The sequence below is a fragment of the Numenius arquata genome, chromosome 24, assembly GCF_964106895.1.
Source record: "Numenius arquata chromosome 24, bNumArq3.hap1.1, whole genome shotgun sequence".
In the NCBI taxonomy this organism is placed as follows: Eukaryota; Metazoa; Chordata; class Aves; order Charadriiformes; family Scolopacidae; genus Numenius; species Numenius arquata.
This window is the reverse complement of record NC_133599.1, coordinates 93,319-200,179: the sequence shown is the minus strand read 5'-3', so window position 1 is coordinate 200,179 and position 106,861 is coordinate 93,319. Positions and strand designations below refer to the sequence as shown.

The 106,861-nt window shown below is 39.7% G+C and overlaps 4 protein-coding genes and 1 long non-coding RNA gene across 6 annotated transcripts; 4 read left to right on the top strand and 1 right to left on the bottom strand.

Moving 5' to 3' along the window:
• Positions 1-10,485: 10,485 nt before the first annotated feature.
• LOC141475254 (bile acid receptor-like) lies at positions 10,486-16,809 on the top strand. The gene is made up of 10 exons (XM_074163520.1): positions 10,486-10,576; positions 11,753-12,118; positions 12,702-12,842; positions 13,468-13,607; positions 13,718-13,819; positions 13,917-14,016; positions 15,092-15,220; positions 15,743-15,856; positions 16,285-16,398; positions 16,559-16,809. Exons 1-10 carry the CDS (start codon positions 10,486-10,488, stop codon positions 16,807-16,809), a joined length of 1,548 nt encoding a protein of 515 aa, XP_074019621.1.
• Positions 16,810-17,010: 201 nt separating this feature from the next.
• Positions 17,011-40,555, top strand: SYCP1 (synaptonemal complex protein 1). Its single transcript, XM_074163466.1, has 31 exons — positions 17,011-17,118; positions 18,134-18,215; positions 18,381-18,427; positions 19,775-19,939; positions 20,761-20,828; positions 21,022-21,095; positions 21,483-21,541; positions 22,587-22,656; positions 23,287-23,360; positions 24,334-24,442; positions 25,641-25,735; positions 25,869-26,053; positions 26,973-27,040; positions 28,230-28,291; positions 29,427-29,531; positions 30,519-30,622; positions 31,121-31,238; positions 31,483-31,553; positions 32,222-32,303; positions 32,888-32,950; positions 33,296-33,358; positions 34,017-34,079; positions 34,863-34,979; positions 35,599-35,709; positions 36,646-36,738; positions 37,672-37,746; positions 38,275-38,334; positions 38,476-38,655; positions 39,601-39,744; positions 40,244-40,330; positions 40,412-40,555. Exons 1-31 carry the CDS (start codon positions 17,011-17,013, stop codon positions 40,553-40,555), a joined length of 2,946 nt encoding a protein of 981 aa, XP_074019567.1.
• An 8,088-nt stretch (positions 40,556-48,643) lies between these two features.
• Positions 48,644-49,793, top strand: TSHB (thyroid stimulating hormone subunit beta). Its single transcript, XM_074163394.1, has 2 exons — positions 48,644-48,805; positions 49,551-49,793. The coding sequence occupies exons 1-2, from the start codon at positions 48,644-48,646 to the stop codon at positions 49,791-49,793; spliced, it is 405 nt and encodes a 134-aa protein (XP_074019495.1).
• Positions 49,794-53,458: 3,665 nt separating this feature from the next.
• LOC141475167 (uncharacterized) lies at positions 53,459-79,002 on the top strand. The gene is made up of 4 exons (XR_012463641.1): positions 53,459-53,774; positions 72,945-73,126; positions 73,251-73,355; positions 73,470-79,002. It is a non-coding gene; the product is annotated as an uncharacterized lncRNA (long non-coding RNA).
• On the bottom strand, positions 58,450-79,517 carry TSPAN2 (tetraspanin 2). 2 transcript variants are annotated; one of them, XM_074163396.1, is made up of 8 exons: positions 79,390-79,517; positions 76,685-76,787; positions 64,119-64,216; positions 63,601-63,675; positions 63,016-63,117; positions 61,449-61,517; positions 60,619-60,702; positions 58,450-58,687 (listed from the first exon to the last, which is right to left on the bottom strand). In XM_074163396.1, exons 1-8 carry the CDS (start codon positions 79,456-79,458, stop codon positions 58,622-58,624), a joined length of 666 nt encoding a protein of 221 aa, XP_074019497.1. In that variant the 5' UTR covers positions 79,459-79,517; the 3' UTR covers positions 58,450-58,621. The 2 variants fall into 2 exon arrangements, with proteins under 2 accessions (XP_074019497.1, XP_074019496.1); XM_074163395.1 differs by having other exon boundaries at positions 58,622-58,687; positions 61,443-61,517; positions 79,390-79,458.
• Between the last annotated feature and the right edge of the window lie 27,344 nt (positions 79,518-106,861).

Below are 106,861 nucleotides of genomic sequence, written 5' to 3'. Positions count from 1 at the left end.
AAATATTTCAGCAGCTATAGCTTGTTTAAAAAGCTAAACAGACTTCTCTCTCACACTACACACCCCAGCACTTTTTGTCTGCTTGCTTTTAAAATCAAGTGCTGGTGTTAACACAATCATCAGCTACTGTCACAATTCGACTGGTGCTGCCCTCGAAAAAGCCTGTGACACAGACTCACAAACCAGGAGGCCAAGGGAATCCTCCTCTTGCACTTCCTGGCCTGTGCTTCCAGGTGGATTACTGGTGCATAAAACAGAGTCATCCCATGGCAAAGTTATTACTGAGAAACTCAGTCTTATTGTTCATCTTAATTATCCTGCTTTGATAAATCTTGAAGAGTCACCCGTTGCACCTCAGCATTTACGAGTCTAATATTCCTTTTACCATTAAAACAAATGTCCTTGAGATGGAATCCAGGCTGGAAGAAAGGGAAAACATTATCATTGATAAATGGATATATCCAGCTATTTCAGTCTCTCAGCAGCAACACTCCACTGCTGATAAAATGCTGACCAAGGGATTCCACAATAATTCCACAATTTCTAATGCTTAATATAGAGTGTCAAGATACTCTGCTATACGGAAATGGGGTCCAGGATTTGGCTTCTTGTTGCTGTACCTACAAAGGAGTACATTTAAGAACCTCAGTGCTTAAAGTTACGTTTACAAGTATTCTCTATGAACTACCAGTTCTGAGATCACTGCAGGAGATCGTAATCGAGCTTTAGTTGATATCTTTACTCCACATTTTGCCTTGCTGAATACTGATGCACTGGAGCATTTTATTGACAAATCTTGCTCTTCCTGCCAAACGAGAATACACGGATTTGGCACAGGGTATTGAAAGGTGGAGATGTAAGGATACCCACACATTTTGTTGGTGTCGCACAGATGGGACTATTAGTCCCTAAACTACCTTAAGGTAGAGGGACTGCCTTGCATGCCAAGCTTCAGAGAATGCACAGAAATAACAGGAATATTTTATAGGCTGTCTTGAGATTTTCAAGTAAGTTTAAAGCAGTTTGGCTCTTTCATTAAAATTCAACAGAAGTCAAGTGTTTAGCTCTTCAACATTTGTGAAAAGCCTGTAAGTAAATGCATAGTGAAACTAACCAACAACTTAATTATTAGGAAAAAAAAAATCAGTCTTAAAAAGGTCAAAATTGTTTTTCCTCTCCGGTCTGATACGGTCACCCATTATTTCATCCCATGAAAGCATTTAAGAACTTAATGAGAACTTTAATCTTCTCCTGAGTTATTTCTCTTCTAATTTGACTATGATGATTTGTCTGATACATTTGATGCAAAGCAGAAGAGTATTTATATTACCTAACACTAAACCCACTGAATGAACACAGGGTCTACAGTGCTAAATGGGAGCTGTTTGCTGTATAGATCCCCCTGTCAGCCCTTTTGGGCGAATAGGTGAATTATTTCATATTGGAACACTATATAAACTCAGGTTGAAAGATGCTGCCTGATGAAATTTCCCTGGCTAGTCTCACTGTCATTCCTCTGCTGAAACATATAATTTTGCACTGTAAAGACTATTTTTCTTTAATTTTTGCAAATAACTGTACTGCTTTAAAAAGCTACATGTAGGGAAGATAAAAGTGCTCAAAGGAAATGACACAGAAACCTTGTCACTTGAAGCTACAAAAATTAGTACATGTTTAAAACCTACAGAAGGGGGAAAGTACTGGGTGAACCTGTAATACCAACAGCATCTTTTTTTTATGTTTTGTTCCCTCATTAGGAGTATCGCACTGGATCTCAGGCACTTCAGTCTGGCTGGGGCCCCATCCAACAGAGTCCATACGTGTGTATGCAGAAAAAGATAGTCCCTGACCTACTACACTCACATTCTTAAGTTTCAAGTGAACTGAACAAGGTTCTCTCTCTGCTGCAGGCAAAACAGGCAAATAATGACAACAAAACAAGCACATTCTCAAAATTCTAGATTAATTACATTTTATGCAAATAACTACATAAACCAAACCAAGTGATCTTTGGCAGACAATCCCATGCCTTTTCTGTTCTTCGCAACCCTCCCCCTAACTGATGTGTATCTACAATTTGGTACTGCTCCACAGAGGCTTCCTCTGCCTGCTCTCAAGTTTTCAGCACAATTTCCTACTACTGTAGCTTCTGGACCTGATACGATCTTGGAATACGTGATCCAATAAATCAAAGCCACCACGTACAACTGACGCGCATCCTATTCAAATTAAATCTTTCTGTTGAGAGTCGGGAGTGCAAGAAACACCGACCTGCAAAAATGTTATTGACGAGGCTTTGTGCCGTTTCACACGTGGGGCTGAGGTTCACCTGTATCATGCAGAAAATCCTAACAGTGCCAGAGCCACTGCATTTTTGAAAATTAATACATAATCCAGAAGAGAGGATGAACAGGAACTTTGCAGTTTTTTTAATTAGTTCCTTCACAAATTGTAAATGCAAGTAGCACTCAGAACATAAAATTTTTGGCAGGTATTTGTCTGACGGTGTATTTTATGCCTCTAAAACAAAAATAGGTAAAGATTAAGTTCGATCATTTTAATACATAAACTGTATTGTTAATACTCAACTTTCTTTAATATTGTTCAGAACAGTTTACTAACAGGAGAGACTTAATCCTGTAATGAAATAATCTATATTTCAATATAACCTTTAACTCATATATAACAACGATTACTGTAATTAGCAATTAGTTTTCCAAAGGCTCCCAATTGTTTAGTATTTGACTCTTGCTTTCATCATTTAATGATTTACAGTAATGAGCTGGAACATCAGTATTTTGTACTGAAATGGCCAAAATAGTTGTCCAGGCATCATTGCCCTCATATGACAGATCTCAGATGTTTTTGTGAAAAGTTAGCCAAAAGCAATAGACAATGCCATCACTTCTGTTTCATTTTTACTGAAAAACAACAACAAAGTGACCGTAATGACTTGCAGTCAGAGTCTCAGTAGCTTTTGAAGGACCGTTACTTTGCTGAGATTCTGCCCTTTGTTTAAGTTTTGTTTGACAAATGCTTTATAAATGAGCAGAAGAGGTGGTTTATGTTTCATTAATGAGGCTGATAGTGGTTAATTACTGAAGTTACGTAAACAATCCAATACCAGATCAACCCGAACGGGTCAGTTATGTAGAGAAGATCCAGCTGGAGTAGATACGATTTCCTTTAACTATTCGAAAACCACACAAGTTACAGAGATCTAGAATCTCTAGTTCAGATAAACAAAAAAGTCTACTTAGCTTGAAAACTAATTCTCTCAATAGGTATCGATCGAGGGAAGCTCTTTCTTGATCTGCAGTTCAAGCACTCATCAAATTCTGAGACCTATCCACATAAAGGCAGACGTTCTGTGTCGATCAGGCTGCACGGAAGCTCACAGCTTTCACTGACGATGGAAATGAGGCTGCAAAAGCGGTGCCACCCCAGGTGTTCTGGTCAGACCAATGTCACCAGATCTGATTATTTCCTATGGAAAACATGCGTGTCCCTTATTCTCCACTTCAGTGGCACTTCTAGATGACATGAACAAGCTCATGACATGAACTTGTTGACCTAACGTTTTCAGGCTGTATCTATGAGTAATATTTGTTTACTCATCTCTACTAAAGCATACTTGAAGTATATGGTTATTTCCTTTGCCCATTAAAATGGCACTAGGCATGTTGCTGATCGGAGACTTTATCAGTGTTTTACACAATTTCACTGAATTTCACTGAATTTCACTGAATTTTTTTAGAGTTGGAAGGGACCATATAGATCATCTAGTCCAACTCCCCTGCTGAAGCAGGATTGCTTAGAGAATTGATGTATATAAGGAAAAATAACAGAAAACAGAGGTGGAAGAGATCTCAAAAGTCCTTCCTCCTCCTTTACAAATCAAAATAACTCAGAACAATTCATAAGTTCTATCAGGTAGCTCAAACTGATCTTCAAAACATCCAGTGATGAATTTAGAGGCAACTTATTCCAACGCTATTTTTACCACCATACTTGCTTTCTCTAGTATCTAATTTAAATCTTCCTTACTCCTAAATCAGCTTTTTATTTCTTGATTCTTTACAGGCATGGAAAACCGTTTATTTTCCTCTTCTTTGCAGCAGTTCTTTATGTGACTCAAGTGGCCTTTCGGGTCTCCCGTTTTTATTGTCACGCTAAGCTTTGAACAGAAGTGATCTGTTAATATAAATTTACGTATTTAACATGGACCAGCCACCTGATCTGAATCACTGCATGACTATGCAAAACAGTTTCAATACCGCAGCTATGAAGTTAACACATGGGCTGGAGCTAACAACCATGGACTAATACTTAATGTGGCATTGGGGTTAATTTCTGCTACAACTAAGGTTTAGGTTCTTAGACACTTATTTTAGAAATTGAATTTACTCTGAATCCACTAGGTTTTATAACACTGAAGAGAATGAGGATTAGATACCTGCTAAAAACCTGGGCTTCAGACTTAAGTTTCACAAAGTCAATAGGCTTTAAATACCCACGTCCCATAGGTACACTCAAAGAGCTTACCAGTAAGGTATCTTCTATCAGAAAAAGTACTAAAAAGAAGCCAATAGTGTTTAAAAGCTAAAGGCAATATTTCACAAACCTCTGCCTGTTTTTCAAACTTTCATGAAAGGCTGAAAAGCTGGATGAAAAAGACAATGGTATATGTGAAAGAGATGCTACTATGGAAAAAATCTTAGTTCTAACAATTGTAAATCCTCCACTTTTTACCACTGAAGTTTTTTTGACATCTTAGTAAGTTGCTGTATAAGGCTGCTTTTACTAGAAAGACAAATGCTAATCATAACTAAATTTGCAAGATCATTCTCTCTGTCTCTACTGCATTAACTCTGCATTCCACCCCTCTGTCACCACACATTATCAATGCACAGCATTTGAAAGCTCAAAAAATGCCACAAGATGCTCAATTAACATCTGCAGGTTAATCTTTTTTGTTCTTGAAAGCCAGACTCAACTATTCCACGTGCAAAGACTAACAGATTCTGCAATGGTGCCATTAGATGGAAGTAAGTTGCATGCTCTGCTCTGGAGCCTATGGAATACAAACATGACTGTCCTTTGGAGGCTAACGTCCGCTTGCTGTGCATTGTGCCACAGATCCGGGAAAATCTATTGTCCCTATAGACTATTTTAAGTGACCTTGCAATAAGATAACCAACAGGAAATTAGTTTTTCCCTTTGCCGTCTAATTCCATGAAGTATACAACAGAACCATTTTTTCCTGAGGTAAATTGAGAACTTCTCTTACACAAAAGAAAAGTGACCTCCTTCTGGAGTTAGTGTGTTTGCAACCTGCCGTGCATTATGTTAAGCATCAAGTGTAATGACACAATACCTAACAAGAAAATGTGCTATCCAAAGGATCACATCTTGTACCTAGAAAATGATGAAAACATCAAATTGTAATGATTAATTTATTAGAAATTGTTAATAATGGAAATACTTGGGGTTTTAAGAATGAAATTTTGCAAAATCAATTGCAGAACAGAAGTTGCTAACAATCATTTTCTGTTATGGGGCACACATGAGCCCTGTCTGTGCTGCATCAACACAGCTATGTCAAAACTGGAATAGGGAGAACAAGGTAAGTGTTCTGTGTTTGGAGACACTGGCCTTATCAAGTGTTTCCAAATTCAATTATTCCAAATTATTATATCACATACATATACTATTGCAATATTTTCTCTGCCCAGCAAAGGAACATTATCCATTAACACTCAGACATTTCAATGGTAAGCAATCAAAATGGGAGAATTTTAAATTCTACCAAGAAAGCAGAATATTTAGTAACTAGACAGGGAGAACTCTGGGAAACGGTGACGCGAGGGTCCCCATGGCCTCTGTCCCTGATGACCCAGTTATTATTTGATTTATGTGGACTTGCAGCTGCCCTCGCTTCGACCCCAGAAAAGGCTGTGTGGGAAGTTTGTGTCTCAGAGCTGTAGCGCTGCTCTGCGGAGTGTCTGGAGCGCAGTGTGTGCTCAGAAACTGATAAATAGGGAAAAGGCCCAGTTTGCTCCAGCTGGACTCAGTGCTGGGATCAGTGCTGCAGCCCAGCGGATCCACTCTGGAAGCAAGAAACTCTCTGGAACCACCGTAAGTACTTCATTTACTTCTCTGAATGATGTGGGACTAAAAATTGTTGCTCTAGTCATAAATCAATTTGCCATGTGAAAATATTTCAGGTATTGGTCTTTTTTCTTCTTTTTCCTTTCTTTTATTTAAATGTCTGACTAAATGAAAACAGAAAACATGCACTTTTAAATTTGGTACGTTACTGCCAAGAATTTCTTCTAACAGTACCTCATTTGACATAAAGACTAAGGTAAAATGACTTTTAAATTTAATTAGTTGTTTCCCTCACCCAAAGTACTGGGAAAACTCTAAGTTTCAAACAACCTAACCTCTTATTTTACAATGTATAAAAATTACACCTTTGAAATAATTATTCATGGGGTAACAATTCCAAAGGAAGATTTCAAGATAATTGCAACACAATCCATTAGTGAAATAAGCCAATTCCTATTATGATTATTATATGACAAGGAAGAAACACTTTTAATGAGAAGTGGGATTTCTTCAAACAGCAGCTCTGGGGAGCTTCTTGGCACATTAAAACTGGGAGAAACAGATAAAACTTTAATAATGCATATAAGCTGCATATAGGATCAATCAAGTGATCCTACAACTTCCCCTGCAAAATCATTCTTTAAGTACAGTAATCAGTGATTACTGAATTGCAAGAGTGAAACTGAATATATCATCTGACATTGCACATAGTTGCCACTGATTGTGCTCAGTTAAAACTTTTTTCAGTTTTTGGTAGAAATGTCACAAATTAAAAAATTAAGCTGTGCTTTCCAGAAGTATAGCGATTAACACGGAGATTGAGATGTGCTATCTAGTTGCACTACATGATCATCAACATGCCACAAGGTGTGTTAAATAAATGTTGAAGACCTTCAGCTTGAGTTCCTAAAATACCCTGTAAACAAGAAATTTCCGTATGACTCAACTGTCAAAATATTTACAATAGCAGTTAAAGTACTGTCGATACAAACCCCTTAAAGAGCTCCCTGGAGCCTCTTCTACAAGAAGTATGTTTTGCATCTTAATACATTTAATAATGTAAGTTGATAATATGTTACTTTGTGGTATGGTATTTTATAGCAATAAAAATGATAAAAAAACCATCTTTCACCGTAAGTAACAATAAATAGATGTACAGTATGTAATCTAGTCTGACCATGTACACTGTGTTAAGTGATTGGTTTGTGATTCTACTTTTACCAATTAACGGCTTTTTTTTTTCTTTAATAGCTTCCATCTTTGATAAATTCAAAGTCTTTCAGTTAGGACTAATAACTGAATATTGCTGAATTTCTGTATTAGATGGATAACCAATTCCTTGAATTAACATACATTCCATTTATATTGAACATTATTAGTTCAGAAGACTGATTATTGTAAAACTAAGCCTGTAAAAGTGCAACATTTTCAAACATGCTTAAGCAACCTAGAGTCTAAGTCACATCTTCTTCTGAAAAAAATACATAAATTCAACTTTCCTGCTTGTAGGGGCTTTCAAAATTAAAACCAAACAACCAACCCACCCCCCACCAAATGATCAGGATTTCACATGTGAAAATACCCAGCAGAAATAGCACCTCAGAAGAAGGAAAAGCAGGGAACAGCATGTCCCATTACGCAGGCACAGAGACCTGAAAGAAAATGAAAAATGGGCACAAAATATTTTGGTTTGCAAATGGCAGTTATAACTGCCCCAAACACCCACAGCTTTTACTCCACTCTTATTTCAACTTTGACCAAGTTATTATGTTTTGAAAATTACAGTTGGGCATGTCTGCTACATTCTGTCAAGAATTCCACAGCTTCAGAGCGCGTGGCTTAGCTTTGTGTGCAGAATTTACTTGCCTGCAGGGCAAAGGGTTAATGAATGTATGTGTGTGCTGAAGTGTCCTGTAGCTCATGGGTCACTCCCAGCGAGGTATGAGATTAGGGATGGCTACTAACTTTTGAGAGACCAGAATATAATGCATCACGAAATTTCAGCGATTCCTAAAGTTTGGAGGAGGCTTCCCTGCTGACTGACTAATATATGAAGGGTGAGGCAAAGGTTGTGACACGTGACTATGAGAGACAATCTTACAAATAATCAAAACTTTCCTGTCCTAGAAAATTTAAGTTCTTCCTTACATCTTATTCTGTTCTTCATATTTTTTATTTTAAAAAGCCCAATGCTATTTTATATCAGAAGAACAAGCTTGTTAACGCTAAAATCTCAAGTGAGAGAAAATGAAAGAGTTAACATTCATGTACAGGCATGACCATTAAGTCTCATTTCAAGACAGTATAGCATTCCTCAAATAACCATTGGATTTACTATTAATACTGTTATAACATTCTCTTAATTTAAGAGTTTCAATTTACAAGGTCTCATTCTAAGCTGGGAATTCTGTGGTTGCAACTGGTAACCTTTATTAGCCATAAAAATCAGTAAGAAGGGCTAAATCCTCAAATCCATTCTCATACAATGCCTGAATAGAAGAAACTTTGCCTAATGAAAGTCTTCTTCCAACATTTAGAATGTTTAATCAACCAATCACCTTGCATTTGGTAATATGTACTTCATGCTCCCAATTTAATATTTTTATCAGAGTGGGTCAGTGAAATTTTATTTTAGCTTCTATCCTTTTATTATTTTTATTTAGAGAAACTACTGGAATCCACAAACACACTTCTTCAGCAAATACACATTTTTGGGGAAAAATGTAGACTTTGCCCAGGCCAAACGGATCTAACTGATAAGGACCTCATGATTCAGTGAGTCATTTCTCTTTCAAACAAATATTTACTAGCAGAGATAACAAAAAAATCAGCATTCCAGCCTCACTGCGTCTTGTCACCTTCTGCTGACAACATGAAGAGAAAGTTTCAGTTCCAAAGACGTGTTGTTTTGGGGGAAGGGATGTGTGTCTTTTAAGACACGACTTCAATTCAGATTCCCTGAAATGGTATTTTCATTTTCTCAGCTATAGCTAACTATAGGTATTGCACAAAACCCAACATGTGAGTCCCCCAAGGAAGATCTTTAAACCCAATTTGCTGTAAATTCTGCAAGAGCATATGCAGAGAATCCTGTGCACATGTAGCAGTTCGATTTTCTATACTTTCCAAATACTAGCCTTTTTCACCTTTTCTGTCTTTCCCGTCTGCTCAGAGACAGCCTGTAAGTAGTTCACTGGTGAATTGTCTTGTAGAGTCCTTACTCAATGGACATCAGATACAACATACTTTTAACCAGTAATGCTCTCATACATTCCACACATGCAGAAGGACAAGGGGTAAAGGAAAATATTTCCTACTTACTTCTCTAACGGCTACTCTATTACCACTCAACTGCTAAGCAACACCAGAGACTGCCCATACACGTATGTAAACACAAACCCAGCTGATGCTAGTACCATACAGACATTTTTTTCTAAAACTGTTTTAAGACTGTTTAGAACACGCTTTTCCAGAACTTCTCTATAAAGTGAAATTAATGACAAATCAGGTAAGTTTTAAACTCAAAGCACAACAGCTATTCTGCACCAACTGTGTCACTGTGAGCTCTCAGTCACTTTGTTATGGTGAAAGTCAAAGCATCCAATGCCGAAGGAGCCCAGGCCCCTTCAATAATCACGGGACAGAGACAAGCTCTCCAGAGAGCAATACCTCCTACGTGACATCGATTTTTTTTGGTCTTCACAGGATGCTTTGTACTCTTACAAGAGTACAGGCTCTTAAATTTGGAACCTAATGTACATCAGGCAGTGCTCAGGTGAGGCAAAGCTGACTTTTACAGCATAAAGAAGTATTTACGTGGGGAAGAAGAGAGATATTCTATGCCACCCTTTCCAGACTACTTTCCTATATTTACTTTCTTCAAATTTCCATAAAAAGTGAATGAAGCAAATTCACTAAAAGCCCATCTTTGTGCAGAAACAGAACATCCATGACATCCACATTAGTGGAAATGCCTTAACTCGCTCTGAAAGCAAGTTTTTTCTATCCAGTGGAGCTCCTTTTAATCTTTTCCTGAACCAGAGAATTTACCAATGATTACTCTGATTCCCCCACATGGTTTCATGTAAAATTAGAAGCAGAACAGTTCTAAATGCAACTTGGAAATTTAGGAATGGACTCTACCTCAAATCTGTACTGTTGCACAATCAAACGTTTTGCAACCTCATTTAAAGTATTATGAATTCACACATACCTCTCATTTCCTTATGATCTGCAAACTGTTTCATATTCTGGAGTTTTCTGTGTTTAGCTCTGTAGCTAAACCTACCCAGCAGTTCTTTCTCACATGATGTTTCTCTTACTTTTCCATTTCTCTAGGTTCCCTTCTTAAAACTCTATCACATAGCAAAGTGAATGAAACAGTGCAGTTGGGAACAGAATATGGCAAATACATTTGTCACTGTACCTGATGGGTATTGTCTTCCTGAGCCCATACAGTATTACGGTGAGTAAAGCAAAATTTTTATATTATGAAAAACCAGTATAGTAAAATGAGCATCTGTGGAAATTCACATTATTTTCTTCATTTTAGTTTACAAGCTCTTAGAAGCTACACAGTTGACTATCAAGCCCATACTGAAAGTGTATTGAAATAGACAAGCATTGCCCATACAGATTTTGGTATCTGGATTACGCTGACTCATCATTTCATATAAACATTACTGGTGCTCTCTCCCTTTGACTTGTATGAAGATGATATAGGTTTTATTACAGTATTCCAGATATATTATAAATAGATAGTGGTTATTCTATATCTTATAGAACTATAATTTCAATAACTAATTTGATTCTGGATGAGTAAAAGCAGGACAAAAAAAAACCCATTAAAAATAAAAAGACCTCCAAACTGCTTAAAAAAACACTTTCCAATTTGTTTTTACAGAGATTTGAACAATCCCAAAGGAAGAATGAAACATGATGCATGTTGCACAAGCTTTTTTCAGTACAGCTGTGTACACTTAAGGGGGGCTGAATAAAATTAAAACTCTACAGACAGAAAGGCAGGAAGAAGTTCTCCTCATAATTCTGTACATACATTTTGCTAAAATGAAATTTCTTAACTATAAAGGATCATATGTGCAAAAATACTAAATAAAACAAGCTTCTGGTTTTTACTCTACTGAATTTCAACTGTAAGACAACTGTCACAGTAATTTTTACCACTCTATTATTTTTGGACCACCTTTTTCAGACTCTTCATGTGCAACATTTTCAGAATTATGCCTGAAATATGCATCACTAACACTTCACTCATTAACAAATTCACTAAAGGGAAAATATTATTCTGTAATGTGGACAACTTACACTTAAGTGTAAAATCAAAGGTAGCTGTATCATCAGTTGGCAAATGATAGTCAATTACGTACTAACAAGACTCCAGTGGCACCCACGTGACACTGCCCAAACTGGTACCAAGCCACTTTCACTACATCCAAGTGTTTACTTAAAAACATTAAAAACATTACCAGTAGCATATTTAAAAAGAACATGCCAGACTGCCCTTCTGAAAATGCATTCCTCTAATACTTATTATTAAATGTTTAATCTAGAAAACATTAAGTAGTTGATGTCAAGTTAATCCTCAGGGTTTTATTTCATTTTCAATTTCTTCTGTATCCAGATGTTTTACCGGAGCACATAAACTATCAGCTGCAAGACACAGATTTTCAGACTGCACCTTACTGTCAGTACTCAACAGTTCAGATTCCTCCTCCTGTATTACAGTCCCAGCCTTCCCAGTCCCAGTACAGCACATACAGCCTGGACTCTCCGTATGGTGACGGGCAGTGTGTCATCAGCAGCTGTGAATTAAGCAAACCCCTCTTCGTGGCTCCCCACACTGATGACTCCGGATACCAAGGCCTAAAACGGCCAAGATTAAACCACTCTTCTTTGCGAGTGAAAGGGCAGGAGGAGCTGTGTGTTGTGTGTGGGGACAAAGCTTCGGGCTACCACTACAATGCACTGACCTGCGAGGGCTGCAAAGGTGAGAGAACAGGCTGACCTCAGCCCCACAGTACTTGACATAATGATCCACATCTGTGATTTAAGCAAACAGATTTCATTATTTTTAAAGTTGATGATTCTAAAGAGGATTCTGATTTATCTAACACGCTTATCCAGATTCACATTTTTATTACATTTTTTGAAGAAATGCTTTCACAGCATGTATTTAATATGAGCATTCAACACAATTTTTGCATTGATTCTTCTCTAGAACAATGTTTAAGCAGGTGCTGACTTTCTCATGACCATTTATTACACATTTACTTCAGTGCTATTAATTTTAGTTATTATTAAATAAGTACAAGTAATAATTACTTACTACTGGTATTTTTACTTGCTATATGGGAGCTGCCTTGGTCAGGTAAGGAAAAAAAGCGATTAATATTAGTCAAAAAGAACAAGACATAACTATGTTGTTAAAAAGCAAATTTAAAATCAAAGTAATGTTTCCACTGTAAAAAAAACCAACAAACAAAATACCTATAAGACACCTTAATTCTTTACAACATTATGAGATAAAGCTCCTTAGATTCCTTCGGTCATAACCTGATCCTTGTCCGTAGGCTTCTTTCGACGTAGCATAACCAAAAACGCAGTATATCGATGCAAGAATGGTGGTCATTGTGAAATGGACATGTACATGCGAAGGAAGTGTCAGGAATGTCGCCTGAAGAAGTGTAAAGCTGTGGGAATGCTAGCAGAATGTAAGTGCTCCTTCCATGCTGACTACTTTACCAATCAACTTGGAGAAAACCTTCTCCAAAGTCAATCCCTTTTCCTCATTAGAGCTAAATGGTTTTCGTCTAAACTTCATTTAGTTGTAGGAAAATGTACCTTTGGAGTCTGTAGCACGTGTAGCATCTGCAGACACCACCAATGCTTGGGATGTACCTCCTGAAGGGAAGAGGACTGCTGTTCAAAGACATTACAAGAGAAAATAAAATGTACTAACAAGAGACAGCTAAATAGCCTGAACCTTGGCAGGACAGCAGTAAATGTATCAGATGTGCTTTTGTATTTGAAAAAAAAAAAAAAAAAGAGAAAAAAAATTGCACAACAGTTTTTCATGAAAAATTCTCATACTTGTATGTCACAGAGCCACAAGCAAGATGGCATAAGATGACTACAAACACTCAGGCCTTTGGTGGACACTGAACACTAATTCGCCTAATGAGTAACACATTGCCATGTTCTCTCAGAAGCCTAGTTCCTTATAGGTGACAACTCCTGTGATGCAAAACTCATGTTATCTATAATAATAAAAGTGATTATTTCAAATTGTCATTATTTGAAAATTTACGTGTTGATGCACACTTCCACGTCTCACAGGTTTGCTGACTGAAGTACAGTGCAAGTCAAAGCGACTCAGGAAGAATTTCAAACAGAAGAACAGTTTTCTTTGCAACATAAAACTGGAAGATGAGGGACTGAACAGTAAGCATGTATCATCTACAACAAGATCTGGAAAAGTGTGATATTTTTCTATTTAAAATATCTCTTTTTATCATTTCTTTCTGCTTCAATTCATTGTCATCTGATGGATTTTTTTTGTTTGTTTTGGTTTTTTTTTTATTACCAGATCCCAGAGAAAATGGAACTTACTCCAGGGGAACATCAGCTTCTTGACCACATTGTAGCAGCACACCAAAAATACACAATTCCTCTCGAGGAAGCAAAGTTTGTACGTATACAGAACAATCAGCCTGCATTGCTAAGTTGTTATTATCCTAAGCACTGTATCTTGGTTATCTCAGATGTCTAAATGCTCTTTTATGCAGCTACAGGAAACTGCAAGTCCTGAGGAAAGTTTTCTCCATCTCTCTGAAACAGCAGTCGTCCATGTACAAGTGTTAGTGGACTTCACAAAAAGACTTCCAGGTCAGTTTCTTCCTTTGTGAAATGTTACCAAATAGTGTGACTTTTTTTTTTTTTTTTAAGAGGCAGAAACTACACCGATGCCGTGAATCTGAGAAAAATCCAGGCTTTGAGAAAACTCTCATTCAACTGACTATTTTTTCTTACAACTCTAATGATCAGGGTTACCATTTACTTGCCATGAGGACAAGTTAGAAGCGTTCACTTCAAAAGTGTGTTACGATTACTTTTCCATTTCTGACATGGAGACATTTTTCTGAAAGTATATTCAAAATACCATCTTGAGTGAATTACTATTTCAGCACATTCTCTGAAATCCAGTTCAGTTTGCAATTTATCATACTCAACAAAATAAAAAACAGATGTTCCTTCAAAGGAGAAGGCAGCAGAAAAGGGACTAACCAGGTGCTCCTATTCATATTTTCCTTTCATAAAAAAAAATAAATAGGGAACATACAATTAAATACATATGTAAAATTTAATGACAAAAGTCAATCAACGCATCTAGAGCAGATATTTGATGTAATTTAGCACTAATGTGGAACAGATCTGAAAGAATGGATGAGCTGTTTGTTTTCTTATGTTACATATCCTGCTCTGATCAGGATTAAGAAAAGAATCAATAAAGTTACTTTGGTCTTGAATTGTAAGTGACAAAAAGAGTTTGTCAAAAGATTAACACAATTTAAAAAAAAGATCAGATATCAATGAATAAGGAGAATACCCACACTTATTAACCAATGCAGCAAATTTATAAGGTATTAAGCCATGTGACATAAATCAGATATTCGGAAGAAATTTTCAATAAAGTCTTGATCAGTCCCAAAATTTTTACTTGTATCTTCCTTTCTAACACTGGGCACTGACAACTGCACTTTTTTTTTTTTGTCCTTTTTACTTGTCCAACTTAAAAACCATCAAGACAGATCCCAATAGTCTTTCGTACATGCATCTTTTAACTATGGCTCTTCCTTTCCAGTAAAGGCATTTATTAAAAAAATAATTTTATCAACTCATGTTAGGAACTTAAAGACAGCCACAGCCTTCCTTGATTCTTAACATGTATCTTTCTCTGCAGGGTTTGAAAGTTTAGCTAGTGAAGATCAAATTGCGCTGCTGAAAGGGTCAACAGTTGAGGCAATGTTTTTGCGTTCAGCCCAAATATATAACCAAAGAATTAGTGAATGCCAACCATCAACAAGTGAAAGTAAGTTTGACTAACAAGCTTCCTATTAAAACCAGTAGGAGGTTCTGACATTTTGAAACAACTTCCATTCACTTTAATTCACTTAATCTCAAATAATTTCCTATTCTAGCACAGTGGTACCTAGAATAGTACCAGTAATGCCCACATACCTTCTATAGGATTTTTTTTTTTCCAAAGAGCATACAAAAAAAAAATAAAAAATAAAAGGATCTCTGTTTTCCTCCTATTAGTTCCAAACAAAGAGCAACATTTTTGAGTGTTTGCACAAATTGTGGGGCGAATAGATAATATGTCATATTAATGACATACTATATATTGTGTCAAGTTTAACGCAAAAGGCTTTGACCAACAATAATGCAACCAATGCACTTGGTGCTGCATGCCAAAAAGAACCATTTTTTCTACCTGCATGAATCTGGGAAAAATTCACACATTTCCAGGAATATATCTGCAAAGCAGATGCAGACAAATATTTAAAGTCACATTAAGCTTCGCTGGGAACTGTCATCTCTCTTGTTCCAGGTCACGTAAGACTTTCTGACCATGGGACATGTCACATTCAAAACCTCAATAAAAACATTTATTCCATGGAAATGTCTCATGATGAAGAAAGTCCAACTTCCACTACTACCACAGGTAATGAAAGTCTCAGAATCAAAACACCTGTGATTCCTTTTCTTTGCTGGCCCTGTTCTTACCCACAGTGAGCAACACCGTCAGTGTGGCCACTGCTCATTCTTCTTCTCCTCTTCCTCTCCACTCCCTCGAGCTGCTTTGTTACATGCGCAGGCGTTACATCTTCTTGGAAGGAAGAGGCGATGGTCGTGTTTGCTTGTATCTTAGGATAAAGCCTTGAGTTATTTATATCAAGAGTTACACAGCACAACTGCAATACAACTTTTCTTACTCCTTCAGAAATTAACACTGTTTTCACCAAGTTTGCTAACTACTTCATGCAATGGAACAGCCCAGAGCCTTAAAAGAGTAGGGCAAAGTTGACTCACAACTGCAGCGCCTGTTTCTGCATTGACATAACATCCTCATTGTTTTATTTCATTTTTAAGGTATCACCGAGGAGTTTATTACTGCATTGTTTTACTTCTACAGAAGCATGGGTGAACTGAAAGTGACTGAGGCCGAATATGCCCTGCTTGTGGCAACGACCGTGTTTTTTTCAGGTAAACCGGGGGGGGGAACGGACGGGCGGACTGTTAGCGTGTCACCTCCACTCACCTCAGGCGCTGTCCGCCTCCACCCATCGAGCCCTCAGGGGCAGCGGCGGCCCGGTCGCACCGCGTCCCCGCCCGCTAACCGCGCTCTCCCACCTCGCCCCCGCAGACCGGCCGCTGCTGAGGAACAGGCGGCGGGTGGAGGAGCTGCAGGAGCCGCTGCTGGGGCTGCTCTACAAGCACGCCAAGATCCACCACCCCCGCGACCCCCAGCGCTTCGCCCGCCTGGTAGCGCGCCTGACGGAGCTGCGTAGCCTCAACCACGCCCACGCGGCCGTGCTGGTCACGTGGCGGACGCAGGACCCGCGCCTGACGGCGCTCCTCCGCCAGGTCTGGGACCTTCACCAGGCGGCGCCTTAACACACACGCGCTCGCGCTGCTGAGGGGCCTGCTACGCCCCGCCCCGCCCCGCCCCGCCTCGCCTCGCCCCGCCCCGCCCCTCCCCTCTCCTGCCTCCGGCGCGCGCAGTCAGGTGCTTCCCGCCCTTTTGTCCCCACCTCAGCAGCAGCGCGTGAGCGTGCGAGCCGTGAGGCGCTGAGGGCGGCCCTCTTCTCCGACGCCATGGAAAAAGAAAAACCCTTTAAATTGTTCGTGCCGCCGCGCCTGAGCAGTGGCCAGGTGTCTGCAGTCAAACCCCAGGCGAGCACTCGGGCAACGGGGCAGTGTCAGGTAAAGGGTGCTGCCGCCTGTCTCGCCTTGTGCTTCTCTGGAAGCTACGGCAGGCGGGCGGGGGACGAGCGGTGGGAGGGCCCGTCGGGGGCTCGGGGGGACCATCCTTCCCGGTGGTCCTCAAGGGAAGCCCCGAACCGCCAGTTCTGGGAAGCACGGGAAGGGATGTGCGCTGAACTTACTTTCCTGGAAACTGTTAAGATTGGTGCTGCGGGGGAACACTTCAGAGACCTTTTCTATCAAAACCGAAGAGAATCGTCTTCTCAAGCATCTGCTGTGTATTTTAACTGTACATCACCAATGATAAATACGTGTTTGATGTGGGTAATTCAGAACAGTAAGTGGGAAGTACACCACTGGGATACCCTTTCTGGCTTTGACTTGGCAGTCCCACCAGATCCAGTGTGCAGTGAACGTGTTCTGCCACTGTGATCTGAGTTAGGTGAATTCAACAAGATGTTTTTTCATGTTGAAGGTCCTTATGAAATGTGTTTAGGTTGAAATGCAATAGTCTGACAGGACATGAGTTACACTATTTCTGTGACACAGAATAAACATTGTAAAAACACATTTTATAAAACACATTGTAAAATGAAATTTTCATACTAAACCATAATCAGATGTGGTTTACAAGTACTCTTGGGAATAAAGCAAAAAATAAGTATCAAATATTGGACTTGGAAAAAAAACTGGTTTTGGTTAATGAGCCCTTTACCATGGAACTGTGTACAGGTATGCAGTAGCTAGTAAGTTCCTGTAATCAAAAGCTTCTGCTTTGGCCACAGTGTAGTCTATAAAGCAAACTACAAAAGACCAACAGTTTGAAAAGCCACTGGGAAGTAAGAAGCAAAGTTCCAAAGCCATTACCAATACCTTGGGCTTTGAAGATTGTAGGTAGTTGATTTATTAATGGAAAATTCTATTTTCACATTAGCTGTACTTTTTTTTTTTTCTGGGTTTTATAATCCTCCTTTACAAATCTACCCATAAGAAATTAATTTTTAAATTTGTGCAGGGTTTTAACAAATGCCCAGGTGATGATTTTAATTTGCCATTTGTAATGAGTACAGCGAACCGTGGTGAAATCACTGATTCAGGTAAGGGTAAAATAAGCATTTACCTTGCATGCTCGTTTAAATTTTTTTAATAAAGTCAACATTTTTCATGAGTAGTTTAACAATTTCATAGCTATAACACTGTTATATACAGTTCCACTGTTATTTTTTTAGAAATACATTGATCAAAATCTCTTCATATTTCAGATGCGATTTCACAGCAAGTAAAACTTTGCTCTGAGGTAGATGAAGAGGTCAGCTAAGTATAAATTCTGCATATCTAATTTCTTAGGGCCTCTTAATTTGTTCCCAAAACAGTGTCTAAAGCACTATTCTAATAGGTACTTCAGGGCTAAAGGAAGTAGTCAAAGGGAATAATAATTTTCTCTCTCCTGTTTAAAGCTGAATCGCTCAGAGGAGGTATTTGTGATTCAGTGAACATGTCTGGAGATAAACCTTTAAATATTAAGGTTCTTTCCAAGTTGTGTGGAGGTTTTTTTATTTTTATTTTTTTTATTTAAAGTGCCTGGGGAGTATGGGAGTTTTAATCAAAGTAGGATTTAAGCATTTAAATATCTTTGTGAAACTGGTTCCAAATAGCCTGTTGAAAAGTAGATGGACTGAAGTCAGGGTATTCTTTTGAAAATCCAAGCAGGTTATCCTGATTACCTTGTCTGGCTTTATTTCATCTATAGAACAATGATTTTAGTGAAGTGGTTTCCTTAATCATTTGATTCTTCTCACAGCATCTTTACCAATGTTCTTCTGCTTTGGTATAGCTCAGTAAAGCTTTTTTTTTTTTCTTTTTTTTTCCTGGTAGTTTCCTGTGCTTCCCAGATACGAAACGCTGTTTGCTGCAACAATGGAACATATTTCTTGCAGTCCTCCTAATCATTTTTATATCCCTGAGGACTAAACTTCTTTTAGCCTTAGCAGCTATTAAAGTACAGTTAGGACTGTAATAGTATTATGATGCAGCCAAAACAAGGATAGTGTTAGGTGACATCATACCTGAAACAAACTGCAGAACTGCCCTGTGGCCTATTGTACTATTACTTGCCTACACCACTGAGCAAGTGCTGTTTGTACAGCACTTTAAAGATGTTCTGAGAGCACGAGGTTGGTTGGTTTTCCTTCCTGCTTTGTATATGAGTTAACTGCAAAAACGTATCATGAGTAGTCTCGGACAAGATCTCAGAGGCTGCTTTTACTTAACTCAGCAGTATCTGTCCGAATAAGAGGAGGGAAATGGTGTGAAGAATCTAACAAGGAATCTTGGCTCTACTGGTAATTCTAGCAAAACTTTTATTGACTTGGTGGAGTGCAGTTATCCTTATCTTTAATGCTACCTATTTAGCAATGTCGCTATATCTGAGGGCAGTGGGGTATTTTTCACTTGTGTTTGTGTCTCTTGTTCTGTAATGTCTGTTGATACATACACAGTGGATACACAAAGATTTAAACTGTGGTTCCTGATACTATATAAGCTTGTGTCACCATCTGTGGAAAAAAATTGTGATATTTCTAAAAGATAAATATGTATCCAAAACATTATTAATTAAATAGCATTTGATATTAAATTGTGGAACCTCTTTTAATAGCATGTAGAAACATTGAATGAATTGTATTCAAAACTCTACAAAGAGGCTGAGAAGATCAAGCGGTGGAAACTAACTGTAGAATCAGAGCTAAAGCAGAAAGAAAGAAAACTGCAAGAAAATAGAAAGATTATTGAAGCACAGCGTAAAGCCATTCAGGAATTGCAGGCCAGTATTGTACAATATAAATTTAAAAAGAGTAAAGAGAAAGCTCTTCCTGATTTAATATGAAAATATTATTCACACAATTAAAGAATGTTGCAGAGGTTGAAGAAATTTTGAACTGTTAATGTGATGACTTCGAAGTCATCTAGATTTGGCTAGATACCAATGACCTATGGCTCTACTGTTAGTAAAGGAAAAAGTAACATTTTGCTTTTTAAAAATGGTTTTCCTCTTTTCAACAATGTGCATTCCATCAATTATTTACATGCACATCATACTGTATATGCAGAAACGTATTCAAGACTGAATAAACTGCCATTCTCCTGGTATGTGTAAAGTATGCTCATGCGTATTTCTGTATTCAGCACACGCAGGGAATAGAGCACTCTGCTTTATCCCAGTTTCTTATGTCACTGGAAGTGATGGACAGAAGTACATATACCTACAATTGGGACTGAATTACACATTTTAAACAAGTTATTGGTCCTTTTCTGTTGTTTGTGTTTGCATTGGCTTTGGTAACCTGTGTCATCTTTCTTTCTTTGACTTTTGCCTTGAGAAAATGGTTCTGAGAAGGGGTGTGCACATGTAGCATTTGAGTGTATGTGTGAATAACATACCTGTGTTTCAGTTGATGGTAAATTATGGTTTATTGTTAATGTCTTTCAAGGAAACTGTAAAACAGTTAAGCAGATTAACTGTTAAAGCAGATTTCTGTCTTCTGATGCAGAAAATTACTTTTTCATGAGAGATTTGAGAATTGTATATTTCTGTTATATTTTTCAATAACAATGTGTTTTTATATTTTTTCCCTATGAAATTAGTTTGAAAATGAAAAACTAAGTTTAAAACTGGAAGATGAGATATGTGAAAATAAAGATCTTTTAAAAGAGTAAGTAATACAGTCAAGTATATTTTTTGTGAAAATAATTAGTGTTTATGCTGAGAATTGTATTAATATGGGAAGTTACATATAGCTGTTAAATTCTAAGGGTCATCAGGGCATTTACATTGTTACTACTTAGGTATTCAAAGTGCCATGCATTCCTGTGACAACATATTACGGTATTTTTTTCCTCTTTTAGAAGCAGTGCTTCAAGACATCTATGTAATCTGCTCAAGGAAACCTGTACTCACTTCACAGAGAAGTCCACCAAATGTAAATGCTATTTAAATTTTGATTCATGAAACTAAATGTACTTCTAGCTTTCTCTAAATTCACGAAGGAGAAAAGCTGTCATTCTGTTCCAAATACATTCTCAGTTGAGGTAAATTGTAGGTGGCTCTGCCAGAATTACAGTATTCACAGAAAAAGTGAGATTGGGAAGGAAATTTGAAAAGCTGAGCTTTCTTGGTGTTTCAATGGAATATACGTTTTCTCCAAATTATATAACTTTTGTCACCCTGTTTTATAATGATTTTTTTTTAAATAAGAAAAGACCCTGTAATTCCTTTTTTAATCATTATGCTGTTTGAGCATAGCAGCTTGGACAGCTGGAGTTCTTTTTCGAAAGGAAAACTCTATGGTACATTCTTACTTTGATAGATGAACATGAAAGAGAAGAAACAAGACAACTATACGTGGAACTTAATAACAATGTTGAAGTAAGTGACGTAGCTTGTTAAAAGGCTCAAATGGGATCCAAATAACATGGATACTTTGAGATATCTGAGTTACATGCATATGTTGAGATACTATTCGTACAAAGAATGTTCTCTGATGAAGTAATTAGAATTGTCATGTGTGATGCAGGAAGTCAGGTTTTCAAAACCTTTTCAAGAATTATTTTTGTATAGGGCATATTCATTGGATAAAATGCAACAGTGTTTGGGCTATAGATCCATGTGATCTGTGTGATATGTTTGATCTGCTTAATGTGAGGTGGCTGCTATAACTTCTGTCTTTCTGTACTCTGTTTCACTTAACTGGTGTTTTCATGGAATGGCCGAGGTTGGAAGTATCCTCTGGAGAATATCTGGAGAACTTCCACTGCTAAAAGCAAGATCCAGTAGCGCGGGTTGCATAGGGCTGTGTTCAGTCAGGTTTTGGGGTCAGGTTTATTAAGGTTATTTTATTAGATAATTTTATTTAATGTACAGAGCCATGTAAAATAAAGATAAACAAAGAAAGTTAATTTCAGTTTTGAGTGTGACACAACAAAATTTGGTGAACTTGTGATTTTGTGTGGAATCAGAAGTATATTCCGTTACGTAAAGAGGGTTTTTACCTTTTTAATTTGCAAAAGAAATGCAGTCTTACCAAATAAATTAGTTCATCATATTTTTTTAATTATTCCACCGTGGAAGATAAGACCCTAGTATATTTATAATAGAGAAATGCAAGGCATCGTTTTGGGAGTGATGAACTTGATATTAAGCAGAGTCAGAGAGTACATGATATAATGGTTAAATATTAATTGCAGGTTGTGGTAGCAACTAAGAGAAGCACAACTGCTCCTCCATTGTGTTAGGCATCTGCAACCATGGACCAGTAAAACTATTTCTTCCTTGAAATTGTTTAGATTTTGAGTATAGAAATTCTTAAACTTCCAACTTTGAATAATCATAACATTCTGTTAACAACAAACCATAAATGTAATTCTTCATTACTTAGTTTTATTTGAATGTATATACTGAATTTTATTTTTAGAGAATGATAACGGCATTTGAAGAGCTTCGTGTGCAAGCAGAGAACACCAGATTGGCAATGTGTTTCAAACGTGAGAATTCTGTTTATCGTGTTTATGCTGCAGGCTTAACAATTTTGTACTTCGTAGATTTTATTGCATGCAGTTTTCAGGCCAGAAAGATAAGTGCTAGAACAGTGAACTGTAACACTGTGGCAGACACTCTTTTATTCATGCTGCCTGCTATTCAATACCTGGGTTCTTTTACTGTTTTTCCACTGGCTCAGATTTTGAACTTTGTTTTTCAAATAGTCACTCAAAGCCTAAGTTTTGTCTGTGAAGTACAGTCTAGAGATCACTGATTTTATGTATTTGGTTTATTTAAATGATAGTGCCCTAGTCTACAGCTACAGAAATTTTAATTTCATTTGCTTTATTTATGCTACTGTGTGCCTGTTTAATTTTTACATGTGTTTTTTTGTTAGTTTCTTATAACAAACTAGTAAGTAATACATGGAATAATGGACTAATTCTGTGGAAAGCTGGTGCAAAAATTACTTTGTTTGCTTAGAAAATAATTTCAAACATGACCTTAACAGTTACTCTTTAGGAAATAAATTGTACAGCTGTACAATTATAAGCAATCTTAAACTGGAAATTGTATTTAACTTGGAGTATATTTTAGCTGGTGTATTAACTATGGATATTACTGTATCTCAAAAGTAAATGAAGAAGCAGAAAAAGTGGACAAGTTTGAAAAAGAATGCAAACTGGAAGTCAGTATGAAGGAAAAGCAGGTTTGCTCAGTTTTACAATCTAATATGCACAGCTTTGTTTTTGAAACAAATCTTGCAGTTTCTTGAACTGTTTTGCTTTTGTGACTTACTGATATATCAAATGAAAACAATTACTTTAAAAGTGCTTGGTTGTTTGTAAAATATTTGTATTTTGGAAGGATGGAAATTAATATTGCAAATGACCTTTCAGTGGTATGTTTCTTCAGTGTTACTTATTTAGAATAAAATGTGAATTAGGCTGCTGTATCACGACAAGGGACATCTTAGTGACAGGATTTAATGTACCATGTAAACACTGAATACTCTTTCTGTTCTCCATACTATGTTATTCACACGCTTGCCTTCATAAAAGTTGTTTGTGCAGAAGCATAAAATTAGCAAAGCAGTCATCACTCCTCAACGTTAAGAAAGGTATAGTTCATATCTGGTAAGAAGGAACTTTGAAGAAGGATTATTATGCATATCAGACGACAGGCTGGTAAGAGAGTTCAGGAATCTGAGATTGGAGTAGGTTTTTTGTAGCGGTGTGATGAGATAGCCATGATGGAAGACTGATTAAGTTGAAGAAATTAATTGTGGTAAGAGTGTTTAGTTTGGAAGCAGGAGTCTGAGAAGCAGAGCATCTGTCTGTGTCTGAGAAGGTCAAGAGTTGGTTTTTCTGAGGATGGATGTGACATTACAAAGGGGCAAGGAGTGTTTCTGGGCATCAGTAAAAAGGACAAAAATAACAGCTGGAGCAGCATTTAAGTCAGATTCTGCTAACTTTAGTGATGTTCCAGTATCTTTAGTCTGTTGGAATTCATGCTTTTTCATTCAGAGTAATATGACGTGATCAGTAATTGACTAAGATTGACCGCCTTGTTTAACTTGAATGACAGCACTAGGTATGCTAATTATACACAGTGCACAAATGAAAATGAGAATCTGTCGTGTTTTTCTACACTTCATTATGATATTATTTTAATTTTGTTAGATTTCAGTTCTTACCATACAGAGTGATGAAAAAGATGATATAATAAGAGACATCAAGATTCAGCTGCAGGAATCACAAGATAAGATTGCTGACTTAATAGAAGCAAAAAGTAAGAGTTTTCTGTGCTATCTTAAAGTTTAATTGGTTATAGAAGTGTAGGAAACAGGGTCATGATAATTTTACCCTGTTACTAGTCAGCAGCAGAATTTTGGACCTTGCAGGCCATATTCTCGTGTGGAGCAGAAGCTGCTGATGGGGGATCGGGACTGGTAGTGTAGTCTGCATATGTATAAAATCTAGGCCCTTATTTCCTAACAAAAGTTTTCCCTTTAGGCTTAGGGTAAACCATGTTTTTGTGTTGACGTAACAGCTTCATTGAGAGGGATTTTTCATTTCAATAAACTCTAGGGTGAATGTGTTATGCTACTGGAAAGGTGCCATATGCCCTGTCATTCCTTTTCTGTAACAGAAGTAAGTTTTACCAGAACACTGTATAGCCCTGTCCCTGTTCCAGAGATTTTTCCCATTTCAGTTGGAGTCATATACTAAATAGGGCACCATAATAGATAAGTGTTTTTCCTGGTTACTGGATCGATCTGTTTCAAATCAAATTAGTGAAAGATCTTCAAAGTGTAATATTTGTTCAGTAGTCCCTAAATAGTAGCCTTGTTCTGTGTTCCACAAGACACATTTTCACATCTTTGCCAAATAATCCTCCAAAATGTTACCGCTTTCAAATGGAATTTCATTTGCAGGTAGGCAGAGGATTGACTGGGGTTGGACGTATAACTGGGTTTGAAGGGGTTCTTTTTTAAGGGCGAGTCAAGCACTGAGAACTTTTGAAGATTGCAAGCAGAAAATACATTGCTTGAGTTTTGCAAACTTACAGTCAGGTGCCACTGAGGAAGCTTACTTTTCAGAACTTGATTTTCAGTAATTGTAAGCCATCTATGTAACAAAATATTTCTAGTATATGATGCAAGTGCCTTTGTTCTTTAGAACTGAGGCAATTTTCAGCCTCCCCTTCCCTGGGGAGTAGGGAGGAAGGTTTTAGTATCCTTTTTATACCAGATATATATAAGTGGCTGTATTTTGTTAAATTTTATAAATATATGTAACTTTACATTTTGCTTTCTGTTAGTAAGTTGAATAATCATCTTGGAGGCTTTTTACTTAACAATAACATGAATACATCATGTAATTTGATTGAAGTGTAGGAATGTATTTATCTTTAAAATAGAAATGCAAGCATTGTTTTAGTAAATACCCTATTTTGCTTAAGTGTAAGCATATATCTTTTTGCTTAGGACATGAAGGAGACATGTTGAAAGAATCCCAGATCAAACAAGAACATTTGAGGGCAGAACTGGAGGAGGCCAAAGTTTCATTGCAAAAAACAGAGGTGCAGCTTGCTTATAACTTTCCAGTGTAAATAGATTAGAAAAGTAATTGCATAAATAATTACTGATACTTTAGATATGAAACAGTTGTTTGTTGCAAAACATGTTTAGAAATTATATATATATTTTTTGTAGATTACTCAAAAGAGCTTAGAAACAGAGTTGCAGACTGCAGTGAAAGCACTGGCTCAGGTCACTGGAGAAAAGGAAGCAGAGGTGGAAGAATGTAAAAAAATTAAGGCTTTGCATGAATCCCTGAGAGAGGAGTTTGAGACTTCTATTTCCAATTTGAAAAGCTTGCTGCAAAAAGAGCAAAATCGGTAAATTAAACAGTTTAAATTCAAAGAATGATCTTGCAAGTAAAATACTAGATTAATGAGCTGCTGGGAATAAAATCTAAACTTCCTATGTGATTTGGTGTAATTACTTTTCTTGTAATCACTAATAACTTTTTTTTTTTTTTAATTCCTTCACCTATCTGGTTATTTGAATTATTAGCACTTGAAGACAGTTATGCTGTTTGATTTTGTATGGATGTAGCTCTTAACTAAAAGAGCAGTAATCTCATTTAGTACTTGACAGTTTTTTATTAATGGAACATTTAGTGAGGAACATATTCTTCTATATATGATAATAGTACTGTTTAATGCTATTATTAATGTATTTCAGGTTTTCTGTAGTTTTAAAAATTATGTATTTGTCAAAGAACCTGATAGCAATGAAAACCAACCTTTCTAAAAATGAGAACAGAGCAGTCAAGATGTATTTTAGTACATTATCACAACTGAGGTTTTCAAGAAACAATGATTTTTTTGGATACATGGCATTAAGGTGCCTTCTAAGTAGTTGCAGTTTACAACAAATCCAAGAACGGATATGAAGCTGAAATTTGTTTTTTTGACACACTGATCTAAATGCAGAGAATTCTATGTAAATTTTTTCAGTTGTGCTCGTTGATATTGGTCTATAAGAAAGCAGATTTTTGCCTCCCTTCCCTCAACTTTCATAATTCTATTTTTAAGAAATACGGGTTTATGTATCTATATATTTGTTTACTTTATGCCTGCTGTTCTCAAGTTGTAAAAGAGAAATTTGATACAGGTTGCAGGCAGGTATATCACCTGCCTGTTGAATGGCAAATTTTCTTAAAATGTTTGTGGTAAGACTTTGTCTTATTGTCCTTTAAGTTTCAAGTGCAGTGCTTTGTACTATACAATTTTATTTTTTTTATTTTCTTAGATTGGAGAAATGTGAAGATGAGTCAAAGCTACTTACCTTGGAGCTCAGAAATAAGTCTGCTGAACTGGGTAAGATTTGTAGAAAGAAAGAAAATGAGCTAGGTAGAAATAAAAACGTTTTCTTCTGTTTCCTAAAAATAGACTGAGGTCCTTATTGCTTGGAAAAGTGCTTTATAGTACCCTGTAGCTGCCAGGAATGCTGAAATTTATTTTTACTCATCTGAGTCCCGTTTTGTTGGTAGTCATTGTAGCAGGCAACAGTCAAACAGCAGTGCTATGCAGACCTCCAATAGTAAGACCATACATGTATGGATTCTCCTGAAAGTCATTTTGGTTTCTCTGCACTCTTCCACTTAATGCTGATAGCACTGCAGACCTGTTCGAGAGGTAGCGTTAGACTGCTGAGCAGTAGATTCCAGGAATGACTTCTGGAGCTTGTAGTGGAGACAAAATACATACATTAAGCTTTCCTACAGACCACTCTCCTCATGTTGGATGTAGAATTACACTGACAGTGGTTAGCTTTAAATACTGCTTTGATACCCTGTGATTTCTAGATTGCGCTTCTTAGCCCCCAGAATAAGAGATTATCTTTAGCACTGTTTTTCCAGTGTGCAGCATATGTCTCTAATCCTGATGTGATAGCTGAGAAATACAGTTTGATGTCCTTGCATGTATTGGAGGCATCTAAAGATAAGTGTTCAAAAGTTAACTGCTAATGCTTGTCTAAAAAAAGGTGAGCTGCGACCTGTCAGAATTCCAGAGAAAAAATGAGTTTGGTATCCAGTACTTGCAAAAAACCCCAGTAATGTGAATGTGCACACAGAGAACATTTTGAAGTTACTATTAAGTCTAGTAAGTGGTTTCCTTTTTCAGCATATCCATGTGAATATATTCAGTGTCTGTGTTTTTTTCTGGAAAAATGCAAATGCATCAATACTTGGAGACTGTAAACGTTCTTACAGTCCACGGTTTATTTGAAGCCATGATTGTGGAAAGCATAATATGGTCTGGATTGTATTTAAGACAAGTAATTAGTTTCTCTTCAGATATATATTTGCTAATGTCTTTCTGAAGCATTTTTTCAACTCTGTTTAGATTAAGCCATAATTTAGGTTACAATTTAGCTTTACAATTCCTGAACTTAGTCCAACAAGTTTTGAAAATTGAGTACTGCAAAGGGATAAATGTTTTATAGTGCCTGCTAAATATGTAAAATAATTTCTGTTCAATTAATTTTACATTACATGTGTTGTAGAACAGATGACTAAACTAAAATGTGACAAAGAAATGCAACTTGAAGAGCTGTCAGAAACACTGGTAAATGTTCATTTTATTAGTCTCATGGCATTTCTCATATGAAGTCTCTCTTGCTCTTTAAGTATCTTAAATGCCACATATAAATGCTGTCTAGTCTGCCTTAATGTTGCTACTAAACTTTCTTACCTGTCTTTCAGATGATTTCATTGTTTTTTCTGAAGGGCTTGATTCTTTCCACTGATTTTGTTTTGTTCTGCTTTGTTTTGGTTTTCCTTGTCAACACTTCCAGTCATTTCCTTCTTCATTCACAGCTGTTCAAATGCCACTCCCTCTGGACGTAAAGATTTCACATTTTTAGTTATGCCTAGTCCTGACTCTTCCCTCATTCTTAACCTTTCTGAAAAATACTTTTTTATTGTTGTTGTTATGAACATTAGCTCAAACCTTGTGAGTACCATGCATATGACATGTAAGGCTGAGGGATCAACTAATTTTCAACAGTAAAGATAATTCCTCGAGTGGCTAGCTTTCTTCATAATAATCTTCTAAAAATTAAGCATTGTAAAGGCTTACCTCATTTTGGTGTTTAAAGAATAACCAAGCTTCTGACGCCACCCAGAAAAGGCAGCAGAATTTGTGAAAAGGTTATGTGTGACAAAATGAGGGAACTAAGAAGCAATTTCATAGGTTTCATAGGTTTGTCACTTCACAAATCCATTGTGATTATTTTGCTGTTTGTGGGGTGTTAGTTATGAAGGTGTCCTCCATACTGCAGCATTTAGCATCTAGAAAGCACAGTGCACTGTGTTGATGCATGTCTCTTTTCAGAGAAAACATTTAAGAACCTGCAGAAAGGTCTTTTGGGTTATAACACCCTGTTCCTTATATTCCTGTTATACCGGATATTATGTTCTTACTTGTAGGGAAGTTTCCTGAGGTAATTAGCTGTGGTCTCTGTGAACCCTGCTGAACTGTGACATAGGTCCGTGTTCTGTTACAGAAGGCTAAGCTATATGAAGTACACTTTTAATAAAGAATTATTTTAGTTATGATATTATATTTGCAAGTCTAACAAGAGACTGCATCAGCTAAAATAAGAGTGTGAAACTAGGTCTGCATTTTACCATGTAAGTTTGTTCCTTATATACTGTGCATTGACTTTTCTAAACTGAGTTTCATTAATCTTCTTAAACAGGGAAAAGTCGAAGGACTGCTAGTGAAGAAGAAAGATCTTGAGTCTACTGTAGAAAATCTGCAGGAGAGGGATAAAGAAATGAAAAATATTCTCCAAATCAGAGAGGTCTGAATAAAGGGTGATAGTAGCATGTTTTTATAAATAGTTAAGTTACACATTATCACTTATAAGATATCTTATATATAAGATCACTTATATATAGGAACGTAAGAAATACCACAGTCAGACGAGTGCTCCACCCAATGTACTGTGACAGTGACAGCAGAAGGTACTCTGTAGGAGAGGACCTGACTGGTCCATACCCCTTATATTCCTACAGTAGCTTTATCAAGGATGCTCGAGGACACATCCATGTCTTTTGCCTTTCCTATCAGTTTATGGACTTGTTTGTGTTCATATCTCATCTGTTTTTGAACCTCCTCATACTATTTGCCTCCATAACCTTCTGTGGTGAGAAATTCCAGAAGTTTATTATGTGCTGTGCTTAAAAACTAACCTCTCTCTCCCTCCCTCTCTCCCTCCTCCCCACAACTCCCTCAACTGCCTGCCAGTGCCTGTGGTATCAGTGTATCACCAGTTACTTGGAGGAAACAGTATTCAAAGCATTTGTATATTTTAAAATGTATTACATTACAAGGCTTATCTTGTAATGGCAGCAAATTATGAGGGAGGAGTTTTGCTTTATGGTTTGGGATGCATCCAAACGTGCTATTCTATCACATACTACTGGGATTCTGTGATTATTTTTTTTTATTATTTTAATTTGTTTTATTTAGATGAATGCAAAAGGTTATGATGTCTGAAGCAAATGTCTTTATTTAAAATTAGGTCCAAGGAAAGACAATTTTGTCAGTAATTTAGCAGACTGGTTAGTTAGACTTACAGTAAGGGATACGTTTAGCATTCGTATCAGGGTTCGCTATCTCACACTACTTTCACATCACACCAGAGAGATGTAAAGATACAGTCTGGTTAATTTATGGCATGTATGTGGTTTTGTTTTATCTTAAAACTTTGTTTGTCTGTTTATTTCTGATAGCTTTCATGACTTGCAGTTTACATACGTATACTCTTTTTCTTTTTCTTCTGCAGAAAGAAATCCATGATTTGAAAGTACAGCTGACTAGTACAGCTGAAAAGGAACAAAATTATTTAGAACAGCTTATGACACTGAAAACAGATCTTGAACGAGAGGCGTATGATCATTTTTGAAAATACAGTATTAATTTAAATTTTTTGTGTGTTACATAGAAGTTATGTTAATATACAGTGAAATAATCTATGAGTGTTTTCTAATGGAAGTTTTGAACCTATGCACACAGTATGACATCCATTACATACTTATATTTATAAATTGTGTTCTCTGTATTTATTTGTGTGTAATTATTCCACGTCTCTGTGACTTAGTTGGGTTAACATGAAGAAAAAGTTTCTGAATTCATTGTTAAACTTGCTTTGAGCTGGATATTTAATTACATCATCTTCAACAATCGTTATATTTATACAAAAGTTGACTTTCCTTTTCCTCTGTCGCCTTTTTGCCTCCGTATAACTTTACTGCAAAGCTTAAATTTGTAGATATAGGCCTTGACTTTTTTCATCGTGATGTAACATTTTGTAACAGATAAATTTAACTTAAAAGAAAAGTTCAAAATACACATTCTTATTTCTCTTGACCATTTGTTTTAAATTAGGCTAAAGAATGAACAACTAGCAGTGTCTATCAATAAGCTTTTATTAGAAAAAGAACAACTAGCACAAGAGAAAAGTGGTATGGTTACAGAACTCAAGAAACTGCAAGAAAGTCATGAGGTAAGTTGTAAACTTCCAGCTATTTTTAAAGGACAACATTCAATTTAAAATATAAATCATATGGTAAACTGCAACTTGATATGGTTCTGTAGAGTATCTGAACTATTTTTTGTGTTTAAAATACAAAGGAAGTGCAGTTACCCTTGTGAATAAGGCTGGTCAAGGTACTGCTTAAGATTGATTTGAATTTTTTAAGATGTCACTTTGAATTTTATTCATTTTACTTTGATGGGTCTTTATTTAGGATAGTAGAAAAGAAGAAGAAAATACGAAGCAGTTAGTTGAAAACCTGGAAGAAGCAAATGGCCAGCTAAGGCAAGTAAAACCAAACATTAATGTACAATATTATTAAACAAAGTACACTTGATTCCTTCAGAGTTAGTCTAAATGTTGTGTTCATGCACTGCTTTCTCTGATTTTTAGGTCAGTGCTTTTTTAGGTTATATAGCTAAATAGAAACTATTTAGTATTGATGTTGGCCATGTAGAAGTTTCTACAAATTAGCAGTACCTATTGCTACAGGAACAATTTTGCCATAGCTTTGTATTACATAAAGAGAGCTATCCTGTTCTGCATTACCATCTTAGGTGTGAAGGAAATGAAAATAGAAGTTAAAGGTTAGGGATTCAATGTGAAATGGTGAAACTGTTTAAATGTTACTCTCTGAAGTAGTCTCTGTATCATCAACCCAATAGACAGGCAGCCTTTCACGTTTCATATATGCATTACGATACTACAATTAGAATATGTTTTACTTGGGTAAGGGGAATATCTTTCTGTACTTTCAAAAAGTATGTAAAGATCAGACATTAACTTAGCAGTCACTTTGCATCATTTTAAGAACATTTTCATTGAACAGCTTATGAAGTTCTCATCAATATTAGCAGCTCTATGTAGAAAATAAAGTGGGTTTATTTAGCAGTAGAGAAAGGAGTTAAAGTTATTAAGTAAATATTTACTATGCTTGTTAATTTGGCATTTAGAAATGAACTGGAGTCTTTGAAGGAGAAGATGGCAAAGAAAGGTGAAGAGATTAAAAGTAAACTGGATGAAAGAGAAGAAAATGTATGCTATATCATGTGCTTTATCATGAAAATATGTAGTCTCTTACGGAAGTTTTCTTTCAGTGCTGCTGCCAATTGAGTCAACATATGTACACATGCTGAGCCCTTTTATTTTAAAAGACAAGGACCTTCAGTAGGATGTTTACTCTTTACATCAAGGCTTAAAAGTCCAGATTTGTTAGATTTCAGGCAAACAGAGAACCCTCTTTTTCTATTTCCATATACCCATTTAGTGATGGATGGGGTATGGATTAGCTTTCAATATGTAATACGAGTTTTAGTAGTATGTTCAAATATTTTTGCTTTAATACTGTAGTTTCAAAGTACACCTTTTTTTTAAATCATAATGGATTTCAAAATTTCATTGTAAAAGTCAAAGAAGATACTCAGGACTTGGCATGATAACTTAGTTATTTTTTTCACAAATACAAAATAGGGAATATGCTTAATTCTAATTTTTGAGGGAACTGCTTTGTAAATGTCATGTAGTGATTAATAGCAATTCTGCCATAAAACCTTTTTCTTCTTTAGGAGAGTACAAAAATTCTGTTAATATTTTGACTAGACTTACAATTATAATTCCAGGCTAAGAGTATTGAAAATGAAATTTCAAGAAAGGAAAAGCAGTTGAAGATTCTAGAAAATAAGGTATGAAAACTCATTTTTTTCATGGGCTATAGAGAACTTCATGCAAGATTATTTTCTAAATTACAAAGTTACTTTTTTTTTTTTCTTCTTTCTAAACTCTACAGCCACTGAGGAACTGATTCACTGCTATGATGATATTCACTACTGTTGGTGACATTGGGCGAGCAAAATTCTTGTAGTACTTTATGGTTAAAACTCCAGTCATTGTAACACCTTAGTGTATTTCAGTCCCATTGAAATTGATCAGACTTGTGCAAATGCATGTTTAAGAACCTTGACAGTAATCTAACACAGAGAGTAATTTTTTAGGAGTTTATTAATTAATGTTTGAACTATCTCTTTTAGTTGAATAATTTAAAGAAACAGGTGGAAAATAAAACCAAATGCATCGAAGAGCTGCAACAGGAGGTATGTACATTTTTAAAAGTCACAAATACATAAAACGTGGTAGTTTGTGGTAACTGTTACTTTTCAACAGTTTTTGTCTGGTGTGGTATCTTTATATATACCTACGTAATTTATAACATTTCCTTTCTTATCCTAATTCTGAGCAAATTAAGGAGTCACCTTTGGAATTACTTGATTTGTAAAATTATTCTTACTTTTGAAAAATGCAATTACAGAAATAATGTCTTTATTAAACCGTTACTATTTTCATTTAGTACATGATGTCATTGATATAGGTGAAATAATGACCTATATCAGTTACCAATAAGACAAATTGTGAATAACTGTACTCTAAAAATCTATAACTTGTCTTTTTTGTCATGACATCTGCATGTTTTCTGTCAGCAGCATCTTAGTTTTTCTTCCCGTTCTGCACCCTCTTGTTATTCTCTTGTCACCAATGAGGAGCCTTTCATAAGGTCATGAAGTAACAGTATTATTAGAGTAGTTGAGCATTCTTTTTTGGAGAATTGATCTGGAGCCTGAACTGCACAAAAAAAGTTAGTTGCTTGCTGAAAGACAGAATTTTGAAGATTCCTACCTACTTGATGCAGTTAAATCATTACATAATTCAATTAACGTATTAAAGTATAGTGTTTATTTTACTTTATTTCAACAGAATAAGGTGCTGAAAAAGAAAATTACTGCAGAAAGCAAGAAAACAAGCATTTATGAAGGGAAGGTAGGTTTAAATAACTTCATGTACAAGATGAGGGTAAAGCACAAAGTCTGAATGTTTTAAGTCCCAGTGTAACTAATGATAATATGTTAAGCACCTTCTTAATTGTTTTATGGATCTGGGATACAGATTTTACAGGAATGAGCCCGTAATTTTTGTAAAATACTTCAATTTTTAATCATTGGATGCTGACTGGGCTGTCAGACATTTGTAAGAGATGGAAATCACATCTCAAGGAATTATGTTCCTAATCAGTCCCTTTCTTTGATTGATGGCATACGGGATGTTATTCACTAATGCCTCCCCATTGAAATAGAATTAAAAGCAATTAAAAGAAATACATATATTACTCACTTCAGGCAGTTACTTTACTGTGTTATGCAATGGTAAGTCCCTCATTAGAACGTTGACTCCTTTGTGCAAAAGGCAGAATAGTGTCAGATAGATTGCTAATGGATGGTTCCCTGATACTGAAATGATTCTTTGTGATTGACTGGCCTCTAGCTTTAGGACTGTCTTATTGACTGGGGTGCACAAAACTCTTATGGGCTGTCTTTCCTGTTGTGGTGTTGCCATTTTTTCTATGTGTATTCACATAGAATACATACTTGCTTCAGGCCAAAGTTCAACTCTTTATGAAAAAAGCTGAACGTTGAATAGGAAATAGGTCAGTCATATACCTGAAAAGTAACAGAGTGGTTCTGCTTGAAAATAATAGGTAAAAAAATAATTCTTGATATATTCATTCCTGAACAAATAACAGCATTAATTCTGCATTCTCAAAAGGTGAATAAATTACAGTTAGAGATGGAAAATATGAACAAGCAATATAAGGAAACAGTTGACATCTATCAAAAAGACATTGAAACACAGAAAGTAAATGAAAATAAACTTCTTGAAGAGGTGAGAATTTTTACTGCACCTTTTAATTATTTTTTTGATGTATGATCATTTTATGAAGCTATATCGACCAGATTTCTTGCTCTTACCTAGCAATCTTCTCAACATAAATGGAACTTCTTGTGTATGCATGTGAGCAAAGCTTTAGTACATTAGATCCTTAAGTTGAAGTATTTGTATATGTCTTTAGAAATAAGAAACTAGTTTAAACTCTTTTTGTCAAAATACTGTTCACAGAAATTCTATTCTTGGTATAAATACAGCATAAACAAATTAGATTATAACTTTTCCCATATTAGTATTTTCCTACCCAGACTTTTTTGATGGTAATATCAAAAAATATTTTTGATAAAAGAGTGCTTGAAAAGGCCTTGTGGTTCGAAATGGCACTTGTCCACCATGGAAAAATGGATGTACTTTTAATTTAGGTTTATTGGCACATTTTAACAATATGTGTAAAAGATGTAGGATTTGAAAAGCATCTTAAAAGCAAATGAAGACTACACTAACTGAGACTATATTTACATTGCACCCACAGGGTTAAGAAGAAATGAAACTAAGATCTTTTAAAAATACATTGTTGTTAATTGTTCATTAATTAAATGAAACTTGTTACTAACAGGTAGAAAAGATGAGGTTGCTTGCTGATGAAGCAACAATAACACAGAGAGAAACTGATATCCGATGTCAACACAAGATAACTGAAATGGTGGCACTTATGGAAAAACACAAGGTAAGAGATTTTACTGATTTCTGTGATTTGTAATGTGTGATACTATGCTAAGTAAAAACCTTTCAAATCCAGACTATTACAAATATTCTGGAAGTGTTCAAAGCCAGGTTGGACGGGGCTTTGAGCAACCTGGTCTGGTGGGAGGTGTCCCTGCCCAGGGCAGGGGGTGGGACTGGATGATCTTTAAGGTCCCTTCAAACCCAAACCATCCTGTGAGTCTATGAATTAGAAAGTGAAACTTGATAATAAAGACCTGAGTCTAGGAAAATGAAGTTGAACACATGCTTAACTTTTCATCACCTAAAATTAAATTCATCTTCAGATTTTGAAAACATGCCTACTGGCAGATAAATTCCATTTATCTAAATTTCTAGGAATCACATGATGTGAACTGGTAGCATCTTGGAATACCCAATAATGCCTTAGGTAAGACAACAATGGTGGAGTTGGCCTTTTGAAATTGTCCTGCAGACCGCATTTATTTAAGGTGTTATATATGGACACTGAATAAAAGAGCATATAGGTTTGTGCTTTGCAAGGTTGTTTTTTTATATTCAGCCTTCCTTTGATACCGTCCTGTTCCTTGATAACATTTTAATTTACATTTCTTATTACTCGGTTTTTCAGTATATTTAGCAGATACCATTAATAAAAATAATATGGCTAGCTTTTATGTGCCAGAACATGTACCACTGCCTAGAGATAAAGCATTCTCTGTCAACCCACAAAATAATACTGCTTGTGCATTTTCAGTTTACAGTTACTGCTGAAGCATCATTGTTTGTTCATAGTGGTTTCTAAATCTTCACTAGAGCCTTATTTGAAAAAATGAGTAACGTTTTAAGACTAGGTAGATCTATAATTGTAACACTTAGTCAAATGCTTTGAGTTTGTTATGGTTTTCTGTTTTGTTTTGTGGTGTTCTTTTTTAAACAGTGTGAATATGATAAAATGGTTGAAGAAAAAGATACGGAGTTGAAACTTTATAAAATAAAAGAGCAAGAGCAGTTATCATCAAAAAGATCATTGGTAAGGTATACTCTTCAGCATAGATAATTAAATGGAGGGTCTGCTGTCCTTAAGGTGTAATATAATTATAAATATCATATTAGACTTCTTCCTATTTAATCCTTGGAGTGGTTAAGTGGCTGCTTTAGTGAGACTGTACAGTAAAGATCAACCCACTAATTTCTGTTTACTCTTATTTTCTTACAGATTTATTATGTGCATTAAAAAACCCCAGATGCTTCTAAAAATAAATGGGAATAGCTGTGCTTTTCTGTTTACTTTTCCTGACAGTGTGTCATGGTCTAACCTCACTGTCTGAATAAGAAACTTATTTTATATAGAAACTTGTATTAAATAGTTGGATTCCACTCCACACCTTCTACCCCGCTGTTCTCACAAGTGTTTTAAGTTCTTACCTTGAATAGTTCTGGTCAAGTATCTGTTTCTTAGTAGTATTCAACTCCTTTTCAAACAAACAAAAATAAAACTTCAAGTCTAGAGTTGCATTGCATATTTTTTTCCTTTCTAGGAAGCTTAGCTTTGAGAAATGTTCTGAGACCCAACATCCCCTCAAGGCTTTCATAAAAGTGTAGTTCTACAGCATCTACTTAAAATGCAATATTTTTCTGACATTACCCTTCACAGAATATTTCTTCACAAAGTTTTTTTCAGTTAGATTTTTTCTTAGAAGGCGGTGTGACTCAAGCCTACATGTTTGTTTGGTTTTTTTAATTTGGTAACTGCTTCTCTGATCATCTGTTACTCTAGTGATTGAATCATTCTGAAAAGGAATTGTAGGTACTTCTCAGCATGCTAACTTCATGGTTAAGTCAGCTCTGTTGAGCAAATGGAATTTTCTTTTGTTTATACTTAATATCCCTATTAATTACTGTCTTACATGAACTGTTTTCTTTTAAGCATAGTTAACCCTATCCTTTACCTAATTGTTTTTAGGAAAGTGAGCTGTCATGTTTGAAAAGTGAACTGTCATCCCTTAAGGAACAACTTAAAGCAGAAATTGAAGAGAAGGTATCATTTTTTTAACTAAATATAGCAGGATCAGTGACATGCTTGGCCTGGTATTATGCAGTATAATAAGGACAGCTGTGAAGTGCACTTTTGATTCTAGGTCTTGCTCTCACATGCTGTCTGATTTCAAGAGCTTGATGCTCCCTGAAGTCATTATGTCTCATTTCTGGTGGCAGTGAGTGTTTTGCATTAAGCCTTCATTGGTAAGTATGGGGGAAGCAGGGAGAGATTGAAACCCTATGAAGAACTGTCCAAGCTTGCAGGGATGATGTCAGGATGATGTCAGGATGAAAGCCAAAGCCAATATGGAGATAAAACTGAGAAGAGCAGTGAACGGCAACAAGAAAGGCTTCTATAGGACCTGTCATGTCTTTTGAATGCTGCAGTTCGACTAAATCTGGGTCGTATGTTTGTGTGAACTTTGTAACAGTATGACTGTAGACTGGGTTCTGTAATTACACCAAGATGATTTTCAAGAACTAAATTCAAATAAAATATTTACTTCCTAACACATAACTCTTTTTTTAGGAGAAACTTGCAAAAGAACCCTCTCAAAATACGGTTCCTGAAGATGAAAAGAAGCACAAGGTAGCTTTAACCTTATCATTAATCAATTTTAGAATTTGGTAATATTTATGTGTATGCAATCTGATTGAAGTTCCATGATAAATTATGTACACTCGACCAAAGACACGGAAATGCTTTTAATTTAAACCTTTTTAATTTTAGAAAATACAAAATTATTTTTCTGAGACTCCTAAACTTCATTTAGATCTGGACTGTGCATCTATTAATGTAAAAAATAAAAAGTCTCCAAATGATATTCCTATAAAAGTCGACATGATGGAAAAGAAAAAAAAGCCTCCTTCAGCATCTGCAAAAAGTCCCTTGGGTAGTCCATCATTAAAGGTTTGTAACTCGTAATAGTGAATTGTTCTTGTTTTATTTTCTGACTGTATTTCTTACTTCTCTGTAGATGCTTATTTCTTTTTTGTTGTGATAAGCAGAGATTTAAAAGGTAGATAGCCACAAAAAAACCAAAAAGTATTCCACAGCGATATTAGAAAGCAGTTTGTGTCAGGGCTCTGTGTGTCATTTTTCTAGCTTAGTTACTTGATTTGTTTGTTATCATTGATCAGTAACAATTCCTGTCCTACAGGGACAGTGAATTTAATAACATCTCTAGAATTCTTTTACTTAGTCTTAAAAGTATTGTCTTTAAAGGCATATTTTTTCTCTATGGAACAGAAATTAGCTTGCGTAGCTGTAAAAATTATCAAAGTATTCCTGACTGCTTCATCGTAACTGTAAAACCTTATGCTTCTACCCTGTCAGAAGCTTATATGTGATGTTTACATCTTAACAATAGAAACAACTACCATTTTTATGTTACCCTTTCTAAAAAAGGATTGCATTGTTCCATTGCAATGTGTCTGAGAGGTTTAACATCTAGCGAAAGAACTATTTAAGTAAAAGCAGTCTTGTTCTTGATATCACTATCAATGTCCTCCTGAAAATGTTTTCCTGCAGTTTTGTTTGCATTTTCTTGAATGTTGGTTTGGAACAACCTGAATTTCTGCAGGTAAGCATGAAGAAGTTACATGTATATAGAGTGCCATAAAACTCGATTCTTCCACAGCTTCCTGTTCATTCTCCTTGTTTTACAACAAAAAAAAAAGGAATTTTTTTTTTTTTTAATTTGCTTCATGTCTTGGATGGAAAGATAATTGTTCCACAGCATCTCTCTAGCGTCTTCCTGGATACTCAGTCTGTAAACTGGGTTATGAGTTTGGTTTTAGATTCTATAATTACCACTGAAAACGTAATTTTAAATGCCATCTTTTTCTTTCCCAGACATATGTTATAAAGACTCCTCCGGTACATAAACTGCAAAGTGAAAGCACAAATCTGCATTCAGAACAGTGCATGAGGAAAAAGCAAAAAGTCCTTTTACGGCTGGATGCTCAGTCAGATAGCTCTGAACACAGCGACCTCCTGGTAAAAATCAGAGATCAAATAGTGCACTTAACAGTTCTTTATGCACACTGCTATATCTAAGAATGTATATAAAGCATGTGGAGTTCTGTATCCAAGATGATACTTATGTGTATATTTTTATTTTATTGGTTCTTTCTGGAATTGTATTTATATGCACATAATTAGTAACGGAGATTTTCAAGACCTGCCTGGATGCAGTCCTGAGTAACATGCTCTGACATGCTCTGGGCAATCCTGCTTTGGCAGGGGAGTTGGACTAGATGATCTTTATGGTCCCTTCCAACTCTAAAAAATTCAGTGAAATTCAGTGGAACAGAGTTCCGCTATATAAAAACATATATTAACTTCTATAATGATTGTTAACATTGTTTTTATTGAACTGTTGAGGCTTCATAGTAACATCTTAACTTTTTTTTTTTTACTCTAATATTCCTAGGGGGAAAGAAAATATATTTTCTAATATAGTGTGATTAAGCAAAATTTTTATTTTTAATTTAAGAGCATGGTCTCGGAGGAAGAAATGTTTAAAAAATTATACAAAGATTATCCTCAAGCTTCACAATTATATGCCATGACACCAAAAAAGGTACCTTAGCTTTTCTTCAGATCAAAATGAACTGTTAAACTGGTTATAGAAACTAATGGATGGCTTTATTTTTCTTCCTAGAAACCAACTACATCAAACATGAAAACTCCAGGCTCTGTACTGAAACTTAAAACCATGAGAAAAATGCGAGAGGCTGGATGGACTGCAGTTTCTAAAATGGACAGGAAAAGAAAAATGAAAGAAGCTGAAAAGCTCTTTACTTAAAATGAAAAAAATGACTAGTGGCCTAGCATTGTTTGATTAGTATAACCACAGTATTATTATTCTTTCCGAGTTAGTACTTTGTTGCATTTTTCTGTCATATTCAGTATGTTTGATACTACATTCATTTCCTTTACACATATAACCTTTATAGTTACGTAACTACATCAACCTGCAGAGCATTTTCTATATTTCATTCCCGATGCTATAAAAAGTCGGAACACAAATTAGCTATTTTTAAGTGTAGAAATGAGTATAACTACATAGAAAGCTGTTTCAAAAAGAGAAAAAAAAAGTCTGGAATTAGAAATACTGTGTTTAAAGAAATTCAGGTCTGTTCTTTCAAAATTGCTCTCTCTTTCTTAATACATAATTCACAAAAGAATATTGTTTAGTGGAAGAAATACTGAAGCTCTTGAAATGCATACACTTTTACCTGAAGTCATCTTGCATTTGCATTCATTTTAAATTTGTCAGAATTGTCGTTTTAGACTGTTTTATTTTCAGTAGCTACTGTTTCAGTATGTTAAAACAGTTTTGAAACTTTTAAAATTGAATTTTCAATAGAATTACTTTGGTTTAAAAAGATTTCAGCTTCATAAGGAATAAAATATGCATGCATGTTTTAAGATTGTAAAAATGTAAGTTAAGATATTATTAAATTGTTTATCTGAAATGTAAAGTGTGGGACCAAATGTTGTTGCTCTGTGTATTAGAACACAGATGTCAATCACCAGGCAGCCATCCTAAGGACCAACAGCTTCTGCCACGTTAAGCGTAAGAGTAGTTTAGAACAACATATATTCCTGCATTTATCCTTGATTAATGTTGGTTTCACAACAACAAAACCTGCTTCAGAGCCTAGAGGTAACAAGAAAACTACAGGTACATCTTAAAATATTATGAAAAATCAAAATCCTGGATTCATCTGAAGTGGGCAGCAAAACATACGAATTTCATTCTTTTTGTGCAGCAATTTTATGTATAGGCTAGTGGATTGGGTTCCTTATGAATTATCTGTTGAGCAGTGATATTAATAATTTTTTATTGTATGTAACTGAAAAATATTCTCCAAAGATCTGAAAGAACATACTGGTTTTTTTCTCTGGAATCTGTTATGCAAGCAAATTTTCTGAGAAGTTAGACTGGCTTTTCTTGCTGGAAAGATACTTCATATGTTTGCAGAATATTGAGGTTTTATAATATATCTGCTTAAATAGTATAAATTAGACCAAATGAAGGACAGAAAAGCTGCTTATAACATACAAATTCCGGATGTCTGTCCTTTCCAAGAAAGATTATTTTACCATAAGTCCTGTAAAATAATCCACTTAAACTTCTTGCAGATACATCAATTACTTATTTTTTTGATCTGATACAGAGAATGTCATGCAAAGTCAGTTATTCTTCATTTTTAGTTTGGGATGTTACTTACTAATATCTCATCAGCTACTTTGCAGGAAAAAGAAAACGCATTCACTGAAAACACAACATATATGTGCGGTCTATCATTTATTTTAATAGAGGATGGCGTTTTATACAAGCTCTAAATACCTGCCAGTGTTTGTTACTTCATTTCTAGATGCAGTCCTGTGTAATGTTCTCTGGGCAATCCTGCTTTAGCAGGGGAGTTGGACTAGATGATCTCTAGAGGTCCCTTCCAACTCTGACAATTCTGTGATTCTGTGACATATCTCTAGTTTTGACTGTTGCTGTTGTGGACATCTTCAACAGATGTTTTGTTTAAAGCTGGAAGAGCAGAGAGTACAAAACAATGCGGAAAATGAGAACAGATCTTAAGAAAATCCCACTTTTAGGACTCACCCAAGCTGGCAAAGGCAGGAGTGGGGACAGGCAGGCAGACCGAGAAGCAGATCCTGTGTCCTGGCTGTGCCGTTCCTGCAGGGTCTCCAACACCCTCTGGGGTGGTCTCCATGGAAACCAGGGATGCTCACCGGGGTAGGGATTAGTCAGTTTGTGCCCACATAGTGCTGACCTCACCTGACTGGAACCAACTGGGAATATGAGAGGAGGGGGAGTGTCACATGTCGGCAGTTGCTGATCTTACTTCACAGGGGCTTTAAAAGGGAGCTTTTCCAGAATTGGACACTCTACTGGAAGAATCTAAAGTTTTCCCCAAGCATACGTAAGGAAGATATTAAAACCCTGATGAAAAAGATGTGTTAAAAAAATCCTCCGGTGTGCACAATAGTTATTATAAGGAACAACTATTTCTAAACCAGTGATAATAATATTACTTCAAATTTCTAAACTAAAAGGAATTTTTAAAAAATGCTACTGGTATAAATAACAGGTTACTCCTACAACCTTTTCTGTCCCTAGATATCAAAGTAATGTAGTTTGCCTTGCTTCTGCCAGGAGGGAAGGGTTCATGAGGAAAAACAGTCTTCCCTTTTCTTTCCTTACAGCCATTTTAATTTTTAGTTGGAATCGTAGAGTGGCTTCTGCAGTGGGAGGCATCGCTTTGGTGGAATCCACAGCCTGTCACGGCTGCGGCTGATGCTTCTATTTCAGGTGAGATTGCCCGAGAGGGGGATGCGTCTTGGGTACGAGCAGCTTCTGGCAGGGCCACACGCCCAAAGCCTGAAAGGAGAAACAGAAACCCACCCCAATATTCATACTGAGCATAGGTAATTAGCTTAAATTCTGACCTCAAAGTCAGTTGTACATGCATAGTGTCCACTCTCTGTACCAGACCTTCATCGATGAAGATCTTGTCCGATACCTGCTGACTGCTTATCTGATTGCCAGCCAAACTGGGAGGACGCCGCAGCCCTTTGGGGGGGACGGTGCCGTGACTGGACCCTCAGCACCGTGAGAATGTGGGGGGATTTGGGCGTTCACCCTTGGCAATACTGCAGGAGGCTTCTGGCTTCTCTTTGTTCTTTGGGCTTTTTTAAATTTTGTCCTCGGTGTAGCAATTGTATATCTTAGAATGGCAGAAATATCTAGCACTTTCCAAAGAAATGAAACCAAACACAAAGCAGTTCATCATATGAGCCGAACAACAAATAGGATTATGAAGCATTTGGAGACCATAAATGGAGATCGTTGGCATATGACATGCAGCAAAGAGAACTGTTGGTTTAATCTGTGGTTGATAGGAAATGCTGCAGCTAATCCTAGGAAAGAAAGAGAATAGCAGTCATCTGTGAATCTATAAATTTAAGAGAGAGCACTATGTTTCAAGCTATTACAGAGAGACTTAAAACAGACAGATCAGCTTTGAAAATTCAGCACCCACAGGCTGTTTAAATGCAAAACCTGGCAAAACTGCTTGTTTCTATGGCAGTGTGTTAGGATCTTATTTCCTGGGATCAGTGGAGGTCTGCAACAGGATGGGGTTGGAAATAATTCCTCTACCAGGATACTGATCTAGAAACCTGATTGGTTTGCCTGTTTTTCATCATCAGGGCTTCTAATTCTCTGTTGGTTACAAGCATGGACAGTGCAGTATGCAGTGGAGTTACCCTGCTCTGTAAATTAATCTGCACGTAAGATCACAAAGTTTTCATTGCGCTGTACTACTGACAGGGGAAGAGTGAGCAGGAGTAATGTGTAATACCTTCTCCTTTTGTTCCTGCTGTTATCTTAGGCGTTGGTCAGTGACAGAGAATCCTACTAAATTACTTTATATAAAAGCTTCTGGTATGCACTGATTTTCTCTAGCCCTTTACAAAGATTCCTGGGTAATGAGCCCAATGATTTTATGATTACTCAATTCTGTTTACAGAGATCACTTAAACCACTTCTTGTAGAACATGACCATACTGTCTTTCACTTAATGAAAGTGTAAAATAACTGATGTCAGTGAATGGATTGGTTTAGTTAACAGAAAGGTTAAAGATAAATAATTAACAGTGTAACTGGCTGTTCCAGAACAGGGCTACAAAGCTGATAGCACATTAAAAATTTCTGTCACTGAATAGTCTGCAGGTCAGCAGGAGGACAACCAAAGAAATGGATCCATAAGCATGAGACATTTAACTATGGATTTTAGGGAACTGTATGAAAGAAGCCTCGGGCACTCACAGATTGCCACATGGACTTCGTTGTCCTGCCACGGCCTTTGTCTTGCTGCTCCCAGTAGGTGTTGGGATCTCACTCCAGGTGAGGTCATACCCAAAAGGACACTCAAATAAAGGTTTTTCTAGCAGCTTAATAGTTTGTGTAAATGACTGAAGAGATGTGAGTGTCACTGGCGATGTTCAGTGCATCTCTGACAGATGGGGAGGCTAATGTGATGCCAGCAAAGAAGAGGTAGTAGCCAGGAAGTTCTGTGTCCCTGTTGGTGTGGGGCTCACCTGAGTATGAACAGCAGAAGTCACTTTAGTGTCAAGGTCCACTCAGGCTTATTTATTGTGCTTCCAGGTTAATGAATTTTCATTCTTAATACTTGGTCAGGTATTTCTGTAATGCACTGCGGTGCATTCAGAGGTAAAAACAGTGTATAAATGCACTGCTAAAATTATACTGCCCGCTCCAGTGATTAATAATTCCCGACATTCAGCATACACCACATTGGACTCTGCCGAATAGCTCTCAGTCTTCATGACAGTTGGGCTCTGGACAGATGGAACGAAGGACATTGCATCTGTGTAGTTGCCTTAACAACCAAATTTGTAATCACCTCAAAGAATGAAATCAGGTTTGTGTGGCATGACCTATTTTATGTAACACCATCTTGACAGGCATTAATTACGTTCTCATCTGTTAATTCTTTATTGCTCAAATCCTGTATCAACTTTCTGTTACTTTCCCTGATTTATCAGGGATAGCTGGTTGAGAGTTACCTGGGTCAACATTCTCTCTTTAAACATTGGCATAATGTTATCACTTTTATTAATGTTTTGAAATTTCCTCAGTATTCCAAGACTTGCTGAAATTAGCATCAGCTAGCTAACGATGTTGATTTTAAAATATTTATTCCTTATACAATTTTTTTTTTCCAAAAATGTACGTTGGTTGTTCAACTACTACATTTTCTCATGCAGGTGTACTTACTGAAGACTTTGCACTTACTCTGCATCAACAGGTTGTCTCCATCTTCATTATTTCCTAGTCTCCAGCTTCCCATGTGAGTCTTCTACATTTTCTCATTTCTGTGATTGTTTTCCTTTTTTTTCATTGCTATAGTTTTTACTGTTGCATTCTTGTTTTCATTCACTATTAAAGACTTTCAAGCATTGTTATAATTTTTTTCTTTGCCGTTGATGTTTGCAGACATTTTCCTAAATCCTCTTGTAGCAAATTTTTAACCCCTTTTTACCCTAATCTGAATTCTTCCCCCCCCACCTTACACCCATTTTTCTCAAATCAGAGAAATTAGCACTTTGAAGCAACAAAGGATATATGCCTTCATACTCTGATCTGCCCTCTGCCTATATTCTTATGGGAATGTTGAGGACACTTTACACCTGGCTGTGGGGGTCTTACTGTCAGAACCGGTGTATACAAATAGAGCTCCAACTGCCTAAAGCTGTGCTTGTAAATCACATGCAAGAGTCACATGCGATATTCTTGCTTTAGGAGTGCCATTTTTCATTCTTATTTTGGGCACTTTTTGTCCTCTCCAGGATTTAGTTTTGTGAATTGTTTCCTTTTCCTTTCAGCCTTGTTGTCTCCTCTGAAATACTCAAGATTTTCCAAGAACAAACATTCTTTTCTGTGATTAAAGTTTTAAATAACGAAACCCATATATATAGTGTGTATGTGTATATATAATGTATGTGTGTGCGTTTATATACATACACATTATCTACATATGGGGGGGTGTGTGTGTATACTCATATAGCCTATGTGTTTAACGGCATTTAAAACGTCAGAAAAATACAGAGCTAAGTAATGTATTGTAGTAGTAGCAAAATAAGTGTTATACTTCTGTTGCTAAGTGCAGATGGGCAGATGTTACTGAGAGTACAATTAATGCTTTGCTCATGTCCTTAAGCCAGAAAGAGTTATATTTAATTCCTGAGAAGTTATATGGTGAAAATTAACCCATAATAAAAGACTCCATGAAAACAGAAAGTATTTGGCTGGTCTTAACAAGAACTCTATCACATTATCCAAAAAAACCCATGGAGAATTAGTCCAGGACACAAAGCTGTGTGCAGCAGTCTGAAACCACAGGAAAAGGAGACAGTATTATTCAGGAATTAGCTAAACACCAGTTGGGACTGACTGGCTCGCTCCTCCAACAGCCCAAAGTGAGCATGTTTACCAACTTTATCATATTTCTCATGGCTACGTAAACCAAGAATGTGGTTGACCTGCACTGGACATACATCAGATCGAAGTCCAAACAACAGCTGGAGATTAACAGAGAGCAGTGCATGAGCACCAAGAGAAGGCTGGCAGGAGGCTGATTCAGCCCAAGACATGCTGACTTGACCCGTTCTTACTTTTGCTCCTCCCAGTTGTTCCCTGAAGCCCTAAAGGCGAGTGTTTTATCTCATCTGCGGACATTTCAGTTTCAGTAGTGGGGTGCAGTATTTTACTTCTCGCTGTGCTACAAGGAGTGGTTTCTTAAGTTTTTCACTATCAATTAGTATTTCAGAGTGAATTGCTTGTTACTTCAGTATTTGCTCAGTAGGTTCCAGCCCAGATGATTTCTCAGTGTTTTGTTTGAGTAGGTAAGTCAGGCTGTCCCTAACCACACTGTAGAGCGATCACATTGATTTGGGATTTGTTACTGTGTGTGTAGAGCACTGCGTCTCTCAGCTGTGCCTGCCTGGTAATGAGGAAACTGAGGAACCAGACTTCATTAAACTTCCACAAAACATAGGTGTAGAATTAGTTATATGTGATACAGGATGACTCCACTTCCATGCAAGCCTTCCTGTCATGATGTTGCTGTCCTATGTAGCGATTAAATTCATCAATAATAACTTAAAGCAGTGGTTAGTTTAAAAGCCTGAGAAGAGAATGACTGTTAAAATAATTAGATTTCCAGCTCCAGTTTCCAGGTTAGGATATTATGGACACACTTGTTCCTATCACATTTGCTTTGTGGTTCAGTATGAATTTTCAATAGATGACTATGCGATAAGAAAGCAGCAATTCAGATGCAATTATATAAACAGTAAGATCAGCCTGGAATTAGCCTGGAGAGTATAAAGCGCGCACAGAGCTTGTGCTGGGTCACTGCCTCTCCCAGCTCAAGGCAGAATCAGGTTCCTGTAATAGGGAAGAATTCCGCTGACAAGAGGTTGGTCTTTCCAGACTTGCACTGTTGCAGCTACAGGGTAAACCAGACCACGATGAACGGCTTTTGTGAGGGGAAACGGCGGCTGGAAGAGACTGGAGGGTGATGTCCGTGTGTTTGTAGACACTGTCATTTACAGTTTGTAGTTTGGAGGCGATAGAGTAGACCCTGGAATCGTCTCGGAGCTAATCAAAGCTTTGTTCTCGGGATCCCCCAGCAGGTCTGAGAAATGAGGTCAGAACAACAGAAAGATAAAGTGGGGATTCATTGATTTGAACTCTTTGCTGATGTTCTTTATTGTAATTTGCTTGAATCTATTATTTAATTCTTGGCAGTGTTCCCATTTCATCATGCCTCTAAGCCAACTGGAAAAAATACAGCGATATGCCTGATATGCACAGCTGTTTCTTTTTCTCTCTTGAACATTTTATAACCTGCTTTCTTTAAAAAATTATTTTTAAAGCAGTGAGATTATTTTAGCATCTCTGGCTAACTTTAGAGCTCATGTTCTCTCACATATGTCACATTTTCAAATCCTTTAGCTCCTGTTATTTTTCTGTGTCATTATTTTATCACTCATTAGTGAAAAGTTCCATGTAATATGCTGTAGTGGGGAAAAAGTGAATTTGTTATATGTTTTTAATGGCCTGTTCGCACTTCTTTTCTGTTTAGTGGTTAGTACTATTTAAATTAAAGGTCTGAGATTGGAAAGAACTTGTCAGGCTGTTGCTAAAAAAGTTAAGATTACTTGTCGTCTGTGATTATCATAACTGTTCTTGTCAAATTCTGAGAAAAGGCCTGGAAGGTACATCTAATTATACTTAGGGTTTGCTTTGTTTGTCTGGTTTTTTTTTCCCCCATCTAGCATGACTCCCTTCTTCGCGATGTCTCTCCTCTTTGGCCTGACTTTTGGTCAAACAGCATCACTTTGTGCTCCTTCCGAGTATATAATCCATGTGGAGAAAAGGGAATGTGCCTACTGCCTGGCCATCAACACCACCATCTGCGCTGGGTTTTGCATGACTCGGGTATGAGGTGTTACTCTGTTTTAGGCAATTGTTTCTATAATGGCCATCACTGCAAAACAAGTGCCTGTTCTCACTGCAAAATTGTGTGTAAATAATCCAATTCTAATAGTTTTGGCACAGACAGAAAAATCACACTACCTTCATGATTCCAGGTTAGCTTTCTGTGAAGGTATGGATGAGAAATGCCAAGCCTCCGGAACTAGGGAGTTTGTCCCACCAGTGGCATAGCAGAGAACTGACCGCTGCTGTCACTGCGGAGCCTCTGTAGTCAGTTTGTGGGGTCAGGATGGAACAGGTGAGAAGCAGATTATACTTAGTCATTCTTATTTAATGTAAATGACTTGGGTAACTTCTGCTCCGACTACTGCTATGACAGCTTGCTGTGGAGAGTATCTCGCGTGAAGGCATGCTGAACTCTACGCTTGAGCTTCACCGTTCGACGTTGCGTTTTAAGTTCCGCCTTGGTCAGCAAGCAGCCGATACAGATTGCAAAGCACTGTTAGCACTCTGAGGCAAGCAGATTAGTTAAAACTGTAAGAGCAAGGTGAACATATCTATGGGGTTAGAGACCCCCAGTCACACACAGATTCAAAATTACAGATCTGAACAGAAGTACACTGAAAATATCAGAGCCAGTCTAAGTGTAAAGACATTTGTGTTCTGCATATTTGAGACAACATCAAAGGAAGTCTTCTGACACTCATATATGCTTCAGTGAAACAATGCATTTATTTTTTCTTTGTAGGACAGCAATGGCAAGAAGCTGCTACTCAAAAGTGCTCTGTCCCAGAACGTGTGCACATACAAAGAGATGTTCTATCAAACAGCACTGATTCCGGGCTGTCCTCATCACACTCTCCCTTATTATTCCTACCCCGTGGCTGTGAGCTGCAAGTGTGGTAAATGTAACACCGATTACAGTGACTGTGTTCATGAGAGGGTTAGGACAAACTACTGCACTAAGCCACAGAAGCTCTGTAACATGTAACCTTCCAACAGAACGTGGTCCAAATGTACCTCTGCTTACAACTAAGTGAAAATAAAAGTGTATTTCATAACAGGTTTGCAAACTGGTGTGCATGAAGTTTTATTCAAAGATGCATCACTAGTTACTTCAATTAACTGGATATTCGGTGACATGCACAAGAGCAAAGTCATAGGACTGCAGGTTTGTGTTTAGAACCCACCTGTAATTTACTTCGGGGAAGAAGGAGAATAATAAAAACTTTTGCTCCTAAGTCCCAGGTATTTTGTGAAGAGATACTCAGAGACAAAACATTTGATCTATTTCACAGTTAAAAAAAGGCAATACATATTCTTAGTATTGAATATTTTAATTAGATTTTGACATATACTTACAGCCTTCATATTAGCAATGGTATTTTTCCATATATGTGTAATATTGCATTTTTTGCGTGTAGTCAACTGGGACTAAGCACATACAGTTTGCTTATCTCCACTATAGATCATCACTACAGGTCATCACCACTGCTGCCCAGACCTGTGTTCATTAGGCATTTCATGTCTGCACTAATGGAGGAAGCCCTCTCTTTCATTGAAGTACATTGTTTGAAAAACTTGTCTCTCTGTGAGCAATGAAGAATCGGTGAAGCTTCAAGTCTTGCTACTCTGCTCTCCACAAGGGAGTATGCCATCAAACTTAAACTCAGAAAAAACTCTTTTTGCCCACGCAGGTCAGCCGGTCCCTTGTGAGCAGGAACGTGAGCTGGGTGCCCTGTGTGCTGAGCACGCACGGGTGAGAAGTGCAGGCCTGGGAATAAGGAAATAAATGTAAACGAACAAATGTTTCCTGTCGACTGAGAATTAGCCCTTTCTTACATAGAGGGAGAAAAGATTATTAAATGGTAATATTATTCTTCTTTTGCAGCAGGAATCATAAAGACAGAATAATCTAGTTTGCCATGCTTGTTGCATGTAACCTTATTCTCATGCACAGGAGCAAAGTCTGAACAGTAATTTCAGCCTACTGATATATTCATTACCCAGCTCTAATCCTACACTGTACTGCATCTGTTACAAGAAAATAAACATCTTTTCTGACCAACAAGATGAGTTTTAACCTGATTACCAGAGTTTACTCATATTGAAATGCAAAGCATATAATGACAAACAAGAAATTGTCAATGTGTGGAAAACTGTCAGGTTCCTAGTTAATACTACATACTGTGTTGTAAACTCATTACTGCTGATTTTTATAAAATTCTACTAACTTCCATTTTTATATTAAAGTTTACATTCAGAAAGGCCATTAAGGCGAATCAAAGTACTTAAAACAATTTGATCAAGCTGAAAATCAAAACCGTGACATATACAAAACATGAATGATCTAGAATACTAGAAAAGAAATGTTCCCATCCCTGGCAAAGAAATAGTGATCTCCTGTCAGCTTAGCTGCATTCTCTTGAGTTACCAGGGTCAATTTAACCGCGACACCTAAAAATACTACTGAGATGCAAGGTAATTTTTTTTCTATTTATGCAAATTCAGTTTTAGAAATATGATTGTAGCTCCCAATAAATTAGATATTCCATTCACACTTTCCTTGAAATAGTAAATAAAGGAACCAGAATTCACAGGATACAAATATGAAAGTTAATTTTCTCAGAAAAATCTTCCTTTCAATTTTGTAGTTTTCATGAATGTTCCTGGAATCTGAAACTCTATTCCAAACACCTTCATTTTATTTCAACTGCAGCAAAGCTTCCGTGAAAGACTAAGGGAATCTTCTAGGTGGCCCTCCTTGAGCAGGGGTTGGACAAGACGATCTCCAGGGGTCCCTTCCAACCTCAGCCGTTCTGTGAAACAGCAAAAACTTTGTCCAGGACAACTGCTATAATAAGCTGACAGCATTTGTGTGCTTGTCACAGATTCTACACAAGGCGTGAACTGTAATTGTCATGTGCATAGTTTGGTGATAAAGAAATGCCTTTGCAAGCGAGGTTTGATAATTTAAATTCTCCAAAATCACTGTTTAATAGAAAATCCAGAGGATTTTGCAGGAACAGCAGGAGCCCTACTTCTGTAAGATATGCCCCTTACACTTACGGTTTAAACAATCCAGTTACGGCTAGATATGCACAAGACTAGTTCTACAACTGTTGGACCAAGAGAGGTTGGTTTCAATTAAGTTACAAAAAACTTCCTGGTAGTGATAAAATGTGGTATTCTCCGGCCCCCAACACAACTGTAAAAACCGTGTGGTGCTGGCATGCAAGAGCTGCGGACTCCCAAGCTCTCAGCAAAGAGCTGCAACACGAATTGCTACTCTCTAGTTTGTGAAGAGCATAGAGAACGGTAGGAAAAAATTGTAAAGTAGGTGTTTACCCAACAAAGCAGCTATTATGTTACCTAGTAAATGGCAAAGAAACAAAATCTTCAGCTTTAAGATCAGACAGTGCCTTCTGAAGGTGCCTGAGCCTTTAAAAAGGGTATTTAGCACCATGAAATTTAAGTCAGCTTACTATTAAGCAGCACTTGCACTTAGCAAAATAAAAAGAGGAACTAGGCCTCCTTACAGCAATGAGCAGCACTGCAGAGTCATTATAATGCTCCCTCACTGCCTGTCTGGCGTGCAAACACCAGCAGTCTAAGGTTAACGCCTGTGCAAAACCACTGAGCGGAAAACAACTAACATTAATTCTTTTATGCTTGAGAAGAATCCAAATTAAGACATTTGGGTTGTGTTAATGCACCTATTTAAATATACATTTACGTGCCCGCAGAGCACAAGTATGTGTTAAACTTCAATTCCCTCAGGTCCAGCGATGGTAACGAGGGGATGATTCCTCGGGGTCAGGTGTTTGTTTACATTTACTTTATCTTAATATGCCCTTTCACATAACTAAGCGATGCATTTGCCGAGAATCCTAACATCCTTACCTCTTCCCAACACCTCCACTCTGGCGAGGAAGGAGCGGGAAGCGCGGGAGCGCAGAACACGGGCTCGGCTTCTTGGCGGGGCTGGAGCCAGACACGCTGAGGGAAACTTGTCCGTTAATCGCCATCGGCCTCTTCGATACTGGCGTTTCTGTGGCCTCTCCCACCTGGGAGAGGCTCGAAAGCCGGGTCACGCTCTCTCTCCACCTCACAGCCAACCGCCGCCCCAAGGCCTGGGGGGCTCCGGGGCCGCAGCAGCCGCCCCGGCCGACTCCTGCCGGCGGCCCGGTGCTCGGCGATCGCCACGCTGCGGTCGGTCTGGAGAAGCACAATCCCAGACGAACCAACGTGTCGGAAACCGGGGACGGGGAGCGCAGCCGCCCCCCCCGCCCCGCCGGCTCCGCGGCTGACCGGCGGCGGCAGCACCGCCCAGCCGACAGGGGGCGCCGCCGCGCGATCCCTCCGCCGGGGAGGGCGGGCCCGCGAGCAGGCGGAGGGGGCGGGGCGGAACCGGGGCCCGCCCCACCCGCGGAGCCACTGCTGATGGGCCATTGCTGATGGGCCCCCGCCGCGCGGCCCCACCGCACCCTCGGGCGGGGCGGCCGCTCCGAGCGGCGGGCGCAGGGACCCGCGGGCGCCGCTGCCTCGGCCACCGCCCTCCCGCCTCTCCGCCCTCACGGCCTGTGCCAGTAGCCAATGCGGAGCGAGCCCCGCCCGCTTCCCCGCCCCGGCGGGCGGGGCCGCTCCGCCGCGCGCGTCCCTGAGGCGAGCCACGGGCAGGCAGCGGCCGCCGGACAGGGTCCGGTCCGGCTTCCCCGCATTCTCTTCGCTGACCGGGGCCTGTTCCTTCACCCGGAGCCCGCATCCCGGCGCCGGGGCGATCACACCGCCGAGGGTGACGGGCAAGCTCTGGGCAGAGCCGCCCCGCAGCCTGCGCTCGCGCCCCGGCCGGAGGAGATCCTCGCTGGGAGGTCGGCCGCCGCCCCGCCGGCCTCTGCTGGCGCCGCCGCCGCCGCCGGGTGACCGCCCGGACCGGTGGCCAGCGGGTGTCCGGAGCGCCAGGATGCAGGAGGTGAGGCAAAGGCAGCCCTGCCGCGGCGGGAGGGCCCGTCGGACCGGGCGGCGCGCGGCGGCGGGGAGGGGAGGCGTCGAGGGGCCGCCCCAGCCTGAAATCGGGGGTGTGGGAGGAGTGGGGAGGGCACAGAGACGAGGTCTCGCTGGTAGTCGCTTATTTCAGGTTATTTTTATTAGAAAGTTGTTTTAAATTCAAGACAGAAAAGGTGATAAAACGCCACTTCAGAACACATTAGACTAAAGGGAAGTGAAAGGTGATTTCAGCAACAAACTTGGGTTTTTTTTTCTCTCAAGGAAAGCTGCCATAGAGGTAATTCTGCTACAGACTGTGCAGTGTAAACCGATATGCCATTTCTGTCCAAAATCAGAATTCGTGCTACAGAAACAAATATGTTACATTGGAAGTGGTTTGTGTTTTGGGGAACCTAGTGGCTGGAGCACCATTAGAGAGGAAGAAGTAAGATTGAAAAGCTTTATTTATGTACATTTTCTGTGAACAGCATCCCATGCTATTAATCAGTAGCCTCCAAAGGCTGTAAGATACAGAATTTGAAGGCTTAAGATAACTCAATTTCTTGTTCAATGCATACAAGATATATATATGAAAGAGGAGACCTTATTGCCATTTTCCAGTATTTAAAGGGTGACTACAAAGAAGATGGAGGCTCCTTTTTTACAAGGAGTCAGACGGAAAACACAAGGGGTTATGGATACAAGTTACTCCAGGGGAGATTCTGACTGGACACAGGAGGAAAATTTTTCACAATGAGAGCAATCGGCCACTGGAATAATCTCCCCAGGGAAGTGGTGGATTCCCCAACATTGGGACGCTTCTAAGATCCAGTTGGGCAGGGTCAGGGTGCTGGGCTGTCTTTTCTAGACTGTGCTTTCGCCAAGAAAGGTTGGACCAGATCATCCTTGAGAATACCTTCCAACCTGGTATTCTATGATTCTATGAAATATATTTTGCTATAAAACTATCGCTTTCAGTATGAAGAAAAGTGAAACATGAATCTTCATTGTAGGGATACTACAGGGCTGTGCTTCATCAGCTTCTGTGCAATCTCTGCAAGATATCAAAACTGGCTGAGGTTTTCCTGTAACAAATGAAGCTCCTATTGAAGTCAGTTACTTAGAAAAATTAGACAAGGGAAATGTGAATAATGATGTTTAGAGATCTCATAAGGGCATATTTACGTCATTATGCTTTAGAACAAACATGAGGGACTTGATCTTTTGTTGCTTTCTTCTGAAACAGGTACAAGGAACAGGACTAAATGGGTACTCCTGCTGATTTATACGGCAGTTACTATGTATCTGGTGCATTCAAGCATTGGAGTCTGTTAATTAAATGCTGGCGTGCAACTCTGGAGTGTGAACTGTATTTGAGGATGTTTTGATACTGGTTTGCATTTAGTTACTGTTGAAAAGCTTTCTTATTGAAGGCATATGGTGTAGTTGCTTGGAAATTATTTTGTACTGCTGACAAAGATCAAAGATTTTGCACTTTCAGGAGCTGAAGTGAAAGAGCAGCAGCACAATAAACTGTGGGTGCTATATATCCAGTTTTGATAGTCGTAACCCTGCCTGTGACATTTGAGCATTTAAAAAGGGCTGCTCAAGATAGTCAGTAGAAACTGGAGTTGTTAACTAGCTGTGATCTAAAAGCAACAGGAAAGAATTCTTACAGCTTTGACAGGGAAAGAACAGCTGTATTTTCTGTCCCTTACTGAGTTACAAAAGACTTTTGGTTATTAAGATGCATAGAAAACTGCAAATATATTATGCACCTCACAACAGCAGACAACAGCAGGAAACAGCAAAAAAGGCTGTATCTCTGGATTCTGTTAAAGGCACTAGTAGATGCATAACATGTTGATTTCCAGCTCAAATTACACCAATAACTTAGAGAACTAAGCCAGTAACTGGTATTATTCTGTTTCTGATGTGCAGTGCAACTATTCCCTATACCTAAATAGCAGTAAACCCTAGGGTATAAGCAGTAATTATGCTCAGAAAAATAAATGCACTGTTAGAAGATCAAAAACAACCAAACACAAACCTGAAACACTTCAGCAGAAAGTTAGGTTGTTCAAGTCTGAATTTATAGAAGGTTTCTGTACCACTCTTCCCTGTTTTCATAAGGCACTTAGCTGTTTTTACACTTCTGGGTCAGTGGGGTACTGGGGAAGCAACAGAAATTTCTGCAAGCTGCCTTTTTATTCAGTGCATCTCGAAAGCAGGAGTGGGCATCTTCTGACTTACTAAAGAAGCAGTAAACATAAAGTAGTAAACTCTGGTCCTATCACTACATTCTGGTGCTACAAATTTGAGGAATTAAAAGCAATTATATGTAGATATGTTTAAATAAAATACTGTCATTATAAAGGGGTGTAACAGAAGGAAATAGCTTTATTTGAACTAAATTTCTATCCCTATGGGGCAATAATCTTGGAACCTGAACCACTGGCTTCCCTATTGTGCTATTTTTATTGGTTTTCCTAGAAAGCTGTCTTGCTCTCGGTGCCAAAAATGACACTATACACAGGTTTCTTCTTTCTGTCAGTGTTACCTTGTGAGAAAACACCCCAGTTGTATACTATGCCATTATCTATTTAGAGCAGAACCAGTTGCAGGGAGGGTCTTAGGTGTACCCGGAATCCAGGAAATTGCTTTGGCTATGTCAGTTGTTTGCTGTGAGAAACTTACTTTGGTAGTTTCAGCTTGAGACCCTCAGGGATTTGCTGCCAGTGTCATTCTCCCTGTTGAGCCTTTCTTAGGAGCAGACAGCAGATGGGGGCCTATTTCCTAATCTGATGTTTGCAGAATAAGGTCCCAGGCCCTACTTTTACATGGCATCCGTAGCTAATTGGCTGCAAACAGCGTGAGACAAGCCCAACTCTGCTTTGGCGTATGATATAATGTCTCTCTGTAGCTGGGCCCGGAGACTGCTCAGTTGGCAGTGCCTGCTGCAGACCCAGCATTTACTGCACAGCTCTCAGTGTCACAGCCTGTGGTTGAACAATTTGAACTGAGAAATCTATGTAAAAAAAGACAGCAAGATGTGTCAATTAAATCAGATACGTGAAACAGCAACACTATTTCCAATCCTGAAGTAACAGAAAACTGATGGGAGTTAGCGTTTCTTTGGGAAATGAGAGATAAATATCCTGAGATGTATATTCCACCCAAACACATGCACTAGAATGCACTCATTTCCTGAAATCCCATTTCTGTTTCAGTGGAATAAAGACCCTGTAACTGGTAAATGCCAAGTCCTGTTAGACATCATGGACTGTTTCAATGAGCTGAACTTTTTCCCATCATGTATGGAACAACTGCATCCAAAATCTGAACTAGTGATCATCAGAGAGACAGAGCTGCTATATGGATATTGTTAGCAAAAAGTTGTTCTCTGAAATGGTGAATTATCTCAAGTAAGCCAAGAATTAAGAGATTCTGAGCCTTTGATGTAATTTATTTTCCCCTTCTAGGGACAACCTTTCTCCCTTCTAGGCTGTTTTAAAAAGAACATTCTCGTATGAATAAATATGACAAATATAAAAATATAGAAACAAACTATGTAAACGCAAGCCCTGAGGTATTTCAAGCACACAGTGTAATTTTTATACCTGATGTGCAATCTAAAGATGCCAGTAAGAAAATTTACTTTATGGCTCTGTAAAAATGTCCCATCTTTCTTTCCTGCCTTACACCCGCAAGAAAGGGTGAGAGGTTGAGGTAAGAGCCCCATAGAAGCTGTGATAGTCACAGAAGCAGAAACAGAGGATATTAAAGTGCTGCGTGTCTTTCCCTGACCATTTTCACTCTTTGGTTGGCTTTTACAGGCCAGTTGGATTTTACAGAGTATCTGACAAAGCTGCTGCTTTTCTGGATACAGGCTCCACTCCTGTGCCAGCATATATATCATATAGAGTCTTGCAGGATAAAGGGACTTCTGAAGAAAGATTTTAGCGGTCCCTTTAACTCCTAGGCTTTTGCGTGTGTGTCTCAGGCTAGCTTGGGAAGCTTAAGCACACTTTGCCCTGCAATTGCTCCCAAATGACTGCCATCTTCCCACCTCTTTCCCCCTCTTCCTTTAGCCTCGATCTCCTTGGACATGTTTCCTCCCCCAGAGCTTTCTGCGTTTTCATGAAGGGTCCAGTCCTAAAAAAAAAAAAATACATCCGCTCTCTGCATGACAGTGAAGTCAGTGGGTCTACTCACAGGAATTAAAGTTTGCTGGAGCAGTCCCTGAGGCATCACGTAAAGTCCAATTTTATTAAATTCTACTGTGTTTGGGCTTTGAAAAGAAGTGTTACAAAATTAATCATAGGTCTTACTTCTTAAAATGGCATTCGTTCCTCTGCTAATTCTTTGTAAACAGGGGCTCAATATGAAAGGGTCTCAAGAGCTGTATACCTATGGGTGTGTGTACATTCTTGCATAGTGAGACTCTGGAAGAATATGCACGCAAACATGCACACACAACATATTCCATTTGCACATACTTACCCTGCATATACAGGTACCTGCTCGCGTGCATGTGCTTACACAATGTCTACAGATGTGTAAACTTATAGTTGCACATACACAAACTAAAAATCAAATTAGTCTTAGATGCACCTTTGCTTTTTTCGTTAAAAAGGACATTTTAAAAGCCTTTTTTTGTTCACTTTGGTTTTACTGTAACTAATACAATTCACCCGCTCGTCTAATGGGATATTTTCCTCTCAGTATGTTAAACACTAATTAAAATGCATTACAATTATTAAATTGGGTAGAAGAGCACTTCTTGTGAAGCTTAGTCTGGAACTCCTGGAACATAGTTGTGCAGTGAGAGTTTTAGATCATGTCTCTTGTGTTACGGATCGCACAGCACAGAACCATGCTGAATATCATGCCAAAGATCTAGAAGAGAAGGGATGCAATTTAGGGATCCACTTACAAAACAGTTATAAAATAGTCTGCATATCAGAACAATCTGAAGGCTCTTATGGCAGAGTAGCAAGTGACTGCTTCCATCTACAAACCCCAAGACATCGGACAGCTAACATAAAAGAGATTTCACTGATATTCAAAGCCAAGGTTTTATCTGTTTACACTAATTTCACTGTTCTTTGTTCTAAAAGTTAAGGCCAGCATGGTAGCCCCAAACGTTAATATCATTAACATAAATTTAACTAACATGGATAATTGTGACTGTATTATGCCTAGTATTGCACCAGAAGGTTCTGAGTTTCAGAATGCTTCTATGTGGAATATTGTATAGACATTTGAATAAGAGCAGAGCATGATCCCAGAGGAACCAGGTCTCTGGAACTGGTGCTGAGCACAGCGGCTTTACAGAGAAAGCTAAGCTCTACTCAAGACCATAAAATATAAAACTCTATTCATGTTAGGTAATTAGTTAACTAGAGGGAATGTTAGAAGCAGAGAACAGTGGATACTGCCAGAGTCTCCAGAAATTTCTTTTTTTGCCACAGATTGATTCTCCAGTTAGCAGCTACCTCCTGATGCTTCATTGCTAATGATGGGAGATGAGCAATACTATCAGGCAGTTAAACCACTGAGTTCATATCCGCTCCCCACACACCTCCCTAAGGAAGGAGAGAGCTGACCAGTCATACCCCATGAAGGGTCAGAAACAAGCACAGAAACATCTACAGACATGTTTCTGCTGCTTAAGAGGTTATAATTTCATAACTTCTGCTGTATCTGGGGTGGGAAGCTATAGAAGAGATGTTTCTATTTCTAGTGTATCTTTATTGAGCAGAGAGGTTATTGGAATTCTGTCGCATCCATGTTGCTTTGCTGTATTTTTGAGTACACCTTCATGTTTTATACAAAGCATAGGATTGTTTAATCCCTTTTACCCACACCATGGTTTCTATTACATACATAAACCCTTCATCTGCTTTTAAGTGTCCACCTAAGTCCATCAAGAGCAGCTAAAGGTGTATTTCTTTACTAATATTCTCGCTCCTTGTACTTCTTCAGAAGTATGCTGTGGGTTTCTGAATCTGGAGAGAGTCATAGCACACACATGATGGAAAGGGCTTTCTGTAAAAGCCTGTGTTTGACACAGACTTCCCACTCCCGCCACATCCTTGCAGCAGGGTGACATCTATTGGTGACAGCGCTGTCGTGAAGGAGCAGACCTTGGGAATACAACTGTGCACACTTGTTGGAGGTGGACTGTAAGAAAAGTTATCCATGCTTTGATGACACAATTCAATGAAACAGCTACCTGTAACTAGGTGCTATGTGTTTAGGAAAGAAATACTGTCCTGAAAACTATGCAGTTTAAATCCTGTTCCTTTAACAAAATACATACTGATCACTGGATCTGTGACCTAGAAAATCTGTTTATCCTTCACATTGAACCAGTGCTACAGCCAGAATTTTCCTGGAAAGCCATTTCTATACAAAGGGTAGGTACTCTCTATTCCGTATGAAATCTAAGGAATGGGTCCTCAAAGGGCCTAAGGCATCAGGCTGCAGCTGTCTTCGAACAGATGAAATGCTGCTACAGCCTTTTGCTTTTCAGATTGGTTCATGTGAACTCCGCTTTCCTACTATTACAACAAAATAAGATTACCATTGGATACTTTGGACACTGTCTAAGGACACAAAATAAACTGGTAAAACAAAGTCATGCAAGTCTGCTTGCACCAATGTGGGCAATTCCCAGAGAGAAGACACACTGAAAGTGCTAAGAATAGCTGCACCTTTGAGGAATGTCACCAGTTGCTGCAAAACACCTTCCACAAAGCTTTGAGTAAGGGGCAGGGTACTGGGTTCAACTACAGATTTAAGAGTGAGAACATGGATTTACTCACTGTGGTGCCAGCAATTGCAATTCCAACAATTCCAACTAAATGCAGATTAGCATCAATTATGTTCTGGATTTCAACCAGGCAGTTCTATTTAAAACAAAATGGAAAGATTTTTACTCCTAAAAAAATATATTCCAACCAACTCTTTCAGATGTGCTCACTAAGCAACACAGAAATATGAAAAATATATTGCAGTCACTGTCCTAATTCTTGCATCTATGCCTTGTCTTTTGTTGGACAATTTTCACAGCATATTCCCTTTTCTACTGAGACATCTGTACATCTTGCCTGTCCATGCTGACATGTACAAGTCATTTGCTTACAGTCAGTTTTCCGTAAATTTAAAATGATCAGCCTTTATATGATAGGCCATGCTAAATTAGGAAGTTTGGCCCTTCATTGTTGACTTAAATTGTACTCACAAGCAGATTCCACAAAGGACAGAAATAACAGTATCCCTCTTGACACCAATGAAGTTTCTAGCCAGGAGTCCCCATGCATGATTAAGGCAGGCACCTGCCAAAAATTTAACCTTCACGGGGCTTTTCATTTAGGACTCTTGTTCTGCTACATCCTTCACACTTTTCAGAAGATGCAATATTGTCTCTCATGGAATACTACAAGTGGGCTTCAGAAATGAGGGCTGGGCATGTTCAGTATGATCTCCAACTTAGTTCTGCCTCCACTCTGCTCTATTTCATATGGATTTTCATGCTGGAATTTGCAAGGTAAAAAGGAAGTTCTTCCTTTCTTTTACTTCTAGAATGTCTCCAATTTTACTAAACAATTGCCGTGAAAAAGTGATTAAAATAACCAGAACAGAGGACACTTGCCTTCTGGATATTCTCTGGACAGGGTAATCCCATTTGTTGTTCCATATTACCTTTACCGCAGCATTGGAGCTAAATGAGAGAGAGAAGAGATGGAGAATCAAAGAAGGGGAAACCATAGACTTCTTTTATACTGAAGGTGAGACAATAAATAACTACAAAAAGAAACAATACAGATCAAGTCATAAAATTATTCCCTGTATTAACTGCTACCTCTGGTAGAGTTGCAACTGTATGGCCCAGAATTCTCAAAAATCTGTTTCAACTGTCTGAAGCCATAGCAAACAGGTAGATTTGTATTAACAACAACATCCGGGGGTGATTTTTATCACAGCATCTCATAACAAAGCAAACAAGTGGATTTTGGAAAAGCAGATCTGTGGCTTATGAGGAAACGGGAGTTGTTAGAGGGAGAAAGTAAGTTCAAAGAGTGCATACAGAATTACGGGCAACATGCAAAAGCTACAACAGAGAATGCTAGACTCTTTATTTCTGACAAAACAGTGCTGGGTTTGGAGACAGTAATAAATCAGAGTGTTTCAGAGGGTTTGTTTTTCCTGTTTGCTTAGCTCCCACAAAATGCTTGGAATTCCTTTTGGGGTCAGAAATAACAGCTATGGGAGAAGGACAAAAGGGTCTGAGGTTGTGAAATGTTTCTTCTAAAGAACGTGGGAATGCTGTAAGGAGCAACAAAGCTTGGGCTTGATCTCTGTGGGAGGTAGTGTAGATACAGGGTGGACACAAATATGACTCAAGAAGTCATAGAATCAGAATGGTTAGAGTTGGAAGGGACCTTAAAGATCATCGAGTTCCAACCCCCCTGCCATGGGCAGGGACACCTCCACTAGACCAGGTTGCTCAAAGCCCCATCCAGCCTGGCCTTAAACACTTCCAGGGATGGGGCATCCACAACTTCCCTGGGCAACCTGTTCCAGTGTCTCGCTACCCTCACAGTAAAGAATTTCTTCCTAATATCTAATCTAAATCTCCCCTCTTCCAATGTAAAACCATTACCCCTTGTCCTGTCACTCCATTTCCTGACAAAGAGTCCCCCAGAAAGTCACAGGTTCTAATTCTGATTCACACACTAACTTTCTGGGTGGCCTGAACTGAGTCACACGTGGTTTTGGTTCTTTACCTACTTGGTTCAGACAGTGACAGGATCTGCCGTATTGTAGGTCCTGGGACATGGGTCACATTTTTTTTCTCTGACAAATGCAGAGAGATTCAGACCTTTCCACCTCTCATTGCATTTGTGAGTATTTATTCTTGGATTTTAATATCCAGAAGGGCCCTAATCGTCTTATCTTCTGCTCAACAAAAACCAGAAGCATCAGCTGAAATTTAAAAGCCTAGCCGTTTTCACTTTCAAAGGTAGGGATCACTTGGGATCTGAAAACCAGAATTCTGACAGACCCATCAGGAAGCCAGGTTGTGAACCTCTGGCTCCATTTTAAGTAACACTCAGTTCTATTCTTTCATACCTCAGTGGGAAGCATTCTCAATTTTAAAGGGTAACATGACAGTAGAGTGGTAGTGCAAGGTATTAAAGCTCAGGAGGACTACTCACAGCTGAGTGGTAGTGATAGATAGTGCTGTTGACCTTCCCCACTGGGTTTTTCATATAGTCTTCATAAACGTCTTCATAGATTTTCTGGGCTTCCTGTATTGCCTGCAGAAATCAGACTTCCAAGTGAGTGGCAAGTAAGTCTTACCCCAAATCCAGTGCAGACTTCCAGCTTGTGTCATCAACCTCCAGAGCAGAAAATAATGCCTTGTAAACTGAGGTACTGTGATTGGAAAGACAGGAGTATTTCTGGCAGGATGGCATTCAGAGAAACTCTGCATGGATCAGAACGTATTGAATTTGTTTGCCCTTTTCCCAAGCAATGCCCTCTTATATAGTTCTACTTGGTGTTCCTTCTAGATGTAAGGCTGAAACACACCTACAGATTTTCTTTAATAGCAAGGGGCAAAACCTGCATCCCATTCTGGACTTGTTATAACACAAGCTGTCACTGACTCCAGATAAGAACGTCAGAGAGTCTTCCTGGGAAAAGTCTCCTGGAGAGTCTTCCTATGCAAGGGGGGTCAGCTGGCATTGGAATCCATAGCTGCCCCACCATTATTACATTAGAAGTTGCTTGCTACTTACCACTTTCTTGCCTATAAAGGCAAATACTCCAGCAGTGACCTCAGCCGCAAATATCACCAACAAGCAGGCAAAGAACTGCAGAGGAAGAAGAGAATCTTATATTAATATAGTTTGCACAATTCTGCTTTATATGGACTGCCAGCCAATCCCTCATCCTTGCCCAGGCCTCAGCAGCCCACACACTAACTGAAAGAAAGCTGGTCCATAACAAGGGTGTCAAGTCAGATTTGTTGTAATATGGAAACAAAGGTGGGAATGGCAAAGATGTGTCTCAGATGGTAGCTTCAGAAAAGACAGAAGGTAATTCCAAGCAATATATCACATTGGACAGGCAATGGAACTTCTTCATTTATGGAAGCTCTGCAATATCACGGTGGCTAGAGATGCTAGGTTAGCCCGTAAAAGGACTTAGGACATTTCACGTCTTGGACAGCAAAGATCTTTCCACTAATGACACAAAGCATAGGCTTTTGAATTATTTTCCTGTGCAGCCCAGGCCCTTGAAACCTTTTACTTACTGATCCAATTAAGCACTGAGATTCCCGCGCTGCTCCACAGCACCCAAAAAATCCAACTGTGGTCATGAGAGCCCCTGTTCCCACCAATACATAGAGTCCTATGAAAAATCAGAATCAGACAAGAATTTAAGAAGGTTGCTTTTCCTGAAGTCTGGTACCTATTTTGTCAAACCCACACATTTCTAAGTAACAATGGTCTCTGGCTCTCACAAAGGATGCTTGTTACACAGAAAAGTTGCTCTCACCACAAAAGGAGACCAATGACTTATGCAGAATTCTTGGAGAATCTCATGAAGACAAGAATATTCCAGTGTCATTACTTTACATATTTTTCCTCCAACATACTGATGCAAGTGTCAGAATATGAGATATCATCAGCTTTTAAAGGCTACTGTTATTAGTGCATTATGATTTGGAGAGGAGCTGTCTGAAAATGGAAGGAGTCACAGAACCAGACAAATCACATCAGATATTAAAAGAAGGAGATTCTGTGTGAATGGAGTAGAGTGTTTAAGACTTAGAGGCCAAGACCCTTGCATGCATGGCCTACAAACAGCATCTCATGATGCACGCTGCCCTCATCTGAACTGCAGGCAACCCTCCCACCACTTTATTTCAGTAGGCAGAATCAGAGTGGGTCTGCAGCAACACTGCATTGCCTTCATGTGCCGGACATTCACAGTTAAGTGTTATGCAGTTACTGAATCATTTAGGGGACTTGAGGCTACTGGCACAAGGAGTTATGTGTGTGAAGGCAAATTTAATGACATCAAGAAAGAACAGCAAATAGTGGATCATCAGGCTAAACACATTAAGAGGATAATGAAGCAATCTTGGGATGACACTGCAAGAAAGACCAGGCCTGAGACAAGTACAGAACATTGGAGCTGTCAGTATAGCCCCATCCATAGGACCCTAGCTAAGTTCAGAACTTGACAGGACAAAAAACTGCAGAGGTAAGGGGAACAGCATTCATCTCTGCCATGTGTAAAACTGCTAGAAATACTCACATTCAACAGGCTTTTTTTTTTTTTTTTTTTTTTTTTTTGTATGGGCTTTATCTAGGACAAAAGGAAACCAGAGCACAGATTTTTTCTTTCCTCATTTGTAAATTTACATGCTTGATCTGTTCTTAGGCGACACATCCGTTCATGTGCTGTGTCAGTTCCCATCAGACCACAACAACTGTGTGTGTGTGCCTTGTCTCTGGGTACCGTGTCAGCCGAAGTACAGCAGGCTTAGTGCGCTGCCTTGTCATTCTAGTCTTTGTCTTGTGCGGGCACGGTGGAGGACATGCAGAAATCGGCAATGCCAAGCCAGGGCAGGAAAACCAGCTTCCTTTCCCTCCTGCCGTTCTGAGGGGACAGTGGAGCTACAGACTGTGCACACTAGAGGGCACAGTGAGCCTTGCTCCCAGCTTTGACTATGCAAACTTTTAAGAAGAATGTTTAGTATTCTCCATTACCAATTTAAAATCTGACCCAAATCTGTAGGGTTAACAGAGCTGCTGGCAATTACTGTTAGGAAGCCTGGTGTAACCTAGACTAGAAGAACTTACAAATGACAGTTTGCAATGATATGAAAAAACATTCAATCAATATATTGAGTGCAGAGCATCTGGCTACTCTGCCACACAGATGCAGCCTGCTTGGAGAAGGCAAACTCCTGCCTGCTGCCCATTCATTGGCACATCACTTCCCAGTCACTCTGTATTGGCCAGATATCTATCCCAGCTATTGAAATCCTTCTCCCCTCCATCCTTCTTGCCCCAGTACCTTTCTTATGCTAAGGGTAGCTGCTGAAAACAACTATAATTAATATGGCTTTGCCAGGTCTGTGATGCCAGATATGTGGGATTTGCTGCTGATCATGCTGGCAGTTCATATTCTGCATTTTCTAGATTTTTAATATTCAGCATCTTGTGACTTACTAGGACTGAGCATTCTTCAAGCTAACACTTGTAGACTTATTCACAACAGAGTGGTTTTTACTGAGGGAGGGATATACAGAGATATATATGGCTCAGGAGCAAAGGTCAGTGCCTCATGGAAAATGACTTGGAAAAGACAAAAAACTTCTCTCAGGTGCAGAAGCTGCTGTTCAACTGCCAAACACCAAAATTGCCATTTTCTGAGATCTCCATGGTAAAAAACAGACTGTAATTACAAAGATGTTTCCTGGACCCTTTTCTGCATGTCACTCCCTACTCCAGTCCATGTATTTACTTATCGACAACTTAGCAGAGAGACTTTTTGATCAAGAAGTCCTCTGGCTGGAAAGAAGTCCTCCCATTTCTTTTTTGTTGCTTCCAGCTAGCAAAGACAAAGCGCTCTGAGGCTCAGGAGTGAGACCACTTTCAGGAATTTGGGTTTGCTTTTGTCTGAGAAACAGACTTAACATTTCACTTGCATGACTCACAGCTGAACCGCTACCTCAATCAGAACTTCCCTTTTAAGGCGTGTTACAGGAAGAACTCACATCACTCACTAAACAAAGCTGAGCTTGCCGTGTGTCTGGCCCCTTGGCTGAGCCAGCCAGGAGTTTAAAAACACCTTCTTCCATCTTCTGTTCAGGAGAGTTCATTCCAGGCTTTGTCCTTTCTCAGCCTGGGACTAGTAGTTGCTGATACTTGGAACGCTATTTCTAGATGGAAAAAAAATGACGACACTTAAAAAAAATTCCACAAAGCTAAAATCATTTTTACTTGCCTGCTATATACACACACATGTAATCTTTCACACAGGAATGAGACACTTAAAGAGTAGCTTGAAAAAAATTCAAAGGGACCAGGTTACTTCTCAGCTTGCACTGTGAGGTTTCCTACCACCCAGATCCAGGTATGCTCAACTGGAAGATGTTTTTCAGGGAGGGTATCAAAGCAATAGATTCAGAAACATCCTAGATGGTGTAGGAGCTCGTATTTCTTTTCCTAGTGGGCTATAGGCAGCAATACAGGCATATTTCTCTTACCTACAGACATCATGCATTAATAGCCATCAAGTTAGCAATAGTATCATGTGTCAGAAGTAACTAAGCTTCAGTAAACCCTGTTCCTTTCGAAAAAGCAGGATGGAAAGCAAAGCCTTAATCAGCTTCTATTCATCAGTGCTTCCATTGTAAAATACAAAGCCTTGGCATGGCTTCCAATTTGGCATCTACAGCACAGCCGAGAACAAAAAAGACACTTACAGTCACAAAATCGAAAACATTTGATAGCTAGAAACTCTGACACAAAAAACTTCACCACAAAGTTCAGCATGGCAAAATAAATGAACGAGTCAGGTCAAGGTAGAGAGCTTGCTTCCGTGAAATTTTGAGACGACTATCTAGCTGCAGCTTTTTGTGCAGCAGAAGTAAAAAAGTACAAGATAGAAAGGAAGCAAATGTCTGTGGCCTGTGTGAAATTTTATCTCTTACCTCTTCTTGCCTCTGTTCATTTCCTGATTCCTAGTTTTGTCACTTTGATCTGTGTTTGCTAGTGAAGAGGAGAGAAGGTTTGAAAACTAACTAGTCTCCAAGTTCGTTGGCAGCAGGCAGCCTGCACAGGAGCAGACAAGAGATGAAGACAGAATACTGAGAACAGGCACGCTGCTGTGGCATTGAGGAGGGCAAACACTGGACGTAACAGCAGGAACCTGTCATCTATGTGACCGCCTACAACTCAGGAACAGTTATTGCACCTGCACAAAGGGCCCACAAAGCCGAGTCACTCTCAGCCCCCGTATGCAAAGGGATGAACAGGCACATTCCAAAGAATTAAAAGCCATGTGCAAAATGCAACAGAAAATTGGCTGATCTGAGCATATGCAGCCAGGACAGTGATGACTATGAGGGGCAGTGGAGGAACTATGGGCTGCTTTGGCAATACACGAGGATGAAAAACAAAGTATGACTGGGTTTGGGTTTTGTTTTTTTTTTGACAGAGCCTATTCTCTTGACCTTTTTTGTGGGGAAATATTCAGGTTTTGGAGTGGTGTTGGGTTGTTGGGGTTTTTGTTTTGTTTTAGCTGTGCTAAAACACCTCCCCACACAGACACTTATTTTTATAAGCTGTGAAGAGAAACTAACACTTCTGCTTTTGGCAGTAAGGCAAGTGAGAGAACACCTAGTAACAAATTGATTTCCCTTCTGGCTAAAAAATAGAGAGTGTAAGAGGTGGGGAAACCCCATACTTCAGCTGTATTTTCATTTTGCAAAGAAAAAATTTGCAAAGCAGTAAAGCAGCAGCTTTTCTATATACTTGATTTTTTGTTTCATCCCATGGGGAAAATCATTATTTCCTGAAAGGAAAATGTCTGATGGGGACATTCCCTGTGAAAATTCCAACAGGAGAGAGTCCCATTTTCTAGCAGACTCTGCTTTGCAATTACAAGGGGAAGGAAAGTTACCTGGCCATCTCAGAGCAATGTATGGCTGCCAATAGTGAAGAATGGCAAATCCACAACTCAGTAGAGATCTCTAGATTGGCATCTGTGTTTATGGCACAGAGTTTTTCCATAAGATACTGTTTCCTCAGAGTCTGAGCACAGTGGATCTGCAAGTGTGAAGAAGCACCTCAAGAAAGATAAAGGGTATTCTGTGTGTCGTTTCTGGATGAGTGAAACCTTTGTAATTAGCAGTGAATACAGACTTTAATCATTTAGGCGAAGTAGAAGGATGGAATTTTATAGCTGCTGACTGCAATATGTCTTTATGTGTATCAAGACCGAGGGAGGGATCAGCACTGTTTTTAGAAAAATTATGAGTGAAATCTGCAAGACGTGTTCTTTGTTCCTTAGAACAATTTAAAAAAGCTCTCAAGTAACATGCAAATGTATGCATAACTAATCTGAAAGGAAACATAACAGCTGTGTCCTCGGAACCAAGTCCCTCTGTGCTCCCATTGTAGAAGTGTGCACTACCACTCTTCATGAACAGAAAGGGAACACAGCACAAACCAGGCAGGTGGGAAATCACTAATGTGAACATTGAAAACATTCTTATTTCACACCGTTCGACTGCCTAGGCTAGCAGAGATCTGATTTCAGAGACTGGAATAAAACCCACTCCCAGAGTTGGGTGGGTTTTTTTATTTGGTATGTGTTTGTTTTGTTTTTCAAAAATCTTACCGATGGCTTTGAGATGCAAATCCTGTCTAGAGCCTACTGCAGAGAGCAGGAGCAGACAAATGTACTCTGTCCCTCTGTCTGGCTTTGTTTCACATGGGTTTCTTGTTTACCTGGCTGCTATGGTCACTTTCCATTTTAAATAATCTTACTTTTTCTTTTTTGGGCTGAGTAACTAACACGGAACAAACCACCAACTGTTCATATTCCACTGAGAAAACAAGCAGCTCTGTTGGTGTAAGGGATCCGGAGGCAGTGATGACAGGAGTACTAGAACCCAGACCTGACTCAAAGAGATTTTCCTGGGGTTGCATGTATATTACAGCCTGGGAGGCTGATGTGTTCCTCCACAGAAGGACTGAGGCTCTGAAGCCCTCAGTAGAGCACCAAGGAACATGTAGTGCAAATGCACTATTGGAAAGGATGAGAAACACATATAGGAGTTGCAAATAACAGGCCAGACAGGGACAGTTGTGTATGCTGCACATGGTGGCAAAGTCACTTTCTGAAACAGGCTTGTTACTAGAGATTACCATTTTTGTGTTAATAGATTTTTAGTATATTTATCTATAAAACACATTTACAAAACCGGAGAGAAGAGGCAGAGTCCTCTGAAGGATGATGAATTTCTGGAGAATTGGAACTTACCCTTAATTTGAGCATAATGCACAGACATAGTTACATGTCTTGTGTGAATTCAACAGGTATTTCACGGTTAATCTTCCTGGAATCACAAAAGCACTACAGATACCAGCCAGTTTGTAGGCTTCTGCTGATACACAAATCCTGAATTTCAATTTAAAAGCAACCTCCCTGTAATGTAACAACCCAGTCCACTGCCTCCCCCATCCCACAGAATACCAGCCCTTGTTACATATCTTGTTCACGTGCATCTCACAACCCTAAATAATTATGTCCCAAATTCACATAAGCCAAGGTATGCCAGCTATTACCTTCTCAGTAGTCTCCAGTGGCTCTGTCAATATCTACTTCTCCCTATACCAAACATCACCCAAGTCAGATGTAATCGACATACCTGTATTAGGTGGATCTGCACTATCACGGTTGAACATCACTGAATCCTGTAGCAATGGATTCTACAATTTAATGATGTGAATAGTGTGAAAAACTTCCTACTATGGACGTTGTTTATAGTGCATAGTATGATAATAATCTCATCAAACTTCTTAGTACTTTTTATAGTTTTATTACATCCTTTTTGACCAGAACCACATACAGCATTCAAGACACTTAGTGGACTGGAGGTTTACACAATGTCATTAAAATTTCTCAGTTGGATTCTTACTTCCTTTCTTAATAATTTCTGAAATTTATATGCCTTTTTGACTGCAACTGAGCAAGGCACTTTTGTCAAGAGCAACTGACAGTGAGTCTAAGATCAGGTTCCTGTGTGGTTATAGCTAATTAAAGTCTGTCAGCATTTATACTGCATAGATTATGTTACCACTTGTGTCACTTGTCTTTACTGATACTGTATTTTATCCAAATTTTTAATACTCAGTCATTTGGTATTCTGAAATCCTCTTACAATTCTCTGTAATCCTCTCTAGATTAGGACACCCTCAATAATCATGTGTGTATGCATACATTTCCATGCAGATACCAACAACAGTTATACACTTCTAATGCTTAAATGCCCGAGCCACCCCGAACACAAAACAGAATATGGCCATAATGCATTCACAGAAACCTGCAGCCCCCACAGCAGCAGAAGTCAGGACTCTGCAGATGGCTGTCTTGACCCACCCAAGTGTTGGAACAAAACAAGCCAACTCCACCAAAACCCTCTCTGTAGATGCTTTTGAAGTGACACACCCCAAAAAGGAGCTAAGGGCTTTTTTGTTGCTGTTTTATTTTTTCCAGCAGACAAAATGCTTTGCTTTTAATGGCTTCATAGGGCACAATCCCATTGTATTTCCAGCACTGTCAGAATGAAACACGACAACACAACACAGGACATTTCCCTTGAGATACAACGGGTTATATTGATTTGGTTCTTTTTCTAGAAGCCACTTCAGAGACTGGCATCCAGAGCAGAGTTAGTCCTTTCAAAGAGAGTATGTATGAAGAACAATGCATGTAACTGAAAAAGCCTGAGCATTCCTGCAGGTTAGTGTGCTGCTACAGCAAGAGGAAACTTCTTGAAGTCTTTTTACTTCATGCAGGACCAGTGACAGGTTTATCCCCAGTCACCTGGGGCACTTGCTCCAGGAGGCTCTTTCTGTAAAAGCAGAAGTGCTGAGCCCATGTTCACGTGCATGGGCAGCCTGGCCAGAATCAGACACAGCCCCTTGATCACCCGCCAAGGCTAAGGGAGAGCCCAGCGCTTGCGGTGATGGCAACCGGGGTGCATGGACCAGGGGGTGCCGCTGCCCAGAAGAAGGAGAGGAGGGTGCGACAAAGGAGGAAATGGCGTAACTGTTGGTTCAACTGTTGCTGCTGTGAGGAACTGGCAAGCTGTTAGATAGCTACAGAGAGAGAGCAGGGTGGGAGAAAGGTTTACCAGGAGGACAGTTAAACAGGCAAAAAGGACAAAGTGCATTATCGTGCTTAAGTGATTAATTTAAAAAAAAAAAGCCTCCTGAATCTCAGCATATTGCAAATATAAAACAATCAGCCTGAGGTAGGTAGATTATTCCATTAGGCTTAACTAGGTTGTTTTGTCAGAATTCTAACTTTGTGGTGGCCTTGCCTTTACTCTGCCAGGCAGGATACTGACTCTTAGGAACTGATTGCTAGTTTTTATGATCCAGCACAGACACTGAGGACTTTTAAACAACTTTCATTTTGAGTAAGGTTTTTTTTTGGGGGGTGGTGGTGTCATATTTTTTAAGCAGATTTCCAGTGCAGCAGCTTTCATTTTCCACTCAGGGCCACTAACAGCCTTTTATAAATGTCCTGGTTTGAGAATGACACTAAACCACTCTTCCTCAACTGCTGAAGAGGAGACCTGCACATAAGATGATAGGAAGAAAGACAACTTCATTGCTTAAGTCTTAAGTACAGACTAAAGCCCCTACAGTACACATGATGGCAGGACCATTTGATGCTCCTCTTGTGGTATTACATCTCTACACAGAGGCTCCTTTGCCAGTAGCTCTCATTTTAAAGGCTGATAAAGTTTGAGAGGTTATGGATTTTGGAGAGAAAATACTGTTGACTAAGGGTATAGTTCTTGACTCCAAAATACATGAATAGAACTATAACAAAATGAGGCACAGGAGCAAAGCATTGCAGTTTACATGGATTTAACTGCTGGCCAACTCTTGTTTGTATGGGCACCCCCTACTATGGAGAAAAACTACTAATATCCTTCAACTCCAGACATGACTTCATATCCTAAGGCATGCACCATCTAGCTGTACCTTTCAAAGCCAGAATGATCACTCGTGCTCTCACAGACCCCAAGAAATAGCCACTGCCACCGTGAAGCTTTTATCTACAACTGGTTTGGCCCTGATGAATGCCTGGACCACAGACTGGATCACGAACTGGAGCAAAGAGGATGTAACATAGCACAGAGTTGGTGAGCTCTGACTGTGCAGGAGAAGCAATGCTTCAGTACTGCCAGTTATGAGAAAGAGTCATCCATACTGATTCACATTCATCAGTCTTTGTGACCGTTCCTAAGGGGGCTTGTTGAGTACTTACTTACACTCCATTTTTATTGTGATGTGACCCTCTGCAATTCATTTATTAGGGATACAGAGAGCTTGTCCTCCATGTTGCCCAAGGAACCAGAAGAGACTTTCATCCACCAAAAGCAAAGAGGGGAGAATAGCTGTCTTGAGCTGACCCTTGAAAAGTTCCTGTGTTGGTTTTTACTTCACGAATGCTCAACTTGCACTCAGCAGGCACTTTGTCTTCGCTTCTGTGCTTAAGGTATTTTTAAATTTAAGAACAACACTACTACAGAGAATTAATTAAGGACCAATTAATTATGAGACAGCAATGCTGACATCTTGGGTTCACACAAGCCTCTCTCTTTTCCTTCTGGTTGTTGCAGACTTTCCTGCCCAGTAAAAAACTCGCCAGAGTCTTGGTACAGGAGTCTCAAGAAGGATGAGCCATCTGAGGGAATTCTGTATTCTACAGATCTTTTTCCCAGTTGGTCAGTACAGCATCACAGACAACTCAGATAAAAGCAGTAACTAACCAGCTATTGACCTTTGCTGAAATTATCTTTTTTCTTTCTTTCTTTCTTTCTTTTTTCTCTCAAGTACAGCTAAGAGAGGAATATATGAAATCCACCAGAGGTGAACTGCAATAGAACAAGAAAGCTACAGTTTTGCCTCACCACTTGAAGCACAGGCACAAAAGACATACTATGAAATGGAATAACATAAAAATGCTGTCATGCCTGCTACTGCAGTGGGAACTCCAGAAGCTGGGGAGCTGCAGAGAGAGGATGTCCAATTTTAGGAGGCTGCTCCAGTGTAAGACACATCTGGCAAAATGGATGGAGACTGCATGGGTCAAAGAGTTCCAATTCCAACCTTTTATGTTGTAGGTTAAAAAACTGCAAGCTGCAGCAGGGAATATGGATCACGGAACACAAAACCACAAGCAACAGAAAACTAAGAACACGTATGTGCTTGATCTCAGCACTGCTGCCTGTAAGTTGTTCTCAAACCAACAAAAACATTTCAGCGGCTGGAAAAGATGAACAGGCCTGGTTGCCAAGTCATGGCCCGAACTATTCCAGGGGGCAGAAAAGACAGCTGGACTGCTGGTAAAGAACAAGGCTATTTAAGGAGACTCATTCTGGCCTAATGGAAAATGCAAGGATATAATTATCAATTATTTTAAACTAAAACAACATTTCAGATCCAGGAAAAAGAACATCACAAGGAAGCACAAGAGACAAGCTGGTTAGATTCAGCTAGCAGCTCAATCCAGGTACAAAAAGAGCAGAATGTGCTGTTGTTTAGAAGTAAGAAAATTAGATGTTTTCCACAAGATGGTGATTCTGGACAGTGCTTCAACCTACAAAGCAAACTCTGAATATAGCTGCAGTGTTGTTCCAAGCACTGACACAAAGCTGATCTGATCACAGGGGGCTTGGGTTATCACAAGGCAGCTCCAAAAGCAGTCAGTGGAACAGAGCTACAGAAATTATTTTTAAATATATATATTGCCGTATGTTTTTATCTCCAAGTCATACCAATGATCTGCTTTCTCTTTCAGCCCCCTGGGCAGCTGCTTCTTGTGTACTGCAAGTGCTCCACATTAAGAATTCCTATGCAAAATTCTGGCTGTCACCCAAAATGCACAAACACAGAGCAAACACACAAAGCCAAATAAACAACACTCTTAGAGTCTCTGTGAGAAGGGACCAAGACTCAACTGTCAAGGAGGACTTGGAGCTAAAACCTCCTAGAGAGGTAAAGCTCTTTAGCATGACTATCAAGTGCAGCCTTGTCTACTGCAAAAAAACACGTTACTGAACTTACCACCACTTTTTTACCATTGTCTTAGTCACAGATTGTTAACAGCCTCAGACTAGTGAATGGCTGCCCATCAGATGCTCAGAAGTCACAACAGCATTTAACAGGATTTGTAATGAGGGAGAGCAGCAGAATTTTTTTTTTTCTTTAACAGGAATGCTCTGCTCAGAGCACAATGCCTATTACAAAAAAAGAGCCAAAACTTTGCTTTAGAATTCAGTCAAAGTGCAAGTTTAAAAGAATTCTCAGCATATTTATGTCCTGTTCATTATTTCTTCCTCTGCTAGTGGTTACATATTACAGCACACAGCTCTATAAATACGTGTGACAGCCCAATAGTTGAATGTCATGGTGTATGGTGAAATCTTTATAAGAACATTCCCCAGGACTTCCCAAAATTAACAACTCTGAACAGCTTTTGTAATTCCTATTCGGGACTGAAGCAGATTAAATCTTTGAGAGATTTAAATACACATGCACCAAAGAACATCTTTTTTACACAGTCTGCACTGCAAAGCTGTGAAATGACTGTGGTGCTTGTTCACATCACAGGATGTGATACTTTCTAGCTTCCAACAAACCAGCAGTACTTGATTTTGAAGGCCAGAACATCCTTCTGTCTTCTTGAATCTCCTGAGTCAAGTACAAGGCAGAGACGAGTTCCAAGATACAGCATAGGAAATTCAGCAGGTATACGCTGCTGACATAGCAGGTCAGATGTTAGAGAAAAAGTAAATCATACTTCCTGGCTCTCTGTGTCAGTGGAGGTGCTACAGAGTATTTTACAGTAACCCTCGGGTCCCAATCAAATTTTCATCTGAATGGTTTTATTCAGCCTCATAAAATCCCACAGAAACTTTGCTGGACATAACATTCTACCCATCTGTTCCCACAGAACTATACAGCCAGCTCTGTGCCTCTAGCCTGGTTGCATATATTAGAGAAGCTTGGGGTTAGGACTGTGGTGTATCAGAGCCATGGTTTCCACTAAGAGAATCATGGTATTTAAAGTAACTGCACAGCCCAGGCAATATTCCTGTGATGGGTAACTGACTGCTTGGAACAGCAGTCAACTTCCATTCCTGGCCACCCTGTCAGAATGGCTTGATGGACAAGGCAGGACTGGGTATTCATTCACACTTGGCATTTGTACATGGCAAAAATGTTTCCACCAATTGGGTTTTATTGAGTGAATCCATCTCCAGGGGTGATATATTAAAACAGAAAAAAATCTGACTCTTCTGGTGTAAAGGCATATGCCGGTGCATAGACAAGTGGAATTGCCAGGAGTTGTAGACAGCTGCTATTTAAGGATGTCTATAGATATGTAGCACAGCTGGCATCTCCAGAAAACACAACTGGAAATCCTAGGGAGAAAAAAATTTATCTTAAGTGCCTAAAATTACAGATGACCAATACCATTCAGTGGGCTTGGGGAGATAGTCGATTCCTGCCTAGATTGGACAAACAGTTATTGAGATGACTAAACAATGTAGTTTTACTTTTCAGCTGTGGAAGGATTTGCTCTGATACTTGAAGTCCCACTGAGTGCATCTGTGTGCAGACACAGGGAGAACTGGTGGGCAAAAGTCTTACTGCTGCATTGGTATGAGAACATTCAGAAAGTGATGCTGTTTTGTTGCTTGCAGCTGCACAAAAAACTCTGGAAGCATATATTGATGAGCCCCACGTACCAGGAGTCTTTGACTCATCTCAACTTCTATTCTGACAGTGTTAGCACAATTCACTTAGGACACGTGAGGATTGGATCAAATCTGAGAGAAGAGGTCAGTTAGGCCTAAGGAAGTTGATGCCAAGCAGAGAAAGGATGAAAGCCATCATGCACATGACACACAGCACCAGACTGCACAGTTTTGTGTAGTTCAGTCCAGGAATTGTTGGCCTTCATGTAATTCAATGCATAAGGTGTGTCACATGCCCCAGGATGAAACTAAAGCTAAAGGCTACTGTCATCACAGGCACTTTAACTTACCCATGAAGAAATACTCTGGAGACCTTTTGTCTGAAGCAAAGTCTGCCATGACCCCACCAAACCGCAGCCATAGACCAAAGGCAATGACAGCCAGTCCTGCCAGCTGGAAGATAAACAGACCAGTCAATACTTTAGTAACAAGTGGCTGGAGAGCATGAAAGAGGTGTCATGGGCACCTTATGCTTTCTTGAAACCCCACAGCTCAGGATTGCGCTGTCAGAAAATTCAGGAAGCACTTGCCAATGTTTGAAAACAATGAATTCCTATTATAGTGCAATGTACTTTTTTCTTTCTTTCAGCTCTTCAATGTAGTGGTGCTTCTGAACTTACTGTTGACTTTCAAACCTTGTAAATAAGCTCACTTAGTCACCAAAACTTGGCCTGAATTGCAATGGGAAATGGGGTGGGGGAGTTGTGGAGGGGAAGCAAGTGCCCCTGAGAAGACAGACTGCAAAGCTGGTGAGGAGCACTCTGCCCTCCTTCCTCCTGCCCCCAGCACTGTTCTCAGTCTGGCAGTTCGCAGGAGGCCACTCGGGGCCCGGCTCTGGGGACAAGATGCTGTTACTGTAAGAAAAGCCCCTTATGGGGAAGTGCCACGTGATCAGGAGCTAAGCCCTGCTGGCTTGACACACACCCCAAACTTTTAGGACAGAGTAGCTTAGTTGACTTTTTTTCCCACCCTCCTAGCTGTTCCAGGGCTAAATAACAGCCTTGCAGGCTGAGAGGTGTCCCCTTTCCCTGTACGTATCACAGGTCCAGCTCCAAGGTCACAGGAGATATGGTGCTGTAGAGAGAAAAGCTGGACCTCTAAATCATCACACCAAACTACAGGAGACCATTTGCCATTCCAGAACTACTGCTGCCGCTCAGTTTTTAAGAAGGGTTCTGTTTAGAGGCTTACCAGAAAGAGAGGCTTGTATTGTTCTGGGAGATGTGCTGAAGTTAAGTGTGTTTGGGCCAACTATGACAGGGCATTTTTCTGTAAATCACCATGGGACTCCCTACCAGAACTAGGACAGAAAAGGATTATTATAGTGTACAACATCTTGGATCACAGAAATGACTAATGAACAAGTGATGGATGCTGTTAAATGCAAGGCAAAATTCCCTTTAATGCGAACTAGACTAGATCAAAAATGAGCGTCAAGGCATGTTGTTTGAGGGGAAAGATCTACAGACAGTGGTCTCAGACCCACCGCATGCCAGACCCATTTACAAGTCATCAGTGATGGTGTCTGTCCTGGCAGGCAGCGTCAGCATCCCATGGGACCAGGCACAATGCTCTGTGACACTTCTGATGGAGGCCCAGAGCCTGGGTCTGGAGCAACTGTGCAACCTGAGCAGGGTTCACAAAACACCGGCTGCTGACCATGCCCTCGGCAGCCTGGCACGGAGTTCTTTAAATCTCTCCTGTACTGCCTGGCGCTTGGTTCATCTGGCACAGCTACAGCAAGCAAAGAAAGCAGGCAAGGATGTGGGTGAAGAGCTTGGGGTCACAGCTTTCTCACAGAAGTGTCACAGGACAGGGTGTGAGGGTCCCCTGCCACCCTGCTCATAGCGTTGGAACCACCATCCTTGGGACTGCCCTAGCCCCTTCCTGTCAGTCCAGGCTTGTAAGAGCCTCTGGTGGCCGGGACGTGTTTGAAATGAATGCCCACAGCCCAGCTGAGGACATGGTTTCTTCCACCTCAGTGAAAATGCAGATAATCGTCACTTTTGTGAAACAACATAACGCAAAGCTTTGTCCTTTTACTGAGTTGCAGCTGCAGCTGCAGCACCACTCTGCTCCTGCACAGCAGCACTGTGTACCCGGAGCTCACAGCGCTGTCACCGAGGGAAAGGCATTTGGTTTAACTGTGTTTCAAGCATAAAAGAGACAAAAGCCCAAAACTGCTTGCTCCAGAGAGGCTGAACAGGATTATTTTGTGACTTCTTTTTAAAAAAACAGTGAATCAGAAAGAAAGAAAAAGACATTTAAGAAGATAACATTGGTAATTGTTTTCCCGTCTGAAAAACTGGAAAACTACTGGAAGGGAGAACACAGCGTGAAGGAAAGAAAGCAAAAAAGAAAGCTTGAATTCAATTGTGCTGTGGAACTGTGAGACTATTAAAAAGGTGCAATGAGGGGAGAACGGACATAGCGTTCTCTGGATCTCTGGAGGCTTCTGCAGTAGATAGTATTTGTAGCCACTTTCGGGTAGCTTTCAGCAAAGGAAGTGCAATATGATTCAAGGACTTTCTCTTAGGATGAACTTGTAAAAGCAGCAGCTGTTGGCTCACTATTTGAAAGTACATTATTAAAAAGCCCGGTGAACTTGTGAAGGTGTTCCGCTGCGTGGGATGCTGGGAGAACCTCTCACAGCCTCCCGTTCTTTGAAATTTTATGCTTGGTCTTTACCGGTTAAGAAAGAAGTTGTTATTTTCTCGGCAATGTCATCTCATCTCAGGTACCTGTTTTCCGCGGAGAGCTCTGTCTTTACAGAAGCGAGTAACACTCGGGCCCAGGGGCGGGCACTGCTGGGGCTGCGCGTCCCGCACCGTTCCCCTGAGGGACCCCCCCGCCCGCGCCCAGCGGGGCCGCGCTGCCCGGCCGCCTCTGCGGGGACCGACGGCGGCCGCGGACCGACGGCACCCGCGGCAGGTGCCGCCGGCGGCTCGTCCCGTCCCGCCCGTCCCGTCTCGTCCCGTCCCGTCCCGGCGCTCACCCAGAAGGTCAGGTTGAAGATGAACAGCAGGATCTTGATGCAGCGCATCCCCCCGCGCCCCGAGCCCATGGCGGGCGCCGGCTCCGGCAGCAGCTCCCGCAGCGGCTCGGCCCGACTCTCCGGCGGCTCCGGGCGGGGCGGGGAGCGGGCGGCGCCGGGAGGCAGGTGCGGGCTGGGCGCGGCGGGGGCCGGGACGGGGCGGCGCTGCCCGCGCAGCCCCGCGGACACGGACCCGCCCCGGGAGGCGGCGGGGCGGAGCGGTACGCGGAGCGGTTCCGGGGGTCCCCGCCGCTTCTCCTCCGCCTGGACTCGATGAGGTTCCCCGCGGCCCCTTGGGCACGTGTCTCCGGCCACGAGTTTAAATTGGACACTTAAATTTTGCAGATACTCGAATGCCGGCCCACAAAATGATAAGCAAGATCGAGAATTTGGTTTGTGAAGTCCGACGATAGCAGGAAAAGGACCATTCTCCTTAAAATTAATTTCACTCACACTCATAAACTCAGTTCATTTTCCAGTCAGTAATACTTCCACTTTTGTTCTCAAGATTTGACCAAAAATGCCAACTGTTTCTCCTCTTAAGTTTTCAGCTGCTGTTTTCTTTCACAGTCTTCAGAAAGTGTGAGTCTGAAGCTGCCTGTGCAGCTTTGACAAGGGAGCACAAGGTGAAGTAGGTTCTCTTGAGAAGTGGGTTTTCTGTGCTAAACATTTCCTCTCGATGTTTAACAAATAAAGCAGTTATTTCCTGTTTTGTGCTGTATTAAAGTAACTGTACAGTTTAACCTATCCAGAGTGTTTTTATGATTAGAATCAATTTTTCCCAAAGTGTGTATGGAAACCATGCAAATAGGCATAGGAAAAGATGCTTGCATCTTGTTATTTCAAATGCAATTACACTCATCTAATGATGCAGTAATACTGAAGGATGATGGAGGTGGTTTCTGTTTTCACTTACTTTTCTGTTTGCTTTCAGATACTTTAAAGCCTGGCAGCATTTTGGGAAATTTATTCCAAATAGTTTACTTGAATTGTAGCACAGAGTTTTATTAAGGACCTCTTGTTCCATTTGCAGTGAAATACACTTTATTAGGTGGTTGGGTTTTTTTTTAAAGAAATGTTCAACCTACCTTATCACACAAAGGAAACCCTGCCATTTCCCTTTTCTGTTTCAGAGTGACGCTGTGTTAATTGGTATTGACCTACCAGGTCCAATGTATTCCTTTTAAAATAACAAAAGTGTGGATCGATTTGAATAGCTGAAATATCTTAACGACAATGAGATGTATCAAACATTAGGAAAAGACTTCGTTATCCCCCAGCACACCTGAAGCAATAAAAAATCAAAAAGAGGGAGCAGTTTTGCATCGGCAAAATAGGCAGTTTTTGAAAGTCCTTTATCAGGCTTCTCTTCTTTAGAAATTTTCATGGTAATTTTCTCTAAAAGTTTAGGAATGGAGCATTCAGCCTTCATAAGTAGTAGGTCTTGCTACGTAATTCTTGCAGTGAATGAAATCCAGTTAAACTGAATAACTTATCAGGAAGGTTTTGCTTTTTCCAGCTAGCAGTTTCAGCTGGTGTTACGAACAGTGGCATCAGTTTGATATTCTGCCTCAGGGCTCTTGGCTTTTCTGGCCATTTGTTGTTGCAGTTACTTTTATGTTAATATTCCATTGCTTCCAGAAGAAAGTCATTCATGGTGACAGGAGCATATTCTCGTTGTCTAGCTCTTTTGACTCGAGGTAACTCGATGTAGACTTGATTCAATCTTTTTTCTGATTTTTTTTTTCTCAGAAACATTTCAGAACTGGTCATTAGCTAAATGCTTCTACATTGTTCTTTCTCAAAAATGTGTTACGGCGAGGGGGCTATGGCAAGGGGGGCAGCAAACTGTCCATGCACAAAGCACTAGTCCATGAACTTCAGTCGTGGTCCCAGCTCCCCTCACTAAGCCTCTTAAGCCCACGTTCTTGTAGAGGTTCTGTAGCACAGAATGGCTCTTTTTCCTCAAAGCAGTTCAAAAGACCATCTTTAAAAATCTGTCCCTTTAGATAGAGTTCCACAATTTCTCACAGCACGTGGGGTCTGTATCTTCCCCTTTCTCCCCAGCCCGTCCAACCTGAACTCCCACCTCCCCCTTCCCACCACACACTCCTGGGCTTTCCCGGGAGGCGCTTCCCGGCGGGGCCAGGCGGGGCGAGGTGGCAGCACCGGAGCTGCTGGTGGAGGGGCTCGGGTCCCTGACAGGCCCAGGGAAGCCCAGGCGGCGCGCGGCGTTTCTTCTGCTCTGCTGCCGCCAGCTCGGGCAGCCCCCGGACCCGGGCCCCTCGGCGGCACGACGGCGGCAGGGCACCGGCCTCTGCGGCCTCCCCTCCGCTCCGCGCCGCCCTCCGCCGCCATCGCCGTCCGGCCCCGCGCGCCCCCACCGGCTCGCCCAGGCCCGGCCCGCGCCATCCCGCGTGCGGCAGCGCCCCCTGCTGGCGCCAGGGGTGGGTCCGCGGGGCTGCACCCCCGTGTCCGGGCGGGGGGCGGCAGCGGCTGCCCGAAGTCGTGGGTCCGCCTCGGACCCGCGGCATTTATTGCTCTAAAAGTACCGGCCTCTCTCGGGACGCCTCGCCTGCTCCGCTGCGCTCCGGTAACCGGCGGCGCTGCCACCCCGGCCTTTACTATAGCAGTGCTTGTGATTTCCAGGTTTTCTATCCGTTAAGAGATTATTGAGAAAAACTAGAAAGGTAATAAATATTTTCATTTCATAGGCTATTATGGAACAAGTCAATATAATTAGTGAAAGAAGGGACTCATATTTTTGTCAATAGGATTATCAAATTGTGAAGTAAACATTCAGTTGGCAGACAATTCACAACATTATTTCATGAGCTGTGCTACTTAGTCATATTTGCTGGGAAGACAGATATTTTATTTCCATATTGAACATGTCCAGCCTCAAAATGGATGGATTTTATTGCTTTATATATTAAAGAGCCTTATATTATCAAAGTGTCCTTTCCTCCCTAGGTTCTTAAATTTTAGATGTAGATCTTAGATGAAACAAGCATATGGGTATTTGTAACAGCTTTCTAACCTGGAAATGTCTTTGGAGTTAGATTTGCAATTATGCAGATCCTGGGGCAAATACCATTTGGTTTTGGTTATTTTCTCATTGCAGAGCATGCTGGGAAATGTTTGAAAGAAGGGTTGTCTAACTTTAGCTCTAGATATTTAGATACCGCTATACATATGGTATTATTTTTGTTTGTAATGATAGATAAGAAACTATCCTTGCTTGAGCAAGTGCTATTTAATTTCAATTACTAGAAGAAAGCCTGAGTTTTTAATCCCACAAAGATTATCCCTAAACCTACTTCAGAATTGAAACATTTAACATGTGTCCCTACTGGCCTGAATTTTACTATTCTCCTTCCAGGTCTGACCTACTCTTCCTCTGGTTTTCATCGTCTTCCAAATTGTTCTCTGCTAACCCATTGACATTTGAGAGATCAGGAGGGCACAATATTGGTATTTCTTTCCGGTGTTCAACTGTTTCCTAAGTGTTTTACAAGCATGCACCTACAATGATTCCAGTTTTATACTTTATGAACAGCAAAACTTTCATATGCATGCTTCTTATCTCTGCAGAGGATTGTTCAGGTTTCCTGTCTCTCAGCTCTTTCTATGCGTGCTAAGCTCCTGTTCAAGGTCCAAAACAGCCCTTCAGAGCAACACAGGCCAAGGAATGAGGAGGAGCTCCCTTAAAAAAATAATCTTATTTCCTGGCTTAGAAGTGTGATTTACATGGATCTACAACTGACTTTAAATTCCAAGCAAACAGCCCAGAAACCATAGTGGACTCCCATTCTGACAGGGACAATGAAACTTGCATCACACCATTGGCATCTGTGTTGCTGTTTCCATTTCCACTGAGTAATTACTGGAATGCTGGGCCTGGCCACGCTGCCTCTGTCTCAGAACAGCTCAGGAATTGCTCCCTGACTACAAAAGCGGTCAGAAGGGATTGTGCTTCTCCAAGTCTGTGAGCAAATAGTCTGCTCCTTTGTTCCCATCCACACTTTTTAATTTTTTAAATTATATTTACTTGCTTTGCTTCAGAAACTTGCATGACAGATCAGTCTGCAAAGCTTACACGAGGCTGTTGAGAACTGTGGTTGGATCCCCCAACAACTGCACTGGCTGGTTTTTCTCTTTTTAGGAGTGCCCAGGCTTTCCTGTGCTTCAAATCCTGGCCTATCTCTGAAAGCTGCTTTTCAGAAAAAGCATTGCAAGTCTGTAACATCGTTGAATCCTGTAAACTACTTAATTTCTACAGCAAGTATGATCCAGGTATTATTTCTACCATAGAATCATAGGATGGTTCGGGTTGGAAGGGACTTTAAAGATCATCAAGTTCCAAACCCCTGCCATGGGCAGGGACACCTCCCTACCAGACCAGGTAGTCTGCCTTTAATGGCGTCTCCCCTTAATGGCCAAGATCCGAACGAGGACAGAACAATACCTCATTTTCTTTTCTGTTCACTCCCAGTAAGCTGCTCACAGTCCCAGTTTTTGTGTGTGATCCTTAGACTCCCCTCTCTGTGTTCTCTTTTGAGACTTACCGTGTGCTCTTTCCCATCATAACTGAAACTGTTCTGGAGCTGAGGCAGATTTCCTCATGATAATTATCCCAAGAGGAGCCATCTTCATCTTCACCATGCTGCTTTGCAGTGGAGAACACGCTGGTCTGAAGTAGTAAACACTTTTCCTTGACCAAAAAGGAGAGGATGTTTTATTTTGTTTTGTGGTATGTTCACTTACACACAGCATGCTAAAAAATAATCGTGCATTAGCATTCCTTCCACCACTAATAAGAATGCCCTGTTCAACCTGAACCCTACCCCTCCAAAATCAGTGTGCTGTCTTTCAGTTTGAAACTAAAAATACCACAAGGTAGAAACTAGTAACCTTGCTGAATGTACTGATAGAAAAAGCATAAAGATAGATCCTCACCTCTACATGTCATTATGAAGTAAGATCTTAATACTCCAAAACTGTAATATTCTAAAATACATTCCCATAGTGTCAAAGTCAGGTAACATTCAGGCAAGGCAAAGAATATGGCCCCAGCATCAAGCCTGAAAAATTTGTTTTATCGTTCAAATAAGTTATACTGGCTATGGTGGAGAATGTGACCTAAGCACACATAAAAGAGTGTAGTAGGGAATGATAGCACAGGATTCAACTCTGTCTTTTATGGACTCGGCAAATTCTTCTTGGACTGCATATACCAACAAGTGGATGCATATTTGCACATGTACTTTTTTCCTATATTTATGGACTTCTCAGTGTGAAGGACTCACATTATAATCCTCATTCTTACAGACTGAACACCTTGAGGTATTGCCAGTGCTCCCTGGTTTTAATGCCCAGTGACACATGAAAAGGCTGTTTTTCCAGAGCTTTTGGCTTTTCTATGTTCATTTATTCGGGGCTGGGGATGCTTTCACAGGTCTATGAGGCACCTCGCAAACCATTGTGAAGCCCAGCATGAAAGTGGAGATTTTCTGCAGAGAGTGGGCTACTGGAGTGGTCCCAGAACTGAAAGTTCTTCAGTACTTGTCCTAGCTCAGCTGTGTGGTTTAGTCCCATGTAAATCTGTTCCTCTCTTTAGGGAATTAAAATCTAATACATAAAAAACAGTCTGAGTCACTTATTTCATAGTGGTCTGGGACTGTTTATTAGAGAAAGCCTACAAAAAGCGCTGCTAATCTCTGTGCCATAATCTGGGGGAGCGTGTGCAGTTCTGCTCTTTGCCTGGAAAGTTAACAGGGTTCCTGTACTGTGTTTCAACAGCACGAATTCAGGGTACGGTATGGTACTTGCAACCATTGCTGGCTGTTCCAGGAATCCTCCTGGGGCAATTGCCCTGGGGGCACATGTAATTTCATCCAGTCAGCACGGAGGTCCCAAAGGCCCCAACACACAATCTGCATCACAGGATGGAACGTGCTGTTGCTGCTGTCTTGATTTGAAAAATGTTTGAGCCAAGTAGGAAAAGGAAACTGTTCCAAAGGACAAAGGAAAAAAGAAAGTTACTTAAACTCAAAGCGTATGCCTCGGGATCAAGGAAGTTTACTAGACAGGTTTTAAACTGCACATTTCTGTGGTCCTACAAAAATGCATCAAGACTGGAATGTGAAATAAGAGAACTGAGTGGTGAAGTGTGCCACATATTTTCTGCATTTCACTTTACTGACAAAAAGGACAGTGATGATTTGTAACATGGTGCGAAATAACAGTTCCACCAGTGGGTCAGCTCCTGGGGAAGGAACAAGCGATGTATTGCCTGGCATCCTCCCACTGACAGGTTCTGGCTCCAGTTCAGATCTACCTCCAGCTGGCAAAATCAGTCCAGCGGCAGCAGATGAAGACCATAAGCAGCGGGGACCGAGTAGCACTTGCAGGGCTAGCATCTCAGCATGATGGTGGATGGGGGAGCTCAGCAGACAGCAGAAGTCCTTTAAGTGTCTGCTTCCTCAGAACTACTTTAAGCTATGAACTGGAGGTTTAGACATTTTTTTGAGTTCACTATGTAATGACAGCAGAAGATCATGTATGCAGGTGCTCAGTATCACAGAGAAAGGCTCACTAAAACCCAAGACATATAGGTATCTCAACATGTATTATTTATTGTCTTAAAGAATGTAAATTTGTTCTTTTTGTTGGTTAAATAGAAGAAAACAAGGGAACTGAAAAAGTCTAGTAAGCCCTTTTTTCTTTTTTCTATTTCACTGAGTGCTTGATGGCTTTCAGTCAAGAAAGAAAGCTTGTAAAACAAACAAACAAACAAACAATACAGAATCACAGAATCTTCTTGGTTGGAAGGGACCTTTGAGATCATCGAGTCCATACCTGGGATTAAAAAGCTACACCATTAGTAGCATTTGGTTAGTGTTATATCTGGGCAACCACCGAGTTGCTTGCTATACTCTTACTACGAAATGTGATTTTTCTCTTGGCACAGAAAAACTCTGCCTGTGTTATCAGAAGACTATTTGGACACAGAGTTCAGTTATCTAAGAGAAGTTTTGATTTCTGTTGCAAGGAATCTTCAACAAGATTATGGTAAATTATTGTATTAATTTTGGGAAAGATTTCTCTGCTATTTAATTTGTTTTACATAATAGTAATGGCTCCACTTCCAGCAGTGTGACTCAAGTCAGCCATGTGAAAGAATGGCTTTTCTCCTCACTCACAGAGTAAATTTCTCTGCTGGAGCACTGCATTTCTGGTTCTGGCTTGAAAATTTCACAATTCACACCCATTTCAGGCACTTCAGAAAAATGAAGAGGAAGCCATTATGCATAACAGTCATATAAACAAATTGATGCAAGGACGTACCACTGAAGACAAGAAAAAAATAGAGTTGAAGAGTTACAAAAATGACAAGAATGAGGCACGTTGTGGGAACTCCTATTCACAGACAACAAAAGGGGAACTTTAGTCTCATACCTGACTTGCTCAGAATTTTTTAAAAAGGGAATTTTGATGAAGCAAATGTTTTAAGAAGAGCCAAAGAAGCACGGGAAAAAATCCAGCCTGTTTTAATGAAAATTTAAAAATTATTCAGCAGTAGTGTTGATATCCCACCATCAGCTGCGGGATCGCTGGGTTGTTTCTCAAAAGACTCCCAGTTATCAGAACACACAGTTTACGAAGAGGATTCATAACTGAATTATCTTCTTCAGAATTAGTTACTAGCTGATTTTTAAAGATAGTTAAAATTCCCATGGTGTAGGGATTCACTTATTTCTGAAGTGAAATTGACTACAGGGTGGCCAAAAATGTGTGCATAAAGAGATACACAATGATGTGAGGGGAAAGTATTACTGCAAAGGCCACACTGGCACACAGACAGAAATACAACATGAAAACGGAGTGTATGCAGGAGGTCAGGGGAAAGAAGGTATATAAGGCTAAGGATAAAAAGACATGAAACAGAGAATTTGAGGGAAATACGTTGATGCAATCATACTGTGCTATGTGTGTGTACAACGAGAAAATTTCTGTCAGGGAGAGCTGCTGATCCTGGCCACAGCTGCTACTGCTGATTGGAAAGCTGCCAGGGTTTTAAATAGACTTCTACATTTTCCCAGGTCTTAGAAGTCATAGCAAAGGCCATTAAGAACTGAATAGGATGGAGTGGTTAGGAAAAATGGGAGAAAAGGTATTGGAGTTTCATTAACGTCTGTGAACTGCAGAGGAGAATTTGAGAAACCCAGTTCTAGTGTTTAAATTTGTTTGTGTAAAGATGAGCCAAATGACAGGACTCTTCCTTTGAAATCATTCCACAGCTGGATAGTTCAGGCTGTCCTTTATTTCCACTATTCTCACTCTAAATTTCTTTTCCTGTACTTCTTAAAACAAACATTACTGAATTCCAGAAGGCCAATACTAGAAAAGCACTCCCCCTATTCTTACACTTACATTCTCAAGCTGTTTCCTTAAGCATTTACTGGCAGTGACCGATAAAAGTAGATGGACTATTGGTATGACTAGAACCATACATATATTTGTGTATCTGGCATTTATTTCAAGTTAATTCTGAGAATTTCACAACTCTGCAATATTGTCTGAAACAATTTTATTAGTCCACAGCCTGTATCTTCCCATTTCTACCTTCAGTTTGGAAAAACCAAACTTGTTTGGTGCCTGAGTCTATTAGCATTCGTGGTGTGCACACTACTGAATTAAGTAAGTGTAATAGCTTAAACAGGAAGCTTATTTCTAAGACTGTGCACCACAGCCACGAAAGCTTCCAGAAACATATGCTCTGAGATGATCTAAGCACGTTCATTATTCAGATTGTGAATAGCTTTAAAAGGGCCAAATTTCTCAGGGTTGAATCAGCTAGGACAGGAATTAAAAAAGAAAACTAAGAATCACTTGAGCATTTCAGAAGATTTTTATTGTGGCCACAAAGCTACTAAAAATGTCGTAGAAAGAAAAATAAAATTTACTTTGATAAGTACATATTAAAAGTTTGGAAATACAAGGAACTGAAAAAGTAAGTAGAAAGACTGTATTTTTTTTTCCAGAATGGTGATGCTCTAAACACATCAATATGAAGAAAAAGAACCCAAAACCAGCACCACTTCATAAGCAGATATAATGGTCATGCAAAATTCAGACATGTTTAGTACATTTTGCCATTTTGCATTTTGGAGATAAAACAGGTAATATGCCCGTGAAACTAGCCATAACTACCATTCAGCAATTTTACAAAAAAATCACAATCACCATCAATTTTTCAAAGTACTTTTCACAGTGACTTATGTAATAAAATTCTATGGACCTATAAAAATGTTTCAAACCAAATGCAAACCCTCTCATTTAGTCCCCCAAAAGTGGAAAAAGCATGGACTAGATATTCGGAAACCACACTAGAGGGCACTTGAGCTGTTTCTTCCAGTGTAGGTAAAGGATGCTTATTCAGAAGCTGCAATGGGCAGAACTGAACATGGGAATTAGTAGGATTTATCAGTATCAGGTTGGTAGAACAATTAGTGATTTTCCCCAACAGCTTACTGTAAGGGAGTAGGTGTCAATTTCCAGGTGTAAATTTTGCTTATGGGTAATGCGAGCAATGAGAAGGAAATAATCTAGACTGTTGATTGATTGCAATAGTGCTTTGCCTTTGTACAGGGATCAATCGCAGAAATGTGGGATATTTGGGGACTTTAGAAGAAAATCTAGTCTCAAATAGAGCTAATGTCCAAAAAGTTGAGCTGCACTTTGGACTCTGACCTCACTGTATTGCTCTTGGTCCAGTTCTGTCCCCTCCCCACGTATAGTGTGATGCCCTAAAAAAGATTGCTTTTGTGGAAATGGAACAAACAGCATTTGACAGTCTTTCTATGAAGTATCCATAATGAAACCTGAAGACTAGAAAGGTAGTACAGGTCTGCCAGAAGACCACAACACTTAGTAACACACTTCAGAATTTCAGAGGTTTTGTTAAAAAAAAATTTAAAATTTTGATCTGGTTCCCAATGTGGAAAACACACATAGAAGCTCGAGTAAAGTTTTGAGCTTTTGTTTGTATCATGGCCTAAGTAATTCATTGTTCAGTAATATGCAACAAAGACAAGGGCTTTGAACTTAATTACTGTCCATCTAATTGAGAAGCAACAATCTCAGGCCTAAGTGCTCTGAACTACTAAGTCAGATCATGATTTATACATGTGGCCCTGTTAAAAGTATTTTTTGAGTATTTAGTATTTAGGCAGATCAAATCTTGTAGGTTTTCTCTGTAACCTGATGTTTCCCTTGTTCACCAAAGCAAAATAGATGCTGTCATAAAATTCCATGAACTGGGCTTTAATAAAAGGTGTACAGTGTGATCCCCTATGTGTGGCCTGACTTGCCAGGAGCACGTACAGGTGCTGATGCTGTATCCGTGTATCCCGCACACCCCCCACCCCTCCAGGTTAACCTGTTTACTCTCTGCAGTTTTATTTACTTAGCAGCTACAGGGAGTGAATTTACATCTCTCTAAGGTCAAGGCCTCCCCAGCCTGCACACCGGGCCCTGCCACGCTAGGGCTGGAGCTCGGCCCAGGGCAGGGTGGCTCTGTGGACATTTTCCCTCTGATTGTTCCTGGAATCCATTGTTTGCGTGCGGCTGACTCCAGATGTTGCTGCACAGCACAACTGAAAATTCATTTCCAGCAGAATGTATTGGTAAAACAAACTTTGCTTGAGAATTGGCAGCTGTCTGCAAAGCAGGCTGCATTTGACTGGGTGAGCTTCAAACAATTCTCCTTAGGTCTGGTAACAGACACAACTAAGCTCCAATTCACAGCATCTTCACTCACAGTTGTCAGTGAAATGAAGCTACAATTGATTGGGTTTCTGGACAATTTGCAGGCTGCCTGGTGCGTCAGATTTCCTATGAAGGACGTGGAGTCCTTTTACCTACTGTGGGACATCTACTTTTTGCTAATTGCACTCATCCACTCTTAGGGGAACTACTGGCCAATCTAGCGATCTTTCCATCTTGCTCTCTCTCAAACAATCTCTTGTCTTCATCCATCCCTGCCCCATCATCCTGTCTTCTTCCACATCTCAATACTCGGCTTGTTCTGCCTCTGCCACCGCGGCATTCTCTGCAGCAGTCTTTGTGTCTCTTCAAGTCCTGTACTCCCATTTTTCCTTACCCTTCTCCCTTGGTAATTTCGGAGCTGGAAGTACTTCGTGCCCCTCCTCAGCCAGGTGACAGTCCCCTGCTGTCACAAGCACCACACGCCGCTCAGCTCCTTCCAGGCTTTGCAGGGGCTCCCGCTGGAACGTTCTTTACCCGCCCGGGAGGAGCCCCGGAACGGAGGAGCTGCAGCCGTTCCACAGCCCATCCCGGCCCCGGGGCCGGTCGAAGTGCTCGGTTCGGCCGGGCCGTTCCCGCTTTTCCCGCCGCGTCGGGGAGGTGCGAGGGCGGTGCCTCCCGCGCGCCCTCGCCTCGGGCGCGCGCCCTCCCGCCCGGCTGTGGGGGCGGGCTCGGCTCGGCTCTGTCCTGTTCTGCCCGGGGCTCGGCTGGTCTCGGCGCAGCGCTCGGGTGCCTGCGCGGGAGCCGCGGCCGCTGGGCCAGCAGGTTAGTGGTGGCGGGGCCTGGCGCTGGGGCAGCCGGTGGGGTAGGGCCCTGCCGGGAAGGCCCGGCGTGGTGGGGGGCAGCGGGGGCAGTTGGCGTGTCCTGGGCTTCCCACCAGCCCGGTGAGACGCCGCTGCTGCCGCCTCTCACTGCTGGGCCCGCGGCCCTTCTAAGGGTTGGTTCCTGGTTCTAGCTCTCTTCAGTCCCATTGTGCCCCTACAAATCTTTCTTGTGTGGAGTATTTAAATTCCTGATTCTTCTTGCCCTTAGTTACTCTTCCCTCCCCCCGCCCCCCCCATTTAAACCTCTGCTTCTGGCCCTGATTTGTGTCTCCAGCTGCGTTTGCTGTGGGTGCTTTCTTGCATGGAGTTCCTTACAGCCTTACGTGCTCACTGAGTCCGGTTGGGTGAAGGATGCCCTGCTTCGGGGCAGGAGCTTAGAGCCAGCCCAACTGTTAATTTCATTTTTTCAGTTCCCAGCTACGTGGGTTTCCAGATAAGCCCAGCATCATATGAACATATGAAAATGCAGCTTTCTGATCAGAGAGGGGTGTAAGAGCCATACTGGGAGCCAGATAAATTGTCTTGGCTGGCTGCGTTTAGTTAGTTGGCTGCTATTTTGTCCTTTTTAAATTGAATAATTTGAAGTTGGGAAAACCTACCTTCTTTAAAAAAAACAAACAGCTGTATTGCTGAGCTACCACTTTTGCCTTTCTGTACTTGTTTCCTCATGAATTTCAAGTCACAGTGGGAGTTTTTCCTGGTCACAGTAGCTTGCGGTAGGAGATGTTATTTGACAGTCTGACGTGCACGCCTGACGTTTCTTGTAGCAAGGGAAAACTGTGCAGAGGATAAGGCTTTGCTAATAGCTGGCTGAAGGCTGTTGGACAAGCCCTCACAGGATCTGTGAACCAGCTCAGAGCTCTTTGCATTCCATTCAAATGCAAGGTGTGCTCTTTTGATCTGACTCCAGTAGCAAGCTAGACACGGGGTGAAATAAAAGTACCTCCATCTGTTTGTCCACGTATGAGGAAAGAGGGAGAATGTCTTGTGGCAGATGCTGGTTTTGCTCTTCAGAGTGTTCTTGGGTTATGCTTGGAAACCATTAATGAGATTAGTGCAAAAACCTGAGTGGAATAGAGTGGATGGGGCCAAGTCTCTACTTTTTACTACAGGTGTGTTGATCTAATCTGTTGCTTTCAATTTATATCCTGTATACTCATGTCATAAGAGCACACAAGTAGAAACCCTGAATACCGGAATCCTCCAATTTTTATTAGCTTTTGTAAAGCTCCTCTTTGACCTATCTTGCAGGTTTTTTTGGTTGGGTTTTTTTTGGGTTGGTTTTTTTTTTTTTCAATTTAGTTGTAAACAGAATTTAGAGCTCATGAGTAATAAAAGGTGTCAATTGTAGTAACTTCATGAATGGTAATGGTGCTGTGTACCGGAGAACCTGTCTGTCTGCACGCTTAACCTTTTCGGTGCCAGGAGTTACCACAAGGCCATGGGTAGACCCACACTGCTGTAGTGTAGTTGGTCTGTGGCATAAGAATCCCTGTACTTTATTAAAACCGGTGCTAAAAAAAAAAGTTAACGTGAATGGGACCTGTGAATGGGGATGATCCTATGGCTTAGTAACCCTTTAAACAGACAATTGGGTAAGCAAAGAGGACAGACAGTCTTGTGTCCATCTTGTTTCTTTTTAAACCAACAACTTGTTGTTACCAACCTGAGATGTTTAATGTAATCCCTGAGATGCCATCAGACAGAGCAATAATTATTTTAACTTCACAAGACACTTCACTATATATTTCTCCTTAACTGTTTTGCTCTGTAATTGTATAAAACTTTAGCTATAAAATTTATTGTTGCAGAAGGTTATGATCAACACTTAGCACACTTAATTGATCAACTCTTAATCACACTTAATTGATTAATTTCTAGATTTTAGAACTGAATATGATTATGAGGGTCAGTTAGGAACCAGGTATTAGGGCTATGTAGGCTGTATCTTAAAGGGAACTTCATTACAAAATACACAGCCGCAGGTATCAGGTGTAGAATCATAGAATGGTTTGGGTTGGAAGAGACCTAAAGATCATCTAGTTCCAACCCCCCTGCCATGAGCAAGGATAAGAGTATGTTCCCTTACTCATACCAGTGTGTAAAGTACTGGTTAATGCTTACTATGTTCTTGCATTATTGTATTGGTTTATTGCATTATTGTATTACTCCACAACTCATTGTGTCTGCTTAGAAAAGGGAGCTTATCTTTTAAGATTGAATAGCGCTTACCTCTCTAGGGGAGCTTTCTGTCTAGAGTAAGAAGGCATTTCCTTCCTTCTGCTGAGTGGAGTTCTTGCAAGTATATTTTACTTTTTTTGTATTTATTTATTTATTTTTAAAGCAAATAACATGACTTGGAGTTAGTGGTGAACCTCCTCCTTCCTTAGTATTTTTGGGTGGAATAGAGAACAGAAATGAAAGTTTAGTGAAATTCTGGGGCACTGAGTTGGGCTAATGATTTTGTTCTTTAGCTTGAATTAGATTGTTTCCAAGAAAATCCTTTAGTTAATTGTACTTAAGCCACTTAATACCACAGTTTCGTTTGGGCTTCCTGTGCTGCTGCATGTATGGCCTGCTGCCTTCTACAGTCAGGAACTTGAGCTTTCTTAGAAAAACAGCTGAAATTGGCACCAGAGAATGCATAGAATATGGAAGGAAAATGAGCAGTGAGGAAGAACAACACAACAATGGATAATAAGTGTTAGTCTGAACAAAATGGCTGGGTTGCACATGCAGCTGAGGGGTGATTTAGACAGAAAGGAAGGAACTAGAGCAAAAGCTTCTTCGGAAGATAAAAGACATAATCGGTACTTTCCTGAGCTCTTAATGAAAACACAGAAGTGTCTCCAGTTGCTAAGGTCAAACATGGAGGAGATTGACTATGCAGAGAAGGAGCCTTAGGATGCCTGGAGCTGTCAGGTTTCAGTTAAATTACAAAATAGCATTCTATTGTTTGAACATGGAAAAACGTGGAAAGCAAGCCTAGTGACAACATCATGTGACAACATATAACTTAATTTGGACAAGATGTAATTAAAAAAATTGTGCATAGACAGAGTTGGTAGCTGGTATCAAAATTTTATCCTGTTCTTGAAAAAATAGCATTTCAGATTTTATGCATGGTATTGTTTCTCTAAGCTGCATAGCTGCAGAACGTAAGGCAAATGTGAGCAAAGATCTGACAAATTACTCTAAAGTCAGTCTTTTTCCTTGAATGTTCTCAGTAAAATAACCTGCATCAGTTACTTGTGCATCTTAGTGCATGAAAGTATGTATCAAGTGAAGTTATTGGGGTAAATGGCAAGGAATCTTGTGTTGGCCATTATTTTCTTTAACATAACCTGGATAATGTATTGGAAACTCCGTAAGCGATTTATGAATGACAGCAAGCAGCAAAAAGCTGCCATAATGGACGAGGACAGAACTAGAATTATAAACGACAGAGAGATTAGAGAAAACCTCTAAATTAGTAGCTATAACTTAATAATAACATAAAAGATCATACATTTGTGTAGGAATAAGCATTATCACTCATGCAGCATTGGAAGTAAATGACCAGGTACGGTTTGTAGGGAAGAACTTGGGAAATGCTGCAAACTGCAACTGAGCAGAAAGTGCTATAGGGAAAGAGTCAAACATACTGCTTCTTATGGACAGATCACGACTGGTGAGATTAACGTAACGATCAGCACTCATGCAGCCCGTTGTGGGTTCTGCTCCCCAAAAAGGGTGGGGGCCACTAGGGGACAATCCAGACCAACTTTCAGCTCTCTTTGAGTTGTAAACATGAGATAATTCCAGGATATCTTGTGCATATGTCCTACATATGTTTCAAATCTCTGCACTGTGAACTCTGTGAACAAATACTGCAAAGAATATTAAAGTGCAGCCCAGATGAGGTAGTATCAGGCTCAGAATGTAGAAAAAAAAATACGCAAGTGAGCAAAGCAGGATGAATTTGGAAGCTTGCTTCTTCATAGCATTGCGATCAGAATACTGCTTTCTGTATTTAGCTGTCTTGTTTTGATTGCTCAGAAATATAGGAAGTCTAAATCCATTTCCTTGATTCTCACAGTTATCAGTTGAATGCCTTTTTTACAGGTCTCTTCTGCATTTCTAGGCTCGGTCGGTAACTTTTAATGGATTCTTGTGGAAGGTGGTGATTTAGAATGCCTTTGAAAATTATTGTCTGTGGTGCTGTTCAAAAGATGTTTGAAATCATAAGATTTCTCTTGCTTCTGATGTGGGTTTATATCCGGTTTTCTTTCATGACTTTCACAGGTCCTTGAGAATTAATCAATTCTGGCTATTCTGCTGGAATTGAGATGTTATGGGAGAGTCCCTGTTCCCAAATCACTGATTTGTCTTTACACCCACATTTATGTTGTGTGTTGTATTCTTCACATGCATGCCCTGTTGCAAACAGTTGAGTAGGTCTAGATCAGTCTTTGATCTGGCTCAGTATGCTGTTTTAATGCTTTTAAGGTAAAGATGATTTTTTTTTTTTTAGTGGTGAAAATGGGACTATCCACCAGCCTTTTCTGATCTGACAACACAACTGATGATTGCCAGCTTTCCTTGATCCTGTACAGGGAAGGACGTGGATATCCCATCGAAACAATACTTATTACTGAACATTTTGAATTCTTTTTTTCTGAGCAGTAACTTGGGTTTTGGTGACTCTAGTGAATTCTGGACTGAGCTCAGATATCCGAGGTACACTTGGTCCCATATTATTGGTGAAACTGCTGACTAACATTTAAATGTGTATTGTATCCTGTTTGATAAACCTGACAATTTGCAGCTTCCCTGTAATGACACTTTGTGCAGCAAATATTTTTAAAGCATTATCATCTGTTTTGTAGGTTTTGTTTCTTTCTGGATAACAAAACCCTCCTATGTTTGCAGAGGTTAGGGCTTTTTGCTCTTTGCAAGAGTTACAAAATATTTACTAAGGATATAGCCTCCAGTGTGGGCAGAGGTACAGTAAAAAGAACCATACGACTGAATTAGGATCCTCCAAAGAGGAAAACGGCTGGAAGCAGCTCAGGTCTCTGCACTGAGCTGTTAAAGTTGAACTTCCAAGTTTCTAATCAAAAGCTGAAACCAGATGGAAGTAAAATGTGAGGAGTAATATGAAAAATATGTTGCAGAGATCAAATGGAAGAAGGAAAATGAAAATGTTCTCAATTGACTGCAGAGTTCCTGCAGAAGCAGCTTTATAGGAGAGTAACCCTGTTCATACTTCGCCTTTATTTTGTCTCTGGGTGCACACAGGTGAAAGAAATGAGAGCCTTGTGGAGCCGGGGTATGCACTGCAACATTGCTTATGTCAGCACTGAATGGCTCAGGTTTTCTGTGTTACTAAATGAGATTTAGGAAACTAACAGGCTTCCTGTGATCTTCGAAGGCTCTCTTTGCAGTAGTATCCAGCTGAAAAGACAAAAAATTGAAAGCTTCTCTTCTGCTGGTAAAATGTCGTTCTTGTTTCTTTCACTTTGAGGCAGTAGGATGACTTCTGTGCCCTCATGTGGAAGAGCAAGAGTTAGAAGGATTTGAAGCCTCATGATCCAAAGATCCAACAATTCAAGATGGAGAAGGGAAAATAAATAATTAAGTCACTGTAACAAGCAAGATGTGTCCTTATTCAGAGAACAGGAATACCATTCTTTCCTTCTTTGGGGAATACATGAGCAGAAAAATGAACTGGGAGACAATAACATAAGCGTGTTGTCCAAGTATTCCAAAAAATAACTTGAGACTTGTGCAGATGCCAAGTCTAACTTTGGCTGGTTCTCTTTTAGGAATTTTGTAGAGCAATTTTCTGAATTCTATTAATATAACAAGCAAATATATATTAGATGCTCTGGGTCTACATTGTGGGAAGTAAAGGTGATTTGCTGATTTTTCACAGGTCAAGGGCATGTATGCTTTTGAAGTACAAACTTAAATGTTATATATAAATTAGAAGGGGGTAAAATGTTAAGGGAGGGGAAACAGGAATGAAAAGAATGGACAGCAAATGTGGAACCAAGTTTCAAATGTAAGAGTAATATAATAATATTTGGTATTTTTTTGGACCAAGTGCCACAGTAGTAGGCAGTAGCAAGTTTTCTTTGCTGCCTCCATATCCAGCATTCTGAGTTTTGTATAAGCTAGTGTTCTGCCACTACTTGTATCATAAAAGCACACAGTAACATGGTCTGTGCTGCCAGCAATATGAATGGGGCCCACTATTGTTTAAAACAGGGAAAGTTGCCCTGTCAGTTGAATAAATGCCATAATTTTTTGATAACATAATATACATTAGCATTGTTAACCTTTCAAGTGACACAGCTCAAGGTGGTCGATAGCAGAGTTATCAAAGGTATGACAGAATGTAAGGCCTATGATATGTTCTGATAAAGGGTATAGGATATATGCAGTCCATGACAATGGATGATATGTTCTATATATGCCAACCATGGCAAGAAAGATGGTGCGGCGTGGTATGTACTTGGCTGCTTAGTTGATTACTTTCTGTAATGTTTTGCCTCCTGCTGTAGAAGGTTTCTGTCATGCAACTGAATGTACATTGCTGTGTCCTTCTGCGTAATTCAGAAGGGACTGAACTCTTTCCACTGTTGAAATGCATTTGTCTTTCCTGGATATGCGTTTCCCAGACTCCTGGTAGTGTTAGCATGTCCTCAGGCCCCAGTTCAATTATGAAACCATAGCATTTTTGGTCATAGTGCAAAGAATAATACTGTATATAGATTGGTTTCACTCTAAGGTTGTTCAAGAAGACAAAGATTTGCCTGAACATCAATGATCTGTTTGCTCAGGAAGCTAATAAAATCTGTTACTCTGGCTTTTAGCCTATAACTTAATGAATACAAATTTGAGTTGTTTCTCAGTGAAGCTGCCTTAATGAGCATAATTTAATAATGCAACTGCTAGCTAGACTCTCTTTCACTTGCTGTATTCCTCCTCTTTTTCATAGATTCTGAGATTTGCTGATAATTTTTTTCTATTTTTCCTCTTCCTGTAAAAGCATAAAAAGTATTTCTTTATTGAGTGGCGAGATACACGCTATTGATTACGTTCTTCAGATCTCGTAGATCTCACAACCATAGGGGTTTTAGTTTGTTCTTTTTTGGGAGGCTTAAATTATATCCAGATCTTTACCAGCTATTGAGCAAGTATGCATACTGGCCTTTCTACTCCTGTAAGCATCCAGTTTTGGCCATTGTTGGAAAAAGGATGCTGAAATAGCAAACCTTTGGTCTGACTGGAATACAGCAGATTTTATTTTTTTTTAATGGTCTAAACATATTTTTTAGAAGTGCATTGGAACTACAGGCAGCATGGAATTTTCAGGGAGGACTCTTCATTCAGTTAAGTCAGATTTTCTTCTACTTGTTTTCTTTCTGCTGTGCATATTATCTAACTTCAAGCAATTTTATTTATCTCAGAAAAAGATCTTGTAATTGAGTTAAATAGGTGGTGCTCTGTTTATATAAAATGGGGCCTTAGTTGTGCAACTCTGGAGTATGTTTGTCTAGGTGAGTAAGATCAACTCTTGGTAGTATCTCGAGTAGGTGTTAGTTTCCAAAGGTGTAAGAAACAGTTTTTTAGTGATGAGTACATTAAAACTTACTTTGCTCTGAAAAAGGAAAAGAATTCTTTGATGCTCTGGAAATAGACTTCTATTCATTTTCCTTTCCTACATTATAGAAGTAGTGAGATGCATTGGATGAGCCATAGTGGAACCAAGTGCTTCACTAAATTCTCTTTAAGTAGCCATTGGGCTTTAATGTCTTTACACGTCACTTTTTATCGAGGGTTATGAAAATAGCCTATCGCAATATTGCTGCATCATACTAACCAGCCTCAAGATCTCTTTGCAAGAATCCTCTCACGTTCACTTCTTATGTCTTTGCACTGCAGAACATTGCTTTGCAGGGACACTGTGTGTTCTTGGAGCTGGTGTGGTGTGCAACAGGGTTGGGTTTTCCCCCCAGACAGGTGTTGCTCATTGCAGGGCTGACAGCTGGGGTGGTGTGGTCCAGTACAGGAGGCTGCAATGTTTGATTCCTTGTTCATTCCCAGCTCTCTCAGTGTCTTACGTTTATGCAAAAGGAAGAGGCTACATAGAGGATTAGATACTTTTAGAGTAATACCAAACTCCTGTTTAGGTCCTAAATGCTGTAGAAATTGTTTTTGACAAGATTAAGAAGGTTTTTGGTTTCACTGCTATTGACTCAGAGGTCCTCTATTTCTTCTCTCTCTCTTTTTTTTTTTTTTCCTAATTTCTCTCTCCACCCTGATAAAACGAACCATTCTGCCCATGGACCTTGAAGTTTGGCCTCTCCTTCCTGGACTAGATTGTGCAACAAAGGCACCACAACCATCAGCTTCCCAGGTTGAGATAAGTGGTCTCACTTTTCTCTTACTGCTTCAAAATGCACCTCAGATAAAGTCTAAGCCGTTGTTTGTAATGTAAGTTAACATGATTTGTCATAAAGTAACATCCTGACACTCTGCTTATTCCATCACACTGAGAAAATAAATATGAGAAATCTCACTTTGACCTCTGGCTTAGAAATGAAGTGAATTTAAACACCAAGAACAAACATGAAATGAAGGACATACAGTTTAAGAACTAGTAAGTCATTCCTGTGTATTCTGGCTGTTTATCTTTTGGTGTTTATTAGTCTCTGGCAAAACTACTTAGTTGGCGGACTGGCTATGACTGGCATCCATAGCCAGCTGCTCACTGAGTTCTGTTTTTCCCTAGTAATAGTGACCGTGTACTCTTGGTACTTCCCTGTGGTGGTTTTGAATGCAATGGTCTTGCTGTTCATCTTTTTTTTTTTTTCTTTGCTGTGGAAGCTATATAGGGGAATAGTTGCTTCTCTCAACCTGCTGGTTCTGCTGTGGCTGGTGCAGCCCAGTAGAGGTGCCAAGACCATTTTCCTGCTTCCAATTGCGTGCTGCATTTGCACTTTCCAACTCCCAGTCCCCACACGCTTACCTCTCATGTTTGATCACTGAATGACTAGTAGTCTCTTTAAGCTAAATATTTCCTAAGGACCCTTGAAACCTCAAATCTAGTGGGTCAGGAGGGGGAGAGTGTTTGGAGGAGAGGGTTAAGTGGTAGCTTCCTTTTCTAGTCTCCCCACGTACCTCCTTTCTTTTTCTGGTTTCCATTTCTGGACTGTCATGATATCGAGTTATACAGAGCTGAACCGAATGGTTGGTGTTAGAGATCATGAGCATGACTGCACATTTGCTGGATGCTCAGTTTTTTTGGCCTGAAATCTCTTTGGACCCTGTGGATAGGTCATTCACTCTGAAACATACAATCGTACTCCATAACCTTACTTTCTGTTACGGGCAAACCACAGGCACATCTCTCAGGAGTGTTGTTTGGTGCAGTATTTTGTCTAAACATTTTCCCACTGGATCTAATCCAGTCTGGGATCGCAACTGTCGTGAGAATGCAACAAATCATTCTGGGAAGTATCTAAATTTGCCCCTATTGGTCGAAGCAATGTTTATGCACAGCCAGAACCACATGACAGAGGGAGAGGGTACTCTTGAACCCTGTTGGTAATATGTGCTAAAAAAATAACAGAACTCCCAATTTTTTGCATGAGTAAACCACGAAACTACTGTTTGCTAGTTTGAACAACCCCTGATTGGAACATCATTGGAAAAAAGCCAGGAAAGCAACTGGAGTCAGCCCAGAAACATTTTTTTAGCCTTGTAGTCACTTTATTTATTAAAAAAAGCAAACAGAAAACCCTCACAAACCTTTTTCAAAAATGTAAATTTTCTTTGAAAAAATGTTTTAGGGCTTTACAATGATTGATTGAGATGTGCTACCTACATGAAGACTGCCAATAGGAAACTGTCAAATATAAAGTAAATGCCGTAAATGTATGCATTTTTGTTCATTTTCAGTCCTGCCTCTGATTGGCATAAATCATATTCATTTCCTGTATAGTAACTTTCTTAAATCTGTCAGATATCTGAAAATGATCAGCCTTGCAGAGAGGTATGTTTAGGAGTTTTCCAGTGGTGTGAATTGCAGAGCTCTCCTACAAACAGGGCAAATGAGCAAGAAAGTCTACTGTTTCCAGAGGTTGCTCTGAACACTCTAGAGTGGTGGTTTTGTCTCCAACTGTAACTGATGCTCAAATTGCAAAATACAGTATTTAATACATATCTGAGGGAAAGATCTAAGGTACTTGGACGACAGGGGCTCTGTCAGGCAGAGTGAAGCATGTTGGCAGGAGCAGTGGTGTCGTTGCCGCCTGTTCTGTAGGAGCTTTGGAGGGTGAGATGTGCGTTCATTCCTCCATCTAGTACTTTGTCATAAGCAGCTAAAACTGTGGCCTAGTAGCTCCTGCCTCCAACTGCCGTTTCAATTTAGGGTATTGACAGGGAATACCCGTTAGGTAAGGAATGATAACCTGTTTTGAAGGCCCAGGTTGGTTGACTGGGCCCCACTGTACATGGTCACCTGCCTGGTGACTGAGTTACAGCATTTTTTGTGCCTTATTAATCAGGGTGACAGTTTGAGAAACAAACAGGCAGCAAAATAGACAATGAAGGTTTACAGGAATAGGTACAAAGTAGGTAAGTATTGTGAAAAATGGGCAAAAATAGAATGAGAGATGCTGCTGTTGAGGGGCATTTCAAAAATAATAATAAGCTAGATCCTGAGCATGCAAAAAATTAGTGCATGAACATAAAAGAGAAATAAGAATGGGAGGGAGAAAATTCACTAAAATAAAATGGAAACATGCGAACTGCAAGACAGCCTGTTTGATTTTAAGTTGTTAGTGTCAGCTGGGTGCTGAGTAGTACAGCTGTTTCCCAAATACGTCAGCATTATTAAAAAAGCAGCAGTTCTTAAGTAAATATAGGACAACGCTGAGAAAGTGACACTATTAAATGTTTGTCAAATCACCTTTTATGCTCAAATGTAAGATTCTGCTAGAACTAGTTAACAGAAAACCAGAGTTTGTTGACTTGTCTTGCGGTGTAAGATCAACAGCAAGACTGCTGCGAATGTGTACTTTATCTGAAGAATGACGAGTTGTTATGAATATAAGGAATAAACTCTTACAATAAACATAATTTTTCATCCTAGTGCTGAAGAAGCTAGGAGCAGTTCCAGTTTGCAAAGTCTCATTTATTAATTTGATTATGCCTATTTGCCCTTGTATAGCTTTGATGTTCAGAAATCGGAGTTTAAGCCTTGCTGCAGATGACAGCTGTATTGGAAGTTATTAATCACTGAATGAGTCATCTCTTCACCTGCATTAGACAAGGTTTAAGCAATATGATAAAGTTCCAGATGACCTGAGTTTAGGGAAGGTGGGATAAATTTTATTTGTTTCAGTTTGTCTGAAATCCGTTGTAGATAAGACTGTCTGTTAAATTCTGCAAAGAAATATCTGATTATTTTTAAACAAAGAGGAAAATTAGGACCTGTAATGTCTTTAGAAAATTGGTGAAATAGAGGGCAATTCAGTATTTCAAGTGCAAATTTGATGGAAATTTCTAGGTTGATTATAACTTAAGCTGCTGGCGACACCATCTACTAATTTCAGAAAAATAAGTCTCTTGATGTAACTTAATTGGATGGACAGTGGTGCATTTTTCAGCAGTGCTGAGCTCATACAGAAGTCTGCTACTCCTGGAATGTATGGCCTTAATTTTCACAGTGCCACTCTCCTCCCCGTGCTGGCTGTGGAAATTGTAATCAAAGTAACTGATTCAACTCAGGACACAGCAGAAGCCTTTAACTTTTTTTTTTTTCAGAAACTTTATCACCACAGTTCTCTCGGCTCTAGGGTTTCTTTTACAACAACAACAAGGAGGAAACATGAAAACTTCAACAGAAGGTTGTCAAGTACAAGTAAACCAAATGTTTATTTTTTTCCACTTTCATGCATAAGCAATGAGTTGTTAATTGTATGCATAGTAAGCTGCGTTATGTGTAGGTCACTGTACTTACGCAGCAAGGACTGAAGCAAGAAGGTGATATTGCCTGTTATAGATGGCTTTTCTGCATCAGCTAGTAGCTAGCAGTCTTATGGCAAAAAGCAGCCGCACGTTGTCTGGGTTTTGCCTGGTTTTTACAGTTCAGAGATACAGTTGTTTGTAGGAATTCTAATACTGTAGTCGGCAAATAACTCTGCAAGAGGTAGGTGTTAGATGGCTGCTGAAAATGGTGTTAGTGCCTAGCTGTTCCGAATTTAGCTTGTCTAATAACTTGCTTCAGTCAGACATCTGAAAAGTTGTTTGCTTCAGAATAACAATAGCCCTTGCAGAGTTTGTTGTGTTTGGCTTCAATGATCTGCTTTGGGAGTGCACTTTGAAAGAGAACTTCAAGACCTCTCGTCTTCCTAGAATGAGAGAACTGGACTTCCGTCATTAGTCAGGAAACAGTCCCAGTTTAGAATAGCACTTCCCCATTAGATACTGCCTTTTCTATGTTAATAATCACCTAAATTTATTTCTAAGATACTAAAATCTTCTTGCTCTCCTTGTCTGTTCTGTTTTTATAGTCTTAGGAAACTAACGGAGGACAAGAGACTTTTCATACACTCTTCGCATTCTGGTTACCTTCAGTTCTTCATCTTAACTAGTTACATACAACTGTTCTGATTCAGAATATTTTTAACCTAAGCCTCTAGTTTTACCGTTGCTAAATGATACTTACGGCTAAAATTTCTTATAGTCGTTGTCAGTTGACGTAAAAGCTATTGAAAAATTTGTACAAAATCTGTCTGCTCAGTTTTTTACTACCTTAATAGGAAATTGTTTTTCATTACTTTCTGAAAAGTATTCTTAACTTTGTGTGGGAAAACAGAATAAAAACTTGGATCTTACAGTTGTAAGTTTGACATAGTGGACATTGTCTAACGAATTGTACACATTCTTTGGTTATTTACCTATTCAGCAGCTCTTTCCTATGATCAGTACACTCCACCCCCTTAAAATGTCAACCAATGGTGTCTAAAGACTCACAGTGCCTGTGTTTTTAGAAATTTGAGTTCCTGTCTGTTTGAAGAACCTAGAACCACAGCAATAATTTTCAGTTGGTGACATGGACACTTTTTTCCCCTTCCTTTTTTTACTGTGTATCAAGTCAATACAAAATGAAAATGAGTAGAGCTTGAATGTTACTGCAACATATCAAACTGAATTTTGGTATTACTACACAGTTTAATCCTAGATCAGACAAGTTCAGCTTTAATTAGAACCTGTAATAAAGGTCTTGTTATTTATTGGTTAATAGGTCTCTCACAAGAGAATTAAGATTGTGCACGTTCCTTCCTTCCTGCTACAGCTTAACTTGTTCTCAGAGTTGGATTCTGTGCAGTAGAGTTGGAATCTAACCAAATCAAATGATTCAAGAGGAAAAAGGAAAACAGAACAAAATCCCCAGGGGATGCATATGATCAGAAGCAACAGCAGATGTGCTTTTCATAGAGATGCTGAGAGCATCTGCGCTGTGTTCATCAGAGGCTAAAGGTATTACCTACGTTGAATGTTATTGCATAGCTTTACAACTGTATGATTCATTTCTCAAATGATCATGCTTTGGATCACAAACCTAAGGGCAAGATCTTGCTAAATGCCTAAAGAGGGGCCACTGTGTATGCTGGATTATGTAAACAGAAGTGATACAAAAGAGACAATCCATGAGTCAGTGCATTGAGTACAGGCTTGCCTTTTCCAGGCAGGAGGAGCCATCACACAGTGGCTCAATTTGAGTATTAAGTGAAGCACAATTTGCAGAGTAAGTATGGTGCATTTCGTACTTCAATGCTGGCTGGCATTACTTTATTTAAAAACCATCTGTGTCAAAAGCAGCTCTTCAAAAAGAAAAAGCCATATGCATTTAAAACAGGGATTCATTTACCTGATTTTGACATGGCCTTTTTTGAGGGTTTTTTGTTTTCTTTTGGTGTAAAGGAAGAAAAATTTGTCCTCCATTGTGCTTCTGCCAAACTGCTCTGGAAGAACCTCCTGCCTCACCCCGGTGGCTTTAATTATAGTCAGATTGTAGTGTTCCCATCACTTGGACAACAGCTACCAAAATGATGACCTTCCTGAACAAAGATGCACGGTAAAACTTTCCAGCTTCATCATTCCTCTTAATTTCTTGGAAAGTTTAGGGAAACCCTCCAAAAGCTATGAATTTCTGGTTGCATTGGAAAGTATTTGGTGCTGTTTGAAGTTTGGAAGGGCTCTAGGGAAATCTCAGAGAACACTAAGGAAGTGCTTACTAGACCAATCACTGCAGGAACAGTTATCACTGGGAGGATAAGGGCAAAATACTTTATCTGATAATTTGAGGCCAGTGCCTGGGATGTGCTGTAGAATTGTGCTCATAGGAAAGAGGTGATCCTCTGGTCAGAGAACTCTGTCCTGGAGAAATAAAGAATTCTCAAGCAAGGCCTCCTACCTGCAAAGCCCCTTCTTGTCTGCTGTTGTCATGCTTGGGATGTGTCTTCTGTTCTGTGCTGCATGTTAACCTTTGCCTTTTATGATTTGAATCAAGGAAATGCCAAAAGCTGTCAGCTGATTGGGCTGAGGAAAGCACATCTCTGAATGTTAGCACTAAGGTTGTACAGCTAATGTCACCATTTCTTTAAACCATTATGGAGCTGTTTTGCTCTTTAACACCAACCAAACGAACATCCATTTTTTCTAATGAGATGCTGGTCCTGTCATGATTCCTTTATGCTGTCTAAAACCAATGGATACTGTCTTCTGGCCAGATTTGAAGTTGGGTAATCCTTTCTTGTATTTTCTTAGTTTCAACCCTGCTCCCTGTGCTCAGATGTTCTGCTGGTTTGTTTTCTTTAAATATTAAACTGCTGTATAGTGGTTATTCCATATTTTGTTCTACTTTGGGCTGCAACAGTGTGTTCCTTAGTTTTTGCTAGTTTCCTTTCACTTCATAAAGCAGCTTGATTGAAGGGTGCTACTGAGGTATCAATGTACGATCTTCAATGGGTATACAGACCAGGTGCTGGAATTCAGGATTGCTTATCAGGTCCAATGCCTGCTAAATAATGCTAGAGATACTGTACCAGAATAGCTTATTCGTAGGCATAGAGGAGCTGACTTTTCTAGCCCAAAGAATTCCTGTAGAAGACAGAGAAAAATGAAAATAGAATACATAGTCATTGCAAGCCCTATAAGTAAGTTCCCTGACAGTGGTTGTAATTACTCTAATGAAAGATGTTGCTTACTGAAGAAAAGCTGCCAAGGGTGTGGCTTCCACAGTGTTTCTCTTTAATTGCATGTTTAAATAAGGGATCAGATAATGAAGCAGCAGTGTCATGTAAGGGATGAAAGGAAGCATATAGAGAAAGCATGACTGTTACGTAAACTAATTCTGTCAATGTCAAAACGTCCTGTCTGTATTGCCGTTGAAATGAAAATAGTCAAGGCAAGGCCCAATGAAGTATAACCTGATGGCAGGTCCAGGCATTAGAATGGACTTCCTGGCATTCCAGGGTTTTGGCATCACTCAGCAGTAGGAATGATTGTGTAACCACTTGGATTTCAGACATGTGTTGTCATCCCCCCCAACAACAAAAGCCATCACCAAACCAAAAATGTAGTAACAGCAGTGACAAGAGGATGGACAAGAGTTTCCGTCCCATGTTAGGTGACGGAAACTCATTACGATCCACACCTTCAGCTTATTAGAGAACGATCTGTTTTCCTTCAGGCAAAATTTAACCTGTACTCCTTAG

What these genes read in the sequence shown, in the direction of transcription:
- LOC141475254 (XM_074163520.1), top strand. Translation starts at nt 10,486, where the DNA reads ATGAAACAGTGCAGTTGGGAACAGAATATGGCAAATACATTTGTCACT. An exon ending in TGTGGGAATGCTAGCAGAAT is followed by an intron (nt 12,843 to 13,467) that starts GTAAGTGCTCCT and finishes CACGTCTCACAG; the next exon opens with GTTTGCTGACTGAAGTACAG. An exon ending in CTACAACAAGATCTGGAAAA is followed by an intron (nt 13,608 to 13,717) that starts GTGTGATATTTT and finishes TTTTATTACCAG; the next exon opens with ATCCCAGAGAAAATGGAACT.
- SYCP1 (XM_074163466.1), top strand. Translation starts at nt 17,011, where the DNA reads ATGGAAAAAGAAAAACCCTTTAAATTGTTCGTGCCGCCGCGCCTGAGC. An exon ending in TGAAGATTCTAGAAAATAAG is followed by an intron (nt 32,951 to 33,295) that starts GTATGAAAACTC and finishes TATCTCTTTTAG; the next exon opens with TTGAATAATTTAAAGAAACA. An exon ending in ATGCCATGACACCAAAAAAG is followed by an intron (nt 40,331 to 40,411) that starts GTACCTTAGCTT and finishes TTTTCTTCCTAG; the next exon opens with AAACCAACTACATCAAACAT.
- TSHB (XM_074163394.1), top strand. Translation starts at nt 48,644, where the DNA reads ATGACTCCCTTCTTCGCGATGTCTCTCCTCTTTGGCCTGACTTTTGGT. An exon ending in CTGGGTTTTGCATGACTCGG is followed by an intron (nt 48,806 to 49,550) that starts GTATGAGGTGTT and finishes TTTTCTTTGTAG; the next exon opens with GACAGCAATGGCAAGAAGCT.
- TSPAN2 (XM_074163395.1), bottom strand. Translation starts at nt 79,458, where the DNA reads ATGGGCTCGGGGCGCGGGGGGATGCGCTGCATCAAGATCCTGCTGTTC. An exon ending in CTCAGTGCTTAATTGGATCA is followed by an intron (nt 63,676 to 64,118) that starts GTAAGTAAAAGG and finishes CTTCCTCTGCAG; the next exon opens with TTCTTTGCCTGCTTGTTGGT. An exon ending in TCTATCACTACCACTCAGCT is followed by an intron (nt 61,518 to 63,015) that starts GTGAGTAGTCCT and finishes TCTCTCATTTAG; the next exon opens with CTCCAATGCTGCGGTAAAGG.